This window comes from Propithecus coquereli, unplaced genomic scaffold (assembly GCF_000956105.1).
Source record: "Propithecus coquereli isolate 6110/MARCELLA unplaced genomic scaffold, Pcoq_1.0 Scaffold280, whole genome shotgun sequence".
NCBI lineage: Eukaryota > Metazoa > Chordata > Mammalia > Primates > Indriidae > Propithecus > Propithecus coquereli.
In genome coordinates, this window is record NW_012148397.1 from 2,166,033 (window position 1) to 2,272,909 (window position 106,877).

The 106,877-nt window shown below is 43.3% G+C and overlaps 3 protein-coding genes across 4 annotated transcripts; 1 reads left to right on the top strand and 2 right to left on the bottom strand.

The window, feature by feature from the left end:
* Window positions 1-3,341: 3,341 nt before the first annotated feature.
* Window positions 3,342-12,381, bottom strand: SDR42E1 (short chain dehydrogenase/reductase family 42E, member 1). Its single transcript, XM_012648222.1, is given in 3 exon segments — window positions 3,342-4,900; window positions 5,856-5,948; window positions 12,251-12,381. Coding segments are annotated over 3 exon segments (1,230 nt in total). The 5' UTR covers window positions 12,274-12,381; the 3' UTR covers window positions 3,342-3,786.
* A 21,747-nt stretch (window positions 12,382-34,128) lies between these two features.
* On the top strand, window positions 34,129-83,302 carry HSD17B2 (hydroxysteroid (17-beta) dehydrogenase 2). Its single transcript, XM_012648207.1, has 5 exons — window positions 34,129-34,600; window positions 59,993-60,205; window positions 61,642-61,827; window positions 77,338-77,475; window positions 82,850-83,302. The coding sequence occupies exons 1-5, from the start codon at window positions 34,336-34,338 to the stop codon at window positions 83,209-83,211; spliced, it is 1,164 nt and encodes a 387-aa protein (XP_012503661.1). The 5' UTR covers window positions 34,129-34,335; the 3' UTR covers window positions 83,212-83,302.
* A 5,377-nt stretch (window positions 83,303-88,679) lies between these two features.
* On the bottom strand, window positions 88,680-97,707 carry MPHOSPH6 (M-phase phosphoprotein 6). 2 transcript variants are annotated; one of them, XM_012648183.1, is made up of 5 exons: window positions 97,612-97,707; window positions 95,421-95,533; window positions 91,973-92,063; window positions 89,831-89,925; window positions 88,680-89,393 (listed from the first exon to the last, which is right to left on the bottom strand). In XM_012648183.1, exons 1-5 carry the CDS (start codon window positions 97,660-97,662, stop codon window positions 89,261-89,263), a joined length of 483 nt encoding a protein of 160 aa, XP_012503637.1. In that variant the 5' UTR covers window positions 97,663-97,707; the 3' UTR covers window positions 88,680-89,260. The 2 variants fall into 2 exon arrangements, with proteins under 2 accessions (XP_012503637.1, XP_012503638.1); XM_012648184.1 differs by lacking the exon at window positions 88,680-89,393 and adding an exon at window positions 91,115-91,235 and having other exon boundaries at window positions 89,880-89,925; window positions 97,612-97,696.
* Between the last annotated feature and the right edge of the window lie 9,170 nt (window positions 97,708-106,877).

A 106,877-nucleotide genomic window follows, 5' to 3' on the forward strand; every position in this document is an offset into this window, starting at 1 on the left:
TAACCGGGAAATCAGCTGTAATCCCAGAGAAGGGCTCAACCACCTGGTTGATAAGTGCTTTCACTTGGTCAACAAGCATCTATTTGGGCAGATGAAGGAACTGTTCTATGTTCTCTGGATATATAATACAAGTTGGAAAAACAGATGGTTCTTGCCTTCATGGGGCATCTATGTTCTAAGGAACAAATCACTTACTTCGTCAAACAAATATGATTCCAATGAACATGATTCTAAAAAAGGAAATTAATCCGATTCTGCAAGGAAAACTCCAGAAAATGTTCAGTTACCCAAGGGCCAATAGAGCGTCCCTTTTGTAAAGAAGAAGGCACAGAGGTGAGCAGACAGTGAATGTCTTTGCAAACCACGGGGCAGGCTCACCTGTGCCCGGGAGTGGACTGTGGACGCTATATACCAGGACACGGTCAATCCCTGGAGAAAAATCCAACTCAAAAGACCTTAAGCAGAAAAGAAAGTTGTACTGAGACTCACGTGACAGGACGATCAGCATCGGGCAGGCGAGTCACGGAGCCCCAGTGCTGTCTTCAAGGACCTTCTCCCTGTCCACTTCTTGGCTCTGCTTAACACACAGCTGGATCCAGGAGCCCAGACAACACCATCAGAGCTTGGCTTTCTCCTTCAGGGTAGGAGAACCCACGTCAGCACCGAACGCCTATCTTCCCAAAGAAGCAATCCCAGCAGTAAAGCGCTTCTCTAACCAGCTCTGGGAGACAATTTAAGGGAGGACGCTGACTGGCCCATCTTGGCCCAATGACTGCGGTCAGAGGATGGGAGTCTTCTGGTTGGCCAGGCCTGCACGTGGAGGTCAGCCCCGGGAAAGGGCTGGGAATGGGTTTTCATCATCAAAAAGGAGTGTGAGGTGTCATTCTCCAAAGCAAGAGACGCTAGCAAACAGTGAGAATTTCAGCAAGGCTGCCTAGGCCAGCCACAGGCGTGCCATTAGCCCCACGGGGCACCCTGGGTCAGGGCTGGGGAACACAATTCTTCAGGCTTCCTCTACCCTGTAAAGCTACAAACCGGAGATTGGGAAAGGAACGTCAGGTAGATGATGCCCCCACAGTCACGAGAAAGCAATACTGGCCGTCTTAGAATTATCATGTTAGGTGATGTAGGAAAACAAAACCTTTTCTTCAAAAGAATCCTTAGGCCTATTCCATAGGCTTGAGAAATACCACAGAAAAGGTAATTTGGTGCCAGAATTAGTCATTTGGCCCTCCAGTAACTGCTACTGCTCATAGCATGGCACCGTTTGCCCCGTGACCAGAAACCTCACTGAGGAAATATGACAGATATTCCCGGCAGTCCTCCAAACGCCTCTCCTCTCTGCAGCTGTGGACAGTTTGGGCATTACCTTTAGGTTCCAAGACAGGGCTCTTTGTTGCTCACACATCCTTCCCCCATTGTGATCCTCCTCCAGGCTTGTGGATAAGATACTCCTCGGAAGCAGTGGACGTGGTAGCCGTGCTGGGTGGTTTATGCCCAGGCTTCTGGGAATGTCCCCGTGTGCCCAAGTGTGAGCAAAATTTTATTGCTTTATGCAGGTTTGAGCGATTCAACCCAAGGCTGAAGGCAGGTAAGGGCAGCTGGGAACCCTAGAACTAATGGAATTTCTTAACTGTAGCGACTCCTGACTGCAGAAGGGAAGGGAGCTCCCTTTCAGAAAACTAAGTCGTCGAAGTGGTGAGTTTTCGGCTGAGATGTGCAGAAAGGACAAATCACTGTCCACTCTGTCACATCCCTCCCCCTTCCCTGAACATCTTAAAGCATTTAGTATTTCTACTCTATCACATGCACCGTGACCTCACTTACTAGACCTCACCTAGTGTTGACTTAGTTAACATACAATTCTCCTGTAGGTTGGCTATTTTCCCCAATCTTCAAAAGATTAGAGACAGTAAATTATCTACGTGTCAGAAAGGGGTGGTCACCCTCAGAAGGAAAAATAGCATTCATTCAACAAATGCTCATTGAACTCCTGCTTTGTGCTAGGCATTAGGAGTATAGTGGGAAGCAGGACAAAGTTCCTGCCCTCATGGAGCTTATAGGCATTAACAAATAATTGTACACGTTATTACAGTTGTGATAAATGCTATAAAAAAGAAGGCAGAGTGCTATGACAGCTTGTAGTGGGAGGACCAATCCTAAATTGTTGGGATCATGGAAGGCCTCTGGGGGAAGAGACCTAAGCTGAGACTCGAAATAAACATTACACAGGCCAAAAGGGGGAGGGGAGAGCGTGAGAAGCTCAGAGCCTGGGAACCTGCAAGGAGTCGGCGGAGCTGGGGTCGAGAAGGCAGAATAACGTGAGACGGGCGTGGAGAGGTGGGCAGGCAGCCAGATCAGACAAGGCTCTTGGGTCACATTGAGGATTCTCAACCCAAACCTAAGGAGAGTTTTGAGCAGGGAAGTGACGTAAGAATTACATTTTTATACTCTGATGTGGAGAGTGGGTTGAAGGCAGGCAGGAGTGGCAGCAGGCGGAAGAACGAACAGGCCATTATTGGAGTCTAGGGGAGAGAGGTATTGCCTGCACACTGGGCAGCTTTAAGGCATGAGGACTAGGTCAAAATCGGTGGGCTTAAACAGAGGTTAGGGGTGCCAGGTTAAGGAGGGGAAGATGATCCTAGATTTCTCGTATGAGAAATTCAGTGGATAGTGCCTTCTTTCCACTTTGGTTCCTGTGCAACAGCGTCACTTGAACATCTTCCATGGCATCCTCACGGGTGGCCGGATAATGCTGCCATTGTTTGAAGCGCTCCTCCTTGGTCAAAGAGCCACGGTATTTCCCAGTAAGAAAACCAGTCTATTAGAGTTATGCTTCATGTTTTAATTAAAAAGGGCATCATCGGCTTCATCACCTCCTGTAATCATCAGATGTCTAGCTGTTTCCTAAACGTCAATCTATCCTCACAGACCAAAACTTTACAAACACTTTGAGTATACTCAAATATACTTGTTGCAGGCTCTGAGGACACATCCAAAGACATTCCAGAAAGTTCAACAGCAACAGCCCCTCCAAAGAGGATACTTTGAAGAAAAAAATCCTCATACGGAATGTATAATACAAATTCTAATAAAAATAATGGCTATGTGTGTTGAATAGCACTTGATATGCTTTGTCTAATCCTCAAAACAATCCTATGAGGTAGGACAAAGGTCTATTTGTTTGAACACCGAACACCACCAAGTGGTCATATGGGCATAATGCCCTTATATCACAAAGGACAAAAGTTAATCCCTAAAATTCACACTGTGAGTAGCTAACGCCTTTCCTGCAACAGCCACCATCTCCTCAGAGGGTTGGTTTATTAGGGATCTGGGCCAATCTGGTGTTTTTCACACATTTTCAAAACTGATGGTGTCTTGTCACTACCATTATCAATCTGAGTTTTAGTCCATTTTAAGTAGATGCATAAAACAGAAATGCATAAAACAGAAATAAGTACATTTTTCCCTTCTGAGAAATTCAAGTAAGATATTTCCAACCCAACTATGCCCATCTCTGTGGCTCCAAACTGACTTTCCCGCACCCATCTCAAATAGGACGCAAGAAACCAAATTTCAAACTTTTCTTTGCTTCTTTTATTCTCTCATCAGGATTAGTGCAAGGAAGTGAGAAAGGTTTAATCTAAGAACCTACTCTTAAGTAGCAATTTTAAGAGCCAAAGTTCGGTAACAGATATAATAGCACTGTATATATTTTAAAACACATGTTTCTTGAAAACCACCTCAGCAAGTGTGACCAGCTCTTTATTTCCGGCCCCTCCTTCAGAGCAACAGAATCACAGAAGGCAGCAGCCAGGTGAGAACTGCTATAACCAAGAGGAAGGCCAACAGCCCTCCCCAAACATGATACTCTGAGTCACGACTTCCAGGACTTCTCCCGTGACCGTGGGCTTTAAACCATTCTACTACTTCCTGGAGGTCAAAGGGCTGAGCCTCATAACCTAGCTCTTTCTTGGCTTTCTCCAGGCTAAAATAATGTGTGACGCCAGTTTTATAAACTTCAGTGCGGGTGAGAAAGGGCTGGAAGTTGTAGAGTCGACCCAAAATGAAGTGGGCCATCTCTGTTAGGAAAGCAAAGCAGTAGACGAGGGCCAAGGGCAGGCGGGTGGAGGGGAATGTGTAACCCAAGCCCTCGACCAGAGGCCGTAAGAACTCGAAGTTGTTCACCGGTCTGCCATCTGAGATAAAGTAGGGCTGCCCAGAGGCAACATAGCCCTTGTCAGCTTTCAGGGCCTCTGAGGCCAGAATATGAGCCCGCACCAAGTTATCTACATGGACAAACTCAACCAGGCTCCTGGGATCCCCGTACACAAACTTGAACAGACCCCTCTCAATGTAGCTCACTATCCTGGGAAGGTGCCTTTGTTCTCCAGGCCCGTAGATGCCAGCCGACCTCAGAGCACAGGTTCTTAAGACACCACCACCTCTTTCCAGGAGCGTACCATTTGCCTCCAGCACCTTCTTCTCCGCGATAGATTTGGTCCGAGAGTAGTGATCGGGGTGGAGGTGAAGAGGCAGGTAAGGCAGAGATTCGTCCCCGTTTCTGATAACTTGACCTCCAAAGATGACATTGAAAGTGCTGGTGTAAACTAACCTGGGCACCCCTCTCCTCCGACAGGCCTGGAGGACATTGTCTGTGCCCCCCACATTGACTTCTTCGATCAGGTTTCGATTCAGTTGCTCCCTTCCTGACATGCCATAAGAGGCAATATGGAACACACAAGTGACATTCGCATCCTGGAAGGCATTCTCTATGTCAGAGAGGCGGCAGATGTCTCCACGTACAAACTTGATTCCTTCTGGAACGGTTTCAGCAGGGCTGCGGATGTCAAACAGAATCACATGGACTCCCTTCTGGTTCAGAGCACGGCCTAGTCTGAAAGGAGAAAGAGTAAAAGTTATTTTATTTTATTTTATTTTTTTTTTTGAGACAGAGTCTCAATCTTTTGCCCGGGCTAGAGTGCCGTGGCGTCATCCTCGCTCACAGCAACCTCAAACTCCTGGGCTTAAGCGATCCTCCTGCCTCAGCCTCCCGAGTAGCTGGGACTACAGGCATGCGCCACCATGCCCGGCTAATTTTTTCTATATATTTTTAGTTGTCCAGATAATTTCTTTCTATTTTTATTTTTAGTAGAGACGGGGTCTCGCTCTTGCTCAGGCTGGTCTGGAACTCCCGACCTTGAGCAATCCACCCGCCTCGGCCTCCCAGAGAGCTAGGATTACAGGCATGAGCCACCGCGCCCGGCCTAAGAGTAAAAGTTAGATTGAGTCACTCTTAGGCTGTGCCTAGAAGTATATAAAATAATTTACCAATTAAGGTGGGGCTCACCCTGAGTCCCTGACTTCATGTGTTCATTGGTGCAAGTCTTACTTATTCAAATTTTCAAACATGGAATCCTTTTGTCTGCTTAAATTACAATGACAAAGGTTTTATCTTCGAGGAATGGTGGCATCTATTATACAATATGACATTTTCCCCCTCTGTTCTAGGACCTGCTATCCATTTTTTGGAATATTTGTGAATAATAACATAACTATGGAAGAATAGCTATTATTTTAAATTGTTTTTAGTGATGTGAATAATCACTCCTCCCCAATTTAATGGCTTTATAAAGACTTTTTCTTAAAGTGGAATTATCCGCAGTTCTCGATTTCAACGAGCAGTGAGGCAACACAGTTTATTTATACATTTATGCAAATGTATAATGTTTAACATTATACAAACAAGTTAAAGTTTGCACTGTATTATTAAGTGTCAGAGTTGAGAGCTACACATTTTCTGGCAACTACCGTAAAATAATTCCATGGGCATATTTTATAGATGCACTGACCAGAAACCGAAATAACCACCTCCTCCTGTAATGAGGACAGTTTCAGCTGGAGATCTTTGGGAGTCCATGTGCACAGGCAAAAGATAATCGACCCTGTAAGAAAGAAGCATGCAGCACTATTACTGATCCAAATGCAAATGTCATTCTCCTTAATTCTGAGTTAACAAAAGCAAAAGGTCAACATGCTCTAAAAGAACCAGAAGCTAAGGCCTGGGTCTAGTCATAGCTGTGTGATGCGAGCCACCCCCCTTCACATCTTGGCTTCAAATTTCTTCACATGTAGTACGGGGTCAGTGGTATCTGTTCTGCTTACCTGACAAGGTCGATGTGAAGGTTAAATAAGACAATGAACCCAGGAGTGATTTGAAAATCACAAAGCACTTTTCGAATGTAAGGTATTATTATTAATTCTTGGAAAAGATTAGAGCCTTTTTGAAAAACAAATTCATTTAAATTTGGTAGAAAGGCATTTGCCCCCATACACCACAAAATCAAAGATAGAACTCTAAAGGAAGCTTCCAATATCTTTTGTTTGAAATAGTACACTGTGGCATAGCTTAACACTGTTTTATTAAACCTATACTTAAAAAAATAGGGGAAAAAACTCCTTTATGTAGCAAACCACACCTCCCCTCAAATCTTACAGGTGCAGCACTCACTGCCTTTGAGGGGTCCCACTTCTCTCTCCCTTCTCTTCTATGTCCCCTGCCAAATTCCTCTCAAGGCTCCAAGAACCCCTTCTCTCCAAAATAAAACAAAGAGTGGGCCACCAAATTCCTCCTACGTGAGAGGAGAGATGGAACAGGAGGTCCTCAAAGGCACTGGAAATACACACACACTCACACTCAAGCCAACAGAGACACTCAGAGGTGTGGTGAGGCAGGGAGACTGCAAGCAACCAAGAGCCCCACCACTGTCTCCTCTCAGCAGGCACCCACAACTTTGGCCACTGCACCATGTCAGTAGGTTTCAACAAGGGATTCAACAAAGGAAGAGCCAGGAGGGGAGCAGGGACAGCAGAGGTTGGGGCTTTTGCAGGATGATGAGCTCGTGCAGCAGAGAGGCTGAGTGTGAAGTCAGTGCACATATACAAGGAAAGAAAACTGCGGGGGCGGGGGCGGGGGACAGGAACACACAGTTGAGACATCTTGCCTCTGCTCCTAAATGGTTATGTGGCCTTGGCCAAGATACTTCACTTCTCCGGACTTCACCTTTCTCTTCTGTCAAGTTGTGTGCTGTGCTGTATTATAGGAACTCTAAGGTTTCTAAAAACCAGCTCAGTACACTGGAAATAATAATGACAAACACATAGTGCTTACTACTTGCACCAGGCAGCATGCTAAGTATTTATTAGCTATTTAATCCTTTTAATAATCTTAGCAGGAAATTACTATTAGTATCCTGTTTTTCAGCTGAGGAAAATGAAGCAGAGTAACGTTAGTAAATAACTTTTCCAAGCTTACGTGGACTCACACCCAGTGGCACTTTGGCCCTACGAATTCACACACTCAACCACTAGGAATCCACTTACAAGTTGTGTGACTTTGGGCCAGTTAATCACTCTGGACCTGCTCCTTCATCTAAAAAATGGAGTTGACAATAAGCTCACAGGCTTATGAAGATCAAACGGGATAATATATTAAAAATGTCCAACAAAATGCCTGACATAGTGTAGGCACTCAACAGATGTCCCTTCTCAAATTCCCTTTTCTTTAAGCTCTAAAGTTTGGGGGTTTGATTGCTCCACGACATTCCCACCTGCCAGGATTAGAGCTCTCAAAAGCACAGGGTTACAAAGAGCTTGACAAGTTCTTCTGCATCCCTGTGCAAGTGTATCAGATTGCTCAGAGAGAATTAGTCAGTGTGACAACTGAAAACAAGGTTCAGCAAGTGACTGTCTCAGTGGCCTGAGGGTACCTAGAAGAGACGAGTGAGAAATATGAGGGAAACTGAGCAAAACGGTGTGGAGGATGACTGATGAATTCCAAAGGTTCCACTAAACAACTGCCACAGTTGGGCTTACTAGAAAATGCATGAAGAACGAACGCACCAGTGTGCCTTCAATACACCTGGTGATTCTATTGTTTTCTGAGTGCAGAACACTCCCATTTGGATTTGAAGTAGCCATAAAACGAAATGTAGTCAATTCTATTATTTAACGTAATCACATGACTTTGTCACGAATGCTGTTTCCAAAACAGTAGACATCAGTTACCGATGCCTCAATCCAGACTTCTTACCTTCACCTCCATGACCTGGTCATTAGCACTTCCCGTTCGCACCTCAATGTGACATGCTCTGTCACCATGTCCTTGCCTGGCTGTGTCTCTCTCAATATTTCGGTCCCCTCATATGTCACTTACCTAGAGAGGCTTCTCTGATCACCCTAACAAAGCCCCCAAAGCCTCAATGCTGCGTGTTTTCCCCATGGTATATTACGGCATCTCAAACTATTTACGTTTTTATCATTGATCTCCTCCGCACAGCACATTAAGTTCCACGAGAACTGAGGCCTTCTGCCTTTAGGGGTGTCCCTAAGCAGAACCGGAACACAGTAGATGCTCAATAAATATTTGTTGAATTTATGGATGATTCTGAACTCTGTAAGATATTTCCAATTTAGTAAAATTGTGATGGGCACAAATTATGCAGGGCCCTGCAGTGTCTAAGAGTCATTGCCATGCATGACAATTAATGCTGCCATTTTAACTTAATGTACCCCCTATCTGGTAAAAAGTGCTGGATTATGGAATAAAAAAGACACAAAGCTAGATGGGACAGAGCTCCTGAGTTCTAGAGCTTACACTAGAGGAGAGAGGCTTCTGTAAATATCTAAAGGACAAGGCAAAAAAGTGAAAACAAGATTACTGTTATAATGTTGGTATAAACAAAGTGCTGTGGGAACACTGAGGTGGGGTGGGGAGACTGACTCTGCCGGGGCAGATCAGAAGACTTCATGGAAGAACGAGCTTTAGAGCTACAAGGACCATGAAAGGATTCGGGCAGGCTGAGGGCACATCATAAATAAATGGACCAGCAACAGGGAAGGCTGTGTTGGACAATAAATATGGCCAGTCTGCTATGGCTGACGTAGCTGGTGCTTTAGGGTGGAAAGATAGTCTGGGGTTGGCCCAAGACAGTCCTTCCTCCCCTTCTGGGGAATCTGAACTCCATTCTGCAGACAATAGAAAGCCTTTGTAGGTTTACATCAGGGAACTGGCAGGATAACCTTGGTCCCTCGGAAAGAGCACGCTTCCTCTGGAGGAGGGAGAGCCCAGAAACAGGCCAGGGTCCAGGGAAGGGGAGATTAGGATCTAGGCTGGAGGGTTATTGGTCAGGATGAAATGCCAGTGTGCTCTGCTGAAATCGGGGTGAGCGCTGCTGAGCACCTGAATGAAGCAGCAGCAGGCAGCATCCAGGTGAAGCTGGAGGAATGTGAAGTTATTAACTGAAACAGCAGGTTCTGGAAATGATCATCTGGTTAATAGAGTTTTGATTAACAGGATGCCAGATAACAGAGTGTAAGCTATTCTTCATATCTCTACAAGAATTCCACTGTAAGGGATTCAGAAAATGGACAAGGCCTCTAAGAGCCCAATTAAAAAATTCCAACAGAAATGCTTCCTAATCTCTAATTATTCTTTGTTTTTAAAATTACACATTCCAGTCCAGTTGCAAGACCACAGGTCAATCATGGTTCATGTGCACATTAATCAAGTCAGCAATGCACAGTTTCAGATTATTAATGCTTCAGAAACCTGCCAGGCCTATTGATGCTACTCATTACCTTCCAACTAGTTCCAGAATGATCTGAGGCAAGAACTTGCATAACCAACCTGATCAGGGGGGTCAGATGAGAAAGGTAAGAAAAATTAATAATTCAACAAGACAAACAGCAATGAAAAGAAGCCTATACACCAGGTCAGGATGACTTTTCGCAGTTACCAGCCGTTAACGGTACTGCCAGGGAGCCACCTCCTTCCTTCCTGGTCCCTACATCAACAGGCACATTAAAAATCTCAGCAAACATATTTCATAGAAAACCCCAGGAAATTCTCAGGAACGCTAAACCAGAAGGGATAAAAGAGTATACACAGTTTTTCTTCAACCAGCTGCCCGACTTTCATATACTTTACAGCTTCTGTTTTATTAGTTTCCATCTGATTCCTTCCAGGGCTGGGCACTCAGACCTGCCTTTATAATGGCAATCGCTTGAAGGCTCTTCTGAAATGTGGCTTTGTTCCGTAATTGCTTTCCTCTGGGGTGGAGGGTCACTTTAGCAGATACAGGTTAAAGTTAAGCACATGATCAAGAAAATGGAATCTTAATTACAAACAGGAAAAAAAAAATGAAATTTAAAATCTGCCTGACCTCTTGATAACACTAAGGTAAAGTGAGGGTAATAAAGTCGTCATCTCACAGGGAAGTTATGAGAAGAAACTAATAAAAGATGACTGGGAGTACTTTAGATTTACAAAGACCTAATTAAATGCTAAGGATCAGCAATAAGAGCCTTAGATTATGCACACAGTTCCTTCATTCCTATGAGTTTAGGGTAATGAGGCTACTAACCCTCTGGTATTATAATGCAGTATAGAAATCTAGGTGCCATTAGCATTTCACCAATAGAAAGTATGCAACAGAGAGAATTTAAGGCTGTTTCCATAAAAATAAAAAATTATTATATTTACCTTAAGAAAGATAAAAATATCTGCAAGCAGTATAACCTTATGATTAGGTGTTTTAAATTGCTGCACAAGTACTGACCAAAGGTATTAATAAAAGGTAACTGTATTCTTACTATACTGAGATCTGGAAAATATACTGCCGCTAGATGGCTTATGAAATAGTGCTGTTCAAATTCCATGTGTGATCTGAAAATTGTGTTTAATATAAAGCAGTCAAAGCAATAAAGATGAAGCAGTTAGAGATCATAAGGAGAGGAACCCTGATAGAGATGAAAGGGATGTGAGCTATAAAACCTACACATCCAGACACAGTTGGGAAGAAAATTAACTAAGGACACAGCATTAGTGAAAAATCGGTATACTCGTAACAGAGACGGGTATTTGTGCACTCGGTTTTGAATATATCTCTAGGTGGCAGGGCAGCTGTCTTTAATTCAGGATCATCACCTTAGGTGTATCAAATCTTGTTCAGCTACACTCAAACTCCTTCTATCCAGGTATTAATATCTGTTGCATAAAAGATCCCTGCAATTCTTCACAATGCTGATGACAAAAGAAATAATTTTATAATTGGTATTTCCCATCTGTTTCCCAAATACCATATAAACTCCATGTAAGCATAGACCAGCAATATGTGCAGGGACAAGGTACAGCTGGCAGAATGTAGACCCAGAAAATCCAAACGGGGTGAATATTTTGCAAGCTCTTGAAATGCCTCTTTCTGCCATATCTGCATGGAGTACTACACTTGTACTTCCCTCACTAGGTCAGAATTTTGCCACTGCAACAAATTGAAGTAATAGCAGCTGCCATTTATTTAACACTTACTCCGTGCCAGGCACTGAGCAATAATACTCTGTCCACAAATTATTTCATCTGATGCTCATAAAAACCCTCTGAGATGAGCATTCATTTGTTAATCCCTTTTTACAGATGAGAAAACTGAAGCTCTGAGACACAAAGTGACAACCCCCAAGTCCTACAGCTAGCAAATGGTAGAGCAGGGATCTGTACCCCTAACCCAGGCACAAGTGACTACATAGCTTATGGCTCAACCTCAGGAGCACCTGGAGCTATGCAGCGTCTGTGACCTGAGTCCCGTGTGGGCTTTTACAGTTAAAAAATTCTTCAGCCTCGTAAGGGTCCTCCAGTTCCTGGAGGGAAGAGGTGGAGGCACCCCATCTCCTACCACGAGGCCAACGCAGCAGTGATGCAGGGTTAAGATTCCTAGGTTGGAAGTCAGAAAATCTGGGCCTACACTTGGCTTTCCTACCAAGTCCCTGTGCCACCCTGGGCAATTCACTGAACCTCTCTGATCCTACTTCCTCCTCCTCCCTAAAATGAAAACCACCAACATCATGGCTATATTTATTATGGGCTAGGCATTTCAAAGGTTTACCATTTAAGCCTCAGGACAATGTTCCATGGTAGTTACTAGTATCACCATTAGTTTTTCAGAGATGAGGAAAATGGCTCAGAGGTTAAGAACCTTGCCCACAAATTATGCAAGTCATAAGTGGCTCGGCTGGATCCAAGGCTTGAAGCCAGGTCTGTACGACTCTTAACCACAGGGTACAATGCCTCACAGCGGGGCTGGAACAGTGCGTGTTCTCTTAGGTCACTATCTTATCACCTTCACAATTTTGGTCAGACCTGGTACATCTGGTACTATCTATCACTCACCTCTTAGGTTTTAAGTCCACTTACCTTTTTACAATAAATACATTCATCTTAGATGACAACCTCACAGTGCCACTTTACGTGGGAAACCAGAATCTGTCATAAAGAGAAGGTGATCCTTCCCCGCAATGTGCGAAGAAAATCAAAGGGAGGAATCAAGTTTAGCAAGATACCTGTCGAACGCTCTGAGCTTGGGGCCTGATGTCTCGAAAAAGAAAACAAAACATGAGGAGAACCTGCGTTTGAGGCCTTAGCGACATTCTAGAAAGCCAAGCTGAGCCCGGCTCCCTGGAATCAGAAAGAGGACTGGAGGGGACGGTTCTCCCAGCCGCCGCGGTCAGCGCTACTGCCCGCCGTCCCCGCCCCGCCCCCGGGGCTGCCACCTGCCGCCCTCGGCGCCCCCCGACGCGCGCGGCCCCTGGGGCGCCTTCCGGGCCGAGGCGGGCCCTCAGGGTCCCCGCGGAGGGGCAGCTGCCCTCCCAACCGTGGCCCACTCACACCAGCGGCAGACGACGGCGCGACCCGCTCCTGCGCGAAGAGAGACGGCGTAGGTCTCCACAGCCACTCGTCGCCCTCGCTGAATCGCCCGAGCCGTCGGACCGGCCTCCTGGAGCCACTTCCGGACCTCTCTAGGCAGCCCGGAGGTCTCGGCATCTCTATGGTGCACGGGTTTGCAGTCTATTCTCACCTGTGCTGGGGCAGCAGGTCCACTTCGTGAATCTCCCCCACGTTCCCAGCCCGTGAGTTCCACCGTCGCGGGAATCCTTATAGGTCACTCATAGGTCACGTCAACTGCTCTTCCCACCTTTAGTTTCTGCTTTAAGACATCCACCTCTGTCTTCGTGTACCTGTCAGTGAGCACAGCGCGTGATAAAAGGAGGTGCTCAGCTGGGCATGGCTTGGATGTGTGGATGATGGACGAGACAACTGAATATTCACTCTCCATGTATCTTTTTAAGTCTCTGTTGTCTCTGAGTTTCCACATCTGTGTGTGTCCTTATGTTTTCCTGCGTCCTTGGTTTTCCTTGTTTTTCCAGCTCCACTTGTTCTGGTCCCCAAGCAAGCAATGATGCCAAGACTAACCTTTGTTGCTGAAGGAACCAAGGACTTAAAAGCCAGGTAGAAAGGAAGGTTGGCACCCTCATTCAAAGGCTTCCCTGAGAGGCCCATCTTTTGTCTCCTCGTGGTGAGTCGGTTCTATGGAAAGTTGCATCTTCTCTGCACAGGTGCACCCGTGACCTACAACGGACCCCTGGCTGGGGAGGATTTCATTTTGGTGGCTCTAAGGATGGAGGTTTTGGCTTCATGTGCTGCACTTTCCTGTAGAACTGGTACCAAATTCAGACTCAAAGAGGCTCGTGAGAATTACATCATCTACTGCTCAGTTTTCACTCAGAACACGGTTACAGGACAAACTCGAGTCCTGGAATATAAAAATAAATGAAGGTGAGGTGAAGAAAGCCAAGTTCCTGGCATTGGCCTCTCTGATGGGCCCTCTGCCATGCCTGTTGGTCTTGTCCCCAGCTGGGATCCAGCCATAAGTCTAAGAAGACTGAGGATGGTTGAACCAAGGAGTCTTAAGTGACAGCTTTGCAGTGGTTGCTCAGGATACATAAAGATTAGAAGAGAAGAGGAAGGAAACTTAGGGAGCTGAGAGACCAGCTATATGCTCTTGAGACCCCCCAGCCAGGGAAGAAAAGACCCCCCTGAGGATGCAGTACAGAGACAGGTTTCCTGTGGGGGATTTCAGGATCCTTTGAGGGATACCCAGATTCACTGTGTGTTGTTAAACATGAGAAGTGGTGAATTTAAATGTTAATATTCTTGTACCACAAACTACTCTTTTAAAATATAAGCACATAAGTTTTAAAGGAAAATTACACACTTTATAATTACTTCCTTAGCTTCCATTGCAATTTAGTGCATTGATTTTGTAAAGCTCTGAACAAGAAATCTAAGATGGAAATGACTAGAGAAAGAAATTGATCTCAAGGTGAGTTTATATGTCGATGCTTGTTTGGTTTTGTTTCCTGCCAATAATATATCCAGACAGTGGGTGTATTTTGTGAAAATCAGTTTGCTGTTGTAATTCTTCACAGGTGTACAATACTTTATACATTACAAAGCACTTTCATGCCTATTAGCTCATTGGATTCTCACAGATATTGATGTTAAGGGTTTTTGGGTTTTAAGTAGTAGAGAGCAGCTCTAGCTAATGTAAGTGAAAAAAGGACAATTTTTAGAATCTCAAAAAGACTTGAACAACTGTATGTATTTATGGTAAGAAGAGCTAACTTCTGTAATAGTAAGCCCTGAAATCTCAATGCTATCGTGAGACAAAAGTATATTTCTCTGATCACAGTCCAATTTGGTCTGCAGGGAAGCGGAGAGCGCTCTGCTCTACCCAGTCACGCAGGGACTGAGGCTTCCTTCATTTATTACGCCATCACAGTCAACACTTGGCCACCAAGGTCACTGCAGAAGGGGAAATAAGAGCTTGACTTTTCCCAACCCCTGTTTAAAGTCTCCTGCACCTCCTTGAAATTCTGCAATCCCTCTGTAACACTTAGCCCATCTGAAATTATCTTGCGTATTATTAGAACGAAAGCTCCACGAGGGCAGAGACCTGCTTTATTGACTGGTATATCTCTGCTGCCTATTACAGTATCTGGCATAGAGAGAGAGACTTTTTTTTTTTAATTGCTAAATGAATCAGCAGGTGAATAAATGTCACATTTCTGGTTATCCCTGTTCAAAACCTGAGGCTTGCAGATGAGACCCTTTGGCCCCGCTTGGATCAGAAATCACCTCTACTATAGTTAGCTATGGCAAAGAGGTATAAGAACAATGACTAATGGGCCACTGCGATAAACCGGGGCAGTTTCTAAAGAAAAGAAATAATTGTGAGCTTGGAAGAGACCCTAAAACTTTGCTATCCAAAAACGTGGACCAGTAACATCAACATCTCCTGGGAGCTTATTAGAAATGTTGGGTCTCAGGTCCCACTCTAGGGTTAATAAATAAAAATTTGCATTTTAGCAAAATTCCCAGGTAATTCCTGAGTACAGTAGAGGCTGAGAAGCACTGCCTTAGAAGTGCTTTGACTTAGTAGTAGCACCACAACGACTTTCTGAGGCGGCTAAGAGAGTTCTTTTAATAGTCCCACACTACACCTGGAAACCAAGTGGGGCTAAGTGACTTGCTTAGGGTCACAGAACAAATAAACGACAGAGATGGATTAAAAGCCAAGGCTTCTGACTCTAAATGTGTCTACACTCCATGTTGTTTCTACCGTGCAGCTCTACCTCCTGGGAAAACCTGTTTTCTCTCACTAATGAAAAAAAAAATTAAAAGGGAATAGACAGAAAAAAATTGAGCTATATTTAAATGGAGGTTAATGGCTTCAAGAATTGACTTGTTTTAGAAAAGAAAACAAGCATTTGTCACTTACAGTACATTTGATAAAATGTTTTTCCCCATTACATATTAAAGAACTCTCCAAGCAATATAATGAATGTTTATATTTCATTTGTTCAGCAATTAAGCATCTTAACTTTCTTTTATAAGCATATATAGCACTTATTAAGAAGTATCACACATCCTATTTGGGTCAATGCTTTTGCTTTTTCTTTTTAAAAACTTCTAAAATATCTCATTATTATTACCCATTCCTCTCTTAGTACTGATTAAACTAAGTGTTTAAATAGTGCTGATTAAATCTACATGTTATTTTTGAGTGTCCTGGCCAAGGGCTCTCACTGTTTGGAGATCAAGCATTTGTAGCTCTTCTAGGACACAAGGGACCCCCTGAGACAGTGAAGCTTATGTTTGCTACTTCTGTTCCTTAGTGTTTTCAGGAACTGAGGAGTCCAGATACCAGCTATTTAAATCAGGTCTCTTTGGGTTGAGAATCATAGAAATCCATCCCAATATAGATAAATCAAAGGTAGGAAGGATTGGCTTCTGTAACCGGAAGCTCAAAAGGTGGATATAGTTTTAGGACTTCAAACATCATCAGAGCTCTGTATTCTCATCTCTCAGCGCTGGATAGAGAAAGATGATTATAGAACATGTCAGACAGATGTGGTTTCCCCAAAAGAAGGGATTTGTAGCACAGACCAAAGAACATATTCACTACACCAACAAACAAAACCAGTTTGTGCTTTGTGGAAGACTGTTGGTTGTTACCCAAAATATGTCTTTCCCTTCTTCCATAATAATAGTGTTTTACTAGCACATGACCATCCAGAATAGAAACTTCACTTACCAGCCTCCCCTGAAGCTAGGTGTGCCCATGTGGCTAAGTTTTTACCAATGTATGTGAGTGGAAGTGATGTGTGCAATTTCTGCGTCACATGCTTGAAAGGAAATCAATTGTCCTCTTTTCTTTCTTCCCAGGGACTGAAACCCAGTTTTGTCAGTAACTCAGGGTCAACCCTGTGCATGAGCATAGCACCCCTAGGGAATATCAGAGCAACAGGATAGAAGGAACCTGGATCCCTGAATGACCTCGTGGACTGGAGCTCTCTCACCAGTCTCACCAATCTAGATTACCTGTACTGTTATTTATGACATTATCTCTTTTTAATTGAAATTTTAATTGAAATAATTATAGATCAATGTTGTTGCAAGAAATAATACAGAGAGCTCCTGCATATATTTCCTCAGTTTCCCCCAATGATAACATTTTACAAAACTGTAGTATATTACAACCAAGATATTGACATTGATATAATCCACAGATCTTAGATTTTTTGTTTTACTTGTATTCGCTTGTGTATGTATGTGTCTGTGTTTAGTTTCTCTACATTTTTATCGCATGCATAGGTTTGTGTGTTAAGCCACTATATTTTGAAGGTTTGCTTTTTTACAGTAGTTTAACCTTTATACTAATACGAGATAGTAGAACAACATGTACCACAAAACAATAAAAAGAATGTTGTCTTGTGGGGGGTTGGGTGTTTCTTAATCCATTTGTGTTGCTAAAAAGGAATACTTGAGGCTGGGTAATTTATAAAGGAAAGAGGTTTATTTGGCTCATGGTTCTGCAGGCTGCATGGTGCCAACATCTGCTTTTGATGAGGGCTTCAGGCTGCCTCCACTCATGGCAGAAGGTGAAGTAGGGCCGGAATGTGCAGAGATCACGTGGTGAGAGAGGAAGCAAGAGAGAAGGGAGGGAGGTGCCAGGCTGTTAGAAACAACCAGCTCTTGTGTGAACTATAAGACCAAGAATTCACTCATTACCCGGCAGACAGCACCAAGCCATTCCTGAGGGATTGCCCGTTGGACCCATCAGGCCCCACCTCCAACACTTTGGATCGAATTTCAACACAAGGTTTGGAGGAGTCAAATATCCAAACCAGAGGAGCATGAAATGTGTTGTGACTGCTAATGGGTTGCTTTTTATATTTGAACCATCACGAAATATAATGATGGTTGTAAAACTCTGTGAATACTAAAAGCTGTTGATTTGGACACTTCACACGGGCAAATCATATGATATGTGAGTTACAGATCAATAAAGTTGTCATTAAAAAAAGATTACACCTACAACAATGTCAATCTCATTCTCATTTCAATGTTGTTTGAGTAGGAGAGGGCAGGATGACCTATTACCTTGGACATGCCCATGGAAGTGCGTCATGGGTGGCAAAATCAATGTGGGTAAATGTTTAGCATCAACTGTCTTAGGAAAATAAACATAATTCTCTTGCTCCACTATGATATGATATGATAACTTTGCTCTTGGGATCCTCCTCTCACCTTCATTTTTCTCAGGGCAAGGAGAAAAACGTACAAACCAATAGGGAAAGTGAGGTTTGAATAATAAGTGGTATTCAATTAACTGCATTGAAAATTGAGAGTCGACTTGTATTAATTTTCGTGATCAAATTACTTCATTTTGTCTCTCCTCTGACTGCTAGGGTAATTTTATGCCAGAATTATTTTACTCATTCTAATTATGCATGCACCAATATTTAGTGGGTGTTTACCTAACCCACAGCATACCCAAATGTTTTCGCTCCCTCAGAGACCATGGTAGTCGAATATAATATTAATAGGTGGTGCACAGCATAGAGATGAAGTTCCTTTTATTTCTTCACCTTTGTTTGTAAGGAATGTTCAGGTAATGTTTCTTGGAAAGCAATGTGTATGCTATTCATATGCATCTACAAAACTAAAAGCAGTACTATGAATGCAATGGGTTCATTATATGATACTAAAAGCAATTCTAGCACAGATGCTTCATTAGGTATTCAGTTATATAAGACAAATTAAAATTTACCATTTGTTTCGACTTTCCTTTTTGCAAAGAATGTTTCCTCCCTGTCTGTCAAGTATTTGAATTTCTCTGTCACTGACAGTACAGCATATGCACTTGTCCTGTAGAATCCTTTCTCCTTTAACTATCACTCCCCTACTTTGCTCTGATCTGTCATCTCCCCCTCCTGCTACTTCATCCTCTCCCCTCCCTTCTTTTCCATTTTTTCTTTGGCTCCTTTGTATTTTCCTCCCAGCACCTAATGGACTAAAACCCAAGATTCAATCTCCAGCCTTCTTTTCTTTGCCATCTACATCATCTCCCTAAAAGAACTCTTCAATTCTCTTGGTTTCAACTCTGAACCCTAGACAGATGACTTCCAAATGAGTATGAACTTGCCACTTCAATGTGTTTAGTGGGGATGGTCCAATTTCTCTTAACCTAATGTCTGCAAGTGGATTCCTTATCTCTGGCAGTCCCTGGCATTTTGACACCCCCTCTTTTTCTTCATTCTCAGATTAAATTTTGCTTTGCCAAATCTCCTGGACTCAGTTTCTCTTTCTGTTTCTTTTGCCCATTACCTGTTTTCCTGATGGCCTAGAATAACACCTCAGCAGGTCAGCAAGTTAATCTTGACAATCTGCAAGGTTTAAGAATCTCTTAGACAATCCATCCTGAGGCCAGACCACAGCGCTGCCTTCTGGCTCCCTCTTTCCACTGCCAGGATCCAGAGACACCTTGCCCTGCACCATTCCTCCAAGTCCTGGAGAATGGGATGAGGCTGAGAGTGAGCCTCGTGTAAGAAAGTAGGACAAGAAATGGGACAACGCAGGCATGGGTGTGGGGACCACATGGTCCATGGGAAACCTTCCTGCTGGTATTTTCTCTCTCTCCTTCCTCCTTGGAAACTTGGAAAACACCAGCAGAAAGGTTTCCTGCCTATCTGTGGGGCAACCCTGTGGAGTGGCTGGAGACAAACAGGCTGCCACAGGCAGTGGAGAGGTAGGGGAGGAATGAGCGAGGTAGGGGAGGGAAGGTCCATGTCAGAATCTCTCCTCTCTGTGGATGCCAAGGCTTAGTGCATGGCACCTGACATAGACTCTTTTTTATTTTTTTTTGAGACAGGGCCTTACTCTGTCACCTGGGCTATATAGTGCAGGGGTGTCATTATAGCTCACTGCAACCTCAAACTCCTGGGCTCCAGCAACCCTCCTGCCTCAGCCTCCTGAGTAGATGGGCCTACAGGTGCACACCACCATGCCCAGTTAATTTTTCTATTTTTATTAGAGACATGGTCTCACTCTTACTCAGGCTGGTCTCGAACTCCTGAACTCAAGCAATCTTCCCGCATTGGAATCCCAGTGTGCTAGGATTACAGGCATGAGCCACTGCGCCAGGACAGGTTTAGTTTTTATACCCTGTGACCATAGGCTTTTAGTATCAAATTTCTTCTGGATTGAGTTAACGTTTTAATTATTGATCATATACAACAAATAAAAAGACTATTATTAATAAAAATTTTATTGATTATTAAATATAAAAAATAAAGTATTAATTAGGTGGATGTGACTTTTTCACATTTGTTCATGTATCTGTAGATGAATGGTACTTATTAATAGAATAAGACAGGGCTCAGCATGAATTCTATTGCTTTTTTAACAGATGTATCGCTGAGAATTCTCATTCACAGAGGTGGGTAGATGGGAATGGAACGAATTTTGAATAGCAGGATTACTAAATTTTTAAAAAAACCATCAATATATTTCATAATATTAACAGATCAAAGAAGAGAAACCATATGATCGTATCCATGAAGAGGAATAAACATTGGACAAACTTCAACATCCTGACATGATAAAAACTCTCAGCAAATTAGGAATGGATGGGATACTCAATTTTTAAAATTTCTTTTAAGTTATATGTGCAAAATTAAATTTTATGCTCAACTGACAGCTAGGTTAGATTCTTCAATTTTCCTGAAAGCTGACAGTTGGAAACAATATTACTTGGAAAAGAATTTATTATTCAATTCTTTTCAATTTCTGGAAAGTAGACCAGAATAGGTTTAAATCTGTATCAACTGAGTTTTAATTATACTTGTTATTCTTTTACTCAGAGGCATCATGTTTAAATAGGTGTACACAGAGTTGGGTAAATCAAAATAACGTTAATGTTAATTTCAATACAAACACAATACCACGAATGTAATATTTTTGATAAAATGCTTTTATATTATGTGTCTTAAATATATTTAAAACAACTTTGTAACTGAAGATTTAACTCATTCACATTATGGGAAATATTCATAATCTAATTGGCAAAGCCATTCCACATTGTCAAATCAATCAGACAAATCAAAGTATTTGAATTCTTTTTGAGTTATATGCCCCAAATTATATCTAACGATCAGTTGTTAGAAAAAAAATATGACTTCATATTTCAGTTCAAGTAAACATGTTAACATTGTACTCATGGCAACCATTTCATTTTTGATAGACAGACAGTGTCTTACTCAGGCTGGGCTGCTATCACAAAATGTGAGAGACTGGGTAGCTTATAAACAACACACACTTGTTTTCATGGCTCTGGAGGCTGAAGTGTGGGATCAGGGTGCCAGCACGGTTGGGTTCTGGCGAGGGTGCTCTTCCAAGTTGGAGGCTGCTGGCTTCTCATTGTATCCTCCCATGGCAGACAGAGGGCAAGAGAGTTCTCTGGGGTCCCTTTTATAAGGGCACTAATCCAAAGTTTCCATCTCCAAATACCATCACATTTGGTTAGGATTTCAACATATGAATTTTGAGGGGATGCGAACATTCTGTCGACTGCAGACAGAGCATAACATTTGTTGTTGCCATGAGTTTGTTATTTAGATCATTTCCATGGAAAAACTCAGAGCATGAGTTTGAGGGGGCCGGGTGCATTGAGTAGAAAACATCTGACCAAAGAATTATAGGAGGTGAGGGAATTAGGCAAGTGAACAAGGGCAAAGCTCCAACACAGGAGGAGCCCTGTGTGTTTGAGGAGCAGCAAGGAGGTCCTTGTGACTAGAACGGAGTGAACAAGGAGACAGAAGTCAGAGACGTGGTCTGAGAACTACAAGGGCCAGATCATCTTTATGGCCATTTAAGGATTTTGGCTTTTACTCTTGATAGGATGGGAGTCTTTGCCAGGTTTCAGCAGATAAGTGGTAAGACAGGACTAGGGTTATATTAGTAAAAGGATTTTTCTGCTGCTGGGTTAAGAATGGACTGTAGGGAGATGAAGGTGGAATCCGGGGGTCCTATTGGAGGCTGTTGCTGCAATCCAGGCAGCGGGTGATGAGAGCTCGAACTGGGCTAGTAGCTGTTGACAGGTCAGAAGTCATCAGGTAGTGGACATATTCTGAAGATAGAACCAGCAAGATTTCCTGATGGACTGGTTGTGTGCTGAGTCCAGAGCAGAGTCGAGGGGAGCCCAGTGCTAGTGGGCTGTGCCACTGGCAGGATGAAGTTGCCCTCTCTGAGATGGAGAAGGCTGTGAGTGAAGTAAGGTTGGACCATGTAATATGTCATTGGATTTAGAGCCCACTCTAGTCCAAGACACTTAATTACACCTGCAAAGACCCTCTTTCTCCAAAGAAGATCATACTTACAGGTTCCTAGAGCTAGGATACAGAGGGACATATCTTTTTGGGGGGCCACTTTTCATGCCACTACAGTGATGTAAATACTTCTTCCATCCTGTCCATCTTTCCCACCCAAACCTCCAAGCCACTAGAGATAGGTTTACTACTATAAATTTTGTTTTTCAAACAGGCAAGAGAGGTTGAGTTGCACATGGAAGTCAGAATGGTAGAGAGAAGCAGTGGCTGACAAGAAGCAGAAGGCACTCTGAGAAGGTAGGCCCCTAGGAACTTGAAGAAACCATGCAAGGCTTCCTAAGGCCATGGGATTGGGAATTTGAACCACTCTTATCTGGATCCCAAAGTTTAGGAGGTTTCAGCTGATCTCTGGGCTATAATGACATAAAGTATGATCACACGATATATTCTACTTTGTAACCTGCTCTCCTTGCTTAAAAAATATTGCAAACATTTTCTCAAGTCATTAAATATTCTTCAACAACACGATTTTTAATGTCCACATAGCAGTCCATCAAGTGAAAGTACTGTAATTTATATAACAAATCCTTTATGGTAAGCCATTTAGGATGTTTCTACATTTTACATATGATAAATAACACTGAAATGAACAACTCTCTTAATAAATCATTGTGTACATCTTGAATACTTTCAAATGGGCTCATTTTAAACCATGAATGAACCGTGAACCATGAATTGCTATGTTGTGATAGCAATTTCTGCTCATTGTTTTCTTTATGAACTAAAACTTTTCCTTCAGGCAAAAAAATGGAAACGAAGTGCCTGAACATCTGGCTTATGGTGTAATTTGCTTTTGGTATTCAGCTGAGCTCCCAAATATTGAAACGTCTTCTTTCTAATAGACTCATCCTCGGTTTCATCTCCCTTCTGGAGATACAGATGCAAGTGTGTTTACTTCTGTGAACCTTGGCCTGGAACTATGACTTTCAGCGCCAAAATTGTGCGTTAGTTACCATTACCTCTTATTTCTCAATTTGTAAGACCCAAGAAGAAGGGACAGAAACCAGAAAGAATTTCACTGCAGGAGTTTTCGTTGGGACCAGAAAGACTTATGACAATGGCCGTCATTGAAAACTGTGATATGTCAGATCTTTTGCGCAGACCATCCTTAAAACCGTAATATGAAGTACGGATTATGTTATCATCTCCAATACTGATGAGCAAGCTGTGGCTCAAAGGACAGGTCACATTGTCAGTTAAGCAGCAGAGTTGGAATTCTAACTCAGGTTGGTCTAACTCAAAGCCACCATGTTGTATGTTAGCAGGGCTCCCATGTCTTTGAATTTTGAATGCCGATAAGATTTCAGACCAGAATTGGGGGAGTCACATAGGCTTGCCAACTTTTAATCTTGCCAAGTAAGGGCATCAAGACAGCAACAACCACTAAACTGTGATCACCCATCACCACGATTTCATACACAAAAAGGTATTTTAATGCCAAAAAGAGGAGGAAGGCTATAATCTCTGAAGATAGTCCTCTAAATGAAATAAATTCAAGATTGTCCTTACCGATGATCATCATCTCACCATGGACCAGTGGAAAGTGGATGCTGTCTGCAGACCACATTTGAGAACTGCTCCAGGGCTCATGCTGTCATCACCACCTTGACAGGATGGTTGCTCTGGCTTGGCCGACCCACATGGGAGGAGGTGCAAGGCCTCTCCTCTGCTGCCGAAAGGAGCAGGCAAAACATTCAGCCTAGTGCTAACAGGGTGTCCATCCCAATCACCTCCCTCTATTCAGGGTAGAATTCCTATGCTCTGGTCCTTTCCCAGAATGAAGAAAGGAAGGGGGACAGTGGCTATACAATTCAAGAAATTTAAGAGGAAGAATAAGAACAGAGAGAGAGACAGACAGACAGATGCTTGGACACGCGCGCAGAGAGATTTTTGTACATGTTGATCCCTTAATGGATTTATGAGACATAAAGCTATGTAGATGGAGAATGCTTGTCGGTATCCAAGTGGATGAATGAAAACAGAACTCAGGGATCTTTCAAGTTGGCCTTTTACTAATGCTGCTGTTGTATGTGTGAGTCACCAAGTATGGGAGGCAAGGACGGTGTTTGCAGGACTACCCCTCATTCCTTCACACACCTGAACCTCTTGAAGGCAAGAAGTCTGTATCTCCAATGTTACTACCAGCATAGAATGAACGCTTAGTAAATAATTGATGAATCAGCAAGTAGACTAAGATCCAATTATACCATAAATTGGTTACTGTTTAATTTCAATAGATTTCTCCACCTTCATTGCTTCATTCTTGGGTTTATGGTCATGGTGGCTCATAAAGGCAAAGTTGGTTGGATCCGGTCTCCACAGATAGGAAGGCCACAGGAAAGGTGAAGAAAGCGCAGGTCAGAACAGTCTGACCATCAGTAAGGGCACAGTTCTTGAAGTCAAATATTATTGAATGAGAGCTCTGGACCAGACACTGCACTTAGCACTTGACCAGCATCCACCTCACCTCCCCTCACTCGATCCTCCTAATGCTAGGGGAGAGATTATTCGCATTACCGCCAGTTCAGACCGCACAGCCCAAGGAGGTGTGCAGCCGCTGGGCTTGCGAGCTGTAATGGAGCAAGCATGGAGCCCACATCAGCCTCCGCTGCCTCTGTGCCAGCAGCTGCAAGAAGGCCTCCTTGCTGGAGGTAGACTCACTGGTTGACTCACTGGTAGTGAGTGTGTGTGCACAAACATACACATGTGCACACCCACACCCCTACACACAGATGCAGACGTACACATACACACCTACGTACATAAACACACGCATGCATATACACATACATTCACCCAGAGACACACACACACCTGCACACATGCACATCTACACATCCATGCACATGTGCACACACCCACGCATATATACACATGTACGCACACACACAGATGCATAGTCGCACACCAACACCCTCCCCACACCCTGCATACACACACAGATATATACCTATACATGCATGTATGCATGCACACACGTATACCCACATGCCTGTATGTGTATATATACACACACACATACACTTACACACATTCACACAGAGACACGTATAGATCCACTTACACACATATATACGTGGCATATACATGGACGCATGCACACACATACACAATACAGGCACATACACCCCCGACAGACACACATAAACCTACAGACACACACACACACACACACACACACACACACACACACTCTGCAAAAGCCCAAATTTTGATGCTTACTGTTCCTAGGGTTCTAGTCAAGTATTGTCCCCAATCTGTTCCTGGGATCCCTCACTACAAATGGCAAATTTAGATTAAATCAATAATCATCTGATTATGTGCCCAGAAGCCACAGGGTCCTGGGGTGGTGCCTTGGGGCTGCCTTGGGGTCAGGGAAAAGCCCAGCACGATGGCTCCCGCTGCTCCCCCAGCTTCAACAAACTTCCCTTTGTTCTTGTACTTGCTATTCCACTTAATTGTTTCATTTGCACAAATGGTCCATGGCTTAGAAAATTTGGAAGCAGAGTGTCGAGCTCCAGAAAAGAAGGTCAACCAGGGAAAGCTCTCCAGGGACAGGCATGGCCCGGGGGTCTCAGCGACCAGCGCTGGGCGTTCCTTGTTTCACATGGCACCGTCAGCCCCTCTTTCGCCACGCTCCTGCCCCCCACTGCCAGTGAAGGTCTGTTATGAGCAACAGCCTTGTCTTGCCAGTGCTGTGGGCGGTTTTGGGACAGGACAGTCAAGGGAGGTACAGCCTGTCCCGGTTCACCTCTGTCTTCAGGCCAACGCAGTGGTTGCCCTGCTATATGGAGAAGGCTTCTTTGAGATCAGAGTCCCAGGCAGCAGCCCGAAGGGAGCTGCCGAGGTTCAAGGGGACTGTGAGTTGCTGGTAGGAGCCAGACCGCCCTGGACCTGCCGACAGCAGCGGGAAGTGCTTTATGAGAAATGCAAGTCCCCCCAACGCCCTCAGAGACAATGTAGACAGTTGTGTGTGAAACGTTAAGAATCCAGCCTTAAGAAAGAGAAGGAAGGTCCCAGAAAGTCAAACACTTGGAAATATTCCGGTTATATATCTATGTGTATATGAAGCCAAAATGACCACCAGGATAGTGGAGGAACATTTGCATTTTTGAAAGTTGGAATTCTAAAGCTCCTTGGTGGGAAGAGAACTACCCCATAATCTGTGCTTAAACCTACTTGTTGAACTTAAAGAACGTACCTGCACGTGTGTGTGTATGTGTGTGTGAGGTTGTGTCTGACTTTTCCATCCTTAATGCTGCTCCTGCTCCCCTGCTGCGGTCGGTGCTGCGAGGCAAGGGCACGTGCCTGGGGCAAGAGCAGGGATGAAAATATCTGGATTTAGCATGTCACTTTCTGTCCGCAGAATCTATTCCTCGCTCTCTAAGTTTCGTGAGCACGAAAATCTATGAGTTGTCCTAAGAGCAGAGCCCTTTACACTCTCACACCTTACAACTTGGTTCCCAATGGCAACCCCTTGTCTCCTGCCAGTTGGTGACAAGACTTTCATTGCTCTGTGATGTGACCTGAAAAACAAGGACGACTTAGAAAATTTCTCACAAACTTAAATTTATGTAGCATAAGGGACCACGTTTTATTCTGAAACGATGTCCGTTTTTTAATGTTAAAATACCTTTCCTTTTGTAGACTGTTACAGTTGATTTTCTTTTATACATTCTAGCTTGGCAAAATATGAATCTATCACCCTTTAAAAAGTTTTACTGATCTATAAAGTGCAAAGTTTGGGAACCACTGACTTACGTAATTTCATTATTTAGTTGCAGTCCACTTACCTGTTTACAGTCTCAGGAAATTATTAGCCAGAATCATGTCAAAGGTTTTCAAGGAGGAAAAATACCCAGGAAGAGTTTTGCAGCCTAGAAACTAAAAATACCAAATGTTACTAAATTTAAAGACGGGATACCGTCCTCTGTGATGCCAAAGTCCAGATATGAATTTTATCTACAAACCCGATTAATGTCATGGACACATTCATGAACTAATTATTCTAAGAAATGCTTCTAAGCTCTGAAAACCCCACACTCCCAATTTCTGTCTTATTCAAAGGGGGAAAGAAAATGTCTTCTGAACACCACAGACCAGAGGTGAAACCGACTCGCATTGTGGGCCTTACCAAAAGAGCAGTGTGCGTAATTTTAGAAAAGGAAGTGACAGTCACTGGGAATTAACATGGCTAACATAATTAAATATGTCAGATTAGCCGGTTTTTTACGTTTTGATAGAATTACTACACCGATGAGTAGAATGAATAGACACAATGGTTTTGACAGAGTCACTTTTGATATCATTGTTGGCAAGATGAAAAAGTCAGATGATTAATATTAACTTGAAAAAGGTTTCCAGTGGTCTCCCCCAGCTGTACTGCAACCGCCTAGTTAGTGGCCTGTCTCCCTGACTGGAATGTACACTCTGTGAGGGCAGGAACCACATCTATTTTATCCGGCGTTGTATTTCCAGTACCTAGAACAGTATCTGGCACACAGTGGGTACTCTGTAAATACTCAGTGAATGAATGTTTTATTCAGTGTCTTGCTTCAACACCCGGAAAACTCCATGGAAGGTATGCTTGTCAGATTTTCTCATGACATGGCACCAGGAGGGTAGAACGGTGGGCTTAATCTTCATAACATGAAATTTAACAAGGTTTCCACCTTGATACAAATAAAATATCTTGTAAGGACAGGGAAGCTGAGCCTTACAATAAGGTATAAAAAAGGCTTAAGAACTTTTCTTCTGGTAATGACAAGGTAATTAGGATCAACTCTCTTGTTCAGAGTTTCTCTAATACAAACATTGGGAAATAATATAGAGCAACTGGAACTCTCATATTCAACTGTGAGTTGGTGTAATCATTTTGGGAAAAAAAAAATTGGTACCACAGTCGAATGTAGACATATGCTATGAATTCCACAATTCCGCTCCAGTGAATATACCCAGGAAGGATGGCTACACATGTACCCCAAGAAATGTTTATAGAAATGTTTCTAGTAGCACTATTCATGACAGCCAAAAACGCAAAAAACTCAATTTTCCATTCATATAATGGAGAAATAAATAGCGGCATATTTATACAATGGAATACTCCACAGCAGAGGTTAGGATAGGGAAGGGGAAGGAGAGAACGAAGCAACATGGCGCCTGCCAACCCGCTTGGGCCTGCAGGCCGGGAGGTGCCCCGAGGGAGCTGGGAGCCTGGTGCCCCGTCCGCAAGAGGCCACCGCTCACTGGCGGCTGCCGTCTCTGGGCTGGTGTCCGCAGGTCTCTCCAGCTGCTCAGGAGCCACCAGCAGTCTGAGATGCAAAGGAGGGGAAAGTTAACCACTCCACCTACCCTTGTCGCTGGTCTCCGCGCCTCTCGGGCACCTTTCTCCTTCCAGTTCTCCTCTGCAACTTCTTCCTGTGGAGTCTCCTGTAGTTTCAGACACCCTTCCTACTGACCCTCATCCGATCTATGCTTGTCTGCCTGTTTATTTTTTTTCACTTTCTTCTAAAATCTGTCTTTCTTGCAGAGACACTCTGGCTGGCGGTTTTTCGCGTCCGCCATCTTGCCCCCAGCCCTAGAACAGTTCTAGATTCACAGAAAAATTGTGAAGACAGTACAGAGAGTTCCTGTCTCCCCACACCCGTTTTCCCCTATTGTTCACATCTTACATTACTGTGGGACATTTGTCACAACTAATGAGCCAGTACTGATACACAAAGTCCGTACTTTATTCAGATTTCCTGAGTTTTTACGTGATGTCTCTTTTCTGTTCCAAGATCCTACATTACATTTACTTATTCTGTCTTCTTGGGCTCTTCTTGGCTGTGACTATTTCTCAGAATTTCCCTCATTTTTGATGACCTTGACTCCTTTTGAGGAGTATTTGTTAGGTATCTTGTAGAATGTTCTGCAACGATAAAGGTGCCATTTTCATCATCGTACAGTCAGTAGGATTTATCATTGTCAATAGGGACTTTGGTCACCTGGCCGAGGTAAATGTTTGCCAGGTTTCTCCATTGCAAAGTTATCCATGTCCCTGTTTTCAGACTGTGCTCTCTGGAAGGAAGTTACTGTGTGCAGCTCACATTTAATGGAGAGCTGTGTTCTGTGTCCTTGAGGATCTGCATGGAGTATTTATATATATATATTATTTATAATTCTTCTGCAAGAAAGTCATGTCTCTTTTCATCTATCCATCCGTCTAATCTGTCTCGTCAATTATTTACATCAACATGAACTCACAGATATTTACTTATATTTCACACAATTTCTGCACGCGTATTATAGCTTACTATAAAAAGTTAAAAATGACATGCAAACTCCTACAGAACTGCAATTTTATTTGATAGCAAACACCATGGGAGTCAATAATAGGGCACTACTGTCAAAAGAGTGGATGAGTCTTTGGATATAAAAGTAAAAAATGGAACTTCAAGGAGAGAGGAGGTGATAATCTTGTTCTACTCTACGCTGTTTGCACTGTACTGAAAATATTGTGCCCAGTTCTGAGCATAATGTTTCAAGGGAGATGTAAGTAATTGGATGTCATTCTAGGAAAGGCCGAGCTGCTAAGGGTCCTTGAAGCTCTATGCAATAAATGAGATCTGACCTAGTTGGAATTAATGATAATTATGGAGTTTAGACATCTTCACCACACAGCATTTCAATGACAGAAAAAAGACTTGATCTAGCCCCAACTTCTGGTTGTCTTCTCATGATCTTTTTCACCCCTCACTGTATAAAATAGAGAAATATATAATACGCAATATTGACACAATTGTAATTGAACACTGAAAACATTAGTTATCGCCCAAATGCTCAAAAAGCGTAATAAAACTTGTGTTACCAGCAAGATCACCCCCATGTCCCTGAGATTATCTGTTATGACTTGTACTATCCTGCCCATATCTTGAACTTTGGGTCACTATGTCATTCTCTGCTTGGTGAATCACACCATCACCATGCTATACTCACCATAACAAAATATTGTTCAGTTATTGCAACATGATTTTAAAAATGTTTGAGCTCCTAAAAATGTGGCTGTTTCAAGCACTTAGCACCAGATAAAACATATTCTACCATACATAAGAGGCAAATATCTTTCTAACATCTGTAAAAAATAGAACTAAATATCCTCTGTGTGACTTCAAGTGGGAAAGGAAGACAAATGCCAAGTTCAAGTGTGGCCTAGAGAATTTTCTAATACCCCAAGGCATCCTGAACTGGCAAGTCAGCCTTCAGAGGCAGTGAAGTGCCTGTTCCCAGAGGTGTTCCAGTAATGGACAAGATGACCACTTGGTATAGATGTTGCAGAGAATCCCCATTTCAGGTGGGAAGTCACTTCAAATTCCCTTTTAAACTCAAGAGCTACCGATTCTAAGAAAGTATACAATTGAGGATTTCCAGCAATTTTTTTAAAAACACATTGGGGCATCCTCTCCTTTGGATAAGATAATCTTGTTTTCAGAAGTCACTTTCAAAAACGCCCCTGTGCTGGCAGAGGGAAGTAGCACAGTGACCCATTGGCATCATTAGCAAGAACAAGGTGTTCCAATTGGTTCCTTCCCTTTGGAAAGCTAATAGTGAGCTTTCCAGAAATAGGACACTGGCCAGGAAAGGACGGCCTCGAGAATAGCTTTCAGAAAAAATGGTGGGAACAAATACTTAGTTCAACAGGATGGAGGGAGTCCTCATTCAGAGGCAGCTCTCAGATGGACTGACCCCGAGATCCTCAAGCAAAGAGATGAGGACATTCAGGGCTCAGAAGGGGTTGGGCTGGTTCTCACTTGGAGATTCTATAATTCTGTGTGCTCCTCAATTGGTAAAAAGCCTTCCTTTCCACCACCATGCACCCCCACTAGTCACTGCTCCTGTGACCATTCCCTTGGAAGCACTGGGTCATCAGCTCTGCAAGGTCAGGAACTGGGTCTATATTATTCACCGCTGAATTCCTCCAGGGCTGGTGCAGAGCCGGTCACCTAGAAGGCTCTCGATAAAGTCATGCTCCTTCCTGACTCACTCAACAAATATTAATTACGTATATGCAATGTGCCAGGCACAGGGCTAGGCATTTGGTGACCAATAAAGGGAAAACAACAACAACAAACAGAGAAGGTCCCTGCCGCCATGAAGTTTATGGTCTAGTAGGGGAGACAGAAACATTTCTTAAAACGGACAAATTAAATACATGATTGCGAATTGAGCTAAGTGCAATGAAGGGAATGAATAAGGTGGTGATATAAGATACTTATCTTGTAGTAGGAGGTGACATATAACAGATGTCTGAAGGATGATAAGGGGAAGAGCCATGTGAGAGACTGAATGAAGAAATAAATAAATGAGGAAGAGGCTGGCAAGAACCTCTCTCCCTGCCCAGAGGAAAAGGGCTGAGAGGCAGTGAGTGCTACCAACAACGAGAAAAGTGGCTGCCATCCATGAACACCTATCAGTGCCAGCCACAATGCAAGAATTATGTGATTCGTTTTTCAAAACAACCCTAGGGAGCAGGACCCCTCCACCCCTATTTCACAGAGGAGGAAAAGTAAGACTCAGGAAGGGCGGATCATGCGCTCAGGGCCCCACAGCTGGTAAGTGGCAGAGCCGGGATTCTAACTCAGTTTAGAGTTCACGAGACTTTAAAGCTCTTCATGCTGTGCAGCTCCTTCCCCATCAGGGGCCAGGAAGCACCCTTACCTGGACTTCCATGAGATCCTCAAACAAAGAGATGAGCACATTCAGGGCTCAGAAGGGGTGGCTTCTGCCAACAGTGTTTGCCCTCTCCTTGGGAGCGCCGGGACTGAAAGTTCTAGGACATAACTTCTAACTGGGAAGCCACGTGGACTGCCTCCGGGAGAAGAGTCACCTCATCTCAGGTGGGCGTGCACGTGTCAGGAAACCCACACAGGTGTGTTTGGCCAGCCTAGGTGTGGGAGCCATTGACAAAGTGCCAAGACCCCCAGCAAAGAGCCATAACTGGTCCTGCATCCCCGCCTGGGAAGCTGTTTATCCACCAGAGGTAACTGACGGGATCCTCCTGGTGGGTGAAGCCACAAGACTTGTGAGAGGTGTCCCTCTCCTCGATGGCACACAGCTGACAGGAGGGTATGGGGACTGCGGGGAGAGGGAGAGTTCAGGTCTAGCCAAAGAGAATTCCAGATCCTCACTCCTGAGCTTCTTGGCCTGCAGCCGGCAGCACCTCCCTGTCTCAGGTGCCCACGTGGCTGGAAGGGCAGACAGGAGTTGCCATCACCCCGCATGAGACTGTCACAACTGCTCTGTCACCCCGATCACAATAGCACGGTATGGTTCATAACTATGGTTCCCACCCTCTCTCCCTTGGGTCTTGAGATAGCCCTGAGCCCAGGTGGGCTCTGCCTCACCTTTTATAGCTGAGCTGGCCAAGGGCAGTGACTCACCACGGCCCATCAGAGGTCAGAAGCCGGCCTCCCTGACGCCCTCTCTGAAGCTCTATCCACCTCCTTCCATGATGTGCCGCAGGGCGCTTTCCTCCCCAAGCCCTGCCTCCCTTGGGCCATCCATAACACGCGTCCTCGCCCCTCCTCCTGCCCCTCAGCCACCTTCAGCACATGTTTTGAGACAAGTCTATATTCCGTTGCTCTTTATTCTTCTCCTGTTTAAGAGACACGAATTGTCAGCATTTATGAAGCTCTTTCTAGAGTTCCAGGCGGGATGTGTGTTATTATTTTACAGACAAAGAGGCAAAGGTCTGGGGAGGTGAAGGTACTCACCTAGGACTACCTAGATAGTACGTGGTAGAGTTAAGATTGGATTTGAATTCAGGAAATCCAAAGTCAAAGTGAGAACATTTATCACCTCTCCAACTCTGCCACCATCCAGTCTCTCTAAGAATTCCGCATCCCTCCTGGCCGGGCACCTGGTCTGCACAGGGTGCCCTGGGAGCCCAGGTGCTGTGGCTCCCTCTCGGGGTTCAGCAGGGTGGCTGGAGGCCCATGTGGCATCGCCACTGCGGAGTGCGTGCTTTTGAGCCGGTTAGTCAAGGCTATGGGGCTGAATCCACCACCAGAGAGACTTATTCTCTCCCAGCCTCATTTTCCCCTCTGTAAACTGAGCATAATAATATCCACCTCGAAAGGGTTGATAAGGTTGGAATGAGGTGAAAGTAGAAAAGGACCAGCACCTAATGTACTGATTGTTTTTTATTGTTTGCCTAAAGCAGGAAGTAGAATAGAGTGCTCTGAGATAAGGCTGCTTGACTCCACTGCTGTGTGATCCTGGGCAAATTTCTTAACCTCTCTGTGCCCTAGTTGTCTCACCTGTAAAATTACTATACTAATAGAACCGACTTCACAAGGATATTGTACTCAAAGAGAAAGAGCATGTTGATGGCTGAGTCTCAGTGAACAGAGGCCGGCATAGAATAGACTCTCAATAAAGAGAATGAACAAATAAGTAGCTAAACATAGCCTCTGCCACAAAGAAGCACCAATAGATACTGGCCATTATTAGCCATAGTGTCATTGTTGTTATCTCTCCCTGGTGTATTTCCCCTCTGGCAAGACCCAAACGCTTTCCATCTGCCAAGGAACACCTTCGTCTAGTTCCGTATTCTCTCTCCATCCCACCCTTCAGCCTGCCTCCGTTGGGACTGCTAGGAACCTGGGCACACGGACTGGATCGGGGATGCCTTTCCCTTCCAGAATCTATCTTCCGGACCTCGCTGATTGCCTGGATTTACACACACACACACACACACACACACACACACACACACACTCCCCAGTCACCAAAAGAGCTGACAGACACTGCAGACTTCGGAAGAAAACAGTTTTTTTCCTGTGAGCTAGAGATTTTGTTATTCTCTGTTCCGTTTGAATCCTGTCAATTATTATCCAATTACTCATCTCTCCAGAGGTGGATTGCATTGAAAAAAAAAGGTGTGTGTTTGTGGGTATGTGTACGTGTTCTGTATGCAGGGGGTGGAAGGGGAGTGATCAAATAGGAAGGGCCCTGGTATTTACGTTGACGTGCACACGGGTTTAAACTGCCCCACTGGGAATATGAGCCTGTATGATTTTCCTTAATCCATGCTCGGCCAGAGGGTGCTGGGGCTGCTTTCTCCCCTCCCTTCTTGCCTCTCCGTTCTTATAACTCAGACTGCCTCCAGCCAGGCTTTGCCCACTGGACTCGCTGGCCCTGAGCACTTGAAGGTGCAGTGAGTTGCCGAGAATGGGTGATCTGTCCTCTGAGATGGCATGGTTCTTCCTGGCTGTCCTCGCAGTGCTAGGGGGGACAGTTCTCTGCAAATACAACAGAAGCCCTGGACTGGTGCAGGGAGCGGTCTGCCTCGCGGGCCTCTGGGGAGGGGTTTACCTGCTCAATCTGTCCCTCTTCTGCGGCTTGATCCTTTCCTCCTTGACATGCTTCCTCGTGTATACCTACTTATCTGGCCAAGAATTCTTACCTGCGGATCAAAAGGCAGTCCTGGTGACAGGTAAGCAGACGGCGCTGCAGCCCTCATGGAGGGCAGGATCTGAAACTTGCTTTGCTTTAGCAGGACTTTGCCAAATTTGGCTTAAACAGAAAATACTTGGCATGGGGTAAATGAAAGCACGTACCCAAGTGTGGGTTTTTCACAACATTCTTCTGGCTCGTTTTCTTTAGGAGGTGTGCTTGACGCGGCTGGTGGTGAGAGGCAAGGGGAGGATGACATACACCTAAGCAATGATTTTGTTAATTTCCCAGGAATAAATATTAATAAGTGAAACTGCAGTATTTCATCTGTTTTGTTGTGCCCAGGGATGTCCCATAGATTTCTTTAGGCTTAAATAGAATTTTGTTCTGAGATGAGCATTTAGCCAGTTTCTGGACCTGGGTTCCGCTTCCCTAGGTATGCAAGAAAGCTTACGAACTTGGTTCTCCTCGTCCCTTGCTGGTTTTGAAATTTTGAAGGGACTCACTCACCTGGGCTGGAGACGTTGCAGTTTGCCTGGCTGCAGTCAAGAACCCGGTGTCCTGTCTGAACCTTTCCTCCTAAAGTCTGTCATTAGACCTCTAGGGTTTCTTAATTGGGTCAAGTTGGCAGTGTGTCCAAATCCACTTACTTGTTAGCTGAGCTGCCAGGGTTTCCCCTTCTTTTGTGTGTGTGTGTGTGTGTGTGTGTGTGTGTGTGTGTTTTCTCCCCTGCAAGTGTGAGATCAAATTAAATTTCTTTGAGCTGTAAAACTGGTTTGTTTGGTTATAAAGTTTGAGCTTGGGCAGGGCTCTAATTAGGATTACCCAGAGTTATCCTACAAAGCCTTGCCAAGATAAGGACATCAGATGCAGATCCTTCGCTGAGAGATAGTTACCCGCCCTCCCCGGCCAACTACGACCCACCGGGGTGAAGGCAAGCATGGGTTGTGGTTGGAAGAAAATCAGGACTTTTGACAATTTAGAGAAATGGACCCTAACGTGATCTTTTCTATTTTGCCTTTTGCTTTACCCCAATAACAAAACTCTTTCTTGTAATGAAATGCAAGTTGGTGCTCCTTTTAAAGTGCCTTGGAAAACAAGCTTCTTTAAATTAATTTTTAAAAAGTTTAAAGGTAGAAAATGTAAGCAATCAAGGGGATGTTTATCTGTATGAATGTTTGATATCAGCTGGAATCATGCGCCTGGGGAGACTGGCTGGGTGTTTCCACCTTTTCAGAATTCTCAGAAGGCTCATCGCCCTAGTGACAGTTGTAATACAGTCTCAATTGTTCTGTTCTGTGCACAATAGCAAGCACCCATGAACTTCAGAACAATTCCATGTAAAATTTATATTTTGTACTTTTCCATTTGTGTGAAGGAAGACAGAACAACTAAGCACATTAAAACAAAAAGCAATGCCATAGTTGACAGCAATAGGCTCTCCTGGAAGTTCACATATTCCTGGGAAATCAAAAAGAGGAGACTTCTAAGGCTAAAAAATGGGAATACTAAATCTTAGGATAAACTTAGGCAAACCTCAGCATAGGTGAGAAAATGGGAATTCACTCTTGCTTGTTTATTTTGTCAACAGTGTTTACACTCTGTTTTTCAAGATGCAGGCGTGCATTTATACTCGCAAAAATACACACCCAACCCAGTGATCCCACATTAACCATTGAAATGTGTTTAGCACCAAGTGAGATGAGGGAATCAATTAGGCAACTCAAGCTTGATGACTAATCCCTAAATGAAATGCTTAGCAATTAGCAAGCCTAGAATTAAGACCATTACATATATTTAAAGATGACTGAAATGTCCCTTTCAGAGTGTTTGCCATTTTTATGAGGAATACCATAGCCTCCGTATCATTCTAGGGAAGGTTTCAAGACTTTTGTACTAAATGGGGAAATTTAAAATGATTTCATTTAGTTAGACCAGCACTCATTAAAAAATGAGAACCCACCTTGAGTTTGGAATAACCTCTGTTTCCCGTTGGCTCGTGTTATAAATTGGCGTGCATTTGGACGGGGATGGAACAGGGGAAATTTGTGGCAGTATACATTGAAAGCCATAAATATTATTACCTTATCTGATCATTCAAGGTTTGGAAATTTCTCTTAAAGATATAATGTGAAATATGGAAAAGGAGTAGAAGCAAAACAAAACAGTGAAATATCAAAAGCAACGAAAATGGCGATAATTTAAAGTATATCCTCTCCGTGTGACAATGTGCAACCATTAAAAATGACAACCACGAGGACTGTGTTGTTGCAACATGGAAAACTGTTTGAATAAAAGGAAAACAGACAGGATATCCTAATGTTTGAACAAGTCTGCACTCATGTCAAACAGGCTGGGCGAGAAGCTGTGATAACAGCTGGAAGAAAATAGTTTGCAAATGGTTGGATTAGAGTAATTGGATGTCCCCCCCCCGTTTTAAATTTCTCTAATTATTCATGTAATAAAAACACTTAAAAGAGAGATAACATTAAATAGCTAAAGTTCATTTTACTTTCTATTTAATTATGGGCCACGGTGAAGGACAACTACAAAGATGAGTTCAAAAAATAATCGTTTGTTCCCTTTGAGTCCTTTTTTCCATTTTTCTAATGTTCGAATGTCTTTTGCCTCAGAGACAATATAATTACAGTAAGATGGAGAAGTAAGAAAGCATAGAGTGTGTGAACACGTGTTTGTCTTTAAGGTGCCTGAAATGTATTTGTCTTCAAGGTGCTGAGGCCATTTTATTTTCTATTTTTTATTTTCTTTGAGGAGGAATCAAAACATTTTATCTATGTATTCAGAATCACACACAAGTTACCTTTACAATTCAATTTACTATATAGAAATCACTTGGGTTTTATATTTTCAGTTAAATTTTTTTTTTTTTCTTTGAGACAGAGTCTCACGCTTTTGTCCAGGCTAGAGTGCCGTGGCGTCAGCCTAGCTCACAGCAACCTCAAACTCCTGGGCTCAAGCAATCCTCCTACGTCAGCCTCCCAAGTAGCTGGGACTACAGGCATGCGCCACCATGCCCGGCTAATTTTTTCTATATATTTTTAGTTGTCCATCTAATTTCTTTCTATTTTTAGTAGAGACCGGGTCTCGCTCTTGCTCAGGCTGATCTCGAACTCCTGAGCTCAAACAATCCGCCCGCCTCAGCCTCCCAGAGTGCTAGGATTACAGGTGTGAGCCACTGCGCCCGGCCTTCAGTTAAATTTTGAACTGAGATTATAATATTGCAACAAAAAAATTTCACATTAATTCAGTACTTTTTTAGCATACCAAATTGAAATACATAGGTTCAAACTCCAGATTTACGGCAAACTGTCTTCAAATACAAAATAGACATTTCTTAAAGTTACCGTATTATTGACATGTGATGTTTGCAACTCTGAGCTGTTTCACCTAGAACAGCTCTCCCGTGGATATTGCGAAACTGATAGGCCATGAAGTTCAAGGCTGTATCATTAAGCCAAGGACTCAAAGTTGCACCATCTTTAAAAGGGTTTGGCATTTCTGGACCACAACAATGCACAACAAGTGATTAAGGTAGGAAATGTTTTCTCCTTGCTATGAATTAAAAAAAGACTTGCATAGTAGCTTGGAAATTTTGCACAAAAACCCACATTATACCTTGGAAAAGTCCAAGGGCAATTAGATGACAATGATCGGGCCCTAAATTTTTTAAATTAATAGGACCCATGAAATTCGAATGGGTATTAATCAAATCAAAAAAATATTAAGCACCGACTGGTTTAAGAGATTGGAATTTATTAGAGATTCATGATCAATTTCTTTCCACCTTGGAATCAAGGTGTAAAAACCTTATTAAGTGCATTCCAAACTTCTGTGTAGCACAGGTAGAATTTTCTATCCATTGGCACCAAAACGATGTCACATTTCTTCTTGGGAGATAGAAATTCCGCATCTGAACATAGAGTAAGTTAGGAAAAAATGACCCCGTTGCTTACTTTATTACTATCGTGATTCTGAGGATTACTAATATAGGATTACAAACCTACTAGCAGTGAACAAAGCAAATTCCTGGCCATGATTGTCAGGTTAGTGACGGCTAACTGCCTTCCCCAACCACCATAAAATTTTAGTATGAAAAGAATTAAAATTACTAAGCTGAACAAATGGGAAAAAGAAATTAAGGGAATTGTTCAGACCAACGACAAAGTCCTAAATTTGAAATCATTGCAATTGAGAAATTGAAGAAAATAAATGTGCTTCACCCCAACCCCCCAACTCTGAATTTAAATATTCCGTGCAAAAGAGCATCAGGTTTCTGAATAAACACGTAGCGCTTCTTTAAGTTTCAGTGCTCTGCATTTCCTGCAGTTTTATTTCCCTCCCCCCAAGTTTGTTCAAAGTATTTAATAGAATCTTCCATTTCAGCCAGAAGATTTGTGCTTCAAACATTTACTAAGGAACCCTCTGCATCTATCTATACAGAAACACCTATTAACTTTTTAAATGACGGTAAAATGAATGAGGAGCAGACCAGCATGATTGCATAACATCTCAAGCACAATAGAATGGGAAAAAGTTGGCAGTCAGACAGGCTTGGGTTTGCATCCTGCATCTACCTTGCCCCAGGCTGGGCTCCCCAGAGGCAGTGCTTGCTATGAGGATTTGTGTGAAAGATTTATTAGGAAGGTTTCCGAAGAAGATAGACATGGAAGAGAAGGCCAAGCAAGGGTGTGGCCTCAAGGTAAGTCCTCTGAGAGTCACTGTTGCATATTCACCCTGGGCAGGTGTGGGTCACACATCAGAGCTGCCCCAATCCATCGGGGCCAGAGAGCTGCAGTTTTTATGCCTTCACGCCTGTCAATCGTTAGTAAGCGCAGCCACCCCGTGCCCTTGGTGGTGGGGAGGAGGTGGGCTCCCTTACACTCCAGGCACTTCTGGCTCCCCGTGTACACTGGCGAAGTGAGCCCTAGCACTCTGGGGCAGCCCTAGGGCAAACAGTGGCAGGTGCTGGCGGTGAACGTGCAACAAGGATTGATGCACGCAGAAATGGCCAGGGCATCAGCGGATACATCATTTGCTACACACCTATTAATAGCTGTGCGAATTTTGGTGCTCAGTTTGGAGCTTTTGGACTTCTTTTTTCTCTTCTGTAAATTGGAAATGCTGATATGCACACACACACATGCACACACACCATACTCTTATAGATGGAGTTAGCGTATGGACGATGGGGAGAGAGAGAGAGAGGTGACTGTGTATTAGGGTGAAGGGGAAGGTTGAGGAGTGGTTAGGAAGAACAAAAAGAGAACAGGAAAAAAAAAAGCAGAGGTTGACAAACAAGTGGAGAGAAAAACCATTCATTTATTCATTCAATAAATATTTATTGAGGGCCCGGTAGGTGACATACATTTTCCAGAAATAATGGAGGAAGAAAATTTAAAAGACCACGCAGTTATTGTCAAGTGATGGGATGAAAACTCCCACTTTTTCTTAATCTTGGACCCACATTCACTGAGGTTCCTTCCCCTCCTCTGAGGCTGCGCACCGTCCTTCTCAGCCTCTCCGCTGAGCTTGGGAGGAGAAGCGCAGGTAACTTTAATTTTCTACCCTGAGGCCCTTCATCCTGGCTCCTCCAGTCTTTTTCAACCACCTCTGGGTGTTAATTACTGATTTGGCATCTGCCGTGTGCAGGGCACACACATGGCGGCTTCATGGTCCAATGAGGGAGACACGGCCCCTTCTCACTGTGGCTGTGTGATGGGTACAGGAGGCATCTCCAAGAGGATTCCCAGAGTGCTGCGGAGCCCCAGTGGGCGCAGGTCCTGTGTGAGAGGCTGGGGAAGGCTGGACGAAGGAGGGACCTTGTTAAGGATCAAAAAGTAGCCTTCTCGAGAGAAAATGAGAAGAGATGCCAGGATAATTGGTTAAGTAGCTACCACGCATACGGCTAGCACTCAATAAAGCGTGTTGCATTAGATAATTTTTAATTGAAATTTTCAAAACTGGATACAACAGAGGATGGATCCAGGAGAGGATGTGAAATCTGCTTTAAGTGAAGATCTTTATCTTGTGCTTGAAATAAAGGACCCAAGGTGGGTGATGGCTCCTCCTGGGAGTTACTAAATAGTCCAATTAAGGTTCTAAAGTTGAATGCTGTTGTTATCATCTTGGGATTTGGGCTGCTTTGGATTTTTTAAACTAAAAGTTTTAAAAAACAATATACCATGAGTAAGAATCCTTTGGATTTAACATCGGATTAAGTGGATAAACATTGACAGTGGACTAAAAGACTAAGAGAAATACCATCTCTGTGCTCTGGGCTTTATATGTATTTCACATTGATTCTCGCAGCCCTAACAACTTACATTGTGCAAACAAGGAAACTATGTGTCCAAAGTCACTGAGCAACTAAGTAGCAGAGATTGGACTAAACCCAAGTGAGATCCATCTGCCACCAAAATCCTCTTAACCACTGTCATTAGTAGTTTATAGCCATTAGTATTAGTCTACAGATGTTACCAGGATATAAAATGTGTCCACGTGGTCAGAAAGTAATATTGAACATCTATGATGTGCATATGACTCTGCTTAATACAGAACTTGGTAATTGATTGGATGCAGAAGATGCTTATGAGGCCAAGATGAAAGGAGGGTACCATGGACAGGGATAAAGATGTTTGCAGAGGGAGATGATGTGAGAGATGGCATATGGACTGAGTTTGAGAGCCAGGATGGGGGGTTCAAGCGGAATGCCATTGGCAGTTGGAAATACTGAACTAGACCTTGGTTAGGTTTGGAACTAGAGGAACAGAGTGATGGTTGATGTTGCAAGGGAAGAGCTAACTGAGGCATATATTAAGGAGTCAGTACAGTCCTCAGTGAGCCTGTAATCCAATCTATCAGATGCTTTATATATATGCACGTATGCTCTTTTATCATGAATTTAAGCCTCATCTTAACTCTCTAGGGGGAAGCATGAAACGGTATGGTTAACTCAAACAATTTCGTAAAAGTTTGAATGGTGATTTTATTAGGCATTGTAGATGGTGTGTTTTGACTGGGGACTATTCTCATGAAATGAAAATCCCCCCAACTGTATTGTAAGCTGCTTGAAGGCAGGGAGGGACCATGCCCCGCTCCTCAGTCTCTGAACACATAAGACCCCATGCGGTGTTAATAAGGAGTGAGTCGCGAGTCGTGAGTGAACAAACCATGCTGCTGAAATGTCTTCAACTTTTTGTGGTCGTTGGTTGGACACAATAGGATTGTCCCAATCTACCCACTTATTTGTTAGGTAGTTATCTCTGCTGTTCTTTCTGCTGGGGTCATCTGTATGTTAAGGGCAGAGTGACATGGCCGAGCTGCGGGGAGCTCCATTGTTCTGCAGCAGCTTAATTGTTGGTTTGCTCTGGACGGGGCTTTGTGTTGACTCAGTTCTCAGCGTACTTCTGCTTATCCAGGATGTGGCAAAAACTGAACATCCTCTGGCCCCCACTAGGCTGCCAAAAATGCTTTCCAAGGGTCATTGGTGTCCTCCTAATCACTAGCGTGTGACTTCTACTCTAGCACTGCCAACCTTAATTTCTTTCTTTACATAGCCTCCTTTGCCTTCCAAGATACTACATTTCCGTGCGTCTCCTTAGTTCTCTGTCCCTGGACTCTTCCAGGTTCTTCTTCCTACCATTCCCCAAAGGTAATCTCTATGGCTCTGTCCTTAGCCCTCTTATTTTGCTACATTCTCCACCATGTAGCAAAGTCTCACCTGCTTCTGTGATGTCAACTGTCTCTCTGTGCGAAGACCAGCAAATCTGTAAATCTGTGTTTTTGTGTACCTGACACTCTTATGGTCTGCTGACTTATATTTCCAGGATTTTAACCTGAAACTTTTGTTTTTAATTTAAGAATATTATGGGGGTACAAATATTTTGGTTACATATAATGCATTTGTCTCACCTAAGCCAGGGCTACAAGCTTGACCTTCTCCCATATAGTATGTTCTGCATTCATCAGTTGTGAGTTTACCCACCCCCTCTCCCCCTCCCACCTGACCGGCACCCAATGAATATTACTGCCATGTAAACACCTTAGTGTTGATCAGTTAGTACCAATTTGATGGTGAGTACGTATGGTGCTTGTTTTTCCATTCTTGTGATACTTCACTTTGAAGGATGGGCTCAAGCTCTATCCAGGATAATAATGGTGCTAGTTCACCATTGTTTTTTGCAGTTGAGTAGTAGTCCATGGTATACATATACTACATTTTATTAATCCACTCATATATTTATGGGCACTTGGGTTGTTTCCACATCTTTGCAATTGTGAATTGTGCTGCCATAAACATTTGAGTGTAGATGTCTTTATTATAGAATGTCTTTTTTTCCTTTGGGTAGATGTCTACTAGTGGGATTGCTGGATCAAATGGTATTTCTATTTTTAGCTCTTTGAGGTACCTCCAAATTATTTTCCACAGGGGTTGTACTAATTTGCAGTCCCACCAGCAGTGTAAGAGTGATCCTATCTCTCCACATCCATGCCAGCATTTGCTGTTTTAGGACTTTTTGATAGAGGCCATTCTCACTGGAGTTAGGCGATATATCATTGTGGTTTTGATTTGCATTTCCTTAATGATTAGAGATGTTGAGCACTTTTTTATTTATATGTTTGCTGGCCATTAGTCTGTCTTCTTTTGAAAAGTTTCTGTTCATGTCCTTTGCCCATTTATTGATGGAATTGTTTGATTTTTTCTTATTGGTTTTCTTAAGTTCTATACAGATTCTTGTTATCAGCCCTTTATCGGATGTGTAGAAAGCAAATATTTTCTTCCATTCTGTAAGTTGTCCGTTGCAGTTGCTTTTCGTTCCTGAGCTCAGTAGCAAAGGAATGAATAATTACTCAAAACACATAGTGTTTTGAGAGAAGGGGAGAGGCCAAAGTCTAAAGGAGAAAATGGCCTCCTCAGCTAAGTTCCTCCCCGTATTTATTTCCAAGAACATGTGCAAAGAGTCAGGGTGTTTGCTAATTTCTTTAACGAGTTTCATACAGGTCAGCTGTTTTCAGGGGACCTTTGCATTCAGCAAACAGCTTCAGGCAGGTGTTTTCGCCTGTCCCTTCATTCACCTTGCTCATGTTCTTTCCATCCATCCATGCTTTCTTCTAGGTCCAGTCCCCACAGTTGTCTATTCACTCTAATGATATTTCCTTGGCTGTGTAGAAGCTTTTTAATTTGATAAGGTCCCATTTATTTATTTTTGTTGCTGCTGTGATTGCTTTGGGGATCTTCTTCATAAATTCTTTGCCTAGGCCAATATTTATAAGAGTTCTCCCAATATTTTCTTCTAGAATTCTTAAGGTTTCATGCCTTAGGTTTAAGTCTGTTATCCATCGTGAGTTGATTTTTGTGAAAGATGAGAGGTGGGGATCCAGTTTCAATCTTCTGCATGTGGTTATCCAGTTTTCGTAGCACCATTTATTGAATAGAGATTCTTTTCCCCAATGTATATTTTTGTCTGCTTTGTGGAAGATTAGATGACAATATGAAGATGGATTTATATGTGGGTTCTCAGTCCTGTTCCAAAGGTCTATATCTCTGTTCTTGTGCCAGTACCATGCTGTTTTGGTTACTATAGCCTTGTAGTAAAGCTTGAAGTTTGGTAAACTGATGCGTCCCAATTTGTTCTTTTGCTTAAGATTGCTTTGGCTATACGAGGTCTTCTCTGGTTCCATACGAATCATAGAATTATATTTTCTAGATCTGTAAAGAATGATGATGGTATTTTGATAGGGATTGCATTAATTCTGTAGATCACTTTAGGTAGTATGGACATTTTTAACAGTATTGATCCTGCCAATCCACGAGCATAGCAGGGTTTTCCATGTTTACATCTTCTACGATTTCTTTTCTCAGTGTTTTGTAGTTCTCCCTATATATATCTCTCACCTCCTTCGTTAAATATATTCCTAAATGTTTAATTTTCTTCGATGCTATTGTGAAAGGTGTTGCGTCTTTGGTTTCTTTATAGCACTTACCACAATACATGATGTTCTAGATACCACACACGTAGCATCTATATCCTACACTGGACTATAAACTTTGTGAGCATAGCACGTGCTAGGAACTGAATTGTATCCCGCCAAATTCATATGTTGAAGCCCTAATCACCAATGTGATGTTATTAGGAGGTGGGGCCTTTGGGAGGTGATTAGGTTTAGATGAGATAATGAGGGTGGGGCTTCATGGTAGAATTAGTGCCCTTATAAGAAGAGACACCAGAAAGCAGACCCTCTTCTTCTCCCTGTCCCTGGATTTGCAAACCAAGAAAAGAGCCCTCACCAGAACCCAGCCATGCTGGCACTTTGGTCTCAGATTTCTGGCCTCTAGAATCATAGAATGGATTTCTGTTGTGTAAGCCACCCCGTCTGTGACATTTTGTTATGGGAGCCTTACCTGACCAACACAGAGGAGGATCACATCTTCTCCCTCGCTAGTCTGTCCTCACTGCCTGGTACATATGAGGAGCTCAGTGGACATTTGGCAAATGAATAAATAATAGAAATGGAGGTCAGAGATTAGCAAGGTATAGCAATAATGACTTAGACAACTCACCTAGAGTATGATCCACTGGAAACTTTCCCTTCTGGGGATTGTCATCAGACTTGGAGACTGTTCTCTGGGGAGTGACCATGAAACACAGATTCGCTCATAGCTGTGATTCAGGCAACAGACACCGAGGTCAGTTCTCTGATCTGAAACAGAGATAAACAGATGGACCTAGGAGCCATTCATTCATTCAACACATACAGGGTGCCCAGCGTCTACCAGGCACTGCCCGAGGTGCTGGAGATTCAACAGGTAACAAAGCAAACTTTTGCCCTCATTGAGCTTTCATTCTACTGGGGGCGGCAAACATTTTAAAATGGTAGAAGCAATGAAGAAAATTATTGAGATATCTTAGATAACATGGTCAGCACAGTGTCTCCAATATAATAAGTGCTCAGTAAGTGGTAGCCTTTGATATCACTCTTATCATTCAAATTATGATTTCCTACAAAGTTAACTGATTTTTTAGAACCTAAGTCAAGTTGGGTTACTTTTTTTTTCCAAAACTTTCTGACAGGCTGGGCATGGTGGCTCACATCTGTAATCTAGCACTTTGGGAGGCCGAGGTGGGAGGATCACTCAAGGTCAGGAGTTCAAGACCAGCTTGAGCAAGAGTGAGACCCCGTCTCTACTAAAAATAGAAAGAAATTAGCTGGACAACTAAAAATGTATAGAAAAAATTAGCCGAGCATGGTGGTGCGTGCCTGTAGACCCAGCTACTTGGGGGGCTGAGGCAGGAGGATCGCTTAAGGCCAGGAGTTTGACGTTACTGTGAGCTAGGCTGATGCCATGGCACTCTACCTGAGCAACAGAGCAAGACTGTGTCTTAAAAAAAAAACAAACAAAACTTTCTGATAACATCTCATTACACTTTAGAATAAAACTCACAGTCTTCTCCATGGCTTACAGCAGAGCTTCTCAACCTTGGAACTGTTAAAATTTGGGGCCAGATAGTTTTTTGTGGTGGGGTCTGGCCTGTGCATTGCAGGATGTTTAGCAGCTTCCTTGGTCACTACTCACTAGATGCCAGTAACATACCCCAGTTGTGACAACCAAAGATGTCTCTGGACATTGTCAGGTGTCCCCTGGAGTGCAAAATTGTCCCAGTTGAGAACCATTGACTTAAAGGCCCCACATGAACTGGCCTTGAACTACTGCTCTGATTTGCCTATTATTCTCTTGCTCATTTATTCTGTTCCTGCTAAAATGGCCTCCTTGCTTTTCCTCTGAGAATTATGTTCCTAACTGAGAGCCTTTGCACCAGCTCTGCCCTGAGCCTAGTACACCCTTCCCTGGGATAGCTGTTCAGCTGCTACCCCCTCAGAGTTGCCTTCCCTGGACTCCAAACAGAACAGCATCCTGTTCCCCAGTCACTATTCTGCTGCAAAGCAACTCACGTGCAGATGTTTGTTTCTTGAATGTATCGCCCCCTACAATGTAAACCCCATAAGACAGGGGCTTGAGTAGTTTTATGTACTGCTGTGTCCCCATGATCTAGGAGAGTGCACGGCACATGATAGGTGCTTAATAAAGGCCTGTTGAAAGCACCAGGTAATGAATAGGAAGGAACGTGCAGGGTGGGATAAACAGGACACGTGTAAGATGATGAAGAAACCAGCCCAACTGGAATAGAAGGTATGCTCTGATGTTGGGAAACACAGAAAGCTTGACTGGATGTGGGCAAATGGTAGAGGTTATTGAAATCCAGGCAGGGTACTTTGTCTACCACCTGATGGGCAAGTGGACACCAGATTAGGTTCGTGAGAGGGGGAGAGATGTGGCAGGGATGGAGTAGAAGAAGCAACCTGGATTTAACTAGAAACCTATACAATGAAAGCCTGGACCCAACTAAAAAATAACACAGTGTTCTGGGTATGAGTAAGGATGGTGAATAAGTTTCCTCTCTTGTGCCATCTCTGGTTGGCTAGGAGGGTTGGGGTGAATAGGTTCTAAGAGAAAGAGAGCTTTGATTGAATAATGTCCACAGTGGTGTGAGAAGGGTGATGAGGCCTGGGTGCCATGGGTTTGCCATCCCTGTTGCAAGGAACTAGGCCGATGGTGGTGATTATTAATGAAACAGAAAACTGTAAATCCTCTTGGATTTCTGGGTAGTATTTTATTCAAATTTGGCAAGTAGTGTCTTGTATCATGATATACTAGAAGCAGCCACGTGGGCTTTTGGCCATGCATTGGCAAGAATGACATCCCGTCAATCAGGAAGCATCTTTCCCGTGAAAAAAGACCCACGGGGATATTAGCAAGGCTGCTCTTCATAGATAAAACTAGAGATAATGACAGGAAGGAGGAACTCACCCTCCTTGAGATAATAGGGCAATGTGGTTACAGCTCTGGGTAGTTTCCCCTTTGTGTTACGTTAATCTTAAGTAAATTTACTTTTTATGTAGTTGCTTAACATGTTTTTACAAGTGTTACTTTGCTTGTAACCTTTCTTGTGAAATATTGGGTTGGAATCTTTAAAAAAAAAAAATGCCACACGACAACATAGGAGAATGAGTAAAAGAAGCTGCCACAAAGAGGACTCGATGTGTGACTCCATTTATTTAAAGTAGGAATCACTAAAACTGATCTAGGCTATTAAAAGTCAGGCTACTGGTGACCTACGAGGGCTGGGGACAGTTGGAAGGAGGCACAAGGGAGGTTTCTGGTGAGCTAGTCACGTATTGTGTCTCGACCTGAGTGCTGGTTGCACGAGTGGATTCACTCTGAAAATTCCCCAGGCTGTACACGTAAACTTTGGGTTCTTTTCTGTATGTACATGTACTTTAATAAAAAGTTTTAAAATAACTAAGCTTCTCTGTAATGCACATAGCAGATTGGTAGTCTCAAAAGCGTGATTGCCTTGAATAACTCTATCAGGTAAAACACACACCAGCCATTGATTCACAAAGGTTGACACTATTCAGAGGGAACATGGAGGGTAGGACAGACAGACAAACAGACACATGCCTTAGAATCCTGTGGCGGTAGGTTCAAACAGCACCTCTGCCCTTGTTACTTGGGTAGCATCGGAAACTTTTTATATTCCTTCCGAAGTTTGATTTCCTCATCTGTACAATGAGAGAAAGAATACATTTTTTTGCAGTAGCCAACTGAAAGCTCCAAATGGCCAAAGCTAAAAGAATTTGAGCAATAAGGTAAATAAAGTCATATTGGCTTATAACCCAAAGTATAAAATCAATATTCATGGGTCCATACTGATAACACAATTGAATGAATTAATATGTGAGGGAGAAGAGACAAATCTCCCATGCAGAATTCCGAGGAATTATGTAGACACTCCACCCGAGAGGAGGTGGAGCAAAACTCCTCACTTAGGCGTGGGCCGGGCACAGTGACTTCCTTCTGAAGCATACGGTGGTGTGGAGAGCGGGGGAAAGAGTAACTGTGTCCTGCGGGAACCCGACAAACACTGCTTCGTCCAGGTGCTCAAGGTCAGCACCAGTAGTCGCAAATCATGTGGATGATGTGCACCCTTGATATAATGGGATGACAATAGTACTTTACCTCTGTGACCTTCTTCCTCCAGACCCATAACCCCAGTCTAATCATGAGAAAAACATCAGGCAAATTCTAATAGAGGGTCAGTCTACAAAATACCTGACTCCTTAAATACTCCTTAAAACCATCAAGGATAAGTCTGAGAAACTGTCACCGCCAAAAGGAACCAAAGGATACATGGTGATTAAATGCAATGTGGTGTCCTAGACAACATCCTGGAACAGAAAAAGGACGTTAGGTAAAAAGTAATGTCATCTGAACAAAGTACAGATTTAGTTAATAATAATATATCAATATTGATTCCTTAATTGTAGAAAATGTAACATACTAATGTAAGGTGTTAATAATAGGTGAGACTGTATGTCTGGTATATGGGAACTCTCTGTACTACCTTCCCAATTTTTCTTTTTTTTTAAACAGAGTCTCGCTTTGTTGGCCCTGGGTAGAGTGCGGTGGCATGATCACAGCTTACTGCAACCTCAAACTCCTGAGCTCAAGAGATCCTCCTGCCTCAGCCTCTCAAGTAGCTGGGACTACATGTGTGCACCACCACACCCGGCTAATTTTTTCTATTTTTGGTAGAGATGGGGTCTCGCTCTTGCTCAGGCTGGTCTCGAATTCGTGAGCTCAAGCAATCCTCCTGCCTCGGCCTCCCAGAGTGCTAGTATTAAAGGCATGAACAACCACACCCAGCCTCCCATTTTTCTATAAATTTAAAATTGCTCTAAAAAATAAAACCTATTTTTAAAAAAGACCCACTTTTCCTTGTGATCTTGGACATGAAATGAGATAACGTATATAAACATAAAACTCTCAAACTTTTTGGACCTAGTCCCCTTAGACAAGCAAAAGTCATTAGGGCCTTCCTATGCCACCCCACATCAGCTTTGTGTTGGTTCACAAGTGCCCTAAGGGCAATGCAGGTTTTCCTGGTGACTAGATCTCAGTAGAATGCTGAGTCATCTGCATAGTTCAATTTCCTTTGGGAATATAAAATGTAAGAGACCTTTAATAAATTAAGTTCATGTAAAAAAGGAATGAGTAAATGTGGTTGTTAAAAAGAAAGGGTCTGAATTTTTTTTGGATCTGTTTGTGGCCAATCAGTGCATCATTGGCTATACTTTGAAAATTTAATTTATTAACAGAAATTATTGAATACCTATAACATGTCAAGTAATATTGCTTAGGGATACGGATTTCCGAATATTTAATGTCAGCTCTCTAGAGCCTTACAAACTCGCTCCAGCACGCCACTGGAAATGCACAGCAGTGCGAGGAAACATGCTTGTTCTAACAGGTGTGTAGTAACATGTCAATGTAGTCTTATTTGCATTTCCCTAATGGTTAGTGATCATCTTTTTATATGCTTTTTATATGCTTATTATATGCTTATTTGCCACCCACACAAACAAGCCAATTAGAAAGTGGGCACGAAAACATGGAGGGACATCTCTTTGCATCATTATCACCATTTTTGATGCTCAAATTCTTCTGTCTGTGGTTAATGGGAACCTCTTCAAATAGGCACATATGTCCTCTTGATTTGACCTCAGTAGTCTCTGATGGTTTCCTTGCTTCCTGAAACAACAGGATGTCTCAGTCTCATCTGAACCCCAAATTTAAAGTTAGCCATTTCTCAAAGAAGCCTTCGTTCCTTTTTGAGGAAACGGTATTAGAGACCACAATTACGGGCAGTTAGTGTGTTCGTTGCTACTGGATTGTCATTGCTTCTAAGGGGGACAGAGCTAGAGAATACATGATTTTTAGAAAGAAGAAAACAGGCTTGGTCATGGTGACTCTCATCTGTAATCCCAGCACTTTGGGAGGCAGAGGCAGGAGGATCACTTGAGGCCAGGAGTTTGAGACCAGCCTGGGCAACATAGTGAGACTCCAACTCTACAAAAAATAAAAAAATTAGCTGTGCCTGTAGTCCCAGGTACTCAGGAGGCTGAGGCAGGAGGATTGCTTGAGCCCAGGAGTGCCCATACTATTTTTCAATGTATTCCCTTGTATTCCCTTGTATCCTAGTATTCCCTTGAGGAGAAACCTTGAGTTCTCCATAAATGTAGACTATGGCTGTGGTTCCTAGATCTTTTCTATTAACAACATTTATCAATATCGTAATGATTTATGCAATGTCCACCTTCTCCCTAGACCAGGGTTTCTCAGCCTTGGCACCACTGGCATTCACAGCTGGATAATTCTCTGCAGTGGGGGCCTCCCTGTGCACTGGAGAATGTGGAGCAGCATCCCTGGCCTCAACCCACTACATGCCAGTAGTACGCCCAGTGTGTGACAACCAAAAATGTTTCCAGACATTACCAGATATCCCCCAGGGGACAAAACCACCCCTGGTTGAGGATTCCTGCCTTACATCAGTGGTTCTCAAACCTGGCTATACTTTGGAATCACCTGGAGAGATTTAGAAACTGTTGCCGGTGAGCACTGGTCCCATCCAGGCCAAATCAATGAGACTCTCTGGCGATGGGGTCTGGGCATTGACATTGTTTAGATTGTAGTGGGACTCAGGATTGAGTACCTCTGTCCTAGGCAGTAAGCGCCGTGAAGTTAGGGAGTGTTTGTTTTTTATGGGTGATACTGCTAGGACCTAACACAGTGTTCCGTGAATGAATGAATGAATGAATGAATGAAGGTGAAGAGAGGCAGGAAGGCATCTCAGAAGTTAACAATGGCCCTTACGACAAACCAGAGCACCACATTTGTTTATTTTCGTGATCATCAGCTCTTGGATAGGCTCCTCCTGCTTTCTTTCCTTTTAGGGAAGGCAGTTACTAGATTAAAAAGAAAAAAAAATCCCTTGATCTCTGCAAAGATGCCCAGAGAGGAAATAGGGCTGGAAAAATCTCGGCTGAGTCCCCCAACAGGAAGTTTTTCCAACCTTATCTGGATACTCAATTCATCTCTTTCTAATGGTTTCTTGCCTTGGCTGAGGATTTCTGAAATTTTGGATATCTCAGCTGACCACACATCATCCCTATCAGCATCAGTTTTGGGGATGTCAGTATCAAGAGCCACGTCTGTGTTTCTTAACTGGCACAAGGTGTGGCACCCTGCTCTGTGTACGAGGACTGTCTGGAAAGTATCCAGCCATTGTTGATATAATGGGAACATAGCACATGGCTGGATACTTTTCGGACAGCCCTCGAATACTGTTAATGGGTGTAATATGAAAATAGGAACAATTATGATGTGGATTTCTGCTGCACCTGAGAATGCGTCTCCCCATCTCAGTGGCAATCTGGTGACAGGCTGAGCTGAACTGAGCTGGATTTTCTGCCGTGAGATGCAGAAAAGGAAAAATGGAGACAGAAGTCCTTAGGATGGAAGGTATTGGCACTGAATAAAGGTGAGGGTGGGGAAACTGGTCCTGGGTGACTGGAATGAGGGTGACACCGTTCACACCATTTAGGAGAACAAGGAGCTCCAGCAGGTGAAGCAACTGAGGGTAGTCGGTGATGAATTCTTTAGGGTTGAAGGGGGAAGCAGTAGGTAAATTTCAGACGTGTCAGAACTAGACTGTGTTTTGGGGATCTGGTCACTTGCTCAAACCCAGCTAAGCCACTTAATCAGTTGCTTATTTATTTATTTATTTTTTATTTCAGCATGTTATGGGGGTACAGATGTTTAGGTTACCTGTGTTGCCCATGCCCCCCAATCAGTTGCTTATTTTGTGGCAAGGCTTAGAGTTGTTTCATCACACACCACTGAGAACAAATTCCTTGCGTTTTCCCCTCTGGAAGAGCTGTCGTAGGGCGTTTGCGCTGTTGCGCAAATGCTGGGAGTCCATCCTCTCTGAAGGGAGCTGGCACCAGTGACAGGACTCCAGCCAGCAGAGAGCTCCCGATATTGGTCCCTACTGTGTGCAATTCCTCCCGCTCCAGGTGCTGATGGAGGCAATGCATCTTAGCTCTAAGAGAACGTGCTTTAGGAAGAGCCAATCTGGGGTTGAGAGCCGACCCTATCACATCCTTGCTGCACAGCCTTAGACAGGTATTTAATCTTTGGGCATCTCAGTTGCTCATGTTAACACAGGAATAACAAGAGAATGGGAGAAATGTTTATAAAGGTTATGTTCTAGGAAAATGCATTCGTTTCCATTAAAAAATTGACATGAGGCTGGGCGCCATGGCTCATGCCTGTAATCCCAGCACTCTGGGAGGCAGAGGCAGGAGGATTGCTTGAGCTCAGGAGTTTGAGACCAGCCTGAGCAAGAGTGAGACCCCATGTCTACTAAAAATAGAAAAATTAGTGTCGTGGCACGCACCTGTAGTCCCAACTACTCGGGAGGCTGAGGCAAAAGGATTGCTTGAGCCCAGGAGTCTGAGGTTGTGGTGAGCTATGATGATGCCACGGCACTCTACCCAGGGCAACAAAGATTCTGTCTCAAAAAAAAAAAAAAAAAAAATTGACATGAAAGATCTAGTTATTTCCCAGGGCCTTGCCACACACAGTTACTATTCTTTAAGATAGCTGGGGGCAAAGGAGGAGGGATGTCAAGCATTTTCTCTTCCTGGATTAAGAGCTTAGCCTTGTTTGGGCCTGAAGGGAGTCTTCAGTGTGCTAGAGTTTTATTTGATTTACTTATCATTTTATTATACCTTTATCTATTTTGTGGGAAAGAAGTAATGTCAACATGCAGGTGGCAATCTGATGGATTGCCTAAATCACAAACAAAAGGGAAGGGAAAGTCCTTTTGCCATTAGTTTCCCACAGGCTTCCAACCAGATAAACAACTTCTTATCCAGATGACTTTTCTAAGTGGGAAAATTTATGCCAGCAGCCTTGGGCGCAAAGAGCTGCAGGCTCAAGGCAGGTCACGTTAGTGAGGGATGTGGGTGATAGAAACCTGTCTGTCTGCTGCTAAGCCCCATCTGAGTGGCAGCCACTAGGGTCCTCAGCCTCAGCTGATGGGTCCCTTGTGGGAATGTGGGCCTGAAGAGAAACCACTGGTCTGGATTTTCAGGTGAAATCTCCCGACTCTGAGTGGTAGCTCAAATTTTTGCAAAATACATTGTGTGGGCCGAATGAAATGCACATTCAGACCACGTCCTCTTACTGATGCATGGGGGGTCCTCAATTTGTGTTTGTCCATTCCACTCTCAGAACTGGAGTTCCTCTATGAGAAAGGGCCTTGGTGCCTCTGAAGGTGCTGACCCCATGAGTAGCTCCGCTTTAAGCTACTGTCAGTTGAAGATATTGTTGGCCAAGGGGGTGCTCAGAGGAGCTTTAGGGACAGGGTCTGGGAGAGATGGGACCACTGGCAGAAAGCAGAGCTGTGGTCGTTGGCTGAATTGTCACGGTGGTTAGAAAAGCTGTGATGACCTTTTGACAGGAAAACTGAACTGAAAATCCTTTTGGTTCCAGAATCTAGAAGTAGCTAGAAAGGAGTAGAGTGGATTAAATAAGAAGTTACCATTTGCTTAATAAATACCTGACCAGCAATTGCTATGTGCCAGACCCTGCAAGATCCAATTACTTTAATATATCAAATCATTTAATCCTTCTAAAAATCCTATGAGGTAGGTCCTAGTATCACCCCATTTTATAGATGAGGAAACTGAGGCACAGAGAGGTTAAGTGACTGACCAAAGTCACACAGCTGGTAAGTGGCAGAGCTGGGATTTGAATCCTGGCTGTAGAATCCAGGTTCTCATCATTTCTCTTGGCTGCATTTTAATAGGGAGAATTTAATCTAGTAATAAAAAATTATGGTTTTGAATACCTATGTAGAAATATGTAAAACTGGCTTATATAATATTAATTTAAAATGTGTTGTCAAATTATATGTGTATTATAATTGGTAAAGAACAATATGTAGGAAAAAAAGACTAGAAGAAAAAAACATGAAAGGCATGCTAGAGTGGTGAGGTTATGGATAATGCCTTCTTTTCCTGATCTCGCTGTTGACCACGAGGTTTTATTATTTGTATGATGTTTTAATAATGACTAGAAACCATTTACAGGTTTGCAAATTCTTACCCTTTCTCCCTTCTCTGTGAGGGACCTCGCCTGTGTCTAAGAGCACAGGAATCCCATAACTCAGTCTTGTATTTACCGGGTGGGCGTGTTCCATTCAAGGAACCTGGAGAATTCTGAAAATAATTGCATTATCTGCAATTTGCCTAATTTTAATACTTGACCCAACAAAGGATGGGTCACCGGTTAATATGCGCCCCCATGTGGCAGTAGCAAAAATACACTTTGAAACTACAGTATACAATTCTTAACTCTTTAAAGTTCAAGATGATTCACATTGTTTCCATTTGGCACATAAATTGAGACTTTATTAATATTTTTAGAATTAACTGCTATTTTAAATTCACTCCAATCCTGCACAGATGGGACTCTAACACTCATCGCTTGCTCCAAGTTGATGCGTTTCCAGGCCGCTAGAGTGAGAATGAGCTCAAAGGGGATTTGTTAAAACCAACCTCAGCATTTTCTCTGCCACGTTGAGCACTTATTCTGAACCAGGCGCCCTCAACAGCAGCGACAGAGAACCCTCTCCAGGTTCTTAAGGCACTCAGGTTCCAGTGCCTTCTTAAATGCTCATTCATCTAACACGCACCTTTTATTGACCACCTGCTATATGCTAAGCCCTGTGCTCTGGAGGATTTGAATATTTTATATCCCAGATGTTTATATCCCAAATCCTGCCTGGTTCCAAACTACTTCTGCTGTATTCTAGCTGAATGACTAAACCCTTCTGTGCCTCAGTTTCCTCCTCTGTAAACTGACATGTAAAACTACTTACCTCCCAGAGTGGTTGGCAGGAATCCATGAGTAAATATACGTGGGGCTGGCTGGAACATGGTAAGCATGTGAGCCATACTAGTTTGCACTGTTGGGTAACTCTTATGAAAGAAACCCTTCTGCCTTCTCATGAAGGCCCTGGCCTTGTTTCTGGGTCTCCGGAGTACACAGAGGTTATCCTATCTCGACAGGGAGTGTCTCCCCAGCCACATACTTTCTCAAGGCCCTCTGACCCCTGCAAAGCCTCCCAGACTTTACAGATACTAGGGCAGCACAGCCTGGTCTCAGGCCCTCTGACCCCTGCAAAGCCTCCCAGACTTTATAGATACTAGAGTAGCACAGCCTGGTCTCTGATAATGTAAGTCAGACATAACATCTCATCGAGAGCCACAACCCTGAGAACAGCCACTTACAACACGCCGGGGCTTGCGCAAGATGCTCTGTCTTGTTCATATCCCAGGTCGGCTTGGGAAGAGGGTATTGTGATAACCCCACTTTCCACATGAGGACATGGAGACTGCACCTGGTTATATGTCACTGTCCCCAAAGTTCGTAAGTGGAAGAGGCAGAATCGGGTGGTCTGAGTCTTCACCAAGAGGTTCGGCTGGCTGTCGTTAGAGACTCACTCTCCGTCTACCAATGTTGTGCATGGAAAGGCCCGAACATGAGAAAGGATGACACAGTTTTATTTTTTAGAAAAATACCTCTATAGTAATTACTTGAAATAGGCACTGTTAAGCACCTCACAAATAGTAATGGATGTAGTTACCATTATTAAGCCCGTTTTACAGATAAGGAAGCCGAGGCAAGGAGAGGTTAACTAACCTCTCCAGCGTTACGCAGGTAGGATAGACCACAATTTTTAATCCATTCATCAGTGGATGGACATTTTGTTAGTTTCCTTTTTTCTGCTATTAGGGAAAATGTTTCTGTGAACATTTGTGTACAGGTTTTTGTGTGGGCATATGTTTTAATTTCTCTTGAGTATATACCTAGGAACGGAGTTGCTAAGTCTTCTGGTGACACTGCGCAACCTTTTGAAGAAATGCCAGACTGTTTTCCAAAGCAGCAGTAACTAGTTTGTCTATAATAAGTAAAAAAGATGGAATTTAAGCAAGATACTCAAACTAATTTGAGAAAGAAGGAGTATTCTAATGAGGGTGTGGGATGTCTTAAGGCACATGTGAAGGAGGTCACTCGGGGTCTACCAGAAACCGGGATGCTGCCATGAGCCAAGAACGCTGCTCTCCTACTTCTGCAGATACTTCCTGATTTGAGACTCCACTTGTATTTGTGGCTTTGCCTCGTATTATTCTTCAGAAGGACTTAGCCTATATTTCCAAGCACATGATGGAAAGCAGAACCCTCTCCCCCTATTAGCTCTTGAGTTTGATATCCTTCTGGGTCAAACAGTCACGAAGATTGCCCGGCATCTTGCAGCCAGAATTCCACATTTCTGGGGAGGAAAAAGCTGGTTGATCCTGGTCCAATCAGCCACAGTCAAGGGATGTAGTTATACAGGACGATTATAATCTTAAGTACTCTTATGGGGAAGAGGCAGCTGTCGGCATCACGGGTGGAGGCACACACACAAAAGCCATAGAATGTATCAAAGTATTTGTGGGATGCAAGGCCAGAAGGGCTGGGAAGAGCAGAGTTCATGTTCCTCATCTGGATTTGGGGAGCAGATGATGGACTCCAGGTTTGAACGCAGGTGACAGTTTGCATCGCTTCGTGGTCAGCAGCTCCAAATAGGTGGATGACCCTTTCTCACCTGCGTCAGCTCCTTGGAGAGCAGCAGACGCCCTTGTTGGGTATTTACGTGCTACTTAGAGCTGGGGCCGTGGCCTTCATCTCTGCACTGCAGAGTGGTTCTCTCTGTGCAGCAAATACTGACATTACATAAAGGGAATTAGGAGCTTTAAAATCCATGGCCCCATCGTGTCCAGCTATGCCCGTAAGAAGGCAGAAGCATAGGTGTGGTGCCGCACGGCATGGGAGGGGCTCTCCATGAAACGCCTGGCCTCGCCCAGCAGCCTGGGGATAACCAAGCTCCAGGCACAGCTTTCGTTCCAATCTGGTTCTAAGCTAGTTATTTCCAGGTTAATTCATATCCTTCCTTGAGGACCACAAGGTGATCATCCTGGGGTTGGCTTCTTCATTCCTCCCTTCTCTGCTCACACAGATAAAGGAGAAGGTGGCTGGTCCAGTACGACGGAGAACCACGGACTTGGATTTAGGATCTAATGAAGAGCCCAGGTCCAACCTTACCGTCTCTGTGACCTGGCCTCTCTCATTTTCAGTTTTCTTATCTGTAAAATGGGAAAGATAATCTCTACTGCAGAATCTGGGGAATAATTTTATAAGACAGGCTTGAACAGCAGGGATATTTAGGGGTTTCCAGGAAGAGGCTGCACAGCATTGTGTCTGCTATCTGGCCTCAGCCCTGTAGACCCAGAAGTTGGATTTGTCCAGCAATTTCTTCAGGGAAAAGCCCCTTTTGCTGGGCTCAAAAACCATTATCCACATACATTATTATATATTAGAACCAGAATTCTAATGAATGAGGCACACTTGTGTCTGCCTCAATTGATGCCATCTCCTCCTCCGGCCAGGCCCAGGTGGGAGAAGAGACCAGGTACACACAGGGGCTAGTTGCCGGGCGCTGACACACATGGGGATATAAGAAGGAAGGAGATGGAACAAAAGTTAAATGCGATCAATGATGGCAGCCAGATGCGTTCATTTCGTAACAGGGGTGTCAGAAGAACAGAGTGCCCGTACCTTTGGCCCGCTCTTGGGCAGTGTCTGCAGATGCCAGCTGTGCTGGCCTGTCTCCTGCACCCTTTCCTATACTTACAGGGCTGGCCAATCTCCATTATAATTGGCTTGGCCTTTGAAAAAAGAAATTACGCAAGAAAAATAATGACTTTCCTATAGCAAAAGTGGAAAACATTCCAAGACAAAGCCCTCTTCATCCCGCCTCTCCTCTGAGGGGGAGCGAGTGTTACCATTTTAGGGCCTCTCCTTCCAAATTCTCTGCTGTACATTTCTATACATAGGTATAGAATTGGCTCCCCTTCTTTTTTATTTGCATTAAATTGGATTCTATTAATAAGTGTTATACTGCAACTTATTTTATTTTGCTGTGCAAAGCATCTTGGAGCAATATCCATGTCAGTTTGTATAGTTCTATCCTATGTTTTAAAATTGCTGTGTCATTTTCCACTGTATGTACCTTAATTTATGTAACCATTTTCCTGTTCGTGGGCATTTAGGTTAATTCCTTCCTTTGCTATTATATGCAGTGCTGGAAAGAACATTATTTATGCGTCTCTGAATATATTTGAGTACTTATTTAGGATAGACACTGGGATTCTTTGGTCAAAGGATATGCACATTTAAAGTGGTGGTAGATCTTAGTCCTCTAGGCATTTACTGACAGTGTATGTGAATGTCTGTCCTTGCTTTTGGGGCAGTAACCCTTCTGGCCAGATTCCAGGTAGGTCTCGTTAGCCTGCAAGTCAGATCTTCAAGCTCACTCACTGATCGTTGCGTTGATTCTCTGCGTGCACTTTGGTTTTCCCCATCTCCCAATACTTGGCAGGGAGATGCCTGATTATAGCCTCTGAAAACCGATAAAAGAGATCCCTCAAGGCTTACAGGACAGATCACATGACGTGGCCAACACGAAATGATTTCTCATCATTAAAACTGCAGAGACATGTTAACTGTTATGCCTTTATTAGGGTGTGGCTCAGTGGGGGATTTTATGTCCATGTTGTCTTCAACTTTGCAATTGTAGACATCTGTGTTTTGCACTTGTGGGAGTAAAACATTTTTTCCAGGGTCCATAATATCCTCCTGACTAGACTGGGTAAATTCCCATCTCAAATTCTGAGAGGCCTAGCACATATTTTACATATTACACATTGCTCTGTTTTCACAAAGCCATGCACTTAGGGCTTTCTGTCTGGTTTCTGCTGTACCTTTCTTTCTAGGGTTGATGTCTGCTCAATGGCTTTGGGCAGGCCATGGATTGGGAAAAGGTCTGGGCAGGTGAGAAGCTCAGGTGGCCCTGAACTGCCTTCTTTTATAATTCAGAATGAACTGGCCCCTGTGGGCAGCCTCTGTTTTTGCTCCACAAAGCAAAACCAACCGCTAAATATTATTTTGGAACGAATGTTTGACTGAAGGTTCTATGGGTGCTAGAGGTTACAGCAAATACTACACAGTAGAAATTAATTAAAATATTTCCATTAGATGTCTTGGTTTTCCCTCGCAAGTTCTTCTTTGGCCACCATCTCTGGACCACTCTTCCTCTGAGCCTTTCTCTTTCTACCTGTGCCCCATCCTACCCCACCTCCCTTTCTGTAGACAGAGAAATGTGTCTGTCTTGTTTTCTTCACCAATTTCCCCACTTAGCTATAAAGAAACTTCCTCAGGACCCCCCTCTGCGGAGAACACGGTCAATCCTAGACCACATACAATGTTTTCCTTATTAAATCATTTCTCCTGTCACTTTGGTTTGAGCTCACTCCCTCCTGTCTTGACCCTTTACAGGCAGCGATTCCGGGATTGGCCACAGTTTGTGCAAGTATCTGGACAAGCTGGGCTTCACGGTATTTGCCGGCGTTTTGGATGAAAAGGGCGCAGGAGCAGGGGAATTGCGAAGAACCTGCTCCCCACGCCTCCTGGTGCTCCAGCTGGACATCACCAACCCGGAGCAGATAAAAGACGCTCTTGGCAAAGTTGCGGAGAAGGTTCAGGACACAGGTACCGCCTTCTGCCGCCCATGCTCTTGAAGGCCCTTCACCCTCCTCCCAAACTCCCAACTCTGTTCCAGCCCGGGATGCCATGCCCTCATGCCCCTCTGGCCGATGACTGCCCTGACAACACCTGCACTGAGCCCTTGCCACACGCAGGGACCTGCACAGACATGAAGATGTTAGGCATGACTTAGACACGGGTCCTATCCTCACAGGACTTCCAGAATTCTCTATCGCTTCCCCTCCACCATCTTCCTGGTCACTCTCCCACGCATCACTGCCCCCTGCCCCCTCATTGCTTTCCTCCCGGCAATATTAACATGCTTTAGGATTTCCCCAGCTTGGGGAGAAACAGCTTCATGTCACTGTCCTGCTATACTCACTGTCCTTTCTCTTCTCCCTCCATCATGGCCAAGGTCTTTGGAACCCTGGCACCCTCTGTTTCCACTTCTTCGCCTCCACCCCGACAGCGGCTCTCGCCATGCCCCGTCACTGCTCTGCCAAAGCATTATCCTGAAGCCCAAGTTCTGGGCTCCTCTGTGGTACCTAAACATGTCGACACACCCCCCCTCCTTGGCTTTGGAGTCCCCAGTCCCCTATTGCCCTCCCAGCTCTCTGTTTCTGACCTAAGATGCTGCGATGTGGTCTGGGCATTGCAGTTTTCTAAAGCTTCCCAGGTGATCCTACTGTGCAGTTAAGATCTAAAACCACTACCTGTAGGCAATGGTTCTCTAGATGTGGTCCAAACCTGCAGTATCATCATCACCTGGGAACTTGCTAGAAATGCAAGATTCTCAGGCCCCACCCAGACACTCCAAGCCAGAATCTCTGCAGGTGGGGACAGCAGTCTGTGTTTGAACAAGCCCTCCTGGTGATTCCGGATATCAGCAGCAGGCCAAGGGGTTCGTGCTGGTTGGGTCAGGGAATAAGGCTTGGAGACTCTGTTGGGGACCCTAAAATCATCCCAGGTCTTGACACTTCCCCTCTAATTTTCCTGCTTCTTTAGGGGATCTTTTCTAGTGTGTGGATTAGGAAAAACAGGCTCTTACACCATCCTGCATTGTTGTAAAGATATTATACTGTCTCTATGTGCTCCTTTGAGAGACAAAGAGGAGGCTTTTGAAACTTCAAAGCCAGCCGAAGACTGTCATCCCTTCCCGCATACAAGGCACATCTAGCTGCCTGGAGGTAGGAAAGGGCTTGGAGACAATAGAGAAAAAAAAACCTCAAAAACCATTGCTTCATATTTCACAAATTTACTCTTCACACAACTCTCCAAGGTAGGTTGTTTTAGGTATCCAGAGAGACTGAGACTTGAGAGTTTATGATCTGCCTAGACTCTCCATCTCAAAGGGGTGTGTCTGACTCCAGAGCTTGAGGTGTTAAAAATCCTCACGTTCTCCAGTCCTGTCCAGCCTCAAAGCTGTTCCTTTCTGTCCCCAGGACTATGGGCTGTGATCAACAATGCGGGGATCCTTGGCTTTCCATGCGACGGAGAGCTCATTCCCATGAGTGAGTACAGACGGTGCATGGCGGTGAACTTCTTCGGTGCTGTGGAAGTCACGAAGGCGTTTTTGCCTCTTCTTAGGAAATCCAAGGGGAGGCTGGTGAATATGAGCAGCATGGCAGGTGAGTCAGCCTTTGCCCCATGGTGATGGGGTGCCTGACACAAGATGGGGCTCACTGTATTCTTTGCGGCTGAACAAGAAAGCAGGGAACGGAAAGGCCGGGCTGGGTCAGGATTACGTATAGTGCCTGTTGACCTTAATAGGACAGGATCTTTCTTTCCTTTCACATCCTTTCATGGACAAACTCTTATCTGCCTTCCGACTCATCTGTGCATTCCTGGGGATTTAGGGTTCTTACATATCTTCACAACAGCCGAGCCAGGATGCGCCATTGGACCGTCTGTCTCCGTTTCAAAGGACAAATAGTCGACAGCATGGCTCAAGGGCTTAACGATCTCCCTTTCCATAAACAGTGTCCATGCGTGGGATACCATACCCCTTCTTCTAGGACAGACATTTTCAAACTGGGATTCTTCAGGGCCTTACTCAGCTTTGGGAAACATCCGTGGGATTGTCTTTTGGGTCACTGCATGGGAGAGAGGGCGGCCAAAGGGATGGGCTCTGGATTCCAGGATCCTGCCTTCAAATAGAGGAACTCTACTCTTCGCTGTCAGATCAATGAAGTAATATTTTCTTAAATAAAGAGTATAAATCGTTGTTTTTTTTTGTTTGATTGGTTCTTGTGTTTTTGTTTGTTTGTAATGTGAATAATGGTTCTGGAAGAATTTCTTTTAGGGGATTCTTTGTATTTTCTTGGCAATTATTGTTTTGCCCATCATGTTCCCTTTCTGGCTCTGACTCTGTAACTTCCTTGAACCTAACTGCTGTGTGTCTTGGTCCGGAGTCATTGGATGGCCTGAGGCATAAGCAAGGGAGGGAGGGAAAGAGGGAAGGAAGAAGGGGCCAGTGAGAGAGAGAGAGAGAAGGTTCCTCTAGGATGGTTAGGAGCAGTGAGTATTACATCTTAACTTGTATGAGAACCTCAAAGCATTTCCAACCCCTTGCCACCTTGCTAAAACAAATGAATCCCGAGGAAACTCAGGTGCAGTATTTTATCCCTATCTTTGTTCTGAACTTAGCCCTACGTAGTGACCTCTGCGGAAGCTTTCCCCTTTCTCAAGTCCTTGAAACTGTCTGGTACGTCTGGGAAAGTCTCATTTATTCAACAAATATTTACTATTAATAAAATAACTGATCTTCGCCTTCTCCTTGGCATGTTGACAAGGATGATTTTCCTCTTTTCTCTCTTTGTTCTCGACTTTGAGCAGCTCCTTCATGCATAAGATTTTACCTGAGTTGTCGCTAACATACAGAGTATGTGCTTTAGGCCTAGTGTCTGGCATATAGTAGCAGCTCAATCAATAAATGAAGAAATGCAAGCGTGTGACTGAGCGAAAAATGAAAAACAGATGAATGGATGGGGAGCAAAGAACTTCCATTACAGAGGATGCCCGTTCATATGTCTTAAACTTGGCCTCTAGAGGACTTTCCAAGCCGGAATTTCTTATTTTGTTGTCATACATTCGCAGTGAAGGGAAGTTTTGGGTGTTCAAATAAATCCACATCTCACTCTTATTCCCACCCTCTGGTTGTGCAAATGCTTTATACTCAGCCTTACTGTTTCCATCCCATTTTCTTAGGATCATCACCAAGTTAACAAGTCCGAAACGAAAGCTGCTGCCAGCCATTCCACGCTTGCTCTCCTGAGTTCTTTCTGTCCTCTGGTCTTTTGTGTTCCAGGGTTTCGAGCCTTCTTGGACAAGCTCCTCCCTGTGTCTGTCTCTCCCTTCTCCCACTCAATCACCAAGATGTTTGGGGTCCCCCGTAATCACATCCAGCTTTGATCTCTTGTGTCACAGAGAAACTCTAGAAACAAGTTCATTTGCAGGACTCAGGATCCACGCAAGGCATTTTATGAAGTTGTTAAAACAACAGCAAGAAATCACGAGAGATGGGAGACACAGGTACTCAAAAGGGCAGGGAGGTGGTACCAAGACAGAATGCTGACAGTTTCCCTCTGTATTAGTTTGCTAGGCTGCCATGGAAAATACTACAGACTACCACAGACTTAAACAACAGAAATTTCTTTACTCACAGTTCTCGAGGCTGGAAGCCCAAGATCAGGGTGTCAGCAGGGTTGGTTTCTCCTGAGGTCTCTCTTCTTGGCTTGCAAATGACCACCTTCTTGCTATGTCCCCACGTGGTCATCTCTGTGTGTGTGTGTGTTCACATCTCTGATGTCTCTTCCTCTTATAAGGATGCCAGTCACTGAACAAGGGTGCCCCACCTTATGACCTCTTTTAACCTTAATCACTTCTTTAAAGGTCTATCTCCAAACACAGTCACATTCTAAGGTCCTGGGGGTTAGGACTTCAACGTATGAATTCTTGGTGGGGGGCACAATTCAGCCCTGACACCCTCATTGATGAAGAACAAAGGAATTCAGCAGAGAACACAATGAGGGAGACTCCCTAGCACTTACCAGAGAGTTTTGTGAAATAATATAAAAAAGATTTTGAGCAGGAAAAGAAAAGCTAGAATGTAACACAAGGATTAAGAAAGTCAAGGGATGTGTAAAAGGCAAATTCACAACAAATTCACAGAGATTAACATCCAATGTGATACTGACTCGATGATGTATCACTTGGCAAAATTAATATCATAGCAATTTTGGAAAACGTGCTTATTTGGGAGTTCATCACTGTTATTCTCCTCATTTTGAAGCAAGGAGCATGGAGGGAGGGAGAGGCAGTCAGTCACTACTAAGGGTTCTCCAAAGGGAGCGCATGGCTGCCCTGACCCATCAGATTGTCTCGAGACTGGCACCTCTGTCACCTTCTGAACTGACAAGAATTGTGGTGGTAGAGATTTATCATGGAATTTGTACCAGCCAGGAAAGGCTGAGCTGGATTTGATAACTCTCTTCCAATTATTCCTTGCCGCAGAGCAAATAACTCTGAAGAAACTACCGCAGGCTGCTGTGAGTAGGCAGCTGGTCTGGTGGGGAGAATAAGGCCCCCCAATGACATCCACATTCCAATCCCTGGTTACCTTATGTGACAAAGGGGACTGTGAAGATGTAATGGCGTGAAGGACCTTGATGGGGAGGTTATCTTGGCCTATCTGGGTGGACCCGATGCAATCGCAAGGTCCTTGTAAGACGGAGGCAGGAAGGTCGGAGGCAGAGGCAGACTGGGAGATGGTACTTAGCTGGCTCCGGCGATGGAGTAAAGGGTCTTGAACCAAGGAAGGCTGGCGGCTTCTAGAAGCTGGAAAAATCAAGGGAACTGACTCTCCCCTGAAACCTCCAGAAGAAACACAGCCCTGCTGACACCTGGATTTTAGCCCAGTGGAATTTTTGACTTCCAATGTGTAAGGTAACAAATTTACATTGTTTAAGCCACTAAGTTTGTGATAATTTGTTACGGCAGCAATAGGAAACTAATACCTCTGGTTGAGCTAGATATCAGATCAAATACCTCTGGGCCCATCCCGGTTTCTTTACAGGTGGGGTGCATCCACCCTTTCTCCATGTTCAACCCCCTGCCCAATATTGATATTCCTTCCAATATTCAATGTGGGCCGTCACATCAAGGCTCACTCTGCCCCAGGCCTTCGAAGCACTCCTGGGGGACATCCAGGCAGATATCCTTCTTTGCAAGGCATCAGTTCTTGCTACAATGATAAATGCATGTTTTACGATCTCAATTTACTTTTCTCTAATCTTTAATTATCTCTGATTTATAACATATCACATGCAACTCATTACTTATCCCAAAGATTTTCCTCTTCCACAAATTCAAAGTCCATTCCTCCTGGTCTTATGTAACTCAGGTCCCTGTGGATATTCTCTCCTCATTCTTTACACCATGTTGAATAAACACTTAGCAGTTTATTGCAACCCATGAGAGCAAACCGAGTCCAGAAAACATGGATTTATTAAAGTTTCTGTCGAAAGATGGAGGAGAGGGTATAGCCCATACCACAAAGCACGTTTGAATTAAAATCCCATTAGATGCTTTTCTTTCTCCTTCCAAAGGTCTTCAGTTGCTAGCCACCTCTCCTCTGGTCACCTCCCCATCCCTGTCCTTCCTGGCTCCCAGGTCTTCCCTGTCTCTTTCCTTCTCCCCTTTCCATATCTTTTTCCTCCTGCCCAGCAGGTTCATCTACCATCCACCTGCTCTCAGCAGCTCAATAAACAACACCCACCCCCACCCCCACAGGATCTGCCCACCTTAGAAGGCAAGAGGGGTGCAGAGCAGGAGAAAGGATTATTATGACGAATTGTGTTTGCTGATCACAGAGTGGGTTTGCCTACTCTGTTCGCCTCCTGTCTGGGACTCTCACACACAAACTGAAGCCATCCTACAGGAACATCCCTGACTTCTTGTGTCTTCTTCCTCCTTCACTCCTCCCCGTACTCATCCTTTCCTCCCTCCTGCTCCCAGCCAGCCCCTTCCCTCTCCCCATCCCCCTCATTCCACCCCAGGGCGATTCCATCCCTTCCTCTCTGAAGGGGGCTGGGAGCCAGGAGGGTGGAGCTCTCTTCTCCACTTCCTGGTTGGGTGACCACCATCCAGAACCGCTACAGCCATGTGGCCTCTCTAAGCTCCACTTTTCTTCCCATAAAGTGGAGGAAATAATGAGTGGAGGAAATATGACCACATAGGTGTGTTCTGAGGCTTAAATGAAATCATCCACATAAAGTTCTCAGCGTGGTTCCTCATGTGTATATCTATGCCCTGGAGGGTATGAGTTGTTATTATTTCTATTAATGGACACGGCCCTGCATCCCTTTTACTTTTCTTTCTTTTTTTTTTTTTTTTTACTGTGAGACAGGGTCTTACCCTGTCACCCAGGCTAGAGTGCAGTGGTGCAATCATAGCTCACGGTAACCTTGAGCTCCTGGCCTCAAACAATCCTCCTGCCTCAGCCTCCCGAGTAGCTGGGACACAGGTGCATGCCACCACCACACCCAGCTAAATTTTTAAAAAAAATTTTTTGCAGAGACAGGATCTTGCTGTGTTGCCCAGGCAGGTCTCAAACTCCTGGCCTCAAGTGATGTTCTTCCAGAGCCTCCCAATGCACTGGAATTACAGGCGTGAGTCATTGTGCCTGGCCCTGTCCAGGTTTAATCCTGTCTCTACCCCTGACAATTGCAGGACCTCAGGCAACGTGCTGAACTCTGGGTTACACATCCTCATTTTAAAATAAGGATAATAGTAATTGGTTCTTATGGGGGCCATGGAGAGATGAAATGACACTCGTTTCAACTTTAGCCTTATGCCAGGCACATAGTGAATGATACAGTAGCAGTGGTGACCCAAAGCCATCATCGTGAAGTCTGGGAGAGAAGATGTGCCTGTGGCTTCTTATCCTTCCAGCTGCTGGCCTCACCACCCCTGATTGTGACACCAAGTTGCCTTCCATCCTTCTGCCCCCTGTCACTCACCAGCTCCTGGGCAGATAACCCCAACAGGTCACCTCTTCCAGATCTGACCACATTTACTTTGGGAGATTTTCCCTACCGTAATAACATGTTTTGCATCCCTCCCACACAAATCCCAGCAAGGCAGTTGGATAAATATTTAACTGGGGCTCAGAGGAATCGGGAGGCAGCTCTTTGATTGATTGTACAAAGGGCAGTTGGAAAATCTTTCTGTTTGAGAGGTCTAAAAGCTTTTTCTGGCCCGTTTTCCTCTTCAGAAATCGCAGAGTAAACACTTACATGCTGTGCTTGAATGAGAACAGCTGAAAACAAACCCTTCTAAAATGATTCAGGCCTCAGGGATTTTGAGACAGTCGTGGTTTGAATCTTGTTCTTCAATTACTAGCTGGGTGACCTGAGGCAGGCCATCTCACTTGTCTATGCCTCTATTTTGTCATCTGTCAAATGGGGGTGATGTAGCATCCAAGTCTAGGGCAGTGCTTCTCGACATCAGCACTACTGACATTTTTGTGGGGGGAGGATAATTCTTTCTGTGCGAGACTGTCCTGTGCATTATGGGGTGTCTAACAGCATCCATGCCCTCCACCCATTAGATGCTACTAGCACCCACTCCCAGTTGTGACAAATCTTCAGACATTGCACATGTCCACTGGGGGGCAACATCACGCCCAGTTGAAAACCTCTGGTCTTGGCTGTTGATTTAAATGCATGGTGGGTTCTGAGGGCTTAGCGTAGTTACTGGCACATGGAAAGTACCCTAGTAAAATGAACTTCTCTACTTAGAGATAGTAATAATAGTTGTCTACCATATCGAGCTATTTAAAATACATTTAAAGTACTTTATACCAAAGTAAGAAACCTTGGAGATTCTTATAAGTCTACAAACTAAAAGGACCCAGTAGAGTTGGCTGTTTCAGTCGTGAGCCTTGTCTCCACCCAGAGTTGATGGTGGAATTGTTCCTGGACTTCTTCTTGCCCAGAAAAGCTGCCTTAAGGGAATCCTTTGGCAAATCATTCAGCCAGTTCCTCGGGTGCTCAGTGGCATGACAGGAAGCCAAGGCTGAGATCTTCGCCAACACTCTCCAGTGCTCTTGTGGGCGAGGGAAAGGGCTTAGAACAAGATTGAGTGAACTTCTCCACTCTGGCTGTGTTAGATGTTTACATGCCTAAAATCACTTAATTCTAACATTTGTGGGATGCAGTTAATTAATTTTCCAGATCAAGCACTCTGTAGCCTGGGCTCATATAGCTGATGAGTGATGGTGTCAGGGTTTGAACCCAGGTCTTTTCTACTCCAAGTTCTATGGTCTTCACACCTGTCCAGGCAAAGAAGATCATGTCAGGCAAGCAGGAGACATAAATACAAACCGTAACTCTCGTCTATTTATATGATGAGTAAGAAGTGTTAGCAATTTAGAACTATCTCTTACACCAGTGCTTCTCAAACACTCATGTGCATGGTAATCGCCTGGGGATCTTGTGAAAATCCAGACTCGGACCACCAAGTTGTTCTTGGTGGGGCCTAAGATTCCACGTTTCTATAACTATTTCCTAAGTGACGTTGGTCCTAATGGTCCCTGGACCACACTTTCAAACTTCAGCTGTGTCAGAATCACCAGGAGGGCTTCTAAAAGCACAATTACTAGAAATCAAAACTACAATAAGATTAACACACTTACTAACATGGCTATAATGAAAAACAAAACAAAACAGAAAACAACACGTGTTGGTGAGGATGTAGAGAAATTGGAGCCCTCATAAATCGCTGGTGGGAATGTAAAATGGTTCAGCTGCTGTGAGTTAAATTTGGCAGTTTAACTCGCTAAGTCAAACATGACTACTGTGTGAACAAGCAATTCCACTCCGAGGTATATACCTAAGAGATAGAAAACAGATGTGCAAATAAAAACTTGTACACGGATGTGCATAGCAGCATTATTCATAATAGCCAAAGGTGGAAACAACCCAAATGTCCATAAATGGATCATTGGATAAATAAAATGTGGCATCTCTATACAAAGAAGTATTATTCAGCATTAAAAATGAGTGAAGTACTGATACCTGCTGCAATGTGAATGGACCTCGAAAACATGATGCTAAGTGAAAGCGTGGGCACAGAGAGAGGGTCTCCACAATTTTTTTGTAAGCTTCAAAATGGTAACTTCAAGTGCTCTATTTTTAGCCCACTGCCAACAATATACCACAATGTCAAGGAAAGACCATGACCACTAGAGTGAATTCAACAAAGTGAATATTGAATTGATTCCCTTGCCAGGTAGGGGAACATAGGCCAGGGCACAAATTCACTAACTAGTTCACAGAGGCAGAAAAGATTGGGGGTGCGGTATGATTTAGAAGCGGGAGAGGATGATTTTTCATGCCTACACTAAGAAAGGATAGAAAGTTTGCAATCTAGGTCTAGGACGGGTAGAATGATTCCATAGCTTTGTACACAGTTGGTTAAGACAGGTCCTATTATTGTTCAAGTGTATTAGTCTGCTCAGACTGCCATAACAAAATACCATGAATTGGGTGGCTTAAATAACAGAAATTTATTTTCTCACAGTTCTTCAGGCTAGAAGTTCCAGATCAGGGTGCCAGCGTGGTTGGTTTCTGGTGAGGGCTCTCTTCCTGGCTTGGAGAGACCTACCTTCTTGCTATATCCCCACACGGCCTTTCCTCAGTGTGTGTGCAAGAAGAGAGAGAAAAGTCTCTGGTGCCTCTTCTTATAAGGACACTGATTCTATCAGATTAGGGCCCCATCTTTTGAATCTCATTTAACCTTAACTACTTTCTTAGAGGGCCCATTTCCAAATACAGCTATCCTGGGGATTAGGGCTTCAGCATGTGAATTTGGGCGGAACACAAACATTCAGTCCATAACAAGGAGTGTTCTCTTAAGTCACCCAATAACAGATCACTCAAAGTATTTCAGTAATAATAGATGAGTAAATTATACAGATCTGCTATGCGATATTGTGCCTACCATTAACAACATTGTTTCATACACTTAAAAAATCTATTAAGAGGGTAGATCTCATGTTGTGTTTTTACCATGATAAAATTTAAATTTAAATTAAAAAAAATAGAGAATCGACCTGACAGACAATGAAGGTACATAAGGTCAGGAAGGGAGGAAGCCTCGTGACACTGTGGCTCCTCATCAGCAAGTCTTGGGCACCTACACTTATCTCATGCCATCAGGGATTTGAACACTAATATAAAACATTAACAGCAAGGCTGGATCTATGAGTTTGAACCATTATAATACTGCTGCTTTATAGGTAAGAAATGGTCTAATATTGGCAATCTTGCAGGGTTCAACATAATATAAAAGACACATGTGTCTTAAATGTTTGGTCCAAAGCATGTTTTTTTGTTTGGATTTATAGTGTGGAACATGATCTTCTCTCACCATACTATGTGTCATACTTATTGTCTTAGTCTGCTTGTGCTGCTGTAACAGAATATAGCAGACTGGGTAATTTATAATGAACAGAAATTTACTGGCTCACAGTTCTGGAGGCTGGGAAGCCCAAGATAGGATTGAGGGGCTGCCATCTGGCAAAGATGTTCTTCGTAATGCATCTACTCCCAAGGTGACAGCATTAATCCCTTCACTCTGCCCTCGTGGCCTAATCACCTCTCATTAGGCTCCACCACCTAACTCTGTTGCATTGGGGATTAAGTTTCCAAACACATGCTTTTTGGGGAATGCATTCAAACCATAGAACTTGTATCATCCTTGAGGCAGTACGTCACTGTGAAAGCTCATGTTCACAAATATGCAACAAAACCCCTAATGTAATAGTTCCAGAGATAGTGTTCAAAAGAATCACTTGCATTGGTTCTAAATGCACATTCTGTTTCAGTAGGTTTAGGGTGGGTCTTAGCAATTCCCATAATAAACAAATGCAGCTGGAGAGTCTGAAGCTACTGCACTTATTACGCTAAGAAACACTGAACATATGGAGCCATTTGGGCTATTAAGATATTGCTGTGAAAAACTTGAGTAGCACTAAAAACAGGAAGCCCTTATATAGAGCTTACTTTGTGCCAGGCACTATTCTATTATTCATTCATTTAACTTTCACAACAACCCTATGATGCGTGTATACTATCATTATTCTTAATTTATAGATTAAAGGGCAAAGCCACATAAGCATTAAGTAACTTTCCTGCCATTAATCAATGGCAGAACTGGGATTTGAATGCAGGCAGCGTTAGCTCCAGAATCCAGATCTAACCGCTGCCCTCCACTGACCTGCCTTCTACCTGGCCAACCTTCACCATCTTCATGGAGAAGTGAGAACTTGGGCTAACCCCCAAACTGTTATAACAGTGTGAATTTGAACAGATTGCTTTAACTCCTTTGGCCTTTCTTACCAGTATAAAGAAGGAGGTGGGTTTCAAACACTAAGATTTTATGAAACGACCCTCAGTTACATAAAAATCAGCTGATCATCTGTGGCAAGAAGGGAACCAGTTTAATGAGGGCCTGTTTAATGCCGAATGTCCTAGTAAAATTTGCATCAGTTAACTCGTTGTTTTTAGTGCCAGGATCAAACCTCAAATTAGCTTAAACTAAAAAATGCACAAGGAATTTATTAACTTACCAATTGGCCGGGTCCAAGTTTTAAGATGAGATCATTGTGATTTTTCCCCACCTCCAATCTCCATTTCTATTTCTTCTTCCAGCCCCTTCCTCCCTGTTTCTTTCCAAATGATTTTCTCTACTTACCTTCTCCTATGCCGTAGAAAAATGGTCCCTAAGAGCTCTGGTCTTCCACCAATAATGGTGTGAAAATGCCCCTAAGTAGCCAGAAATAAACAATAAAACCATCTCTTCTCCACCATCATTCTGTTTCCAAGAAAGACTCTGGCTCAGTTCGAGTCACGTGCTTGCCCTCAACCCAATCTTCATGTCTAGATGATGGTGTGCTATGATTGGCTTTCTCCCTTAACGAGAGGGACAGAACATCGACCAACAGCCTTCCCAGAGAGACAGGGAGATGAGGATAAGTGTATCTCAAAAGGAAATTACATGGACCAGACCAAAGTTTTAATAATAATGTAAGAATAATGATGAAAATCGACATGAACTGTTCTAGGTATCTATACTTCAATGCCCATGCTCTTTATTTTTAATTGCAATTTTTATTGAGGTAAATGTAACCTGAAGTTGTAAGGAATAGGAAAGATCTTATATACCCTTTACCTAGTGTATCTCCATGGTAAGATGTTGCAAAACTCTAGTGCAATATTACCGTATATTGACATTGATACAATCCACCAACTTTATTCCAGTTTCCCCGGTTTGATATGTATGTGTGTGTGTGTGTGTGCATTTGGTTCCATACAATTTTATCATCCCATGATCTTTTTAATTATGTTGTGCGGCTTTCAAATAATTGAGGCGAGACAGCCAAATTCAAAACACGGTTTGAAAAGTGAGGAAGACGGCGTGCTAGAAGCAGCCCGCGAGCACGCAGCTCTGAAGGAAAAGATGATAAATTGCAGGCAGATGCCTACCTATGGATAGCTCTTCCCAGAAGGAACATTGTGAAACCCCAGAGAAGCAGGTGTGAAGGAGAAGGTGATGGGGCAATTCGTTTGACAAGATCCAAGGGCTCTATGGGGAGGCATCTACACATGGGGAGGATTAAGAGGATAGAGCACTGGGGCGCCATGCTCACCCTGCGGGCACTGTGGCCGAGTTGTGACTGGGCTCCCTCCACCGCCACAGACCTTGTCTGGACTGACAGAGGAGATGCTTAGAGTCTGGGCAGAGTCATTGCACTGGAGAACAGGCACAGTAAGGATCTAGTGTTTTCAGATCCTGGGTTTCTATAGCTGACGCCATCCTGAGCTCTCAGGTGTGTGGCACCTGGTCTGCGTGGACTCAGCTTTGCAGCAGCAGCCTTCATATCGCCTCCACTGGGCTGGGGAGGGAGCAAACTGAGTGGACACTCCCCTGAGCTGTACCCTGTGACTAGGAGCCAGGGTTGTCGGATCTGAGCCGAGGAGTTGCCTCAGGCAATATAGGCTCACCTGGGGAAGCACTGGGCAACTGCCTCAGTGGGACCTGGAGGGTGGGGAGAACTCCACGGTCCCTGGCCGCTGGAACCGACCTCCACCTGTGCAAATTGCCATCTGTGGCCCCAAGCTGGCGGAACAGCCTGCTGCCTGTATGGGCCCCAGTTCCAGCTCTGAGGCTCTCAGGCCAGAGCCTGAGGGCCCATCCCTGTGGTTCCAGAGTTCCTTCCAGGCCTGGGACACTGTCTCTGAGATTCTAGCACTGCATCTGGACCCCAGCATCCTACCCCTGAGTCTCCACCACTGCTGCGGGGCCAGTGGAACTGCCCCAAGGCCCAACGTCCCGCCAGGGACCCCCCAAGCTTCAAGCCACCGTTACACCTGGACCTAGTTTGAGCAAATGCCCACAGCACAGGAACCCATGACCACTGCCTAGATAGCGTCACCCAGCTGCCACTGTCACCTCTGCAGGAAGACCCCAGGCAGAGCAATCCCCACAATGCCAGCCTCCATGGAGAGGGTCTCACCCATCCCCCAACTTCAACTTCCTGCAACTATCTGGGGAACGATCCCCAAACCTGCACAAAGATCATCCAGTGCTGGCTGGAACTGTGGCAATTACAGGTGAACAGGACAAAACGGAACAGATGCACTACAAGCTTTTAGTACACACCCCCCCTACCCTGCCGCGTCTCCAGAGGAAGGAAAAAGCATTATCTAGGGACCTCCCCTTCTTCTAATTAAGGAGAGTTCCCAGCAAAGGAGATCAGGTGCCCTGCAAATGTAGCCGAGAAGAGGGGATTCAGATGATAAGAAACTGTTACAGCAGGTGTCACAGTGGGTGGTCCCGAGGACAAACCAAACTGGCACACGGAGAGTCGGAGAATCAAATTTTGTTCGCCAGCAGGCTCAGAGGGCTCTCACCACCAAATTCTGAGCCCTGTCTACTCGATTTTTCCCACTTTCATTAAGTTGGGGTGGTCTGAGGGGTGGGGTCTCAGGTGGCTAATGCACCACCAGGTAATAGGTTAGTTGATGCGTCAGGTAATAGGTTTAGTATTATGTTGATGCACCAGGTAATAGGTTAGTATTATGCTGATGTAGGTCTTCCGTGAGGGGTGGGGGTGGGGGGGTCTCAGGTGGCTGATGTGCCAAGTAATAGATGGGGGTTTTCCTTATCAAAACCAGCAAAAGAACCCTGGAAACATGAATAAACAAAACATTTTGACACCACCAAGGGATCACAAGGGATCACAATGGTATAGTAGTGGACTCCAACCACAAGGAAATTGCTGAAATGACAAAAATGGAATTCAGAATATGGATGGCAAATACGATGAATGGAATTGAAAAGAAAGTTGAAAATCAACCAAAGAAGCCAAAAAAATATTACAGGAGAATGATGAAAAATTAGCTCAAGTGCTAGACAACATGAGAAAGGATACATATAATAGAACTTAAAGAAATGATAGAGTGATTTAGGGATTTTCAAACTACAGCAGAAAGCAGGGTGAGACTCTGTCTCAATAAAACAAACAAACAAAAAGACTGTAAGGTGATGACATAGGTTTCCCTTAAAAAAATGAGCCTTAATAAATGTTAGATGTGGGCATGAGCCATATTTTGTGGACTCAAATTCTCACACTGAATGCTTAAACTGTTGCATGTAGGACTCAGGGCGAGAGCGCTCAGGGCTAAGAAGCTATTTTCCCATGGATGGGGCATATCTAACTAGAAGAATGAAAGAGACCTTGGCAGGAGAAAGGTATCAATTGCAAAATGCTGACGTAAAGAGAACAAAAAAACAAGCACAAACTAGAGACAAGTTTGGCTTGGTGAGAAGCACTATGGGCTGAGACAGCTGGTGGAACCAGGATATGCGGCAAGATAAAACCAGGGTATGCTGGAGTTCTTCCTCCCTTCCTCAAACAACTGTGCAAATGTTGGGGGGGGGGGCGCGGCAGGGAATTAGGCAGAGTAAAATACTCATAAAATCATCCCTGTCTTTTGCTGAGATGTCCATGGTCTCTTGAAGTGCAGTGACTTCTTCTTTTTAATTTTTTAAAAAAGAGAAACATGATTGACATATACTAAATTGCTCATAAAGTATACAATTTGATGCATTTGAACATATTTGTATACCCATGAAATCGTCACCACAATACAGTGTACATGTCCATCATCTGCAAAAGCCTCCTGGTTTCCCTCTCCAATCCCTCCCTCATTCTCCTTCCCACCTGTATTAGTTTGCTAGGGCTGCCATTAACAAAATAGCATAGATTGGATGGCTTAAATGACAGAAATTCATTTCTCCCCATTCTGAAGGCTGGAAGTCTGAGATCAAGGTACCAGCATGGTCAGGTTTTGGTGAGAGCTCTCTTCCCGGATTGCAGATGGCCATGTTCTCACTGCGTACTCAAATGGTAGAGAGGTGGAGAGGTGGAGAGGTGGAGAGGGAGAGAGGGAGGGAGGGAGAGAGGCAGAGAGAGCTCTCGAATGTCTATTTTTAAAAGGGCACTAATCCCATCATGAGGGCTCCACTCTCGTGACTTAATTACCTCCCAAAGTTCCCATGTGATAGTATATCTCCGAGTACTATCACACTAGGGGTTAGGGCTTCAACATACGAATTTGGGCAGACACAATTCAGTCCATAGCACCTCCACTCTGCAGGTAACCACTGATGTGTTTCTCTCACTAGAGATGAGTTTGCATTTTCTAGAATTTTACACAAATGGAATCATAACAGAGAGTCTATACTCATTTTTGTTTGGTTCTTTCTCTCACCATAATTATTTTGAGACATCCATGTTACACATATCAAGTTCATTCCTCTTGATGGCTGAGTTGCGTTCCTTCCTATGGCCGTACCATTCACCCAGTGGATGCTTCTTTGACCGTGGAAATCTTTGCTAAGACTGGGAGCCCTGATGTCGTGAGATTCCCTCAGTACTGTGAGCCCTCACTGTCTTCACCCCTTCACAATGTCAGTGTCTTCCCAATGAAGACCACCAACAATGCATCTGGATTCATTTCCTAGGGCTGCTGTAACAAATTATCATAAACTGAGTGGCTTCAAACAACATAAATTTACTCTTCTGTAGTTCTGGAGGCCAGAAGTCTAAACTGAGATGTTAGCAGGGCCGTGCTCCTTCCGAAGGCTCCAGGAAAGCACCTATCTGTTCCTGCCTCTTTCAGCTTCTGGTGGCCCTAGGTGTTCCTTGGCTTATGGCAGCACAACCCCAATCTCTGCCTCCATCCGCACATGGCCTTCTCTGCTGTGTCTCTGTGTGTCTTCTCCTTTTCTGTCTCTTTGTAGGACACCCATCATTGGATTCAGGGCCCATCCCAATCCAGGATGATCTTATCTAGAGATCCTTACCTGAATTACATCTGCAGAGAGCCTTATTCCAAATAGATCACTCTCATTTTCTGGTTTCCCTAGATTCTGCCTTTTATAGCGTCTTCCTTACAGCTGGTCCAAGAACAAATCCAGTTTAGGGCTCCATCACATTAGCTTCTAAGTCAAATGTGATTTAGGTGGGATAAAGAGCATCTGCACCAGCCCTACCATAAGCCCTTCATCACACTTTCTTACAGAGATGCCTCGTAGTTCCCCATGGTGTGTGTCATTTCCCACTGCAACAAGTATGAAGCTCAGTTAGTTCAATTACAGGTGCTGTAGTGGGTTGAATAGTGGACCATCCCTACAGAATGTATGTCCACCTGGAACCTCAGAATGTGGGCTGGTCGGGCTGGAAGATCATGGACTGGTGGGCAGATACTCTTTTGTCTTTCCTAAATCACATTTTGTTTAGAAGTTGTGCAAGATGGAACCTTAAACTTGGTTTGCCATTGTACCAGCTGTGATGGGGGTCTGAGGAAGGCAGTAGCAAATGAAGCCACATCATGGGAATAGCCAAGAATGTGTACTTTCCTGGGCACAGAGGCCCTTGTCTGCCTTTGTCTGCCTTAATCACTGGTATTAATGCCAGTTCCTGGCATACAGTAGGTGCTGATTAATATTTGTTGGATGAAAAAATGAAAACACCATACTTAAGTTTTTTCCTCCCATTGTTCCCATAGGAGGAGTCCCCTTCGACCATCTGGCAGCCTATAGTTCATCAAAGGCGGCTCTGACCATGTTTTCATCAATTCTGAGAAGAGAGCTTTCAGAATGGGGAGTTAAAGTCGCAGTCATCCAACCCGGAGGCTTCCGAACAAGTAGGTCTCTGAGCCCCAGAGTGTTCATCCTGGAAGGGGTCCCGAAGGTCCTCCCAGTCTGACAGAGCACACACAGAACCCCTCCACGTTGTCAAAGGTGAACCCAGTCAGACATTAGCTAAAATGGCAAAAACAGATTTTGCTCAGTAATCACTAATGGTAGGAAAAGAGGTGAGTTCCATTCTGATTTGTGCACTTTAAAAGGAGAATGAGGGAGTGGGGAGAGCAGGCCTCAGTAGAGTCTAGCAAGTGGTAAAGCACAAAGGGTTGGCCAGTGTCAACGCGGTGGGACCAGTGGTGTCTGTCAGTTTCCTGTTACAGAAGTCAGGATTCTATCCTCCCACAGAGACTGGGACACCGAGGGCTTTTCCTTCATGATGATTCCATGTCAAAGGAATGGCTCTCAGGTCCTTGAGAAGCAAGATACTTCTGAGTTGCAAGAGGTACATGTTTACAATTGTGAGTTCTTATTGAGTGCTCCAAGAAGGGGAAGTCAGGGGTGTGTTAGCTGGAACAAATAGTAAATTTTCCTGGCAGGGTTGGGCCTTCTCAGGCAGGCATTCTGGTGAGTGGCTGATGTCATCCTTAGGCTGCTGGAAGCTGTATTAGAGTTTGGTCTGGTCTCTTAGCGCAGGTTATGTGTCCAGAGTTCTTCAGTTGTCAGTGTCTACCCAGGAGGGGTTGGGGTGGGCAGGCCTTTCCTAAGAAGCAAGAAGCAAGTGCCAGGTTCTTTAGTGTTTGGCTGTTCCCTGCTTCCTTCCACAAAGGAATTGCGTTCGTTGGCTCATAAGGCATAAGCAAGCAGGGACCATGCTAAGTTAGAGTCCAGGTCCCCCGGTGTCTACATGGAACAGGACCTTTCTAGGACTCACGCTCCCTTCCTCAATGGCAGGGTTTTATTTGAACTTTGGGAGCACAGCTTCAAAATGGTCCTAACTAACTCTTACCAGTGCCCCTCTCTTCCCATGTATAATCAATTAGCTGCATATCAAGTTTGTTTATTTAGGTTTAGAGCTTATTTTCACTTAAAAGTTTGCACAGATACCCTGGGTAACATTTATTAGTCTCTCATTCCCATTGGAGAGGATGATTTCTTTTCCCCAAATATTTGGAAACAATATTTTTCTCCTTTCCTCTGAAGAATGTGACCTACCTCCCCTCCATCCTGGCAGGAGATGGCCATTTTCTCTACTCCCTCCCTGAGTATCTGAACTCTGGGCAGAGGCAGACTACTCTAAGGGTCAGTCCTTAGTTCTGGGCCATCAAACATTTAATTGGTGATTTAAGTGAAGATGTAAAAAGCCATGTCTAATAAAAGATCACAAACTGGGAAGAATCGCTAATGTACTAAAGAACAAACCCTAAAGGTATTAATGTTAATCCAAATGCATGAGATAAAAATCTAAAAAAAAAAAAAACAAGATTGAACTTCTGGCTTGAAGCACTTGATAGCTGGGAGCCTCTTAAGGTTGTGGGGGAGGTGCAAGAGAAAAGGACATTGGTCACGCGGGTGGAGAGGCTGGACTGGGGCAGTAAACATGGAGAGAAGAGGAATTCTTGAGAGCAGTTTCCAACTTGGGGACACCCTGGGTGGGGAGGATAATTGAGGGGAGTTGATGGAGAAGCCAAGTGGGTCAAAGATGAAGCCAAGTGTGCTAACCTGAGAGCCTGGGATACAGAGAGAGGAAAGTAAGTTAGGACCATTTTTAAGCTGTGCTCCCAAAGGTCACCAGGATGGTGGGGGATTTGAAACCAGATCCCTAGGGGCACCCCCTGGGTTATTTCTTTTATACAAGACTTCCCCCAGTTTAAAGTAATTTGATGAGCTTGCTGAGGGTAAGAGACCAGAGATCAGAAGACAGAACTAAAGTTTGGAGGATGCTGCCTCGTATTTATATTTATTTTATTCTTTTTTTTTTCTTTTTCTTTTTTGAGACAGAGTCTCACTCTCTTGTATGGGCTAGAGTGCTGTGGCATCAGCCTAGCTCACAGCAACCTCAAACTCCTGGGCTCAAGTGACCCTCCTGCCTCAGCCTCCCGGGTAGCTGGGACTACAGGCATGTGCCACCGTGCCCAGCTAATTTTTTCTATTTTTAGTTGTTTGGCTAATTTCTTTCTATTTATAGTAGAGACGGGGTCTCCCTCTTGCTCAGGCTGGTCTCGAACTCCTGAGCTCAAGCAATCCTCCCGCCGCAGCCTCCCAGAGTGCTAGGATTACAGGCGTGAGCCACCATGCCCAGCCTCATATTTATATTTAATTGAAGGTGGGGGCAAGAAAAGGAAACTTTAGGGACACAGACAAAGAGCTTCTGAAAACATGCAAAGACATATAGCATATTTTTAGTGACCTATAAGAAAAATAGCTAAAACATATTGCATGGGTCATCTAAAAGACCACCAAGTCTTAAATAGTAGAAAGAATAGTAGAAAAGAAAGTAAATAAATAGTAGTAGAAAATAGTAAAAAAGAAAGTTTTCCTGGCAACATAAGTTTGCAAACCAGGCAGAGACAGGCTCTGGTGTGTATCAAAGGTGATCTCTCTTTGAAGAGGGAAAGGGCAGGGCGTGTTTTATGCCTCACAGGATCCATATTAAGCAACACAGTCACACATATTCAGCAGGTTTGGGAGAAAAGCTATACATATTTATGAGAGGTGTTGAGTGCATGTACGATGGCTAGATATATATCCCTTGTTCACTTTGGGGTAGGGTTTTAGCATCAAAATGAGGGGGAATTTGGCTCTTTACATCAAAAGGTGAACTACAGGACACAAAGACAGGGTGTGCAATCTCTATAAGCTGGCTACAACAGGCTCGAGGTCTACAGTTGCTTATGGGGAAAGGATATTTGTAAGGCTGGTCCTCTGTCCAATCAGAGTTGTAGTGGTCTGGTTGTAAATCAGTTAGGAAGGGTCTGATAATTTGCCTAATGTTACCGAGAGCTCAGCGCTTGTCCCCCAGGTCGCATCAGAAGAACGAGGACAAGTGGTTTGAGGAGAAGGAAAGAGAAGTTTGTTAATTTGCCAGCAAATGAGGAGGTTGGCAGACTTCCATCTTAAAGTACCAACATCCTGCCTCTGAGCAGGAATACAGAGCTTTTAAAGGGAAGATTTTCAGCTTCAGTTTATTGCTGTTCGACTACAGTTAATAGTTCTGATTCATCCCATCTTTGGCTAAGACAATCTCATGTCCTCTGCCCAGGCCCAGACAATTCCCTTGAGCCATCTCCTGTGGTACTAACAACAAAGGACACTCCCCTGCTCCTCCCCACCACTGGCCTGAGGCAGGGATGCAGGTTTTAATTCCCAAAAGGAGTGGGGGACATTTTAGAGAGACAGAAAACATTTTTACCTTTTTTCAGGCATTCCCCCTGTTACACTAATAGCTCCTATTGTTAGGGAGTTTGGCAAAAGTGTGTTTTCTTCTTGTAGTGGTAGGAATTTAGGAAGTTGCCATGCCATCTGAGCCTTTAACACTCCACCTGTAGGTACTTTTTGTTACCCCTAAAGAGAGCTTTGGGGACTCTGAACAGGGTACCCACAAGAATGATCAGAAAGTCCATGAGGTATTTAAAGAGAAAGGAGATGGAGAGGAAAAGAAACCTCCAGCTTGTGAAGGCAAGGACAGGGAGAGGTAGCAGGAGAAACAGTAGTTCTCGCAAACATGTTTTTCAAGACTTGGAAGCCTCCAGAGTCACTGTCAAGATAATCATTTCTTTAAATATGGTCTGTGCCTTCATGAAAAGAAAAGAGCAATTGAAAGTCCGTTTACACTTCCATGAGTGTAATTGGATTTCACTGGCTTACATTTCACAGCTAGGTACTGGCCAACACCCCCTGCCCCTAGCCCTGGCACGCAGGAGTCACCAAGCTAACAAAGGTTCATCCCCACAGTAATCCAGAGCAATCATGCACTTTACAGGAGGGAGTGTGGGTGGCTGCAACCTTTTTGGAAAATAATCTGGCAGTAGCTATTAAAATTCAAAATGAATGTGCCTTTTGACCAGGAGGCAGTCTGGGGACTCTTGCCAACAGAAATAAAGCCTAAGTACAAAGGGGTAGATTGTGCAAGTCTGTTTACTGTGGCATTGCTTTTAAAGGTGAATCCCAGGGATGACTGGTTGACTGAAAGCTTTTCAATGGAAAATTCTGTTGCTCTGGTTTAAATCTATAGCTATTGACCAGAAGGGAAGTCTGTGATTTATTACTAAGAAAAAAAAAAAAAGAAAGAAAAGAAAAGAAAAAGAAAATTCCTGGAAAATATAAATACTGTAGTATAATCCTTTTTGTCTTTTTCTTTCCTGGTAAAATAAAATTAAGCCAAAGCCTTCTATTTGTGTATGTTTGTATAAGCAAGGAGGGAATGCAGAAGGGCTTGCAAAGCTGTTAGTTACCTCAGAGGAGATTCATTTTAAAAATATATACATCTCCTTATTATTCACTTATAAAATGAGCAGGCATTGCTGCTACATTTTAAGTAAATGTATATTATTTAATCTTATAAAATAAGCAGGCATTGTCTCTATTTTAAAATATATTTATATTTAATCATATGTAATTTATACATTAAAATTTAAAGCTATATGTAAATTATATTAAAATTACATTTAATATATATTTTAAAGTTAAATTAAAATTATGTTTATTATATAGATAACATATTTAAAATTATGAATTTAACTTTAAATATAGAAGTAGGTATTTCTTGTTTATTAAAAATTATATATGCTTATATGTATCTATTTACATACATTATATTACATATAGTATATATTATATCATAGACATTATATTATATATTATATTTGATAGTTACCAAAAGGCGTACTAGAATGTTAGTGGCAACAGTACTTGTAAAAGCCCCAAATTGAAAACAACACAAATGCCCATCATAGTCTAATGCATAAATAATTTATGGCATATTTATGCATAAATTGTGGCAAGGAGAGTCACCACACAATACCTGGATGAATCTCACCCACATAATGTTGAGTAAAGAAGTTGACACAAAAGAGTAAGGACCATTTATATGATGCCATTTATATAATGTTCAAAACCAGGCAAAAGGAATCTATTTTGTTAATCAGGACAGTGGTTACCGGGAAACTGGCTGAGAGGGGGACTTTGAGGTTGGGGTCTTGTTCTGTTCTTGACCTGCTTGCTGGTGACACGGGCTACTCAGTTTGTGCAAATTCAGTGTGTGCACTTTTCCATATGCAGGTTTAAAAATGATGATCAATACCACTGTAAAGCACATATTTTAAAAGGCATTTGCAAATGCCCATTCTTCCCAACAGAGGCCAGTCCACAAGCACGTGGTTCCCTGACTTGGCCTGACCTTCTCAGCCCCTGACCCTTCCTTTCCTCTCGGCCCAGGTATCGCAGGTAACAGTGACACGTGGGACAAGCTGGAGAAGGACCTCCTGGACCACCTCCCCGCCGAGGTGCAGGAGGACTACGGCCGAGAGTACATCCACTCACAGCGGAGTTTCCTGCACATGATCAACACGCAGTCCTCTCCGGACTTCTCCCCGGTGCTGCGGGACATCGAGCACGCCATCTCTGCCAAGAGACCCTCCGCCTTCTACGCGCCGGGGGAAGGCTGTTACCTGTGGCTCTGCTTGGCTTCCTTTTTGCCTGCTATTATATTTGATTATATTTCTAAGAAACTGCTTGGTGCAGGAAAGCGCCTGCCCAGAGCTCTAAGTGTGCCCACCTGGAAGGATAAGGCCACGTAGGCAGTGGAAAACCTAAAAGGAGTGGGAGATGTTATATTCTTGGCATGAAAAGGAAACTATGAGCTTCCCATTAAAGTTGTTTCCTACTTTACATTGTCTGTGGAATTTGTCGTTCAAATGGGACTTAGTGGTGAGAAGGCTGGAGAGTAGCACTGGGCGCCAGGGAGAGTGTTAAGTGAGGACCTACTATGCACCAGGCACATTTCAGATATTCTCTCTTCTAGTTCTTATCAGAGAACTGAGCTTGTTGGTATCTTCACCCCTACTTAATAAGTAGGAGAATTAAAGATCAGAGAGGTTCATTGTCACACAGCTAGCAAAAATCAGACTCAGTATTTAAATCCAAGCTGCCTTCCAAGAGAGGAGGATGGGAAAGAGGGAGATGAAGAGAAAGAGAGAGAGAGGGAAGGGAGAAGAGAAGGAGGAAATGGCAAGCCCAACAGTCCAATCGACCTCCAATACCCTTGTCACTGTGCCTTAATATTCTGTAACTACTCCATCCAAGGTGCTGGATTCATTGTAAACCATCAGGGCTCTGTGTGCTTCCTCTCCCTTCCTCTACCAGGAGCTCTGGAGTGAATAGGGTGAGGTCTTCCATCTCAAGCAGGATCCTGGAGACCTCTTGGCAGATCCAGGGCACTGTGGCTGGCTGGTTTGGTGTCCATAGCAACCATCACTGTTGGCTCCATCTGAGCATCCCAGGATGAAAAAGCCAGCACTATTACATGGAGAACCTCAAAGAGAGCAATGCCAGACATTGCTGGACAAAAGGGGCGTGGTCAGGTGTGGCCAAAGGGAAGGGGCTGGTGGGCAGAGGGTGCACAAAGGAAACCAGAACACCTTGGTCATTGCGAACCTCTCTTTGTTGCATTTCCTTTATAGCATGTGGAGGCTCTTTTTCTATTCTCCATGGAGATTTTGTGAGAGTAGATAAAATGACAGTGCTCTGCAATTATTCCCCAAAGAAAATAAATAACCATATAGTAACATAAATATTTATGGACTATTAATGCAATATATTTTAATGACTAGTCATGATGACTTCCCAGTGGTTCTCCACCATTGTTTCACAGTAGAACAGAAATAAGAAATTAATCAAGGTTTAAGTGTTGATTTCCGTTACAGGCACTTTCTGCAGATTAGTGTTGTCAAAGCCAAAGCTTCCATTTGCATGATCCAGGTGTTGTTGAAACAGAAAATGACTTGTATAACCTACAGTCCAGAGTTTGGAAGAATACTGAGGAGGGTGTGCTTCGCTAAGAGTCAATGGTTATCAAAGTATGGTCCCTGGACCTGAAGCATTAGCATCACCTGAAGACCTATTAGGAATGCAGATTCTCAGGAGCCACTCTAATTCTGTATTAGGTTCCTATCTATAGCTGCTGTAACAAATGACCATACACTTAGCAGCTTAAAACAGCATAAATGTATTACCTTACAGTTCTGGAGGTCAGAATTCTTACATGTATCTTACAAGGCTAAAATCAAGGGGTCAGCAGAGTTGTGTTACTCCTGGAATATCTAGGCGAGAATCCGTTTCTTACATTTTCCATCTTCTAAAGACCTGCATTCCTTGGCTTGTGGCTGCATCCCTCCAACCTCTGCTTCCATCATCACATCTCCTTCTCTGATTCTGACTCTCCTGCCTCCATTTTATAAGGCCCTTCTGATTATATTGGGTCCATCCAGATAATCCAGGATAATTTCACCATCTCAAAATCCTTAATTCAATCACATCTACAAGGTCCCTTTTGCCATGTAAGATAATATATTCATAAGTTTCAGGGATTAGTGCACCATTATTATTGTTAAAGACCATTATTCTACTGACCACACCTACTGAGTCAGAAATGCTGGGGATACAGCCAGCAACCTATGTCGTAATAAGCCCTCCAGGTGATGCACTCACATTTGAGGACCATGACTCCAAACCACAGCATGTGAGAGAGAGCTGGAGACATTAAGAGCACTGAGACATGAGTGTGGGGTCTATCTTCTGTTCTGCATCTTCCCCAGGGTTGAAAACTTTATGAGGCATGGGGCGAAGTTGCTGAATAGAGTCACAGATGAATCTGAGAATCCCAGATCAGAGAAGCTCCTATCTTGTTCCCTGGAGGAGGGCTTCCACATTATTTTGGAGTTATGTGGAGGGAGCCAAATAAACCACAGGGTGGCCAATTTAGCCAGAGAATGACTGACAACTCATTGCCCCCTCCACCCCATCATGGTCCATTCAGGCTGCTATAACAAAATATCATAGGCTAGGTGGCTTCTAAACGATAGAAATTTATTTCTCATAGTTCTTGGAGCTGGGAACTCCAGGATCAAGGTGCTTGCAGATTTGGTGTCTGATAAGGGCCCTCTTCCTGGTTCATAGACTTCCATCTTCTCCCTCTGTCCTCACATGGTGGAAGGGGAACAGGGTCTCTCTGGGGTCTGTTTTATAAGGGCACTGATCCCATTCATAAGGATGGAAACTCCCAAAGGCCCCACCTCTTAGTATTATTGTATCAGGGATTAGGTTTCAATATATGAATTTTGGGAGAAATACAAACATTCAGTCCATGGCACTCGTCATGGCTTCTTTGGCTTTGGGTGGGAAGGAGAAGGTCTGGAAAAGTTGCTGAGGCTCCTCAAGAGAGTAGGGAAGAGAGCTTGGAATTAGGAATGAGGGTGCCTTGGCGGTGTGGCTGGAAGAGTGCTACAACAGAGGCCACTGGGTGGGCAGCCTTGAGCTGGGGCTAAAGTGAGGATGAGAAATCTCAGCTGGTGGATGATTCAAATGTGCTTTCCCCAAAAGCTGGGAAAATACATCAGCCCTTAGGAACCTAGATCCTGAGGAAAGGAGCAAGGAAAAGAGAAGGCAAGGTGGGGGGTGGGGGGAGACTCTTGAATTCAATTGCAAATTCATCTGGAAGATGCTGTTTGAAACCAGAAAGGACAAGTTTACCTGAAAGCATTAATAAGGGTTCAAATACATTTCAATTTTTGGACAACACATACAGTTTTTCGGAAAACAAAAGAGACCAAGCATGACATACAAAAAGCCTTCACGCCTTGTCCATGTCTGCACAATAATTGATGTCCCTAGTTCATCGTAAGAAACCAATTAAGAGTTAAGAGCAGAGTGAAGCCCTCAATACATCCACAATTCATTGTATTCTTAGAGGAAGGCTTGATGAAAAAGCGATTCAACAACGGGACCCCTGGCAAAAAGTATTTCCCCTTCTCCAGCCCTGCTGTTCTACCCCAGAGCAGGATGCAAAGTACCTTTAATACCTGGCTACACAGCATCACCTGTGAAACCCCACCCATCCCTCTTTATCTCTTCCTTTTCTCTATTTTCCCAGTGCTGTCAGTGGGAAAATGGACCATTCTCACAAGAGACCCAGGGTAAGAGGGAGGAATTAGGAAAATCATCCAGTGAATATGTGATTTATTTTATTACACAGGGAGCTGATAAAAGGCCTACGAATAAATTTTATTATATTATTGGAATGGAACATTGAATTTCATCAGCTTCATTATACTAGTGATAAAGCCCATGTTCTGGCATGCCAGTATGGATGGATGGTGTAACTCTGAGAGAGAGGGAAATTCCACACAAACAGCTCTGATGGGGTGGTAGTACCTCCTGCCCACTAAAAGTCCCTGGTCCAGCTCACATATAATGCTCCACTCAGGGATTTAGGACTCCTGGACACTTGCTGTAGAGAGAGGCTCAACATAAAGTGTTTCTCTACTGATTTGTCTTGTAGGCCAGTGTCTCCCTCTGAGATCTCTGGGATCATGGGTGACCAGGCCAGAACTAGATGGGTGTTTCTGAGTCTCACCAAAATAACCAGCTGAGAATTCCATGTCAAGATACAGAAGCAAAAAGGAAGAAAGTGAGATTGGGAACGAATGGGAAGGTTGAAGATAGGGAGACCTCAATATGATCGTAGTGTGAAGTTGCTTACTTCTTTGCCTGCCCTGTATCCCTTCTCTTTGGATTTTGGTGAGACTGTCATTCAAGGGGCCCCAGCTCCCCACCATAGGGGTGGGCATGTGACCCAGGCTGGCCCATCATCCTATACCCTCGGCTCCAGTGATTGGTTTAGTGATGGGCACATGACCTGAGAAGGGCCAAAGATTTTGGTAGGATGATTGTTAAAGGGAACTGGGAGGCCAGGCGCAGTGGCTCACACCTGTAATCCTAGCACTCTGGGAGGCCTAGGCGGGAGCATTGCTTGAGCTCAGGAGTGGGAGACCAGCCTGAAAACAAGACCCCGTCTCTACAAAAGATAGAAAAACTAGCTGTGCATGGTGACAGGTGCCTGTAGTCCCAGCTACTCGGGAGGCTGAGGCAGGAAGATCGCTTCAGCCTAGGAGTTTGAGGTTGCCATGAGCTATGATGATGCCACTGCACTCTAGCTGGGGCGACAGAGTGATACTGTCTCAAAAAAAAGGGAGGGGCAGTGGGAGATAAAAGGTATCCTTTTCAGCTGCTGAGCTGTAGCGTCCATGTTAAACTGAAGCTTCTAGAGCCCATCAAGTGGACAGTCTGGTAGAGAACGAAGCCAAGATAGAAGAAAATGGAACAGAACAATGAAGAAAAACCAAGGCCTAATAACACAGTTGGAGGCTCTTGACCTGCCATATCTGCAGATCTACCCTTTGGATTGATGTCCAATTTTTGAGAGCCAATACATTTTCTTTAAACTATTACAAGTTGGGGTTCCATTTTTTTTGTAACAGAACTAATTCCTCACAAATCTCTAGGGACAGATTCAGTAAAGAATGAGAAATAATGTTTGACAGAGAAAATGGGCAATGCCTCAATGTCCTAGGGGAGGAAGAAAGTGATGAGACTAAAGATTAAAAAAGAGGAAAGAGGTGAGGGTGGGTAATATTACCATTCAGTGACCCTACCCCCTAGAAAAGCAAATTTTTTTTTTTTTTTTTTTGACAGAGTCTCACTCTTGCCTGGGCTAGAGTGCCGTGGCGTCAGCCTAGCTCACAGCAACCTCAAACTCCTGGGCTCAAGCCATCCTCCTGCCTCAGCCTCCCGAATAGCTGGTACTACAGGCACATGTCACCACCCCCAGCTAATTTTTCTATTTTTAGTAGAGAGCAGGTCTCGCTTTTGCTCAGGCTGGTCTTGAAATCCTGGCTTCAAGCAATCCTCCTACCTCGGCCTCCCAAAGTGCTAGGATTATAGGTGTGAACCACCTCGCCTGGCCTATACTTAGTATTTAGAATAGGGTTCAGACTAGGAGGTGGTCTGGTCAGTGATAAATTCTATTGGGCTGTACCATAAGAAACTGATGATTGTTTTTGACTCAAAAAAGGGAATTTCTTATGGTTCAAGCTAATACATCACTATATTCTAAACTGATGGCTGTTTATTTAAGTTACTATTTAGATAAAAGTTACATTACTAAGTTAGACAAATTATTATCTGAAAGTATAAGAAGATAGAAAAAGTAAGTGAAAGTAGATGTTTATTGCAGAACCATTTTTTTCTATTAATTAAATGCTTTAAACAAAAAACTATAATACCATGAACTGACAATGACCTGGTAGCATGCAAACACTTCAGGCTGGAGAGGTGTGTTTGTTCTTAATGAATTTACATATAATAATTTTTATGACATTTTATTCCAAAATGTATATATGATTTGGCCTGACATGATTAACAATTTAAAGTAAAACATAAACATAAGGGCAATTTAAACATTGGTATTAATTCAGGAGTCAATTCAAGGTCAGTGACTGGAGACCTATTCTAAAAAAACTTGAGGTCAAATAATCTTTAGGAAGCAACGCTGTACTGATGTACATTTGAAGACCAAGGGTAAAAATCCACTCTCAATGAATACCATGAAGCAAAGGATGTATAACATCCATCACACATCTGTTTCAAAAACAGCATGTTTCCAAAATTATAAATCTCTTTACAAACAGACATTACAGTATTAATAACTACAGAGACACCATCAGCATGAGTTCCAAAATACGCTGCTGACTTTCACAAGGCATCCCTGAGCCAACTCTTAAGGCATCCATTTTAATCGTGGGGCTTTAAGAACATCTTCTTTGCTTTAATCAGTTTTACATCTCCATTTTCATCTTCTTCATAACTGGCACGGTCTCTCTTCTTGGCAAACTTTTTCCCAATTGTCCCCACCAAGGTCTCATATCTGTTAAGACAATACACGGCACCAGTTTCACTTCAAATAAGAAAAGTAGGAATCAAGCCTTGTCAAGAATACCAAACCAAATATGCAACAAAAAGAATAAAAAACCAAAAATGATCATTAAAGGCAACTGCCTGATTAAAAAATGTATAAACTTCTCTAAGAATGATTAAATTCTCTCTTTTGTTTTTTTACATGATCCTAATTGAGACGTATATTTTAAAATATGTACTGGAAGCAGCACTGGAAATGAGCCCAACTGCCAGCCTGTGATAGGCCTGAAAGCCCCTGAGCCCACGTAAGAGAAGGCAGATTACAGGAACCTTCCTGCTGAGGCATCCCCTTCACAGCTGCGGTAGGCTGCGGGGTAGGAGAAGTGTACATGGGAGAGCCATGAATCTGGGGTCCAGATTATAAAGCTGCCCCACTGCAATGGTTACCTTCTAGCCATTTCTTCATCTGACACATCGACCTCCTCTGTTTTATCTTCAACAACTTCTGCTTTGTTCTTAGCATTCATCTGAAGCATTAATTTCTGAAAAATACACCAACGCGGACCATCAGGGCTAGAAAAGGCTTGTGAAAGGAAGTGGTGTCAAACTTATTTGAAGGTAAAGAAATCAAAGCCACAGAATCTAGAGAACTAGTCAGAATTCACAAGGGATTCTCTGTAATATTAATACTTCAGAGCACAATGTGCTAACACAGCTCAGCTCTGAATCAAAAAAAATAGTAAGATAAAGCCCTGCTAGATTATATTTAGTGCCAATTAATTTAATTTGTATTTGAGATCATAAATCTTGTTATTAATTACTCATATCTAAAGCAGGCCCACTGCTAACACATTCCAGCGAGAGGGAGAAAGAAAAAAAATAAACTTTCAGATTTCTTCTGAACTTCCCTTTTTGAGCCAAACGGAAGAAGTACTACAGTTAACAGTAATTTTAAATTCATCTTTTGGTGGTGGTGGTGGTGGTGGTGGTGACGGGTGGGGGTAAGAGGACAGCAAATTACTGGGTGCAAGAACTGGAAGGCTGGCCCTGGTATAATGGAGGGAATCTGTATCTTAGCCTCAACCCTGACCTTTGGGGTGGATAATGCATCTCATGTGAAGTCCCTGTGCCTCAGGAGTCTCCCCATCTTTTCATCGCATTAACTTTCTGTGACAGTTATCCTCTGACAGATTTTTTTTTAAATGTATAATCCCTTCTTTATAGCAATGGGAGGATAAGGAGGAAAAAGCAGATGAGAAACCAGTCTCAACTAGCTTTTCCAATGTTTAAAGGACTGATAATAAAATAGTTCAAGACCTTTTCCCAGGGAGAGTGTATTGAGTGTTACAGAATCCAGTAATTAGGGCCATTTTCTAATGTCCCCCATACCAGATTCTGAGGGCTGTGTTCCTACGCCTTTCCCATTGTACCAGACACTTCGGAGGGCCTGTCTACCCACATCCTATTCTTTGGGCATCACACACTCAGAGAAACTGCCTTTTTTGTCCCTTCTTTACCCCACTGCTGCCCTTTTCTTCCCCATCTAAAGCTTACAGTAAACCAAAGCAAATAAAGTATATATGAAAAATAAACACTTTTGGTGTTGACTGTGTAAACATAACACCTTAATTATCACAGATACCTCCTCCTACCACCCCCCACCCCCAAGAAAGAACAGAAGGAAAACCAACCTACAATCATCAAATAAACTCTGGCACTTGGCTTAGTTACCTTCAGGCATCCTGGAGAAGTGGTTTGTAAGTGGGGATGACTTTGCCCAGCAGGGGACCTCTGGCAATGTCTGGAAACATTTTTGGTTGTCACAGTTGGGTTGGAGGGTGGTGAGTGTGTGCTGGCATTTAGTGGGTAGAGAATAGAGGTCAGGGATGCTGTTAATTATCCTATAGCCACCGCCACAAAGAATTATCTGGCTCAAATGTCAATACTGACAAGGGTGAGAAATCCTGGCTTAAAGTGGTATTTACAAAACTAAAGATCTATCTCACAAATGTCCATTTGGCTGGTCAAGTACCTGATAAGATAGCTTTTAACACATGAGTTAGAGTTCTAATAAATGTTTGTTAAATAAAGGTCTGCTTCTCTACAAACCTGAGGCAAGAAGATTAAAATGAACAGCTCAGTTGAAGGCAAACATTCACTTTTCAAACAAACTTTCCAAAGGATTCATTTAAATATCTATTTACAAGTTTGGATTAAAACCTGTCTATTAAAATTATAGAATTTTTAAGTAACATTTTTCCATTAGAAAAGATATATTTATAAATGCCAGAAAACTTTTCGTAATAGCATCATATGAATAAAATCTTGACTCAAGCTGAAATTCTAACACTTACTGTGGCACCATCAGGGACTGTCTCCTGCTGTATTAAATTATCTACTCAACTCTACCATAAAACCAGACTGCTATGTCTGCAATTTCTTTAAATACCTATGGCGATATTTCAAGACATGTTATTTTCTACAGAATGAGGAGAAATCGTACCTGGTGGGGAAAAACCTAAGCCCAATTATTAGCAGAAAAAAATTCAATTGGAAAATTTTAAAGTTTGAAGCAATTATGTTTACTACCTCAACCTCAGGATTAAATCCTCTGAATGACATTCTTCCATAGAGAAGATCTTCACATAACAAGAAACTCTGCTCTTCTATTATGAAACTCCTAAATGGGAAAATAAACCTACATTAATAGCTTGTCTACTTATAAAAAAGCACAGCAAAGAGAAGTCAAGACTTTCAATGAAAAATCAATCTTACAGTTCTCAGTAGAATCAAGTAAAAATACAGTAAGATTTCTAACCTAGGTTTAAAAATAAAATCTGATTAATTTGGCCACTATAGGCATTAGGAGACAAGAGCTACAGGCTGGAGGCACAGCCTCTTCTAAGGGTTACATTAATTTGCATAAATACCTACATAATATAAAGATCTAAAGTATGTACAAGACACAATTTTCCAAAGTGGAAGCAAAGTTTCTTTGATGTTTACATCTCCCCACTAAGTTCTTATTAAATATCCAGGAGGGGCTGTGGGAAATAAGAGACTGGGCAGCATTAACAGAGTGTATCAGCTAGAGCTCTTAGCTGTAAACACCAAAGACTGACCCTGGATGACTTATGCAGAGAAGGAATTTAATGTAGGGATACAGTTGGCTCTCTGTATCCACAGGGAATTGGTTTCAGGACCTCTGTGCAGGTACACAGGGCCAACTGTACTGGGTATCTCATGGAATCACTGGGAAAGCTGGCTGAACAGAATTGAAAAATGGGTAGAAATAGGGGTAGCTAGGTAGTTGAACCAAAACCAAAATCATGCTACAGATCTACTCTAGTAAAAGCAGTGTTGCTGCTGAGATGGCTAAACACTGCATACCACAAAGGGCATTCTGGCAGGCCACTATTCCCTGGGAAACAGGATGTCAACTTCTCCAAAAGGGGTTCTCATGACCCCACATCTAAGGTAAGCATATCTGTCTAAAGCCCTGCTATAAACCCTAAAGCACAGCGGGAAAGCAAATAACTCGCCTTTAGCCTTCTTCGGTGGTGAGTAGGCTCTGCTTTTCATCAAGATTCACTCATTCAGTAAACATTTATTAAACCAAACTGTATGCAGGCACTGTTCCAGAAGCTAGGGAAACAGTTGTGAATAAAAGAGCTACTATTCTCATGGAGGTCTAGAGAGTCTAGAGAGTGGTGCCCAATAAGAAGTAAAACATTTATGTCATACGATGCATGAAATTAAAGCAGGCTATTTCATTCCTAGCCGTAAGGGAATAACATGTACCAAACTGTCTCTTCCTCACCATAACTATTAGGTCATTAAATATGAAATGTCTGACTTAGAATCAAAAGTGATAGGATTAACTATTATCTGGAATAGTTCAGATAATACTAGCAAAAAAAAAATCACGAATACAAATGGGTAAACAGGAATGGGTGAATTTCATAATTTCATATATTCAGTTATAAGGAAATACACATACTGCCAACATTTATCATGGTTTATATCTAGCACTGTGGTGAATCCTTTAAATACATTATCTCATTTGCTTTCACAATGTATATATATAATGTATTATACCCAATATACAAATGACAAAAGACAGGTTAAGTAATTTGCCCAAGGTGAAAAGTAAGCAAGAGACAGAGCTGGACATCAAACCCAGGTCTGCACAGAGCCATGAGAGTTTCCCTATTTAGGGTATTAAAAACAACAACACAACACATATCCCAAGGACATATCATCCATTTGTCCCTCCAGACCTACTTCCCATCTTCTCCCGGCTCTATTGCCTGAAAGGCTGATCTGAATGTAGTACGTGGAAGGGCTCCTTGGTTGCCAGGCTCCTGGTTCCCTTCCTGTAGGATTACCCTAGGCTGGCTGTGCCCTTGAATGGAAATAGGAGCTTTTGTAAGATGCTCTCTCCACACAGCCTGTCTTAAGATTCAGTAACCACTCCCTGCCCTTGACCTTGCAGGCAGGAGAGGAAATTACTTCCACCACACAAGCCCAGGGGTAGTGCACTGTCCCTGGAGGACACCCTATGCCCCACCCATACCTTGCTAGTCTCTGTTATGTTCTCCTCAATCTGATAGTGTCATCTTTTCCTGCCAACATCCTGAGCTGATTTACACACCTATACATAAATAGGATGCTGAGAGATGGCAAAAAGTTATTATTTACCTTCCCAGGAAAGGAATCTAAAGGTCATTTTCTGAAAATAATATACTGTGTTGGGGGAAAAGAAGAATACTGAAAACAAGAAAGAAACAGTTCTGCTCTTCAATAAACAACTAGAACACTAAGTTAAGTCAAGGCCTAAAATTAAATTATAGTTCCTTATCAGTAATGGCCTTTTTCTGTCTGTTGCCCCTCCCTCATCCACACTACCTCAGGCATTACCTTCTCCCTCCTCACCAACATTTTGCTTCCTCTGAGAGGCAAGTAGAGGGGAAAAAAGTACCGTCCTCCCAACCCTCTGGATGGGGATATTTTCTATCTTTAGAGAAGGCTATAGAATCTTCAAAAAAAAGGTCCAGAGGTCAGCCAAATGAACAAGGGAACATAACATGCTAAAACAAAAAACAAATGATGAGGTACAGAATGGAAAGACATAAAAGTGCCTGAAGACAGCAGGCAGCATCTTCATTTGACAAAAGTTTAAGTAAAACTATCACACCACAGAGCTTACTAAGGTTAAGAAAGAGAATCAGGGAGAAATGATAAATATATTCCAGAAGGATTTAGATAAATTAATGGATGATGGGAATCCACCCCTCCATTCAAAACTGTTTATTAAGCATCAGCCAAGCTTACGGGTCAAAGAGAGACAGTCTAGCAGTGTGTTATCTCAGCTTCAGCACTGACTAGCTGGGTGACCCTGAGCAGGTTACCCTCTCTTAAACTTTGGTTCCTCAACCACAAAACGGACAGAATGACAGCAGGCAGCTCTTAAGTTTGCAATTAGGATTCAATAACTAAGGGATGCAAAGTGCTTGACTTAGTTCCCCATACACACTATACAGTCTATAGTATAGACTCAGTAAATATTACCTAAAATGAATAGTATTAAAAGTAGTAAAAATTGAAAAATAAAGAAACAAAAACTCCTGACCTGCCTTAAGGTGCTCAGCCTAATGAAAAACTCTGTTACTGAAACAAAACTGGAGAGGCCTGAAGTACACACCTTATCTTTGCAACTTAATATGAGAGAGCACATTACAGCTTCCCATAAAAGATTCCCTATTATTATCCAAGATATATGGGCTAGATTCTTTTAGTCAATGTAAAAAAACACACCATTGTTACAAATAATGGCTGGGGGCCAGTAAAAATGTATGAATCCATGTAGAACTTTTACAGGTTTCATATATTTTAGAAAACTATTTGTGAGGCTAACTCAAGAAACTGAACAGAAACCATTTTATGGGCTTTATATCACTGGAATGGTAAATCAAATTTATAGGGATTTCCCTCTCGATGTCCCAGGCATGATCAATACAAATTCTAATAAACCTACTCTTTCTCTGTCAGTGCTGGCAAATCCAAGTACCAGTGCTCTTCACCAATGATTTTCTTTTCTTCCTCTTCTAGTTGTTTCTTCGTTTCTGAGTCCAGTCCCCTTTGCATGAACTGTCAAAACCAAAACAAAATCAGTGTCAGCAACAAAATTTTCCCATCTCAGAGCTGAGAAAAACCCAAATAACTTTCTTCTCCCCCTGCCCCGCCTCCTTCATTTCTCCAAGGATCCCATCTCACAATCAAGGGGGCAGGGTGATCAGTTTAGCTCCACCCTTCCAACTTTACACCAGAATACAAAGGACTGCGTGCGTCAGAGCACATAAAAAAGCACAATGTGTGCTTCCTCTGGAAAACTTAAAAAAAAAAATTCTTAACATATTTTAGTTTTTCTGATTTAAACAGGCAACAAAAAACTATTCCACAAGTTATCATACTCGATATTTTAATTTTACATAATATACAAAATAGCTCTATACATATGGAAAGGATGGAGCACCCTGTGAGTATGAGTCAAACACCTCCAGACTTAAGTAGCAGTTCAAGTTTCCCACTCTATAGCATCTCAGAACACACTCTAAAGCTAGAGATTCAGCCTCCCTCACAACTCAGGGCCTACAGCAGGCATTGGCAAACTACAGTCCTCAGGATAGATGTCTGTTGTTGTCAATAAAGTTTTATTGGAACACAGTCATGGTCACTCAATTCTGAGCAACAATGGCAGACTTAAGTTGTTACAATAGAGATTGGCCCACAAGCCTGAAGTATTTATTATCTGGTTCTTTACAGAAAAAGTTCACCAAGCCCCATCCCAACAGTGCACCCCCCCAACTCCCTGTTCACGACTGAAAACAAGTGAGTCAGGATTAAATCCTCAACCTCTCACACTTGTCCTATACAGCTGCGGTCCCTAACCCCCAGGCCCCAGACCAGTACCAGTCCATAGCCTGTTAGGGACTGGGGTGCAGACCTTCACCCGTTACCCCCCAACCCTTCTGTGGAAAAATTGTCTTCCATGAAACCGATCCCCAGTGCCAAAAAGGTTGGGGACTGCAGTTATACAGTGCTTAGCTCTGGCTGCACAGTTACGCTGGCTATGACTCCTTGAGTGCGTCTGCTCCATGCCTTCTCACAGTATACTCAGCTCTATCAGTACACTTAGTGTCTCCGGCTCTCCTTGTCAGTAAGTTCTTTCTTATCGATGAGGGAAGCTGCTAACCCAAATAGAGAACCCAGGTAACTTCCTCGCTTTCCTTTGCTTCCAATGTCCAGTTGAGTCTTCCCCACTTGGGTGGGAGTGTGTAACCATTTTAAGTTAATTTCTTCCTTCTTAACTCCAGAGACAGATCTTTAGTCTGAGTGCTAATCCCCCGGCACATCATTTAGCTTATTCCATGAGCTAAAACAACTGCTAAAATCTTTTAAATGCCTGCTTGGCCAATCCACTCCCATTCTCTGAAATCGATGTGATCATAAACCACTGTTTCAGTTGTCTCAGCTGTAAAAGAGGGGTAATGATCGTAGGCACCTCAAAGAGTTATTATGTGAATTATATAGGTTAATATATGCAAAGCACTTAAAACAGTGTCTGGCACACAGCAAGGACTGTGTTTGCTATTTTTGATACCGTTCCCCAGGCTCAACAGTTTCCTACTGCTCACAGGATAACGGAAAATACCCTTAATTTGATCTAAAATTCACTGCCTGCTTTTCCAGCCCCATTTCTTGCTACTTGCCTTCCAGACATACTGAATCACATTCAGTGCTTGGAAATCTCCATGTTTCTCTTTTCTTTCTTTCCCCTCAGTTTAGGACGCTGTGCCTCCCACCCTCCCACTTACCCTTCACATTCTAGGTAAAGAACACTACCTGCAAAAAGCCCCAGTAAGCTCCCAACCCATTCCGGCGCTTCTACCATCACTGCACTTGATATACCGTATCCTTATTGCTTGCTTATGTGCGTGCAAGCTCCTGTCCTACCCCAGGGTTCATGAGAGAGTCTGCCTAATTCACAATCTGGCTCCCAGAGCTTAACGCAGAGCAGACGCTCAGTGAATGAATGAACGCAAGCTGGAGGCCCTCTGGAGTGTCTCTGGTGTCCCCCGTAAGCCCGCCGCCTCTGCCCCGGCCAGGTCAAGAGGACCTGTGTCCCTACTCTACCATCCGGCTTGGCTCCCCGAGAGTTCCCACACCTTCATGCGCAGCAGGTTCTTGGACAACTTGGTCTTCCGCTCGGCCGCCATGGCGGCTCCAGGCCGGCGCAGCGCTCCCGCTACGAGCTCGACCGCACATGCACGCTGCCGCATGCGTAGTCGCGCCGCTTACGTAACGCGCGCCCCGCCCCGCGGCTCCGCCCCCTTGTCTCGCGCTCTGGAGCTTCCCGGGCTCCTCACGCGTCACCTCAGGGAGCGCTCGGCTGACAGGGAAGCTCCGGGTAAGCGCGCGCGTCGCCGGCGCGGGGAGGAGAGCGGCTTCCTGCCAGTCGGCAGACGCCAAAGAGGCCGAAATCAGAGCAGGCCCGAGATCTTGGCCGCTGCGAGCTGTGGGCCACCTTTCCCGGGGCGTCGGCCTGGTCCCGGTGAGGCCCAGCCCCTCGGGGACCCCCGTCCTGCCACGCCTCCCAGGCTCGGGCGTCCTAACGAAGCCTTTGCGACTGTTGCCTCACCCGCCAGCCGCCTGGACCGTTCGTTCATTGTGTCTGTGTGACATGGGTGGCGGGCGCCTCTGTTCTGGGTCGCTTTACGCGTTCCAGTTCGTTTAATGTTCGCAATAACCCCGTGAGGTGGTACCGTCAGTCAGACTAGCCCAGAGTTACAGACTGAGGGAGGTGGGTGTAATCCCAGGCAGCCCAGCTTCAATAACCCGCAGACACTATGCTACAAATGCAGTGGAAAACAGTGTTAAATTCACGTATTAATGGTGGTGTGCGTCTTTGTGCCTAAGTGATCTCTCTGTTAAATAGGAAGACTAGCCAGAAACAGGGATAGATGCCAAAACATACGTGCATGAGAAGAAGGCCTTGTTTTAATGTAATGAATTGAAAAAAAAAACATTCAAAACAAGGTAGCTTTAATGCTCTGTGTGCCACCTAAAGATATTTTTCAAACCTTTCACAGGTCCCACGCTTTGGAAAAGCCCCAACCTAATGGCATTTCAGCTAACAGCACGCACTGTATGTCAAATTCTTGAGCTTGATATCTTATGGGTATTACTGAATCCTCATAAGAACTCTGAAGAAGGTACTGTTGCCATCATGTATTTAGGGACTCTGAGACCCAGAGAGGGTAAGCGACTAGCTGGAATTCACATAGCTGATACATGTTAGAACTGAGATTCAAAAAGCGTTTTGGATGTTAAAATCCCTGTAAGGTTTCTCAGTGGCATAAATAAAATCATTATAATATGCCAAGTGGTTGCAGAAGCTTAATCACTTGTAACTATGTGTAAGACACTGGAGTACAATAGTGCATAAAACACGTGACTTCCCTTTCCTGGAGCTGGCATTCTGGACATAAAGAAGTGGTGATTGCCATGGAAGAAAGAAAACAGTGATGTGATAGAGCAACTTTTAAGGTTACTTCAGATAAGGTGGTCCACAATGGTCCTTGTCAGATAATAGTGCTGAGGCTTGAAAGTTGAGAAAAACCTGTTGTATGAAGAACTGGAGCTAGAGTGTTGTAAGAAGAGGGAATAGCAACTGTAAAGGTCCTGAAATGAGAACAAGACAAAGTCCCTGTTGTTATGTAATTTACCAAGTAGGAATAATAGAGCTTAACCACATGTTACAGGCTGAATTGTGTTCCTCAAAATTCATATGTTGAAATCTTAACACCCAGTACCTCAGTATATGACTATATTTGGAGACAGGGCCTTTAAAAAGGTGATTAAGTTAAAATGAGGCCCTTTGTGTGGGCCCTAATCCAATCTGACTGATGTCCTTATAAAAAGAAGAAATTTGAACATAGATACCAGGGGTGTGCAGGCATAAAAGAAAGGCCATGTGCAAGCCACAGAGAGAGGCCTCAGAAGAAACCAGACCTGTTAACACCTTGATCTTAGACTTCTAGCCTCCAGAAGTGTGAGAAAATAAATATCTGTTGAATAAGCCACCTGTCTGTAGTGTTTTGTTATTGTAGCCCTAGAGAACTAATATACCATGTAATTAGCTATAGATTACAGTTGTGATAAGAGCCCTATAAGAAAAGCAGGAGGTTCATAGGAGGGAATACCTAGGACACCTAAACCATTCTGGCCTGGCACAGAGAAGGACTCTCCTAAAGGTGTGACATTTAAGCCGGATCTGAAAGGAGAGGAGTTATCCTGGGGAAAGGCCTTCCAATCATTCATGTTGTTATGCTACTACCATTACCACCATCCATCCATAGAACTCTTCATCTTGCAAAACCAAAACTCGGTATTTATTAAACAATACTTCTCCAGCCCTCTCGCAACCACTATTCTGTTTTCTGTCTCTATGAATTTGACTTCTGTTCAGGATTTTGAAAGAAGTGCTGTGGGAGAAGAGGTGAAGGAAGAAGTGATTCCGTCTGCCATCTGCATCCCAGGAAGCTAAGAGATGACTCTGAACTAGGTCTTCAAGGATGAGCACATGTCTTGTCAGCTTAAGAAGAGGAAAATAGCATTCCTGGCAGAAAGAAGAGCATATGTTCACCATCTAAGGATGCTAGAAGCTCCATACCTTCCCTATGGACCCATGTTGTTACCAGTCTACATGCACACTGGATTCTGATTTGTTTTCCTGTAACATTGACATCATGTCACTCCCTTACTCTAAAATTTGTGATAGCTGTCCTTGTCTGAGGGATAAAGGTCAAATTCTTCAACCTGATACTCAAAATTCTATATTTTTGTTTGACTATGAAAATACTTATTAAAACTAATCCTCAAAGTGTCTTCCTGCCCCTCAAAATGTAAGAAATGAAAAGTGATTTAAGAGTAATAGTGTAATTTTAACTTTAAAAACTCCATGACAGAGAAAATAACTCCTTGATCTCTCTATGCTACTGAATTATAGAACACAGGGGATAGGTCTCATGTTCAATAATGTGTTAATCTGTTGTAGTTACACAGCCCAAGGGAACATCATTTTGAGGGAAGAAATATTTCAAATAGGTCTTCACACAATTCTGACTCCTTTCATAATGGAATTTGTTGGAAGTGTGAAAGCCTCTAATTCTCGTCAACTACTAGATCCATCAAGAAAAGTTCCCCACTGGGTGTGGTGGCTCATGCCTGTAATCCTAGCACTCTGGAAGGCAGAGACAGGAGGATTGCTTGAGCTCAGGAGTTTGAGACCAGCCTGAGCAAGAGTGAGACCCCGTGTCTACTAAAAATAGAAAAATTAGCCAGGTGTTGTGGCATATGCCTGTAGTCCCAGCTACTAGGGAGGCTGAGACAAAAGGGTCTCTTGAGCCCAGGAGTTTGAGGTTCTAGTGAGTTCTGATGCTACCACTGCACTCTACCCAGGGTACAGCGTAAGACTCTGTCTTTAAAAAAAAAACAAAGTTTTCCTGAATCTTTTCACTCCTGTAGCAGATTTCAGGCTGTGCTGCCCAGTACAATAGATGTTAGTCATATGGGTACTGAGCACTTGAAATGTGGCTAGTGTAACTGGGGAACTGAATAATTAATTTTAGTTAATTTAAATTTAAATAGTAGCTGAAATTTTTTTTTTGTATGCATAGGTTTATTGTTTTTGAAGGACTACATTTCACCTTAACTTTTGAAAATGTAACATCTGAATTGAGATGTACTGTAAGTACAAAATACCACATTCCAAAGACTTAGACTAAAAAAAAGTAGTAAAATATCAGCATTTTTTCATATTAATTATTTGTTGAAATAGTAATAGTTTAGATATACTTGCTTAAATAAATCATAGCCTAAAAGTAATTCCCTCTGTTTCTGTTTACCTTTTTAAATGTGGCTGCTAGAAAATTTAAAATTACATGTGTGGCTTTTCTTTCTTTTCCTCTTCCTCTTCCTCCTCCTTTTTCAGAACTGCAGTGGCTATGCATGTCTTCCAGTGCAGAAACTAAAGAAGAATCTGGGGTGGGCACAACAAGGACATCTTTTATACAATGAGACCGTGAAGGTGGTGTATTAAGTCTTAGTTTTTGTTCATTTGTTTGTTTGCAAGCACCAGATATTGAAATAACTTATTAAGCAAAATGGGGATTAATTAGAAACACAATGGGTAATTCATAGAATTAATGAGAAGGCTTGAGAGAAAGGCTAAGTAAAAAGGACAGAAACCAGGGCAGCCTGGGGATCTAAGAAGCAGAAATGAACTTAATGCCACTGTGAGAATGTATGAGCACCAAGTGATTTCTCTGCTCTTAGGGCACTCTACTGAAGTTTCCAAAATCAAGGAGAGAATTTTGTTGTATCTTAGTTAAGGGAGGGCAGGACCTGATTTACAATCCCAGCAAGACTGTACACAAGGGAGAGGGTAACTCTTAAAGAGAAGGTAAGTACTGTTCCTTGAAGAAGAGATAGTCACTATAATAGTCGAAACAGCAAGGCCACGGACAGATACCCACTTAAGGCAGGAAGAAGGAGAGTTACTTCGAGACAGCCCAGAGAACAAATAAATGAGTGTCAGTTGGGAAACTCCAAATTCATGTCCAGCATCAAATCTATCTCACAAAATGTGCTCCCTCTCCCTGTTTCCCTGTTTCATTCATTAAGCAAGTGTTTATTGGCTTCCTGTTACATGCACATTGTGACTCCAGGTCAACCAGTTTAAAAATGTAGTAGTGTAATATTAATACATCTCTTCTGTTCTTACATTCAGTTACTTATCGAGTTCTGTCAATGACTTGTTCATGGGTATTGTGGTTAAGTCAGAATATTAGTGCTGGAAATGGCCTTATAGGACATCCAGGTAATTCCTAAATATCAGTCAGTCATGAGAATGACCAGGGGAAATTAATATAATTTAATATGAAATTAATATCAAATGAATATCAAAAATAGAAAACATTCCTGATTCCTTGGGTGATTCTGATGATCAGCCAGGGTTTGGAAACTACTAAGGTAGATGGATGGACCTACCTTCTAATTATATATGCCAACTTACATTAACCAGTCAGAATTCAGGTTTGTTAACGTTCCATTTAGCTTTCTTTTTACTTTTTTCCCCTTTCATCTCTTCCATTGCTCTGAGCCTATCCCTGGATGTGCCTAAATCTTATTATTTTGTGTCTGTCTGATTGCCATAGACTCTTATTATTTATTTGCCTTCTGCCTTTTTCATTCTTTCATTTAACAGACATTTTTGAGCATTTATTATGCTTCTGGCCCTTTGGTAGTTGCTGGGGAAACCACCCATCCCCTGAGAGTATGCCACAGACAAGGATATAGGTCCTAAATACTATCATAGAGATAGAAGCTGTGGCAGGAAGCCTAATTTGGATTTGAAGAGCTTTGAGAGCCTGTCTTGGGGAAGTGGCATCTAAGCTGAAACCTCAAGATGAGTTACAAATTTGTCAGACAAAAAAGAGAAAAGGGCAGGGAGGAGGAAGGATGTTTCAGTCAGATGGGAGGATGTGAATGATGCCTATTGCATAAGTGACAAATCTGGAGAGGCAGGCCAGGGCCAGGTCCTAAAGGCCATGTGTTAGATTGGTAGGATTTTATTTGAAAGCCACTGTGAAGCTATTGAACTGTTTGAAGCAGGAGAATGACACCACTTAAAAATTGCACATTTTCAAGGATCTCATAAGTTTATAAAAAACAAAAATAATTTGCACAATAAAATTATGTCATTCTTGGGCTTGGTGGCTCACTCCTAGCACTCTGGGAGGCTGAGGCAGGAGGATCGTGTGAGGTCAGGAGTTTGAGAATTATGTCATTCTTAAAATAACTGGCTGAAAGAGGAGTAGGGAAATGGAGGAAAGAAAAAATTGGACAGGGAGAAACCCTGACTCAAGCCATTTTAGAGATTCTTTTAGATTACTCTTCCTAATTTCTTTTAGACCAACTTCCTATTTTAACTAGTTAATCCTATCACTTATGAGATAAAATCCAAACCAAGGTCAAGGCTTAAGGATTAAAGTTTTCTACACCTGCATTCTAGCCTTATCTCCTTAGCTTTTTATTCCCTGTCTTCTGTCTCAATTTACTCTCCTCTAGGCAAATTGATCTACTCACTATCCCTGCAAACATTCCATATTTACCCTCCATGTAAATATATACACTGCCTTCTTTTCTGGAATGATGCCTAGAATAACGTTTTTGATTCTTTTAACTATTCAAATCCTACCTATCTCTCAGGGCCCCCTTCAAATTTACATCTTCCTCTTACATCAACTGAAAATAATGATATGACTGTTTTACAGTTTCAGTGTTTAATTACACACAACCTTTTATTGTTACCTAAAATGATTGCAGGTACAGGAGGGCAGTTCTGAGTTTTATACTTATGTAAATGTTTCACAGCTTCAAGCATAGATGTTAACATACTCAATAATACTTACTGAATTAATAAGTGAAAAAACCGCTCCTTAAAATAGGCAAGACAGCATTTTTAAAAATTATACACATCCTTTAACAATTTATAATCCCCAGAATACCCAACAAATTCTGTCTAGCTCAGTTGATAGGTTTTTTTTTTTTAAAGTTTTTCATTTTACAAAAGAAAAATAAATGAAAGGCCAAGGATGAGGTAATGAAACCAGCTTATTTTCCTGTACTAATTTTATTCAAAATGTTCTGTTCAGTTAAAAGAGATATGATATCTTTGGACTTTATGAGGAAGTTTCTAAAGAAGCAGTTGCTATGGGGATTATGAAGAGAAAAAATTTTTTAAAAATCACCAATTCATGCAATGAAGCCAGTAGGTCTAAACCTGGAAGACATTTGGGAGGGATGGAGGAGGTTCTCAGAAAAAGAATGGAAATGAAGTGTTAGGGGAACATGTTATGACTGTGGAAATCAAGCCACAGCTGAGATGGATGTTTATTTTCTCCAAGGGAAAGGGTAATTTGTGTGTTTACCAATAAGAAGGAACAAAAGAAATGTCTTAAATCAGATGACTGGAGAGACCAGCCTTCTCTTTACCTATGACAAGTTCTTACTGCCAGGAAAGGAGAGACCAGGTTATAGAAGTCAAAGCCAATAGTTGAAAAGGAGGCTGCTGGGACTTTGAACCAAGTCAAGGGCAGTGGCTGTCACCTTTTTATATCCCTCTACCACTCTAAGAATATGTGTTCCCCCATTACAAAAACAAAAAGCCCATATTTTTCTTATAAGGGCAGTCATATGTCTGTAGCTATTTTGTTATTTATTATTTGTAGTAAGTTTTGCAGACATAAAAGTGCATTTTGCCTTTTGAAGAAATTTTTTATTACTACTTTAAAATAGAAACAAAAAACTCCTGTCCTAGAAGACTACCTATATGTTGAGAGTATGCCTGAAAAATTAAAGGCAAGTGCATTTAGCCTTGCATACTCGCCAGATGGCATAGGTTGATGGAGAGTGAATTCTAACTTCTGATGCTGGTTCTGAGTCCCTCTCAGACTACTTTATCCCACTGGTGGTCTCACCATAGTTGGAAATTCCTGGCCTAGAATGCATGGACAAACCAGGGCAGGGGTTTTGTGACAAAACTGAGCAATTAAAAGAAAGGAATCAAAGTTCTCTTTTTGAAGCCCTGTAAAGAATAGTTATATGTTCGTAGCTTTTTTTTTTAGCTAGCAATGATGTTTTGTGATAAAGTTAATATCCAATTAGCTTCTTTTGATTAAAAAATGATTAGTGTTTCAAGTTATTCAAAAGTAATATATTTCATTGTAATCAATACAGAAATATAGAAATGCACAAAGTAGAAAAATGAAAGTCTCATCTACTTCTTTTTCCCAACTCCCATTCCCCAGAAACTTCCATTAAATCCTTTGGCTTTAAAAATGTGCACTAGCATACTCTTTAAATAATCTGTTCTTTTTCTGTTGAATTGTTTTAAGAAAGATATATGTTTCTTATAAGCAGGCATCGCAAAGTGTTATAATCTCTTTTCCTTCTCAAATATACCTACAAACGTTTATTTGTTTTGTTGTGTTTTTCTGTTAAGTGATATTTGGCCATGGCTTACTACCACCATTGGGTGGCAGCCTATATTGCAACCCCTTTAGAAGTGAATTTGTGCTTGGCATTGGGTTCCGTGAAATCCATTTTACAAATGACAACTTTGCACAGATGTTTTTAAATGAAGTATTAAATAAATTTTCCCTCTTGTTCCTAACAAGAATGGGAGAGAGAGAGAGAGAGGAGAGAGAGAGAGAGAGAATGCACAAGAATGCACAAGGGAAATGCCTAGAGACCAGAAGTCTTGGAGAAAATCCTCTCTTCCATTAAGCCATTTCACTCCTGCCCTTCTACTCTCAACAGCTCAAGAGCCACTGAACCCTCTTAACTCTGTGAGGATCAAATGAGATAATATATGTGAAAACACCTTACCAAATGTATAAAACTGTGTAGAGGTGAAGGATGGTTACTGCAGAACAGAAGCAGGTTGCTTTTATAGCCACTTTTATTGGCATGGTTGGTTTTCAATGAAGTAGAATATATGAATTAACTACCACAAATCCAGATCTGTACTAGTGTATATCTTTATTTTCTTTAAATCCACTTAAACCTGCATCTAAGATCTCATCATACTTATGGGCTGGCAGAGGTTAATCTAAATATTTGTTAGTGCTTTCCTGTCCCAAACATAGTACAAAGGTTCAGGATCTTAAATGATGCCAAAGCATAGGTGAAGATCCCTCTGGTCTTCGATCATTGGATCTTACTGAGTAATACAGAGATATCCATTGTCCATCCATCTTGATCCTTTTGGATTCTGCTTTTCCCCTGCTTTCAGTCCATGTTTGGTATCAGAAATCTTTGAAAAGACTGGGGCCTAGCATCCAAAATCTCTAGGTACACTACATGTCTGTGTCTTGTCAGATTTTGTGTCTCACTGGAACTTCTGAACTCTGACCTCTTCCCATTATTGAGAAAATTTCCTCTTTTCCCCCACTCTTTTTTTTTTTTTTTTGAGAGATAGGGTCTCACTCTGTTGCCTAGGCCCAGGATGGAGGGCAGTGGTCCAATAATACATAGCTCACTGTAGCCTTGAATTCCTGGGCTCAAGTGATTCTCCCACCTCAACCTCCCAAGTAGCTAGCACTACAGGTGCATGCCACCGTACTCGGCTAATTTATATTTTGTAGAGACAGGATCTTGCTGTGTTGGCTAGGTTTGTCTCAAACTCCTGGCCTCAAGTGATCCTGCCTCTGCCTCCCAAAGATTATAGGCATAAGCCACCTTCCCTTTTGTTGCCCTAGAAAGTACTGGTCTGTCCCGTCTGCCTCCAGGCTATAGGGACATACCTCTTCAGTGTGTATAGGCTTTTACAGAAGTCAGGAAGAATTGTAGAATTCAGGCAGTTTCC

Coding starts and splice junctions, on each gene's coding strand:
- HSD17B2 (XM_012648207.1), top strand. CDS start 34,336: ATGGGTGATCTGTCCTCTGAGATGGCATGGTTCTTCCTGGCTGTCCTC. Junction 34,601..59,992: donor AAAGGCAGTCCTGGTGACAG/GTAAGCAGACGG, acceptor GACCCTTTACAG/GCAGCGATTCCGGGATTGGC. Junction 60,206..61,641: donor GGAGAAGGTTCAGGACACAG/GTACCGCCTTCT, acceptor TTCTGTCCCCAG/GACTATGGGCTGTGATCAAC.
- MPHOSPH6 (XM_012648183.1), bottom strand. CDS start 97,662: ATGGCGGCCGAGCGGAAGACCAAGTTGTCCAAGAACCTGCTGCGCATG. Junction 92,064..95,420: donor CCAGCACTGACAGAGAAAGA/GTAGGTTTATTA, acceptor TTTCCCATTTAG/GAGTTTCATAATAGAAGAGC. Junction 89,394..89,830: donor GATGAAGAAATGGCTAGAAG/GTAACCATTGCA, acceptor TTGTCTTAACAG/ATATGAGACCTTGGTGGGGA.